Below are 144,179 nucleotides of genomic sequence, written 5' to 3'. Positions count from 1 at the left end.
ATATTATGTCCCCACACAGTGTAGAGCCCCCATAAATTGTGCCCAACTTGTTCTTCTGGTGATACACACCCTGTAAATTGTTACGTGCTCTCTCCACACTACAATAATGCCAAACATGTGGCCACTTACTAATGTTTAGGCTCAATGGGGATCAGAAGGAGGGGGGCATTTGGATTTTGAGAGTGCAGAATTCACTGGATTTTATTTGAGAAGCCGGGAGCCATGTCATTTTTCCAGAGTCTTTGTTCTACCAGTAGCATGGTAACCCCCTATAGTTCCAGTGACAGATGATGGACATGAGTGGAGGCTGGTTTTGTGCGGGATTAAATTAGGGTTTTATTGGTAACATTTTGGGGTACATTATATTTTTTGTTTGCTTCTAGTATCAGTCTGGATCACATTCTTGTGTTCTTTGCTGAGCATTTACAGTACATAAGGGTTACCGTGTAAATCCCACAAAAACGTGATTCAGATGAAACCCCCAATGGAACCACCCACCATAAAAATGCAGATGGAGACACTTCCTACTCTGTTTGGCATCTGCTCCGGTGGTATCTATCTATTTAGGCATGCACAGATCTGTAGTCGCTCACAATTGTGCACTAAAAAGATCCCGAAAATGATGGGACACCGCCGGAACAGAGCCCAGTCCAAAGTGACTTCATCTGGCTCATGAGTGCTTTTATCAAGGGTTCTGTCTGAATCGCATTTTTTGGGAATTTACATGGAAACCCTTACATGAGCGCTCAGCGGAGAACGCAGGATAAATGTGAGATGAACCTTTTTCTGATTCTTGGGAGGTAGAATGAACAAATAGACAGCAGGACAAGAATAGTTCTTTTTATTTTTGCGCAGTTCGCCGAGCAGTATAAGTGATAATCAGATTTATTCTTCTGGTCGGTGCGATTCCAGGGATTCCAGATTTATATAATATTTTTTAGGTGTTACTGCTATCACACATTAAAAATGTTTTTATATAAAAAGTAGCTTTTTTGTCACCATATTCTGAAATCTGTAACTTTTTATTTTTTTGGCAAACAGAGCTGTATGAGGGCTTATTTCTTGTGGAAAGAGTTGTAGGTTTTTTTAATACCATTTTGGGGTACATGGGTAGAAAGAGGAGCACCAGATGTAGTATTTATATATTAAAAAAAATATATATAATATAATATCTATAAAAATTCTTATAAGCATCAATAAAATTACGTCTCAATGACCATAAAAATGATATACTACCACCAGTGTTCAGTGAAAGCAATGAAACCACTAAAATTGCAAAAACAACCAAACAACCGATAGACCAAAATGACCAGGAAAACCAAGCAAGATATAATTAATGATATGCCTTTATTGATCAGGTGGCAAGTTATACATAGCCAAGATAAAAACAATGTGCAGGTAAGGGGACAACTTACATAATTGTAAGAAGATACTGTATATAAAAGTAGACCCAATTATATACAATTTTTACACATATTCCTCAAATGAATAGTAAAATAGTAAAAAGCATAAAAAATTTATGTATAATATAAAAATAATCAGTGTAAAAAAGGCATAATAATTAGTGTCCAATAAAGAGTGCATGTGCAAAACCGGCAAGGAAGTATCTCAAATAATGCCTCAAGCAATGAAAAACAAGTGAACATTAAACTTGCAAATATTGCAATACCAAAGTGCAGAGTGCAATAGAAGAGGAATATGGTTAAATAGGTAATATACCTTTAAGGGTCACCACGTCCCTTTAACGCGCACTCCGACGTGCATTTCGGAGCACTTCCTTCGTCAGGGGGTGGCTACAGTAAGATCTTGGTTTTTTTTTATATCATAAGAGTAATGGCGCTGATATCTATGACCCGGGTGTGGAGCGGCACGTGCGTGGTCAGGAGGACCCGGAAGTCCAAGCGCCGGACCATGTGACCGGAACGCACGGGAACTGAGCCCGGCTTTACCAATGACACGAGGACGCAGCAAGCCAGGATGTTGGGACACAGAGCGCACATGCGCACCACCAGGGGCATAGTATTCAGAGGAGACAGAGCGGCGATGATTAAAAAGTGTCTTCATATAGACTGAGTGGATTATAATTCATGAATTAAGAGGGTCAATGGAGGGATGAAATTTATATAGGGGAAAATAAGTAATATACTGTATTTTCCCGGCATATAAGACGACTGGGCATATAAGATGACCCTCCAACTTTTCCAGTTAAATATAAAATCTTCTTAAAAGTCGGGGGTTTTCTTATATGCCAGGTGTCATCTTATAGGGCGGATGCGGACCAAAATGCATATGGTGAGGGGAGTGGTCCCGATGACGAAGGGAGGGGGCATCTCACAGGGAAGGTGTAAGTGGAGTATCCCCCTATTACCTCATTGTGGCAGTGGTGCTCTCTGCAGTTCTCTGTGCTGGGGGGCGGCGGTGGCTCCTCTTAGTGCAGCGTGGGGGCTCTTTGCTGGGGGGCGGCAGCAGCAGCGGCTCTTTGTGCAGTGTCGGGGCTCCGCCGGCATTTCCTCAAAGCCTGGAGGCCCCAGCAGGTCCATTGCTGCGATGCGGTGGCCTCTGGGAAAATGGCCGCTGGGGCGCTGCATGGTCAGATTCAGATCTCGTCTCCCGAGATCACACCAGTGTGGTTGGTCATGTACCATTAGGCTTTTGTTACCTGTCTCCCTTTTCCAGTCTGATCATGTTAAGGGTTAACTTTTCTCTGCCTTGTTCTGGTGCCAGGCTGGCTATTTCTGTTCACTGCATCCTGAAGGTGGTGTCAGTTATAGTTTCTGCCTACGGCGTGAGTAGCCGACTCTGTGTATACCCTGATTTGTCCTTTTGCTATTTCTGACTTTGCCTGTGTCTGTTTTGTTCCCCTCTTCCCGTCCCGACTCTGTGTTCCCCTTTCATGTTTTGGACTTTCTGGTATTTGACTTGGCTTGGACCCTGACCTGCTGTTTGTCTCTTGTCTTTGGCATATCTGCTCCTAACTGGTACTGACACATTTGGTTGGTTCTGACTCTGTGTTTGTTTATTCCTTTGGTACTGCACTACAGACTAATATCGACACGGCTTGTTTGACTATTCTTCTGCCACCTGCTGGTAGCCTCGCTGCTGCGCTGCAGGTCTGCTCTACTGTGCAGTCCTCCCTCCACTCTATTGCCATCTAGTGGAGCTTGCATCTACCTGCATAGCAGCAGCATGACACCATCATAACGATGTTGCTTTCGTTATAAGTAAAAGACGCAATTCAGATGTGAGCAAAGCCTTAGGCTATGTTCTACATAGTAGCTTTCAATCAGAATGCAGTATTATTCTTGGAGTCAAAATGACAGAAACCTCAGTGAAATCCTAAAGATGCAACATAGATCACACAGGTCAGTTGGGTTCCATATGGATCCGTCATAAAACAGTTTGCATGTTACTAGCTTTACTAGCAGGAGAGGACTTTAATTCTAGTTCCACCTATTGACAATCTTAAAAGTCAATAACGACCCTTTAAGATCATAAGTCATAGCTCGTTAAAGGGTTGATATTGAGTTCAAGCCCTCTTCCTCTCGGAAGAGGCAATTGGCATATTTAATTTTCCAGAGTAGCATTGTATGGCATCCTCATACTGGCATGCCAGGGATTTCAAGCTCCACAAAAAGAAACATTACCCCTTAGATCCTAGCTTTACTAGCAAAATTCTTATTATTGTCATAAGAACCTGTTCATTCGTGCCGGTGTTATTAGTTCATGTGGGTTTCATACAACCTCCAACTCAAAAAAAACCCATATTAGCCCAGCTGGGATCAACATGGTCATGGATGAAGAAGGCATGGCTGTAGATCAAGTACAGTAAGTAACTGACAGTTGTTCCTTTCACTATTTTAGGGGCATTAAAAGTTCCAAAGTGCCTGTTCCCTGGTATTTAACCTATTTAAGTTCCATATAATGTGGATCCCATGCTAAAGAATTATTGGACACCTCTGAATTACATCAGCACAGCAATAAAAGCCCAATTATGGGGATCAATTGATCTGCTTTTCCGATTGTCCTGTCCTGTTTTCACATCACAGCCATCAACATAATAGCTATCTTCTTCCCCATAAAGTTAATCAAATGCCAAATAACTTGACTTAAAGTGAACCTGTCACCAGGTTTTCCCAAAATAAACTACAGCCACCACCTATATAAAGTAAATCCCCATCTCCCATGCATAGCGCAGAAAAAACCTTCTACAACCCCCTGTACGGCACAGTCCGGTCCAATGGGCGTCGTGTTCTTGGCTTGTCACCTCCTCTCGTCACAATCGCCATCCTCCTGGGGAGTAAAGTGCTGAGAAGGGGGAGGCCAAACAGTGCCGATGATCCGGAAGTAAAGTTGGTTCGTGTGCATTACAGTACTTTGCTTGGCCCTTGGCAGGGCGGAGTGAAGTCAGCCTACACAAGAGCGCGATTGGGGGACACAGTGTGGATGACCTAGGACGCATCATTCACAAGAAGCAAGTGGGAGAACGAAGACTGCGCTGACAGAGGAGGCGCCCAAGCAAGACAAGCGACGTCCATTGGATCAGACCTCGCCATATGGGGGTTATAAAAGGCATTTTTTATGCTATGCAGAGGGGGTTGTGGCTTTATATACATCTTACTAGAATGCTGTAAAAGAGACATTAAAGGTGCTGGCCTTAGGGTACCGTTACACTTAGCGATGCACCAGCGATCCCGACAATGATATGGATCGCTGGTGCATTGCTAAGTGGTCGCTAGTGAGCTGCCACACAGGCAGATCTCACCAGCGACATTGCAGGGGTCGGGGGTCGCTACTTGCCTGTCAGACGCGGCGATCCTGACGTCCTCCAGCCCGCGTCCACGCGTCGCTCGTCGGCGCCACAGGAAGCCCAGCAGGAAGCTGATGGCGAGAAATGATCCAGGACCTTCTCGCGCGATCAGCGATAACCAGCGGGGGAGCCGGTCAGAGGTAAGTATCAGACATAGCGATATCGCTAGCGATATCGCTATAACGTCACAAAAAACAGTGACGTTATAGCGATATTGCTAGCGATGTCGCTATGTGTAACGGGGGCTTTAGTTTATTTTTGGAAAGCTGGTGACAGGTTCCCTTTAAATCCATTTAATTCTCGTTTAAGCAAGAAATCTTCCTGTGTAAATCTCCTTATAAGGTTGTTCCCAAGATTTCAAATTATCATCTATCTACCTCCATGACTCTGGCAGTCCAATACACAATGAATTGACCAGTAGCGATGCACGCATGGCCATGGCTTCTTTCCGATTGGGCATTTCAGAACTTCCATCCTCAACATCATTGGGGGTCCCAGTGATTGGACCCATCAAATGATCACCTATTCAATGAATAGGAGCAATCTTCTAATCTTGTGATTAACCTTCTAAGAAGTGCAAACTTGACAGACATTATTTTTCTTTCAATACAGCTATGTAAAGGGTAGAGGGATAATGGGTTTCCAAAGTGTCTCTTCATTCTTACAATCTCTTGACTTCATGTCCTGATCTCCATATCATCTTCCTTTTTAGTCCAGTTTCACACAAAGAGTCAACAACGTAAAATATCTACCATCCTTTATACATATGGCCTTGTATGTCCATTTGTTACTAGTTAAAATAGTTAGTCATTAATTGGGAATTTAAGTGATATTTCACCCTGGCTTTTAGTAAATACGTTCCTCATATGGTTACCATCATGTATTATGTAACTGTCTTTACCCAAACTTCTACAGGAACCTCTCAGATCTGCAGTCACAGAGGTTGAGACTCAATGACCTTCGTGATAAGATCTCTCCCCACAACTTCAGTGAAAGCATTGTTCTCATCTGTTCATCGACTCATAAACACATATATTAACCTGTCATTTTTCAGAGATCTCACAGCAGCAGCTGCTTGTTTTAATAGGATCGTAGATTTTATATAAACCAGATTGTGGAATATGTATTGTGTCCTAGCAGGGATTTGCTTATAGTTTGTGCATATTCTCATTAAATGGTATTTCTTTCTAGGGTAAGTGATGGTGTTTTATTATTAGGGTACAGTACCACTTATTGATCAATGTGGTCTGACTGCCATAATGCCCACTATCCTTAGAATGGAAAGCGTTATACTCTCTATGCTCACAATCTATGCAGTCAGTTAAAAGTGAACATCATATGGGTTGTATATGGTGTGGGCTTCCTTTCCAAATTTTGCAGTGTCAAATCTACAGCATATTATAGGATCAGCAAAATTAATGCGATTTTCGCAAAAGTCATTGAAACCCTGCGTAACAATCTATATAGTTTTTCATCGCCTCCCCCCCCAAATCAACAGTACATGTGAAAATAAGTCTTTCCCAGAAATATCAGTCACTTTTTGTCTCCTGCTCTGATCATTTACTAAAACAGTTGCTCAAATATGTCTACAAATCTGTCTGCAGTGAGGTATGTATTGTTTATAAAAGTCTATGGAGAGGGGAGAGGGAAGGAAGCAAAATCAGAAATGCACAAGGAGAAACTGCTAAGGCTTCTGTAGAACAAACTGCTAAAAATGCAAGAATACAAGTCATGTAGTTGCATAATGAGTTATGTTTATGATTCACCTGGTGAGGTGGACCCTTAAATACCCTGATCTGGATGAGCAGTTTTTGAGCAATACAGACAGGTGGTGCAAGTGCCGTAGGAAATTTGAATTGAGGGGAAGTCAGGGCCGTATTTTGAGTTCATGCAGGTGTAGACACTTTAAAGTGTTCATGCTCCCTACTAGTCAAACTAAGAATATGTGCACATGATGTATTTACAGACAAATGCTTAAAAAGAATGAACATGTGCTCTGCAGTGTAAAATGGATTTTATTTGCCATTTTTTAGTCTTTTGAGCTTCTTTTAACTGCTTAAGGTTTCCAAAGTCATGAATCTATTAAAAGAAGTAATTGGTCCCTTCTTCTGGTGGCCTCAGTTGAAAGCTGCCCTCTAAGTAATTTAATTAAATCTAAATAACAAGCCGACAACCAAAAGATGTTGGAAAAAAGGCCAAAAAGAAGTTTCAGGACAAAAGATGTTGGCATGTTCTGAAATGTCATCAGCCTGACAAACTGGTCGATTTTGCAGACGTTGTGTGTACATAACCTAAAAATGCCCATACGCTTTTGATAGTCTATTGTGTATGGGGACCTTAACTACTAACATTGGCCAAACCCGCCTGTTTGGGCAACAGTTTAAAGTGTGTGGGTGCCTCTCACTGATAATTGTCAGGGGAGATTATGATTCAACATGTCTGATTTCAGACTGCAGATCCTTTTGTTCTGTAAGAAATAAGAGAAGATGTCTAGCAGTGGCTCTTGTTCTGTTCCCACATCACATATAACATATTGCTACAGCTCTCTCATAGGAGTGCTTGTCAAAGCGAATGCTCCCGTGCATGGCAGAATGCTCCTGTGTATGGCAAAGTAAAGCGATATAGTTGCCGGCCAAACAAAAGGACAACTATCTAAAATATAGAGTGGCTTTAGTGTTCACCAAGTGAGCTAGATCCTCTACAGTAAGTCCTAGGTCCAGGTAGGGCATATGGATGCAGCTTATTGATGCAGCAAGCAGGAGGACACTTGGGCAGCAAGGACTTGGCACATTTAGGAATCTCAGGAGTAACTTGTCTGATGAAGTGGAACCCAGCAGCAAAGTATGTACCTTATTTTTCGCTTTATAAGACGCACCTGATTATAAGATGCACCCCCAAATTTGGTGAAGAAAAAGAGAATTTTTTTTTTACATGTTAAATGGAGGTGTGTCTTATAATGCCAGTGTCCGTTTTTCAAATCATACAGTATATATGTCCCTCATCCTGATATCTATATAACCCCCATCCTGGCACATTGCCCCCCTTGTGCTGGCACATAGCCCCCCATCCCATCCTGGATATGGCCCCCCCGGTCACTATATGCCCCCCTGCTGGTAATCACACGGCCCCCTGTCCCTATATTCCCCCTTGCTGGCATGCACAAGGGCCCCCCATCGCTATATTCCCCCCTACTGGCATGAGCATGGCCCCCCTTTCCTTATATTATATTCCCCCTTCTTGGCATGGACATGGCCCCCCATCCCTATATTCCCCCCTTCTGGCATGGACACCCCCCTGCTGGCATGGACACTGCCCCCTGTCCCTATATTCCCACTGCTGGCAAGCACATGATAAAATAACAAACACTTAACTCACCTTCCGATGATGGCTCCTGCTCCCAGCTCCCCCGTGGCTTTCCTGTGTCTGTGCCAACATCCTCCTGCGAGGGTGCGCGCAGGAGCTGCTCATTTAGGCACTTCATTGTAGCTTCAGGACATTCCTTCATGTGACCAATAGGACCTGCGGTCACGTGACTCGCAGTGTCGGCACAGACACAGGAAAGCCACGGGGTAGCTGGGAGCAGGAGCCACCATCGGAAGGTGAATATAGTGACGGGGAAGAGTGCAGGCACATGCAATATGCACTGCTCCCCTGTCTATCAACTCTACGCGGCTTCAGCACCGAGGTGATGGACAGCGGGTGCAGTGAATATTATATGAGCCTAATGAGCGGGAGCACAGGACCCCCTGCTGTCTCTGCAGCCTGCAGCCAGCCCACGCCAGCCCCCTGACACCATGCCAGAGCCGCCCCCCCTACTCTATAGCACAGAAGCACACAGATTCGGATTATAAGACGCACCCCCCACTTTCCCCCAAAATTTGGGGGAACTAAAGTGCGTCTTATAATCTGAAAAAAACGGTAAGTAAAAATACAAATTCAAAAAGCACAGATGATGGAGTACATCAAACATAGGACTACGGTCTTAATCCCAAGACACAAGTGTATGTGTAGATGGGCCTCGGATAGGTCTAGGGAGATGATGTCATTGATCCACTTCGGGCAACCTGAAAAACCCAACAAGGAGCACAGCAGACGGCAGCAGACCAAGGGGAAGTAAACAGAGCTCGAGATATCTGGAACTGGTGTGTAAAATTTAGTTAGACACTTGTTTGGCTGACATATATGGCCTTATTCAGACTGCTGTATTTTCAGTCTTTGTGTTGTGCATGTGTGTAACATACAGCACACTTTTACTATAATCATGTAGTATCAAGTCTAATTAATTAAAGATTATTGTACCACATAACAGCCTTATACCGAAGCTACAGAAGCAGAGCCAGGGGGAAACTATATGCAGAGGGGGAAGAAATTGGCTAAAAGATAGGAAAGAAAGAGTTGTTGTAAATGGTACGTTCTCTAAATGGAATATAGTCAGCAGTGGGGACCGCAGGGCTCTGTACTGGGAGCAGTGGGGAATGCAGGGCTCTGTACTGGGAGCAGTGGGGAATGCAGGGATCTGTACTGGGAGCAGTGGGGACTGCAGGGATCTGTGCTGGGACAGACTCTTTTTACCCTTTTTATTAATGACCTTGTGGATGGGATTGAGAGTAAAGTGTCAGTCATTGCTAGTGACACCAAACTATGCAGGATATTAAAATCTGACCTTGACATTAAATATTGTAAAACGATCTGGATAGGATGACTGAGAAGGAAAACAATTGGTAGATGAGGTTTAATATTGATAAATGTAGAGTAATGCACTTGGGACGGAGTAATCCTATCTATATATATAAGAGGCATCGTGATTACTTGCTAATCCCGCCCCCTGCACAGTAGCTCCGCCCCCACCCCATTACCACACGCAATCCCACCCTCCACCCCATTACCACACACAATCCTGCCCCCCCACCACATTACCACACACAATCCCGCCCCCACCACATTACCACACACAATCCCGCCCCCCAGCACATTACCACACACAATCCCGCCCCCCACCACATCACCACACATAATCCCGCCCCCATCACATCACCACACACAATCCCGCCCCCCACCACATTACCACACACAATCCCGCCCCCACCACATTACCACACACAATCCCGCCCCCCAGCACATTACCACACACAATCCCGCCCCCCACATCACCACACATAATCCCGCCCCCATCACATCACCGCACACAATCCCGCCCCCCACCACATTACCACACACAATCCCGCCCCCCCACCACATTACCACACACAATCCCACCCCCCACCCAATTACCACACACAATCCTGCCCCCCCACCACATTACCACACACAATCCGGCCCCCACACCTCATCACCACACATAATCCCGCCCCCACCACATCACCACACACAATCCCGCCCCCCACCACATTACCACACACAATCCCGCCCCCCACCACATCACCACACATGATCCCGCCCCCACCACATCACCACACATAATCCCACCCCCCACCACATCACCACACATAATCCTGCCCCCACCACATCACCACACATAATCCCGCCCCCCACCACATCACCACACATAATCCCACCCCCCACCCCATCACCACACATAATACCACCCCCCACCACACATAATCCCGACCCCACCACATTACCACACATTATCCCGCCCCCCACCACACATAATCCCGCCCCCCCACCACATCACCACACATAATCCCACCCTCACCACATCACCACACATAATCCCACCCCCACCCCATCACCACACATAATCCCGCCCCCCTACCACACATAATCCCGAACCCCACCACATTACCACACATAATCCCGCCCCCCACCACATCACCACACATAATCCCGCCCCCCACCACATCACCACACATAATCCCACCCCCCAACCACATCACCACACATAATCCCGCCCCCCACCACCTTACCACACATAATCCCGCCCCCTACCACATTACCACACACAATCCCGCACCACAGCACCACACATAATCCCGCCCCCCCACCACATTACCACACATAATCCCGCCCCCCACCACATTACCACACATAATCCCAACCCCCCACCACATTACCACACACAATCCCGCCCCACCACCACATCAAAACACATAATACCGCCCCCCCACGACATTACCACACATAATCCTGCCCCCCCACATTACCACACATAATCACGCCCCCCACATTACCACACGAGGCTCCGTCCCCACACATTACCACACGAGGCTCCGTCCCCACACATTACCACACGAGGCTCTGTCCTCACACAGATTATTATTGTTATTAACTTCATTTTAATTTAATTTACCACCTGCTTAAGCGCTATTGAATGTTGTCATTATTTACTTTAGTTTAATCACCAACAGTGTTAATTAGGTAGCAATGTGCGTGCCTAGCGTTAGCTGGCTGGAAACAGCTAGTTGCTTTATATACATTAAATGGGAGTATACTCGGGACTACAGAACAGGAGAAGGACTTGGGTATTCTAGTTACAAGTAAGTTGAGCAGCCATACTAAATGTCAAATAGCACCGACAAAAGCAAACAAGATTTTAGGTATTTATAAAAAGAGAGATAAAATCCCACAAGTTTGAGTCAGTTCTAAGGCGGGCAACTAAATTATTGCAAGGGATGGAAGGCCTCTTATATAAGGAGAGGTTGGAAAGGTTGGCCTTGTTTAACTTAGAAAAAAAACATCTCAGAGAAGATCTCATTTACACGTTTAAATATATGTGTGACCAGTACAAAGGAAAGGCACATGACTTGTTCCTTCCAAAAACCATGCTGAGGACCAGGGGGCACTCATTATGAGTAGAAGAAAGGCGATTCCGGCAGCTAAATAGGAAAGGATTCTTTACTAGGGCTGGGAGAGCCCTTTCTAGTGGTGCCTAACAAACTGGCAATCCATGCATGTGTTGCGGCTGTCGTACAGCCATGAGACATTCAGGCATGGGGACTCAAACATATTATTCGAGCATGCTGCAAACACTAGGTTATTTAACACCAAGTTTCATACCTATAATTGATCATCACACTAGATACAAAGAGCATATATATGTATATATATATATATATATATATATATAGTCAGGCAACTCCCTATTATAATAGCACCTACCAAAGACCTCCTGAGTTCATAATGCCTGGAACAGTATTGACTCTAACGAGAAATCACACAAAACCATTGTTTTTGTGCAAAAATATACAATCAATTTTATTAGATAAAATACATGTAATCACAAATCCAATGAGTATATATAAGGTGGAAACAACAAACCACTCGACACAATGTGCACAAGATGTAAACCATTAAATAACGTCTAGTGCAGGATATAATAGGTTATTAATAATGATAAAGTGCCTGTGCATAAAATTGCTCATATCGCATACAGAGATCAAAGTAAACATCCTCAAGTGTGGAAGCAAGTGGGACAATATTCCCTTACTATGCTACTAGCACCTCTCAAGTAACAAAGCTGAATAAACACCTATACACCCTGCAATCTGCATCATACCCGAAGGAATTTACAGAAAAAATGCACAGGAACAATGTCTCTTACCCATGTGGACAGGTCGAGCGGCACTGGCAAAACCCCAACACGTTTCACCCAGAGGCTTCCTCGGGGGGCTGTGTTACCTGAGAACATTCACTCATCACTAGTAGCCATCTTAATAGTGGCATTACTGTGATTACCTCATCAGAGGTTATAAAAGGACAGATGTCGCCGCACTCGGCACTCTGACGCCATTGTGCAGCTCAGGGACAGTTCCTATTGGGAGAAGAGAGTGTTTGTCTAGGCCAGTTGAGCTTATCAGAGTCCTCTAGGGTTGATTCTGGTGCTGATGCTGAACCATCATACTAACTTTCCTTCTATGGACTAATATAGTGCTTTGAATTCCTTCCTTATAGATCTTCGTGGCTCCTCGCAGTATCACAGGAAAACCATCTTCGTTATCCCCAGAAGGGTCTACACAATCCCACAGGTTCAGTCAGTTCTAAGCTGCACATTTTTCTCCTCACGTCAGTCTCCTGCAGACTCCCAGCTCCAAACACTCTCTGGGAAAACAGCCTCTCGTCTCTCTATAGCTGGAAGAGCAAACCAAAGCAGTCTTTTGAAGGGCAGAATGGAATGTACCATCGCATCAGCCAAGGGGGTGCTGTCTCTTAAAGGTGCAGTGTGTCTCTGCTGTCCATAGCAATGTCAGCCCCTTACAAGTGGTTACCCGCCGGTGTTTAGTTTGCACTCCACCATTACCCAGCAGCAGTTTACCATCTCTGCACTGTGGACCCCAGGCTGCTAGCGCACCTCATTATCATTTTTATTATTTGGTGCGTTCCACCAGCCAAACATTATACTAGCGCCAGGGTCTGGCTAGTAATGGAGGACGAGCAGCGACTCCACAGTTACATCCAGCAGCTGGGGGGCAGGTTGACGGCTCTCGAACGCTCAACCTCAGCTGTGGATCTTGCCACGGTCACTGCTCAGGCAGCCACGGAGGCTGTCTCCTGTGTGCCCACTGCCATCCCTGCCCCGACTTTGTTCCGCCTCCCGCTGCCCGAGAAGTTTTCGGACGATAGTGCTTCTTGTAGGGGTTTCGTGAGCCAGTGTACTATACAGCTGAAGCTGCTGGCTGCACGATTCCCCTCCGAGCGGGCTAAGGTGGGATTTATTATTTCCCTGTCGGGCAGGGCTTTGCAGTAGGCCACACTGATGTGGGAGCGTGGTGATCATGTGGTGTGGAGTGCCTCACAGTTCTTGGGCACTCTGAAGCAGGTCTTCCTGGGACCGCGAATCACCCATGACACCGCACTCCGGCTGCTGACATTATCACAGGGCTCGTCCATGGTCAGCCACTTCGCCATCCAGTTCCGGACACTGGTCTCTGAGTTGGAGTGGCCCGATAAGATCCTCATTCTGGCATTCTGGAGAAGTCTGGCTGACCATGTGAAAGACACCCTAGTCACCAGGGAGATTCCCGCCACAGTAGAGGATCTTATCACCGTCTCCATCCGTATACACCTTCGCTTTGCCAAGCGAAAGTTGGAGCGGTCCCAGTGTAGGCAGAGGTTTACATTGGCACCACCCAGTTTTACTAAACCTCTGGAATCTCCCGATCGGGCATCCGAGCATCAGGAGGCTTCCCCTGTGGGATCCCGGCCCCGGTCAGCTCGAGTTCCTGTGATCTGTCATGTTTGCTGCCAGTCTGGTCACCTTGCCAACCGATGCCCACAGCAGCCAGGAAAATGCTCGTGTCTAGTGGACGTAGGAGGTGGCTCACTAGAATCAGTGGCGTTTTTCTCCAAGCTGTCCTTTAATGGGACACTTGAGTTTGGTTGGAGAAGTGCCTGTTTGAGCAGGAGTCCTTTCCTGGGCTATATCATCTCTGCCCCGGGTTTGGCTATGGATCCTGCCAAATTGCAGGCAGTAATGGACTGGCAAGAACCTCATTCCCTTAAAGCGGTGCAGCGCTTTTTGGGGTTCGTAAACTACTATCACCAGTTCATTCCCCACTTCTCCACCTTGGTAGCTCCCTTGGTCACCCTCACCAAGAAGGGAGCCAATCCCAAGGTGTGGTCGGAACAGGTCTCCAAGGCCTTGTCCTCCATCAAAACTCATTTTGCCAGTGCTCCCATTCTACATTGTCCCGATGTGGACAAACCCTTTATTTTGGAGGTGGATGCCTCTTCCGTCGGTGCTGGAGCGGTCCTCTTCCAGAAGGACACTCAAGGTCGGCAGCAACCCTGCTTCTTTTTCTCCAAGACCTTTTCGCCGGCGGAGAGGAACTATTCCATTGGGGACAAGGAGTTGCTGGCAATGAAGTTGGCCTTCTCGGAGTGGAGACACCTCCTTGAGAGGGCCCGTTTCCCCATCCAGGTGTATTCCGACCACAAAAACCTGGTGTACCTGCAAACAGCCCAGCGACTAATTTCTGCTACTACATGTGGGGACAAATGACACTGCAAGAAACGACCTGGAAACCATCTGCAGAGACTTTGAAGACTTAGGTAAGAAAGTAAAAGAACTGGGAGCGCAGGTGGTCTTCTCTTCCATCCTCCCAGTGGATGGCCATGGAACAAGGAGGTGGAATAAGATTCTGCAGGTGAACAACTGGCTACGTCGATGGTGCCGTCAGCAACGATTTGGATTTCTGGATCACGGAGTGAACTACTTATACGATGGACTACTTGCTAGAGATGGGGTGCACCTTACGAAGACTGGTAAGCATGTATTTGGAAGTCGCCTTGCTAAACTTGTAAGGAGAGCTTTAAACTAGAACAACATGGGAAGGGAAGCAAAAGACCAGAAAAAGCCATACACCTGACAAATGCTATTGAGAACTCTGCTATTAGAAGTGGAAAGGAAGAACAAAGACGAAAGAATCTAATTAATAAATATATTGGAGAAAGAGAAACCAATCACAAACTAAAATGTTTCTATACTAATGCACAAAGCATGGGCAACAAACAAGGAGAATTGGAACTACTAACACAGGAAAAGAAATATGATGTCATTGGAATCACTGAAACTTGGTGGGACAATACACATGATTGGAATACAAGACTAGAAGGATACAACTTATTTGCAAGAAACAGACTTGATAAACGAGGAGGAGGTGTCGCATTGTATGTTAGAAACGCGTATATCTGCACAGAGATTGAGGCTTCAGAGACTGGGAGTTCTGTGGAAACTGTTTGGGTAAGAATACAAGGACAGAACAATGGAAAGGACACCATTGTAGGCATTTACTACAGGCCGCCTGTGCAAGCTGAAGCTATGGATGAACTCTTTATGCATCAAATGGCCAAGTTCTCCAAAAAATATGACATAGTTGTCATGGGAGATTTCAACTATCCAGACATTTGTTGGGAATCTCTCTCAGGCAAAACTAACAGGTCAAGGAAATTCTTATCCTCTCTTGCTGACAACTTTATCTTCCAAAAGGTAAGGGAGAAAACAAGGGGAACTGCTACCTTGGATCTAATCCTTATAAACAGGGAGGAAATGGTTGAGGAGGTAAAAGTGGCTGGGACCCTAGGAGGTAGCGACCATGCTATTTTAGAATTTTGGATAACTAGAGGCGGAAGACCTGTGAAGACTCAGACGTCAAGGTTAGATTTCAGAAAGGCAGATTTTAAGGGATTCAGAAAGAGAATTGGAGGGATCCAATGGCTGGATATCCTTAAAGACAAAAATGTCCAGGAAGGATGGGAAATCTTGAAAAATGAAATTCTCAAAGCACAGTTGTTAACAATTCCGAAAAGAGGGAATAGGAAGCAGTTAAGGAAACCAGGATGGATGAACACAGAACTTAAGCACATGCTAAAAAGGAAGAAAAAAATGTTTATAAAATGGAAAGAGGGAGGCATATCTAAAGAAGAATATAATGCTGTCTGCAGAACCTGCAGGGCACAAATCAGATTAGCTAAAGCTGAAAATGAATTGAGGCTTGCAAGAGATGTCAAAAGCAATAATAAAGGATTTTGGGGATATGTCAAAAGTAAAAGAAAAGTCAAAGATGCTATAGGATTTTTACAGGATGAAAATGATGAAATGGTAAGACAGGATGTTGAGAAGGCTGAACTTTTAAATTCCTATTTTGCATCTGTTTTCTCTCAGAAAGGAAATGTAACATCAACTGTTATTCACTGTCCTATTAAGGGAATAGAAGAATCCAGGATATCTATAAACAGAAAGATAGTGAGGAAACACTTAGCTAGCCTAAATGAATTCAAGTCTCCAGGTCCAGATGAATTACACCCCAGAGTACTGAAGGAGATAGCAGAAGAAATTTTTGAACCCCTCTCTATAATCTTTGAAAATTCTTGGAGAACAGGAGAAGTGCCAGAAGACTGGAGAAGAGCAAATGTTGTTCCTATCTTCAAAAAGGGGAAGAAGGTGGACCCAGGTAACTATAGGCCGGTGAGTCTGACTTCTATACCAGGAAAGATCTTTGAACAAATTATTAAACAACATGTATGTCAATACCTGGATAAGAATGAAGTGATTAAACAGAGTCAGCATGGGTTTGTAACTAATAAGTCATGTCAGACTAACTTAATTTCCTTCTATGACGGTATCACTGATTGGGTGGATCAAGGAAATGCTGTAGATATAGTATATCTTGACTTCAGCAAAGCATTTGACAAAGTCTCTCATACAATCCTTATTGAAAAAATGATTAAGTATGGAATGGACAAGGCAACTGTTAGGTGGATTCATAACTGGCTTAGTGATCGGACCCAAAGAGTGGTCGTAAATGGCTGCACATCCAGTTGGAAGAATGTCTCAAGTGGGGTACCACAGGGCTCTGTCCTGGGCCCTGTATTGTTCAACATCTTTATCAACGATTTAGATGAAGGCATTGAGGGTAAACTGATTAAATTTGCTGATGACACAAAGCTAGGAGGGATAGCTAATACTAGAGAAGAGAGAGAGAGGATTCAAAAAGATTTAAATAAACTGGAGAAGTGGGCAGCAACAAACAGAATGGTTTTTAACAGGGAGAAATGCAAAGTACTACATCTGGGCAATAAAAATGGAAAAAGCATATATAGAATGGGAGGAATAGGGCTAAGTGACAGCACATGTGAAAAAGACTTGGGTATACTAATAGATCACAGACTGAATATGAGTCAACAGTGTGATGCAGCAGCAAAAAAGGCAAATGCAATTCTAGGATGTATTAACAGAAGCATACAGTCTAGATCACGTGAAGTCATTATTTCCCTCTACTCCTCTTTGGTCAGACCTCATCTAGAATATTGTGTCCAGTTTTGGGCACCACATTTTAAAAAAGACATCAACAAACTGGAGCAAGTTCAGAAAAGAGCGACCAGAATGGTGACCGGTCTGCAAACCCTGTCTTATGAGGAAAGGTTGCAGGATTTGGGAATGTTTAGTTTGCAAAAGAGAAGACTGAGAGGAGACTTAATAGCTGTCTACAAATATCTAAAGGGCTGTCACATTGTAGAAGGATCAACTTTATTCTCATTTGCACAAGGAAAGACTAGAAGCAATGGGATGAAACTGAATGGGAGGAGACACAGATTAGATATTAGAAAAAACTTTTTGACAGTTAGAGTGATCAATGAGTGGAACAGGCTGCCACGAGAAGTGGTGAGTTCTCCTTCAATGGAAGTCTTCAAACAGAGGCTGGACAGACATCTGACTGGGATGATTTAGCGAATCCTGCTTTGAGCAGGGGGTTGGACCAGATGGCCCAGGAGGTCCCTTCCAACTCTACGATTCTATGATTCTATGATTCTATGATTCTCGCCAGGCCACTTCACCTTGCATTTTCTGTCCGGTGAGAACGAAGGCTGATGCTGTCTCTCACTCCATAGTGTCATCGGAGGAGGAGGAGACAGAGCCTCGGTTGATCATCCCATTCGAGAGCCTGAGGACTGTGGCTTCGCTCGCCCTAGAGTCGGTGCCCCCGGGCAAGACTTTTCTCCCTGTCCATCTGTGACCATAGGTTCTCTCTTGAGCTCACGTGTCCAGGGTGGGTGGACATTTTGGGACGAAGCGGACAACTGAACTCCTGGCGAGAATATACTGGTGACCGCATATGGCCCCGGTGGTGGACAGACCCTGGGAGATGGTCGGCATGGACTTCGTGGTGGATCTGCCCAAGTCCAGTGGCAGCATGGTTATTTGGATTATCACCGACCATTTCTCTAAAAAGGTGCACCTGGAGCCCCTCTCGTGGCTACCTTCTGCACGGGGCTTCGCAGCGCTGTTCATTAAGCATATCTTTCGCTTACATGGCATGCCAGACAAGATAGTCAGTGACTGGGTTCCCCAGTTTGTGTCTCGGTTCTGGAGAGAGCGCTGTAGTCTGCTCAGCATTGAGCTAAATCTCTCCTCGGCCTATCATCCCGAGACGAACGGGTTGGTAGAGAGGGCCAACCAGACCTTGGTCACATATCTACGACATTTTGTCTCGGCAAGGCAGGATGACGCTGTGGCCGATTCCACCGGTCAGACCCCATTCCTCCTTAATTACAGCCAGCATCCGCACGTTTTGGTGCCCATGCCTGTGTCATCCACTGACTCTAGGGTAACATCACGAAACAATCACTGACCTCAAGGAGACCAGTCAAAGAAAACACTGTGGCAGCCGGCAAAGGCGCTCAATCAGTGAAATCCTAGGTGCAATGCTCCCTGGGAAATACGAATATGCAAATAAAGTCCGTGGAGCCTCACTTAAGGGTCTCAAACACAGGTCTAGCCAGATCTTCCTCCAGGGAAGGACCCAGCAAGAATCCTACTCCACACTAATGAGGGGCAACACCCCGAAACAGCTGTCTGTGGATGGATACCTGGCCTTGGTATTTCCCTTGTCTTATCTGTAAACTCATAAAGAGCTGGATATTGACTTAAAGGGCCACTTAATATGGTGGTAATGGTGGTTTCCGAAAGGAGCCACCCCTTGTCCTCGGACGAGTTCGAGGTGAATGCCATCGTGGGGTGCAGGATAATATGTGGAAAAAAGTATTATCTGGTGGATTGGAAGGGTCATAGCCCAGAGGATCAGACCTGAGAGCTTGTGGAGAACATCCGTGCTCCGCTACTTGTTGCGGCCTTTGAGCGTAGTGAGGCTCAGGGGGAGGGGGCCCTGGGGGGGGTAATGTTAGGTGTCGTGTTTCCCCCACTGCACAGGGGGAATCTCAAGCCATGTCCTCTGCGGTCTCCCATTCCTCTGCAGCCGCAGAGATTCCTGCTAAGCAGAGAAAGCATGGTTTAACCACCTTCCCAAATGGCCACTGCCCAGCACTGTGCTCCAAGTCTGGTTTTAAAAGTGGCCCAGTGAGCTTCCATGACATCATTTGCCTAGGCGTACTGTACTTAATGCCCACTATGACACACTCCTGGGTCTTGGTATTAAGACTTCTAGTCTGTGTTCTATTTGTTTGTGATGCTCCCCTGTCAGCTCATTTTCTTCATCTGTCTTTTGATCCTGCATATCTGCTCCTTTTGTTGCTTTGGATGTGCCTGCATCCTCTCTGCGTCAGTAATCCTGTGGTCTCAGGGTGCCAAGTCCTCCCTTTACACATGCTTTCCTGCCTGTTACACCAAAGCACGGGATCCATGTGCTCACCCGGACCTGAGGCTTAGAGGATCCACCACACCTGGTGAACCTAAGGCTAGGTTCAAATTGCATTTAGGGCAATCCGTTTAACGGATCCCTTAAACAGATGAACTAAAAATGAGCCAAAATTGTCTTTTTGTGGTGTATTTTTTTTTTTTAACGCATGTGTTAACACATGTGGCTGCGTTAGGTCATTTTGGTGTCCATTCCGTTTGTATGTGTTCAGGCACTGTCAATAAAGTTGTTCAGTTTGTTTTTTTGTTTGTTTTTTTTGTCTGCATTTTGTATGGGTGGACACATTCTCCATTTTGGAAGCATTGAGTATACTTCGGCTGTCTCCGGACATGAACCCCTGCTAGTTGACCCCAATGACTGTGAGTCAAACCTGATGAGCATAGAGTCAACAACAGTTCATTCACCAGTTGAGATTATGCAAATACGGGATCAATTTGCCCATTATTTTGTAAATGAAGGTGAAGTTCCATGGCAAAACAGTCATGTCTGATAATGTTTCCCTATCTTTCATTATGTTATGTTGACATATGTGAAATGTGTGTAGATTGTAATTTGTGTTCTATGTGTATTTTTGTTTCTTTTGGTTTTATGTTCTGTTAACATATGTAGTAAAATTTGGGTTTATGTTTACAGTTTCATTTTAAAGTACAAGTAAAGTTTCAAATCTTAATTTGCAAAAAACAGTTTAATAACAAGTCCTGAATACAATAGTCTCCCACTCCAAATTTTGGTAGGCATTTAAACATATGTGATCCCATTGGGATTTAATAACGTATTCAAATTGAGGTCTTGTAAAATGAAAACCCAAACTTTCAAAGGCTACATTGCCAAACTGAATGGAATTCAAAACATTTTTACAGATTGTGTTAATGCGTGGGCGTATTGTCTGTCCAACTGAAAGTTGGACTGCTACATTGACGGTGCATTTCCAGACCAGGTTCACTCTGGCCTCTGAGTTGTGTTGTCGCTTGGTATGACTGCATCTCCATGGTACAATGGCTCGCATTTGCTTTAGTTTGAGAGGAAGTGGGTTTCTGAGGTCCCAAAAATTCCTCGACTAGATCATTAAACCTTTGTCAGAACTGTAAATTCCTGTGCGGCGGTATGTTTTTGACTAAAGGGACATAAGATAGAAAAGGAGCTTCCAATCATTGGCTGCGTACACTGATTAAAAGAAAAAAGGTCCAGCTTTGCAAATTCAAGTCCAATTTATTGTTAAAAACAAGTCCAAAACAGAGCAAAAAATGGTGTGTTCACATGAGTAACAAGTAGTAGATTACGCGTTTCGAACAATAGCTTGTTCTTTCTCAAAACTTTTTTTTTTCTTTTTTCTTTTTCCTTGGTTACTGCGTGAAGACTGCACGTGGTCCGGGCTATCCACTACACATGCCTTCAGGTGAGCTGGCTTTTTTTTCTCTTTTTGAATGCGTACACTGATTCTCGAGATTGCAAGTCCTTAATTTCCCGCCTTATTTCTCTGTGTTCGCTGTGACACAGATCCTCTAACCGTTGGAGTCCATCAACTATTATGGCATCGACTTCTTCTTTGGCAGCAGATCGCTTGCGTCCACGCTGTGCTTGCAAATGGGCACTGACAACAGGAGCCACAGTACTACTGTCCATTGATCGTGGCTCACTTAGGACAGACACATCTTCAGTGGCCGTCTGTTGGGTTGGTTCCTGGCGAGATGGCTCCGTTGCCTCTGGCTCTTGAGGCGCAGCTGTACTGCAGACCATTCTACCCAAAAAAAGTAATAATAATAATAATGTAAAAAAAGGAAATTTAATACACACATTTTTTCACATACACACTTAAAACACACTTAAAAGATTACAAGAAGATTACTGTTACTTACGATCGCTGGGGCAATGTTTTCTGAAGAAACATCAATTGCTCATAGTGAACATAAGGGGTGGTCCGTTTAACAGAAGATCCACTTGGGGTGTTAAGGTAGTGCCAGTAGTCATTGACAAATCTGTCTCTTATCGATCGTCAACGGGTATGGACTGCATCGGCGACAAAAAAACCAAACAAAAATATAAAATTATTTCTCGCAAACAATATGTCAAGGAACTAACATCAATTTCACTTGTCCATTAGTCACCAATTTTTGTTTAAGAGGAGGTCGACTTTTATGGATAGCGTGGATCCAACTCACGAATTATTTTCTCCCACAATCTCCGGTTTTTAATAATGTCATTATGCGAGCAGTCACTCTGGTCCCATATGGAAGGATTTGCATGCACCATTGCTATCATTTTCGATGTCCAAGGGCTCTTCATCAACATCAAGGTGTCTTTTTTTGGATGGCTGCTTGGACTATGTAAGCACAATGTTTGAAAAAAAATTCAGAGTGGATGTTCAGATTGCGTTTATAATCTGTTTCAACTAGGACATGACCTAGACCACTATATGTTCTACCCCCCCCCTTTTTTTTTTTTACCTTTTCTGGTTTTGAAAAGGTATTGTTTTTTTTCTTCCTTTATACAAATTTTCTATTTTGGGGGTTCTATGCATTATTTGTTGTTTTGGTTTACTGTTATTTTGTTTGAATACTTAATTGTTGAAAAAATTTTCTATTTTGCGGGGTTCTATGCATTATTTGTTTGTTTGGTTTACTGCTATTTTGGTAGAATAATACATTGGTTAAAAAAATAAAAAAACAATTGTTCAAAAATATAGACTTTGTGTGATAATACCACGGCAACAGGAGGTGATGCAACACGCCAAGGCTGGGAGGTAGTTCGTCTCTTTTTTGTTGAAACCTTCAATTTATTATTAATTAATTAATTAATATTATTAATATTAAACAGACACATGATTACACTATGCAGAATACCACACTGAGAGGAGCTAGAATGTAAAGAAGGATTTCACAGAAAATGCACGTGAAACCCCTCAGTACACTAGAGTGCCATTCAAGTTTTTTTGGAAATATTTTTAAAAATCTCATGACTTTACCGTTTCAGAGGAGGTGGTGGCAGACACGCTGCTGTGGGTAGATCCCTCTGTGTCTGACATCTGTGTACATACAAAACCATATATTTAGTACACGTACATTGGCCACTGCACACTCAAATTATGTATATACATATATAAAAATAGTACTTACATTGGCTCCAGTAGGTCACACGGTTCCCACAGTGTGGCTGTGACTGCAGAGTGTAGGCTCCAAAATGGCTGAAATCAGATTTCCTGTCACATGACCACATGGCAAGCCCTCATGAACGCAATCCAACGTAGGGCTAAAATTTGTATAATTTGCTGGAATTGCATCTTCCTGCGTTTGCAATAGAGTTCTATGGCAGAACTAACGCTTCCATTCACAGTGCGTTCGCCGTACCGGACCCGAAAACGTGGTAGTCCGCGTTGGAAAGTGCGGCACAAACTAATGGACCATTGCAAACACATGCTGATTTTGACATGCGTTAGGATCCCTTACACTAATGGAAGTCTATAGGTGTGTTAACATGTCCGTTCCATTGCATTAGTGCTGCTTAAAAACGCACCCATTAAACGGACTGCCCTAACGCAATGTGAACCCAGCCTAACAATGACATTGTTAAAGACTGCAAACTTGAAAAGGATGTGTAAACAAGACAACTATTGATGAGCGAGTGTGCTCGTGACTCGAGTTTTCCGAGCATGCTTGGGTGTTCTCCATGTATGTTTTGGTTTGGTGTGCTCTTAGATTATGTTTGAGTCCCTGCAGCTGCATGATTTGTAGCTGCAAGACAGCCTGAATATATCTACGAGCACGTCCAAGATACTCGGAGAGCATCACAGCATGCTCAGAAAACTCGAGTAACGAGAACACTCGCTCATCACTAGAGACAGCCACTGTCAATATTGTCTCTATATGAGGCCAAAGTAGGAAATGCCATATTAAATAGAGCCTGTGGTGATCAGCTGGGCTCACTTGGTTGTCTTGTTTTTAAAGAATATTTTTCTTCAAAGAGAAATGTCTTAAAGAAACAGATACTTATACCAATTGCTAACATAATAGAGAAGTGTTGCTAGAGTTGGAGGTGCCTGTCTACGATTTCAAAATTTTATTTGTGCAAAACCTTTCTAGTTGTATGTAGATGTTCCTTCAGAACTCAAGTTGTGACCGTGATTTCCATGTAGGGGAAGTGGACTGACATACGGACCTGTCTGCAGCAGGAAGGGTTAATGTACAATATGATGGACATGGATTGCTGTATAGGAAGGTGGGAGAAAGCTAGACAGAGGGGACGGGTGTTGTAGTACAGGATTTTTGTCACTAGGGGGAGACCAAGGACAGCAGAAATGAAGGAAGGTGTAGTACTGTAGTTTGGCCACAAGATGGGAGTAGAGAGTTGTGAGAAAAGGACTGAACATCAGCTTAGGGCTACGAAACCACACAGTCATGGGGGGCAGGGTTACAGGAACTCTAGAGGGGAATTCCCAGAGAGAGAGGGGATATAAGAGAGAAAAGAGAGTTACAGAGGGTCGGTCCAGGGAGTGGAGCTCAGGAGTGAAGAAGACTGGAAGGAGAGACGAGACAAGAAGAAGCTCCAGAGAAGGACTGGTGAGAGAGACGGTCGGGGGGGTGGCCCTGACAGGAGAGCCGCAGACAGAGAAAGCCTGGGGTACCACAAACAGACGGACTCAGACTGGTGAAGCGCTGTGGTGGTAGGCCTAGGGCACCCACAGTGAAAGAGCCGCGAGGGACGTCAATTAGCAAAAGGAAGGAAGTGAAGGTACCCGGGCCTTTGTGCGGAGTCGAGCAGCTGCTGTGTGGTGCTGCGGAGTTGGTTGTGCAGCTGCTGTGTGGTGCTGCAGGTCGTTGAAAGTACGACCAATAAAGAAGACCTTTTGGACACACTTCAGTCTCTGTCTCAGTCTGTTCACGGCGAAAAGGGTCACCCACGGTCGGCACTTGTACCTGCATCCACATACCCTTAGGTGCCCCATATCTTCTCATTGATTACTTTAGATCAGTGCTTTCCTACCTTTGACTCTCCAGCTGCTGAAAAGCTCCTACTCAAAGCAAGCTGCTGTCAAGGCAAGCAGCGGTTGTAGTTGTAGCCAACAGTTGGGGATCACTGTTACAAACTAAATTTAGAAGCTCTTCTATACTTATGTGGGGAAGGTGACTTGACGGACAGACGTGACTGGTAGAAGGAGGGGACGGTTTGTGCACTAGGGACAGAGATTGACAGGTTAGAAAGGTAACAGCAGGGAAAGACAGAAAACGGAATGCAGTACCGTGAAATGACCACAAGATGGCAGGGGAGAGTAGTACAGGACTTAACATCAGCTTAGGGCTTAGGAATCCGCTTAGTCATGGGGAGCGGGGAGATAGGAGCCCGGGTGGGAAATTCCCCTGTGAGAGAGGGGATAAATAGAAGAAGTCGGGGCTCCGGGAGGAGCTCAGAAGAAGATTGGAAAGAGAGAAGAACTCAGCCAGGGGGATGGACAAAGGAGAGACAGTCAGGGGGGTGGCCCTGACCTGACGGACCGCAGGACAGGCAAAGAGAAGAGACAGGGGGAGGCCCGGACTTAACGGACCGCAGGACAGACGAGGCCCCGGGGGTACCGATTGGTAGACGACCTCGGGCAGGTGAAGCACTGGGGGTAGATTGGTCTAGGACAGCCCCCAGTGAAAGATCCGCGAGGTGCGTTACTGTGACTGGAGCTGAAGAATAGGTACCCGGGCCTGGCGATACAGTGGCATAAAGAGCTGCGGTGCGTGTTTGCTGGTCGTCAGGAGGATGACAAATAAATCCGGAACTGTTACAAGTGGAAGCTGTCTCCATCTCGTCTTTGCCTCGTCTGGTAAGCAGTGGTCCACCCCCCAAGCCCGGCCCCCCTACCACATTTGGCGTAGTCGGCAGGATCGCTGCCGCTAATACGACACCTTCCGCGGCAGGCCTGCATCTGAAGAACCGAGAAGGACTTGGACTGCTCCTTTGTGGATTACAAGTGCCTGTGGATTACAAACACCTGTGGATTACAAATCGCTGACCTGTGGATTACAAATTGGGGACGCTGTTCCGGAACATCGCTGCCATCAGAGGATCCGGGGCGGCACCAGGTTCTGTCCAAGATGGCGGTGGTACTCCAACGCCGGGGAGAGGCCCGGGCGTTTTCAATTGTTCTGGATGGACTGGGGCCCCTCCAACATACCCCTGGGGGGAGTGGAGTGCATCTGGAGACCGCCACCCCCTCATACTGGACCCAGCCAGCTGGGTGGAGAAGCCGGCCATCGCCCCACCCAGGAGCGGGAGTGGCCCGGGAGAAAAGGCCGGCTACGGCTGCTTGGCGCCATTCGACTGTTGCCCAGTGGACGGGATGCGATGCTGCAGTTGCCGTGGCCTCGGAGGCCTGGATTGGCAATAGCGTCGGGAGATCGAGTCTCGCCGGGAAACCTGCTACTTGGAGTCATGGACCATCATCCAGACCTCGGGTGGAGAGGAGAGACGGCGGGCCCCGCAGGAGCGGCCGCCGAAGACATCACCGGGGAGCCTCCCTGCGGGTTTCCCGAGCCCGGAGGCTAGCCCTGCCGGACGGCGGGGTGAAGAACGAAGGCTGCGGGAGGAGCCGCGGGATGACGTGTCGAAAGCCGCAGCGCTGGGGAAGGTGAGAGTTCCCCCGGCGCTGCCGGCGGCTCCTCAAGCGGCCCCCACCACTCGGCCACAGCGCGCGGCCTCCTGTGCTCCTGGAAGCCAGGCCGCGGAGGGCTCCGTGGCCTCCGCCGGGCTGATCGATGCCCCTGCTCCCGTCCCCGAACCACCCCACCCGGCGGCGCCATGTCCGGAGCCAGCCCGCGGCCGACGCTGCGGCATTCTACCTGTCAGCAGCGGCCCTGTCCCTGAAGCCAGCCGCTACTCCAGCCCCGTCTGCAACTCCGGTTGCGGCCTGCCCCGCGGCTGCTGAGCCGCCGACATCTACGGCCGCCTCTGCCCCGCTCTCAATCCCTGGTTGTGTCCCGCCCACCGGACTCCGGGGCCTACACCGGACCCTCCGTTTGGGTCGCGGAGGTTATCCGGAAGAAAAAGGCCAGGGAGCAAGAGGTCTGGAACCTGTTCCATGAGAGAGGGGAGGCTGGCATGGCAGCAGCACGATCTATGGGACGACTCGTATATACTAACTTGGCTAAAGGATACGGGTTCATCAGAGACCTCGCAACTGGCCAAAAGGTATATATCAACGTGACTTCCATCCATCACGGCCGGGCTTTGCGAGAGGGGGACTTGGTGTCATACTATAAGGAATATTGTCCCCGCGGCTACTATGCGGTAGCCGTCATCGCTGAACCTGAAGATCACGAGCCCCGTAGAAAGGACCCCTAAAGACTCTCCCTGCATCCTGGGAGCTTCACGACTGTGGGGCCCCTTGCTACCGGCCACCAGGAGATGGCTTGGACTGTCAGGATTTCGCTGCACTGTTATGCAGACCACGAGGACAGTTTACGTCCAGGTTAAAGGAAAACATTTTTTTTTATAATTGTTGAATTTGGTTTTGCCTGACATAGCGGGGATGCGAAAAAGGGAGTATTAACATTAAAGGGAGGGGGAGTCTTTCTTTTAAGAATACTGTGCGGAAAATGCTGTGGAAAAATATTTTAATGTGTTTTGGGAAAAAAGAGAAAAAAAAAAAAAAAAGAGAGGGGTTACTCCAGTTGGGTAACTCCTTATGTTATTAAAATAAGAGTGATAGTCTGTTAAGTGTTGATGTAGTGAATAATGTGTAAAAAAAAAAAAATGTATGTAACAGGTTCCGGGTACGAGGTAGTTGTGACGAAGATGCCGACCATGACTCTTTTAATGAAGGACGAGGAGATGAGAGATATCGAACCAGACAGTGGTCCCAAGTCAGATCCCCGACACCACGGACACCCCAAAAGGGAAGAAATGGTTAAAGGTAGTGAAAGGGGAGAGCAGTGGGAGGTACACGCCGTAGAGTAGTCCGAGTGGACCTCGCCAACCCGAAAGAAGTTGTCACGTGGCGTGCGCGCTGGCGGGTAGCAGTAGGCTGCTCGGAGCATGGTGCTCCCGGTTTACTTCGGCCCCCATGGCGGGTGTGGCCCAACGACCGGTCCGACAACAGACTGTGGATAAGATTCAGAACAACGTAGGTAGGAAGTACGATTGTCGGGACGACAATGGACAAAGGGTGGAGGAGTGTGGGGAAGGTGACTTGATGGACAGACGTGATTGGTAGAAGGAGGGGACGGATTGTGCACTAGGGACAGAGATTGACAGGTTAGAAAGATAACAGCAGGGAAAGACAGAAAAGGGAATGCAGTACTGTGAAATGACCACAAGATGGCAGGGGAGAGTAGTACAGGACTTAACATAGCTAGGGGTTAGGAATCTGCTTAGTCATGGGGGGCGGGGAGATAGGAGCCCGGGTGGGAAATTCCCCTGTGAGAGAGGGGATAAATAGAAGAAGGCGGGGCTCCAGATTAGATTAGTCCCGGGAGGAGCTCAGAAGAAGATTGGAAAGCGAGAAGAGCTCGGCCAGGGGGACGGACAAAGGAGAGACAGTCAGGGGGGTGGCCCTGACCCGATGGACCGCAGGACAGGCAAAGAGAAGAGACAGTCAGGTGGAGGCCCTGACTTAACGGACGGCAGGACAGACGAGGCCCCGGGGGTACCGATTGGAAGACGACCTTGGGCAGGTGAAGCGCTGGGGGTAGATTGGTCTAGGACAGCCCCCAGTGAAAGATCCGCGAGGTGCGTTACTGCGACTGGAGCTGAAGAATAGGTACCCTGGCCTGGCGATACAGTGGTGTAAAGAGCTGCGGTGCGTGTTTGCTGGTCGTCAGGAGGACGACAAATAAATCCGGAACTGTTAAAAGTGGAAGCTGTCTCCATCTCGTCTTTGCCTCGTCTGGTAAGCAGTGGTCCACCTCCAAAACCCAGCCCCCCTACCACATTTACACTGCTTGCCTATAAGGGAACATTGCTTGGATTACAAGTGCCTGCATGGTCTAGTTTTCTGTACAGTAGATACGAGGGGCGATCCAAAAGTAATGATAATCAATAATAAACACAATGAATATAGAAAAAAAAATTTTTTATTTTTCTACATAGTCTCCTAACAAGTCTATACATTTAGTCCATCTCTTTTCTAAACTTAGAATTCCCTTGGAAAAAAATTCTTGATCTTGACCCTCAAAAAACTCCCCAACAGCGGTTATCACGTCGCTATTGTCGTCAAATTTCTTGCCCCGGAAATGTTCCTTGAGCCGAGAAAAGAGAAAGAAGTCACTGGGAGCTAGATCTGGTGAATAGGGGGGGTGTTCCACCAGTTCAAAGCCCGCTTCATGAATGGTAGCCATGGCAACTGCAGCTTTGTGAGCCGGTGCGTTATCTTGGTGAAACAGCACTCCAGCCCACAGTTTGCCGCGCCTTTTCTCCTTGATAGCCTCCCGCAATCTTCTTATTTGTTCTGCGCAGTAGGAGCCCGTAATAGTGGCTCCCTTCTCCAAATAGTCCACCATAATAATTCCTTCAGCGTCCCAAAAAACGGACGCCATAACCTTCCCTTCTGAGCTTGACACTTTGAATTTCTTCGGCGTCGGTTCGTCGGCTCGCTTCCATGTCATCGATTGTTGTTTAGTTTCGGGATCAAAGTGGTGGATCCAGGTCTCATCCATGGTCAAAAAAGATGACAAAAAATTCCCCTTGTCTGCTTGGAACTTTTCGAGATTTGCTATTGAAATGTCAACTCGTTTCTCGTTTAACTCTTTGTGCCAAATCATTGCACTTCTAGCTGCACTCTTGGACCTTTACATGAATATTAACTCATGCTAGAGACTAGAGAATACAGAATGAGTTACCCTCGCTGAGCTACACTAATCCCATAACTTTTATTTTATGGGAATTTTGGAAATGGATATTTCTACCGGTGTCCATATTCTGATTTGGCCACCACATATAAACAAGTATTTCTATCTCAATCATATGTGGACAGGAAAGCCCAGGTCCCATGCAGGAGCTGGCCACCTGTGGCCATAACTCTACCCAATTGTATGATTTTGTTTCACAACCATGAGGCCATTGACCGTTGACCCAATGCGGATTGGTGAAGCTTTGGGGCATGACCAGGCAGTGTTTCTGCACCCTTAAGGCAGTTGACAGGATTGGAAAACTCCTTTTAAATTACCCTATAAGGATATGTGCACACATTGTCTTTTTTCCGGAAGAGGAGTCTCTGATTTTTTTTTATAGGTGAAGGTACTTCAGGAAAATGCTAGTGGTTTATTTACTGAAGTGGCTTTGATGTAGTTTTTGGCGGTGCCTTTTTTTCTGTACTTTCTGCTAGAGTTATGAGTATAAAAATGCTACTTTTAAGCGCTTCACAGTTTTCGAACCCAAAGGACCCAAAAGCGGTTAAAAGAAATAACAAAGCCTGAACATGTGCACCTCAATTTCACACAAAAATATAAAACAACGGTCAGACTTTCATCCAGGAAAGTGGCACAATTTCTTCTCACTTGTGATCCGTATACAATCCGTTTTTTTACAGCAGCAGCTATTAATAATTTAAAGGACTATTTACAGCTTCCTATGTTACAGAATTGCAGTGTATCTGTAAAATTAGATGCTATAATGTGTCTCTGAGTGGTATCTAATTTTTTTCTCGTACCCATAGACTTAAAGGGGTGAGTCTCATCTGAGTTCTGGAAGAAAATCATGCATTCTGTGCCAAATCGGTCTGAGAAAAAAAATTGTTTTTCTGCCCTGCCTTATTGAATAAAATTATTAATTTTTTTTACAGATAGCACTCAAGCTGAAAATCTGGTCACCGGCATGAGCCCTAAAAAGGCATTATGAGCACAAGGTATCTGGGAATTTTTGAGTTCATAAAGGGCAGTCGTCCAAGCAGGACTCCAATCTATTAGAGCAGAGAATACTGTAGGTACAAAGGTTGTCTTTCCCTCTGGAGGAACAGAGAGGTTCCATGGATTCCAGTGAGAACTGAATAATACATAGTCCCAGGGAACTTGAGCATTTGCTGCAGTGTTCTCCCACAGATCACAACTGATCGCTGTAAAGAATCTATTAAAAAAAACTTTGTTATCCTATTTGCAGATTACAAGTGTTCAACAAGACCCCTCTGTGATCACCCTATTATGCCTGTGTACCCCATAAAGCTACTGTATAGTATACCCTTATACATGAGCGTGTAGATGTATTTTGGCTTAGCACGCACAATGCTGGTGGATTCTTTGCAATTTCCTTCTCTTCGTCGTTCTGTAGACAGAAAGCTTTGTAAAACTTTGTTATACAAGTCTAATTTAGGAGTTATGGAAATGGAACTCATATTTTAATAAGTAATTGTTTTACAAAAGTAAAATAGCCACTTAGCGTTTAGTAATCACTATTTATTAGATTAGGAGAGGCGATTGCATAAAACGTCGCGCCTACCCGCAAGAGAGGGATCTGTTACCAATTACAAACTACGAGAAGCAAACGCATTGTACATTGGCTGCAGCGCAATATGAATCTGATTGTTCCAGAATGGATGCACTTAGAATGGTTAAGCCTTCCGGATATTGATATTTAATCACCATGAATTGTAATTAGTAGGTCAGCAATTAGCATTTTATGTTTAGAAAAGCTTCAGGCGACATACCATATGGTGCGGTAGGGATGGGGGGGGGTTGTAACCCTATTATTTCAAAATTGTGAAGTGTTTTACCAAGCTCCGAAAAGGACTTCCCATGCAGACTCCTGGCCTCCACGGCAGATATGATATTTTTAGATTGTGTTATGTTTTAGAAAAAAAGGCTTGTATTCATAATATTTACAATTTATATGAAGTGTTACTATTAGGACTAGAAAAGTATTTGCCTAAAACGGGTGAAACTGAGAGGGGTGCAGTGGCAACAACCGGACCATCCTATAAATAACATATGGCAGGTGAGGAACCTGTTATTGATTGTGTATTAGGCTGTATTGAGGAGTTGCAAGTTACTATCTCATTGTCTATTTATCTATCTATCTACATCACTTTCCAAATTATAATGCAAATGTTATTTTTCTCTATTTTTTCTAAATGCTTGATGCAAATGAAACAGTATAATGTTGAAATCATCAACCGTTCGAGGATAAATCAGATTTTATTGGACCAATCTCCCAAGGATAGCAGTATTTTTTCAAAACTAAAAAAAATCAAAATGAACTATTCCAAATTATTACGCCAAACGGTTTTCAAACATTGTATAGGTTGTAAAGAACTGAAAATGGTCGTTTGTTGTATTTGCAACATTACAAGGTTACAGTTAGTGAAATCAAAAGATTTTGCAATCAAAGATCTAACAGGTCAAGTTACATGTTAACATAGGAACCCTTCCATGATATCACCTTCACAATTCTTTCATCCATTGAACTTGTGAGTTTTTGGATAGTAGTAGTGGTGGATGAGTGTGCTTGGCATTGCTCGGTACTCGATTGAGAATCCTGATGATCAAGATGATCAAGTATCAAGGTACACGGTTGCCATGCTTGAATCCCGCATCTTTTGCTCCTGATTTTCATCCGCTAAACACGTGAGGATTGCCTACCAATCATGGTGATGCCATAGCCATGATGGCTTATTGCTACAAAGCATTATACTTCTGAATTATCCTATATCATACAAGGGGCTATTTTGTATAGACAGACTATTATGTTATATTTTCACATGTACAGTATATACGTATAGCACATTAATACCTTATGTATTTGTTTTCCAGTGAGGTTAGACAGACCCGGTTAGGGTCGAAACGTAATCTTGCCTTCACTTTTTTGACTTCCTGTGGTGTTTTTTCTGTACTTGTAATAAACACAGATACTGTTTACAACCTTAAACATTTATTGAGTGCGGCTGTTTCCTCTCTCAGCTAATACATTGGACTTAGTCCAAGTTCCGCCTACACCTCCAATACAGCAGAGTGCGCTTCATTTATTTTCCCATAGCCATGTTGGCTACTGGCTTGTCTGTGATTGCCCAGCCGCATAGCGTCATCGGTTCTACATATGACCCAGTGACACCATGTTTGGTGCATTGTACCCGGACTTAGTGTAGGGAGAGTTTCTGCTGCAGAAGGGACAGTGTATTATATAGCGGTACAGTACCTGCTGGTGCAAAATGAAACCAACAGTCCTTTTCAGGGCTAATTCAAATAGATTCTATGTGTGAAGAATTTGGGAGGATATCATTTCATGCCAATCATCTGTATCGCATTCGGTCTGAGATTATGGACCTCTCCTTTTGTGTGAAGCTGAGACAGGGCATCTGGCTTAGTAGGTGGTCCAGCTTCAATAGCTCCAAGGGGAAAAGTTCACACCTCTAGCAGCCTAGCTGGTACCAAGACCTTCCTGGATGGACCCCTGCAGGGAGCCCAAGCTAATTAACTGCTTGAAAGCATTTAACCAGACAAATGGGAGCCATAATTTCATAAGGAATACCCAGCCCAGCCTCATCTCATCTTCTCAACGTGAATTGGATGATAATGAGGAGGAGGAGGCAGAGGAGGAGAAACAGGAGATGGTTGCCTGCACTACAGAGGGTACTACCAACACCAGCTTCTTGTCTGTTTAGCGTGGATGACCTCAAGAGGAGCAACAGGAGGAGGAGAGGAAGGAGTAGGAGAGTGATCCTCCTGGTGGGGATAGAAAAGTCTTGCCTGTTAGGAACCTGGCACACAAGGCAGACTTTATGCTCATCTTCCTTTCACATGACCCCGGCGTCATACATATTTAGGTTATCCGATTACTGGTTGATAAACCTTCTTGACCCATGCTATATGGAAAACTTTCTATCCTTCTTGCAGTGGAGAGAGCAATTCCAGAAGGCCATAGTTGAAGAATTGGTAACATAATTCCAATCTGATAACACTAGCGACAGAGGTCAGAGATCCCTGGAAAACCAAGGAGTAGAGAGGAGGGAGACAAACACTAGGTCCAAAAGAGGCAGGGGAACACTATCCAAGGTCTGGGACAGTTTCATTGCACCCTCCCAGCACTCAGGCCCTGGGGTTCCTCAGACACGGAGAGAAAAGTTTTGGAAGATAGTGAAGGAGTACCTAGCTGAACATAACAGCGTTCGCCATGCTTCCTTTGTGCCATACAATTATTGAGTGTTCAAGCTGGACACATGGCATGGCTTTGGTCATGCTCACCTGCCCTGCTACTAGTGTTTTGTGACAGCGGTTTTTATTACCACCAGGGATATAATATCTGATCGGTGCATCCGTCTGTCAACTGAAAATGCTGACAAGCTGACATGGCCCAGACTTCTCATTCCCATCAGATGACAGCAGTGGAACATAAAGTCAAAGAAAATGTTCCTTTTTTTCTGGTGTAATCACATGCATCCCTTCACACCCAAACAAGGTGTGATGAAACCACACCTAGTCATACCGCCTATTATGTCGGAGGGGTCATACGGTACTGTGACTGCATTTGCACCAATGTGACGTTCCACCTCCCCTGGGGATACTTAAGGTCAGCTTGGCACAGTTTTGCACAGACACCCCAAGTCCTCACAGGCCCAGGGAGGTACAGGGAGTGAGAGAAGGTGGCAAATGCAGCCGCAGCCGCAGACATGATACCACACTCGCTATCAACCCTGAGAGGTCGAGAGGACCCTTTTACTAGCATCAGTGAAGCACAGTGCTGCCAGCCCACTAAGACTGCCACCAATTCCTCTTTAGATATTAGCCCGGTCCATTTGTGGGATAACATCGGGCCAGAAACTAGCCTCGGTAGCATGTGAAGTTAAAACCGAGAACACGGACGTGTGAATTCGTGGATCGAGATAGAAGAGCAGCCCAAGGTTAAATTATGTATTTACTCACCTTTAGGGTACACTAGACAATACACTATATACACAATGGTGATAAATGTACAATGGTCTGATATTCAAATACAGGTGAAGTACAAAAGATATAAGCAGATGAATCATATCAATTACCAATTTGATGTTCGACCATGTGTGCTGGACCACATGGGGGCATGGGCTGCCAGCTAGCTACTGTTCCTTCCAGCTTGTTATTCGATGTAGCCCCCTGTGTTAAAACACTCCGGGATCGGCTTTGCTGGGGTCAAAGGTCACGTGCGTTCAGCATGAAACTCAGGCGCAGAGCTGGGATTCGGGTGTAACTGACCCTGGGTCAGGTTTATTAATGGTGAAAGCAATGCAAAAGGAAATAAAACATAAAACAAATCCTTGCCTGTCCGGCACTAACTAAACAATGGACAACCTAACTACCAACTGGCGGGCTTCTCCCGTCCAGCCAAACCACAGTTGCAGTGGGCACTGCTTTCACTCACGTGTGTCTCTCACACAGACAGGCTCTCTGTGTTCCCAGGCTGAGACACTCACACAACCACCTGGCATCCTTTTATATCCACCTCCCATTATTCATTAGCAAGCAGGTGCGATACTGACCAGACTAGGCCACATAGGAAAGGAATCTGGGTGAGATATACCTGCCCTCATCCACTATTCCCACATGATTCTCACATATCGCCCCCCTCTGCTCAGACCACTCCGGTCGAGCAATGACACCCGCCAAACAGTGCACTCGGGACAGGGCATCTGCATTTCCCATCTGTACCCCTGGGCGGTGCTCCACCGTAAAAGTGTAGGCCTGCAGGGCAAGGAACCACCGGGTCACCCGGCTATTCCGTTCCTTGTTCAAGTGCATCCACTTGAGAGGGGCATGGTCAGTGATCAGCCTGAACTTTCGGCCCACCAGGTAATATTTGAGGGCCTCTAAAGCCCACTTAATGGTGAGGCACTCTTTTTCTACGACTGCATACCTTTGCTCGTGTTTATTCAGCTTCCTGCTGAGATAGAGGACTGGGTGTTTCACTCCGTCCCTCACTTGTGAGAGTACGGCCCCGATACCGGTATCAGAGGCATCCGTTTGTACCACAAACTCGCTGCGGAAGTCCGGAGTCACCAGTACGGGCTGAGAGCAAAGTGCCCGTTTTAGGCTATGGAAGGCTTCTTCAGCCGCTAAACTCCATTTAATCATGACGGAGTCTTTCCCTTTTGTAAGATCCGTCAGGGGGGTAGCGATGGCTGCAAAACTGGTTATGAACCGGCGATAATAGCCGGCGATCCCCAGGAAGGCTTGCACCTGCTTCTTGTTGACAGGTTGTGGCCAGTCCTGAACCGCTTGAATCTTATCAACCTGGGGTTTAACAACACCCCTCCCAATTACATACCACAAATACCGGGCTTCTTCTAGCCCGATGTGACATTTCTTGGGGTTCGCGGTTAGACCTGCCTCCCACAGGTCGTCAATCACAGCTTGTACTTTCTGGAGATGAGTCTCCCAGTCCAAGCTGTAAATGACAATGTCATCCAAATAGGCCAAAGCGTACCGCCTATGTGGCCTCAGGACTCGATCCATCAGTCTCTGGAAGGTCGCCGGTGCCCCGTGCAGTCCAAACGGCATATACACATACTGAAATAAACCTTCCGGCGTAGCAAATGCTGTCTTTTCTCTGGCAGCCTCAGCCAGAGGGATCTGCCAATACCCCTTTGTTAGATCTAGGGTCGTAATATACCGGGCTTTTCCTAACCGATCTATTAACTCGTCGACCCGGGGCATAGGATAGGCATCAAATTTTGAGACCGCATTCAGTTTCCTGAAGTCATTGCAGAACCGGATGGTGCCGTCCGGTTTAGGAATTAGCACAATCGGGCTGGACCACGCACTGTGCGATTCCTCAATGACTCCTAACTCTAACATTGCCTTCACTTCTCGGGAAATGGCTTCACGGCGCGCTTCCGGGATTCGGTAGGGCTTTACGTGAACTGTGACACCAGGTTCCGTTACGATGTCATGTTTCATTAGCATAGTCTGCCCGGGTTTTTCTGAGAAAAACTTTTGGTTGTGAAGTAGAAACTGCCTGACCTCAGTCTTTTGCCACTCCGAGAGAGTCTCTGCAACCCGTACCTCCGGTACGGTATGCGAGCAGACAGGACGGGCCAGCTCCGCTGACAAGGCAGACCGATCCTTCCAGGGCTTTATCAGATTTACATGATAAATCTGTTCAGGTTTCCGTTTACCTGCCTGGTATACTTTGTAGTTTACTTCACCAACTCTTTCCTTGATCTCAAAGGGGCCCTGCCACTTTGCCAGGAACTTACTGTCCACCGTGGGGACCAGGATCAACACCCTATCTCCGGGTGCAAACGTACGGATCTTGGCGCCCCTATCATAGATTCTTTTTTGGGCTCCTTGAGCCTGTATCATGTGTTCTTTGACGATAGGCATAACAGCCGCAATACGGTCCTGCATTTGTGTGACGTGATCTATCACTGTTTTAAACGGAGTGACCTGACCCTCCCAGGTTTCTTTTGCAACGTCTAACAGTCCGCGAGGACGTCGGGCGTACAATAACTCGAAAGGCGAGAATCCCGTGGAAGACTGGGGTACTTCCCTGATGGCAAAAAGCAAATACGGAAGTAAATAGTCCCAGTTCTTCCCATCCTTGTCTATCACCTTTCTCAGCATCTGCTTCAGAGTTTTATTGAGCCGTTCGACCAACCCGTCTGTTTGAGGGTGATACACGGATGTGCGCAACGGTTCGATTTGTAACAATCGGCAGAGCTCCTTCATTACCCTGGACATAAAGGGGGTCCCCTGGTCGGTGAGTATCTGTTTTGGTATACCGACCCGACTAAACACATGCACCAGTTCCTTGGCAATCGTCTTGGTGGCCGTGTTACGCAAAGGGATGGCCTCCGGGTAACGAGTGGCATAATCCAAGATGACCAGGATATGTTGGTGTCCACGTGCAGACCGTGGAAGGGGCCCAACTAAATCCATCCCAATCCTCTCAAACGGGACTTCATTAATAGGTAGGGATACCAAAGGGCTACAGAAACGGGGCTTAGGTGCAGAGGCTTGGCAGTCAGGACAAGACTCACAATATACTCGAATATCGTGATGCATGCCTGGCCAAACAAAACAGTGTAATATCCTTTTGGTGGTTTTCTGGACTCCCAGGTGACCTCCCATCACATGTCCGTGGGCCAGGTCCAGCACCTGCCGCCGGTAGGGTTTTGGCACGACTAATAGTTGCACCGTATCTTCCCCCTTTTTCTCTATCTGATAGAGTAAATCATTCTCCAGAACCATGTAAGGATATGCCAGCCTAGATCCAGGTTCTACGGGTACCCCATTTATCACTTTTACATTTGTCCTAGCCTGAGAAAGGGTAGGATCCTTTATTTGCTCGCTTTGGAAGTCATCTTTCTGAACTTCTAAATCCGGCAAACGGGGAGGTGGACGGCTGTCGGCCTCCTCCTCTTCCCCGGTCTCCTCCGTATCACCCGCCATGACTGAAAACGGGAACTGCAGGTCATTTCCCGCAGACTCTTCCCCAGAGTCTTCCGGGGAGACCTCTTCCAGGGGTTCGGGACCCACACGCGCCCTGGGAGAAGAATCATGTACACTATTACCCTGGGGTATCAACTGATTCTCCCACAATTGCCAGAAGTGGGGAAAATCCCGGCCCAGGATAACATCATGCAATAACGCCGGGACGAGTCCCACTTTATGTTGCACAGACCCATAGGAAGTAGTAATGCATATGACCGTGGTGAGGTACGAACAGGTGTCTCCATGCACACACGTTACAGAAAATTTGTGTGATGGTCCAGTCGGGGCTGACACCAGACTGGCCTTCACCAGAGTCACCACACTTCCCGAGTCTAACAATGCCACCACCTTTTTGCCATCAACAGTTAAATCACACAAGTGTTTTTCCACATCCTTTTGACCGGCATTCACACTCACTACCCGTGCAACCATAGACATGCGGTTTTTAGAGTTTGTGAGGTCGCACTGCATGGGTTCAGTAGTGACCGGATAGTTCGCAGCAATATGTCCCATCTCTTGGCAGCGGAAACACCTAATGGGCCCCTTGCTTAGACCATAGTTCGTTACTCTCGGCCTCGCAGTGCGGACAGTCCCGTTTTCCTCCCCCACTGTCTTAGGGATTTTTCCTTCTCCCCTACTCCCTGGAACAGTCTTACCGGTTCCACGTGGAGATGATGAAGAACGAGGTGGGGTAGCGTCGTCTCGGAGTCCTTTCGCCACGGAGTAACGTTCAACCAGATCCACCAGTTGATCTGCCGTCATAGGATTTCCATGGCTTACCCACGTCCTCAGGGCTGGCGGTAGAGCTCTCAGGTACTTGTCCATGACGACTCTCTGGATTATCTCTGGCGCTGTCAGCACCTCGGGTTGTAGCCACTTCTTCGTCACGTGGATCAGGTCGAACATCTGTGACCGCGGTGGTTTATCCGGCTGATAAGTCCATTGATGCACTCTCTGTGCACGGACAGCAGTCGTCACTCCCAGCCGGGCCAAGATCTCGGCTTTCAATTTGTCAAAGTCCTGCGCGGCTTCAGGCTCTAAGTCATAATAAGCCTTTTGGGCCTCACCGGAAAGAAACGGGGCAATCAGGCCGGCCCATCGTGCCTTCGGCCATTTTTCTCACACCCTCGTCCGTTCAAACGTGGTCAGGTATGCCTCGACGTCATCTTCGGTCGTCATTTTCTGCCAGTACCGACTCACGTGAATCACTCTCGACTCGGCTTCCAGGTTAAGCTCAGGTAAGCTTGCCAAGCGCTGTGCCACCTGCTGGAGAAGTGAACGATCGGTAACTGTCATGTCCACCAACTCCTTCAGCTGGGCCATCATCACCCGATTAGCTTCTTGCTGGACGGCGGTGGACTGTACCAGCGCTTTCACCACGTCCTCCATGCTCATGCTTGCAACGTGATGCCCACGTTCTCCACCACAATGTGATAAAACACTCCGGGATCGGCTTTGCTGGGGTCAAAGGTCACGTGCGTTCAGCATGAAACTCAGGCGCAGAGCTGGGATTCGGGTGTAACTGACCCTGGGTCAGGTTTATTAATGGTGAAAGCAATGCAAAAGGAAATAAAACATAAAACAAATCCTTGCCTGTCCGGCACTAACTAAACAATGGACAACCTAACTACCAACTGGCGGGCTTCTCCCGTCCAGCCAAACCACAGTTGCAGTGGGCACTGCTTTCACTCACGTGTGTCTCTCACACAGACAGGCTCTCTGTGTTCCCAGGCTGAGACGCGCAACCACCTGGCATCCTTTTATATCCACCTCCCATTATTCATTAGCAAGCAGGTGCGATACTGACCAGACTAGGCCACATAGGAAAGGAATCTGGGCGAGATATACCTGCCCTCATCCACTATTCCCACATGATTCTCACACCCCCTTTAGAAGTGAACAGCAACCATGACAAAGACATAGCAAGAGCACATGACCTTACAGAAGTCTTTATACCCTTGGTCTGTCACTCCTTTCCACCCCAGGAATGGGCCTTATCCCCCTCCCATGGGTGTTTGTAACTAAAACTCCTAAAACCTATGAAGGATCATAACTTCCCAATGGAAGGTCATAGGGTGGCAGTTCTAGCACCATTGGATCCGGCCAGGCCCCCATTACACTTAAAGTCCAAACATGGCTTCTACTAGCTGTTTTGCGTATCTCCCCACCCTGGGGTGCTAGAACAGATCGAGACTCTGGAAGGTGTTCGGCCTGTTCCAGACATTTCAAAAATGTAACCGGTGTGTGTCTAGTATGTACAGTAACTCCATATTCACCTTAAACCTCCTTATGAAATCATACCTGACTGGAGAAAGTTTGAATGAAGCAGTCACACAGGGTGGGCTCCACAGATGGTCATACCATATGAGCCCGGACACTAGCTGGTGGGGCTGGACCACCTACTGAGCCAGGTGTCCTGTTTCAGCTACACATGCTGAAGGAGGATTGTGAGCTGCCATTGAATCCCCCATATTCTTCACTCCGTACAATTGATAAAAAATGGCAGAAATTTCATGCACATGATTCCTTTTTCTTTTTGACTTAAATGGAAAAGTGCTGCATGTCAAATCTTTTAACATTTTTGCAGCAATTTTATACCATTGAAAGCAATGCCATTCTGTTTGAGTACTTTTTCCATCCATTTCAACTATTTTCCTGCACCCCCAGCTCTCTGGGTAGGGTCTGCCAGAAATTATTTGAGTCGAGCACCCGAGCAGTCCAATGTGCTCGATTCAATTAACGAGCACCCGAGCATGTTATTGCTCGCTCATGACTAATAGTTTCTGCTTGAATTTTCTTTCCAGGATGTCAAAATGACCTCCAGAGCTGCTGTTTTGATGTGAACTGCCTCCCACCCTTATAGATCTTTTGCTTGAGGATACTACGAAGGTTCTCAGTAATGTAGAGTTGAGGTCAGGGGTGGAAGTTTCATATCTACATCCCTGGTTTATCTAAAACACTATAGCACTTTATCTTAATTAACATTATAACACTAAACTTTGGGCTCTCTCTGCGTTTGTATTATTAAGTAGAATGAGTCAATTTAAAGAATTCTGATGAATCAGAAGGTGCCATTAAGGGCTTAGTGCAATTGGTGTTATGTTTTTTGAAGTATATCTGTTACCTTAAGCACTATAGCACTTTATCTGCCGCTTCAACGTACCAGTGAATCTATCTATAAATTTGGGCCTTTTATCTATCTGAATCACTAAATAGATTGAGTCAACCTAACCTTCCTCCCCCTTTTCCCCTCTATTTGTCCAATCACATGTTGGGTTTAGTGAGGTGGTAGGGATATTGTTGAGGGGAAGGTGATTTAGCTCATGCTTACCGCCCCCTTTTCTCTATAATAATAATAATACATTTTATTTCTATAGCGCTGACATATTCCGCAGCACTTTACATTTCAGAGGGGACATGTACAGACAACAGACATTACAGCATAACAATAATCATATAGATCATAACAGATACCAAGAGGAATGAGGGCCCTGCTAGCAAGCTTACAATCTATGAGGAAAAAAGGGGAGACACGAAAGGTGGGTGGTAACAGTTGCCCTGATTGTATGGACCAGCCATAATGTTAAGTGTGTAACAGTAGGGACACAGAGGGCTAATGGATGCATAAAGCATGTGGGAACATGATGCGGGGAACCTAGTTATGGTAAAACTTTTGGCTGTGCCACCCAGGGATAGATTAGGTTAATGTGTTGAGTCGAACACCCGTGTGTTGAGTCCCTCCCTCCCTATTGTACCCACCAAGTTTTTGTGATTCTTCTGGGTATCTGGCTGTTGTTGTTTCCCTTTTTGCAGTTAAGTGGATTTCTTTGGGCTCCCAAGGTGGCAATTTTCTTTGGTATTTATCGGCAAATTACCATTATAAGGACATGACTCTTTTGGTTCATCAAATACACCCTACTTCTTCATTTTTCTAATAACCACGGCACACAGATTTAATATTGACTGGATGTTCAATTGTTGCTTGTTTTTGTCCTGTTTAAATTAGGGACATCTAGGTTGCATTCAGGGCGAGCCGACGGTGAGCAGGGCCGGGGCGCCACATTGCGTTCAAGTTAGGGTGCCAACCTCCACTGGTAGGAAGGGAGCACTAGGGTGTAAAAGAGTCTAATAGGGCCTATTGTTAATATCCACCAATACTGGAGAGGCTGGTTGCAATTTTTTGATAAATGTGTCTGTGATAATATCTTAACAGGTTAAATAAAGTTTAGTTTTTAGGATATGGTTTATATGATAGACCACTAGTAGTATGATGTCAGAAGCGTGATGTCTTCTAAGGAAATGCAGTGGCTCCATTCCACTGCTTTCTTTACCCCTTCTGCCTCATGCAATCTCATACAGGCTGGTACAGAGAGACTAACATGATACTCCTTTCTCCCTCTTACTTTTCACTGTGCACGACTACTGAGTGATATAATGCAGCTGTATCCCCTCTTTTCCTCACCTTTCTGACTCCGTGTTAACATGTGAAACTACTACTGAAAGTTGAGGAGGATGCCATTGCATATATTGCAGTTTCATATAATCCCACTATTATTTATGTAAAAAGTTTATAAACTCAAGTGCTCTTTAAAACAGTTTTCACAATGTAGACATTTTAGAATTGCAATTTATGAAGTTGTAGAAAACTAGAACTTCCTTTTAAATTTTCAACAAATGTTTGCAGTTTTCTGAGGCTAGGTTGTTTTCCATTTATGCCAGTAACAAGGTCAATCAGTCTTGTTCTGCGCCAATGGTGACTTCTGTCCACTTCCAAATTTAGCATTGACTTTTGTTCCTAACACTGTTCCAGTTAGTTGACGTGAAACTTCTGATTTATACAAGTTATTAAGTGAAACATGTGAACTATTTTAGGAGAAAATGGCAAACCTCTCCTCCATGGAATGTGTCAATTTGGACATTTCATTAGTGGAGAAGATAAAGTCAGGTATCTCCAGTCCTTTTAGGGGATAGGAACATTTACTAGTCTATAATAGAGATGCGCGACTTTGGTCGGATCGGGTTTCATGAAACAAAATTTGTTTCAGATGAAACTGGTCCGACTAGGGCAAAAAAAAGTCGGAGTTTCGTCCGAAACCCGACCCCAATGCAAGTTAATCGGGAATAAAAGTCGGCATTGAGTGGATGAATGTCATCCGCTCAATGCCGACTTTTATTTCCATACCTGCTTCCAGTTGTCCTACTCCAGTCCAGTGTCCTTGCTCCGTCCTGCTGTCCGTACCAATTTCCAGCCATCCTACTCCGGTCCTGTGCCTTACTCTGTCTTGTGCGCTTAGTCTCGTACCTGTCCTTCTCCAGTCTCTCCGAGCCACCCCTCTTTGTACCCGCTGCAGTGGCACCCGAACCCCTGGGCATGCTCCTAATGGTCCCTGTATAGGGGTCGGTCTCACCTGGCTGCTCACAGGGGAACCCCTCGCTGCCACGGCCCAGAGGGTCCACTCTTGGAGCTTTGCCTAGCCAAGCAGGCACGTTAACAGTACGATCAGGCCATTGACCCCTCCGGTGCCTCTGCTCCCGCTCAGAAGGAGTTGCTTTTCCTGTGGGAGAACCAGGGGTGCATAATGTCCATAATGAAATCCATGGACTCGCGCCTCTCAGCCCTTCAGCCCACCGATCCGGGAAATGCTGCCCAGCTGGCCAGTCTTCAGCAGGAGCTAGGTCAGCAGCGTGATACCCAGGCCCTTATTTTAACTTATATGGCCTCTGTCGATAACCGCCTGGTGGCTCTCCATTCCTCCGCTGCGGCATCTACTTCCCCTCCCGATCTGGTGGCTTTTCCTTCTCCTCGTCTCGCCAAGCCGCCCCGCTTTAGCGGTGACCCCAAACGCTGCAGGTGGTTTTTAAATCAGTGCAGCCTCCATTTTGAGCTGCTACCTCACCAGTACCCCTCCAATAGGGCCAAAGTGGCCTTTATTATGTCCCATCTGGAGGGGGAGGCCCTGTCTTGGCTAAACCCTCTCTCGGAGAGGGACGATCCCGTGGTTTCAAATATTCCAGTCTTTTTGGATACTTTTCGTAGGGTGTTTGATGAGCCACGACGGTTAGCCCCTCTTACTGAGTCCCTTTTCAACCTCCACCAGGGTGCCCTCAGTGTTGGACAGTATGCCATCCGGTTCCGCACACTGCTTTCGGAATTGGGTTGGAATAATGCGGCACTGGTAGGAGCATTTTGGCGTGGGTTATCTGGCAGGATAAAGGATGAGTTGGCAGGTCGGGATACTCCCACCACTCTGGAGGACCTCATCTCCCTGACCACTTGCATAGACCTCCGGTTTCAGGAGCGCGCGCGGGAGTCAGCTAGAGACAGGAGACCCACCAGACCAATCCCATCCGCGAATCGGTCCTTTAGTCCATGACCAGCTGGGTCCGCCCACACTCCTCCTCCCGAGCCCATGCCGGCTGACCGTGTCAGGTTGGCTGAGTCACGTCAAAGAGAGAGACGGGCGCAAGGTCTATGTCTCTATTGTGGAGGAGCATCGCATTTCATCCATTCTTGTCCTGAGAGACCGGGAAACTCTTCCACCTAGGCCAGGTAAGAGAGGCCTCCCTAGGTGTTAATGATTCCTCTCAACCCCTCACGATGTCTGTTCTTTTGTTTTCAGGGCAGGGACGTGGCTCTGAGGTGGCCTACGTGGATTCGGGTTCGGCAGGTAACTTCATCCGGCGTGAAGAGGTGGACAAGTACCGAATTCCCGTGGTTACCCTAAAGAATCCTCGATTAATTGCTTCAGTTGACGGCAAACCGATACAGGAACCCATCACCATGGTCACTGAGGAGGTTAATTTGCAAGTCGGCGCTCTCCTCCGTGAAAGAGTGGCTTTCTACGTGCTGCCTGATTTGTCTCACACAATTCTGCTTGGTCTTCCGTGGCTACGGACTCATCAGCCAGTCCTCGACTGGTCGTCCGGGGAGGTATTGCGCTGGGGACCCTCGTGTCAAGGCCGGTGCCTGAACCCTATTTGTCCTGCTGCTCCTGCACGCCCACCTTCGGAGCTCTCGGGGCTTCCCTCGGCCTATTGGTCCTACGCAGACGTCTTTGACAAGAAGGGGGCGTAGATCTTTCCTCCGCACCGGTCTTTCGACTGTCCAATCGAGTTAATCCCTGGTTCCACCCCTCCAAGGGGTAGGATCTACCCACTGTCTCCTGCAGAAACCTCAGCCATGTCCGAGTACATCCGGGAGAACCTCGCCAAAGGATTTATATGGAAGTCCTCCTCTACCGCAGGAGCTGGTTTCTTCTTCATCAAAAAGAAGGACGGTTCTCTGCGCCCGTGCATTCACTATAGGGGCTTGAACAACATCACTATCAAGAACAGGTACCCTCTTCCACTCATCTCGGAGTTGTTTGATCGTCTCAGAGAGGCGCGGATTTTCTCCAAGTTGGATCTCAGAGGAGCCTACAATCTTATCCGCATCCGTGCAGGCGATGAATAGAAGACCGCTTTTAACACCCGTGACGGTCACTATGAGTACCTGGTTATGCCCTTCAGTCTGTACAATGCCCCCACTGTGTTTCAGGAGTTTGTCATTGAGATCTTCCGGGACCTTTTGTACTCCTGTGTGGTAGTGTACTTGGATGACATCCTTGTCTTCTCCCCAGACCTTTCGTCTCATAGGAGGACTGTCTGCCTGGTTCTTCAGCATCTTCGGGAGAATCGTTTGTACGCCAAAATGGAGAAATGCCGGTTTGAGCAAACCTCGCTACCATTTCTGGGCTATATCATCTCCGATGCCGGACTGCAGATGGATCCTGAGAAACTGTCCGCCATTCTCAAATGGCCCCGCCCCGTTGGCATAAGAGCTATCCAACGCTTTCTCGGATTCGCCAATTTTTACAGACAATTTATTCCGCACTTTTCTTCACTTACCAAGCCGATCTCTGCCCTTACCCGTAAGGGGACGTGTTCCAATTCTTGGACCCCAGAGGCTGAAGAGGCCTTCCAGACACTAAAACGGGCATTTTCCATGGCTCCTGTGTTGTCCCGTCCTGAGAACAGCAAACCCTTTGTGCTAGAAGTGGACGCATCCTCGACAGGTGCCGGGGCTGTACTATCTCAGAAAACTGCCTCTGGTCGCCTACGCCCTTGTGGATTCTTCTCCAAAGCCTTCTCCCCATCTGAGTGCAACTACTTGATCGGCGAACGTGAACTCTTGGCCATCAAACTGGCATTGGAGGAGTGGCGTCATCTTCTGGAGGGAGCTGTCCACCCATTTGTTATTTACTCGGACCTCAAGAACCTGGCTTACCTTCAGTCCATCCAGAGACTTAATCCTCGGCAGGCCAGGTGGTCCCTGTTTTTTGCTCGCTTTGATTTTGAGCTCCATTTTCGCCCTGGGAACAGAAACACCAAAGCGGATGCCCTATCCAGAGTCTTCCAGCCATCCGAGGTTGGGGAGGAACCATCTCACATCATCGATCCCACGAAGATTATCACCGTGGCGCCGGTGAATTTGATTTCACCACTCCCAGGCAAGACTCTCGTGCCTGAGAAAGCCAAAAGAAGAGTTCTGCTTTGGGGGCATTCCTTCAAACTGGCAGGCCATGCCGGAATTCAGAAGACTCTCGCCCTCGTATCTCGGCACTATTGGTGGCCAACTCTCCGCCAAGATGTAGCAGACTTCGTTGCCTCCTGTCCCTCCTGCGCAAGGAATAAGATACCACGTCGGCCTCCGTCTCGCCTGCTGCTTCCTTTGCCAGTTCCTACGTTACCTTGGGAAAACATTGCCATGGACTTTATCACCGATTTGCCCTGCTCATCCGGTTGTACGGTGATTCTAGTGGTAGTAGACCGCTTTTCCAAAATGGCACTTTTTATCCCTCTGAGTGGCCTCCCCTCTGTGCCCGGACTAGCTAAGATCTTCATCCATCTAATTTTTAGGCTTCACGGCCTACCTCGACGTATTGTATCTGACCGAGGAGTCCAGTTTACTTCCAAGTTTTGGAGAGCACTTTACAGACTCCTGGATAAATCCCTGGATTTCTCATCCACCTACCATCCGCAGACCAACGGGCAAGTAGAGCGAACTAACCAGATGTTGACTGGATATCTTCGTCATTTTTCCAACGCCCACCAGAACAAATGGGTTGACCTGCTTCCCTGGGCAGAGTTCGCCTACAACAATCATACCAGTGAATCCTCGACCAAGTCGCCGTTCTTCGTGGTGTTTGGCAGACATCCCGGTATCACTCTCCCTGTAGCTCCTGCCTCCGAGGTACCTGCAGCCAACTTCTTGTCCCAAGAATTTTCTGAGATCTGGACCGAGACAAACACGGCACTCAAGAAAGCCAGTGAGCGGATGAAGAATCATGCAGACAAGAGGAGGTTAGATCCTCCGCCGTTTCACATCGGGGATAAAGTCTGGCTCTCATCCAAGTATATCCGGCTAAAATTACCCACATACAAGCTGGGCCCCTTTGATATCCTGGAACGTGTCAATGAAGTCGTCTACAAGTTGAGGTTGCCTGCTTCGCTTCGAATCCCGAACACCTTCCATGTCTCTCTACTGAAACCCGTGGTACTAAATCAGTTCCATCCCTCACCCTGTCCCGCTCCTCGGCCGGTTGGCTCTGACAACACCTTCGAGATAAGAGGTATTCTCGCCATGAAAAGAGTCAGAGGGAGGACCTTTTTTCTTATTGACTGGAAGGGTTTTGGTCCTGAGGAGAGGTCCTGGGAACCCCGGGAGAATATCAACGCTCCCCGCATTCTCAGGAGATTTTTTGCCAATCGCAGTAGGGGGCGGCTTAAGGGGGAGAGTACTGTCACGGCTACTGTCACGGCCCCCTCATACTCACCGACCCGCTCCAGCGCCACAGTCTCTCTCCTCCCTCCGTCGTCGTCGGCGTCCTCCTCTGACCAGCCCGCGGCCTGTGACGTCACTACAGTCCTTGCGCATGTGCCATAGGCCACGGCCGGCTCTCCCTGTCTCTTCTTATGCTCCGGCGGCGCCCTGACCCGGTAGCACCGCCGGACCAATGGGGGCCAGTCCTTGGGTATTTCAAGCCGCCCTCCCATAATGGAGGCGCCTGATCATCGTGTTAATCCCTGTACGCTAAGCTCCCTGTCAGTCCGCTCCCGTCACCTGCCTTATCCTGTTGCCCTCTCTCTCTGCAGCACTGCTCCGTCCTGCTGTCCGTACCTGCTTCCAGTTGTCCTGCTGTCCGTACCTGCTTCCAGTTGTCCTACTCTGGTTCTGTGTCCTTGCTCCGTCCTGCTGCCCGTACCTGCTTCCAGTTGTCCTACTCCGGTCCTGTGTCCTTGCTCCGTCCTACTGTCCATACCTGCTTCCAGTTGTCCTACTCTGGTCCTGTGTCCTTGTTCCGCCCTGCTGTCCGTACCAGTTTCCAGTCATCCTACTCATCACCTCACTGTCCAATAACCCTTAAACGTCTCTTTGACACTTTTCATTCTCTACTCAACCCAAGAGTACAGGCCCCAACCACAGAGCTTCGAGCTGACGATCTGGCCAATTACTTCAGAGAAAAAATTGACCAGATCCGACAGGAAATTATCTCCCAGTCACCTCATACCATGCACTGTCCTCTCTCCCTCACTGCATCTAGCTCACTCTCTGATTTTGAACCAGTCACAGAAGAAGAAGTAAGCAGGCTCCTTGCATCTTCTCGCCCAACCACTTGCACCAGTGACCCATTTCCGTCACATCTACTCCAGCCCCTTTCCCCTGCTGTCACCCCTCACCTAAATAAAATATTTAACCTCTCTCTCTCTTCTGGTATCTTTCCCTCCTCATTTAAGCATGCCATCATACATCCACTACTTAAAAAACCATCCCTCGACCAAAACTGTGCCGCTAACTATAGACCTGTCTCTAATCTTCCCTTCATCTCTAAACTCCTGGAACACCTGGTCCACTCCCGTCTTATCCGCTATCTCTATGATAACTCTCTTCTCAACCCTCTCCAATCCGGTTTCCGCTCTTTACACTCTACTGAATCTGCCCTCACTAAAGTCTCTAATGATCTACTAACAGCTAAATCAAATGGTCATTACTCCATGCTAATTCTCTTGGATCTCTCTGCAGCATTTGACACTGTGGATCATCAGCTCCTCCTCACTATGCTTCGTTCCATTGGCCTCAAGGACACCATTCTCTTCTGGTTCTCCTCCTATCTCTCTGACCGCTCCTTTACTGTATCTTTTGCTGGCTCCTCCTACTCTCATCTTCCCCTTACTGTTGGGGTTCCTCAAGGATCAGTCCTAGGCCCCCTCATCTTCTCTTTGTACACTGCTCCTATTGGTCAAACAATCAGTAGATTTGGTTTCCAGTACCATCTCAATGCTGATGACACCCAATTACATGCTTCTTCTCCTGACATCACGCCAGCCTTTCTAGAAAACACCAGCCATTGTCTAAACGCTGTGTCTAACATCATGTCCTCACTATATCTGAAACTGAACCTGTCAAAGACTGAACACCTTGTGTTTCCTCCCGCTACTAATGTACCTATACCCGACATTGCCATTTCCGTGTATGGTTCCACTATTACTCCCCAGCAACATGCCCGCTGTCTTGGGGTCATGCTTGACTCTGAGCTTTTCTTTGTCCCCCACATACGATCACTGGCTCGCTCTTGTTATCTGCACCTCAAAAACATTTCTAGAATTCGACCTTTTCTTACTTTTGACTCCGCAAAAACTCTTACTGTTTCGCTTATTCATTCTCGTCTCGACTATTGCAATTCTCTTCTACTCGGTCTCCCTCTTACCAAACTCTCCCCCCTCCAATCTGTCTTGAATGCTGCTGCCAGGATCATATTCCTCACCAATCGTTACACCGATGCCTCTACCTTGTGCCAGTCATTACACTGGCTACCCATCCACTCCAGAATCCAGTACAAACTTATTACCCTCACCCACAAAGCTCTTCATGGCTCAGCACCACCCTACATCTCCTCCCTTGTTTCAGTATACCATCCTACCCACGCCCTCTGTTCTGCTGATGACCTGAGGTTAGCATCCTCAATAATCAGAACCTCCCACTCCCGTCTCCAAGACTATACACGTACTGCGCCAATTCTTTGGAATGCACTTCCCAGGTCAATACGATTAGTCCCCAATCCCCACAATTTTAAGCGTGCCCTGAAAACTCATTTATTCAGACTGACCTACCGCCTCAACACATTTACCTAATCTATCCCTATGTGGCACAGCCAAAAGTTTTTACCATAACCAGGTTCCCCGCATCATGTTCTCACATGCTTTATGCATCCATTAGCCCTCTGCGTCTGTTCTGTTACACACTTAACATTATGGCTGGTCCATACAATCAGGGCAACTGTTACCACCCACCTTTCGTGTCTCCCTTTTTTCCTCATAGATTGTAAGCTTGCGAGCAGGGCCCTCATTCCTCTTGGTATTTGTTATAATCTATGTGATTATTGTTATGCTGTAATGTCTATTGTATGTTCAAGTCTCCTCTGAAATGTAAAGTGCTGCGGAATATGTCGGCGCTATAGAAATAAAATTTATTAATATTATTATTACTCCGGTCCTGTGCCTTACTCTGTCTTGTGCTCTTAGTCTCGTACCTGTCCTACTCCAGTCTCTCCGAGCCGCCCCTCTTGGGACTGGCTGCTGTGACACCCGAACCCCTGGGCCTGCTCCTAACGGTCCCTGTAAAGGGGTCGGTCTCACCTGGCTGCTCACCCGGGGACCCCTCGCTGCCACGGCCCAGAGGGTCCACTCCTGGAGTTTCGCCTCGCCAAGCAGGCAAGTTAACACACACTCATTAATATCCATCCATACACACATATCCATCCACCCATTTATCCATCTATCCACACACATCCATCCATACACACACATCCATCAATTCAACCACGCAGGAAACAAAGGGTGGTTATTAATGGAGCACACTCGGATTGGGTCACGGTTAGTAGTGAGGTACCACAGGGGTCAGTATTGGGCCCGCTTATTTTTAACATTTTTATTAATGACCTTGTAGGGGGCATAGAGAGTAGAATTTCAATATTTGCAGATGACATTAAACTCTGCAGGGTAATCAATACAGAGGAGGACAATTTTATATTACAGGAGGATTTATGTAAACTAGAAGCTTGGGTTGATAAATGGCAAATGAGCTTTAATGGGGATAAATGTAAGGTCATGCACTTGGGTAGAGCAAACAAGATGTATAATTATGTGCATAATTGTAAAACACTGGGCAAAACTGTTACTGAAAAAGACCTGGGTGTATGGGTGGATGACAAACTTACATTTAGTGGCCAGTGTCAGGCAGCTGCTGCAAAGGCAAATAAAATAATGGGATGCATTAAAAGAGGCATAGATGCTCATGAGGAGAACATCATTTTACCTCTATATAAGTCTCTAGTGCGACCACACTTAGAATACTGTGTACAGTTCTGGTCTCCGGTGTATAAGAAAGACAGCTGAACTGGAGCGGGTGCAGAGAAGAGCGACCAAGGTTATTAGGGAACTGGGTGGTCTGCAATACCAAGACAGGTTATTACACTTGGGGTTATTTAGTTTGGCAAATCGAAGGCTTAGGGGTGATCTTATTACAATGTATAAATATATGCGGGGACAGTACATAGACCTTTCTAATGATCTTTTTACTCTTAGACCTGTGACGGGGACAAAGGGGCACCCTCTAGATTTGAAGGAAAGAAGGTTTAAGCATAATCACAGATGCAGATTCTTTACTGTAAGAGCAGTGAGACAATGGAACTCTCTGCCATATGATGTTGTAATGAGTGATTTCCTACTAAAATTTAAGAAGGGACTGGATGCCTTTCTTGAAAAGTATAATATTACAGGTTATATACACTAGTTTCCTTAATATTGCGTTGATCCAGGGAGATAGTCTGATTGCCGTATGTGGAGTCGGGATGGAATTTTTTTCCCCCAATGTGAAGCTTACTGTTTGTCTCATGGGGTTTTTTGCCTTCTTCTAGGATCAACATGTTAGGGCAAGTTAGGATAGGATATGGGTTGAACTATATGGACTTAAAGTCTTCCTTCAACTTTTTAATAACTATGTTACTATGTTACCCACATCCATCCATTCATCCATCCACACACATCCATAAACATATATCCATCCATCCATCCATCCATCCACACACATCCATACACACATTCATACACACATCCATCCATACACACACATCCATACAGTGGGTACGGAAAGTATTCAGACCCCTTTAAATTTTTCACTCTTGGTTTCAGTGCAACCATTTGGTAAATTCAAAAACGTCCATTTTTTCACATTAATGTACAATCTACACACCATCTTGACTTAAAGAAAAACTGAAATATCACACGTTCATAAGTATTCAAACCCTTTGCTCAGTATTGAGTAGAAGCTAGTATAGCCATGAGTCTTCTTGGGAAAGATGCAACAAGTTTTTCACACCTTGATTTGGGGATCCTCTGCCATTCTTCCTTGTAGATCCTCTCCAGTTCCCTCAGGTTAGATAGTGAATGATGGTGGACAGCCATTATCAGGTCTCTCCAGAGATTCTCAATTGGGTTTAGGTCATGGCTCTGGCTGGGCCAGTCAAGAATGGTCACAGAGTTGTTCTGAAGCTACTCCTTTGTTATTTTAGCTGTGTGCTTAGGGTCGTTGTCTTGTTGAAACGTGAACCTTCAGCCAAGTCTGAGGTCCAGAGCACTCTGGAAGAGGTGTTCATCCAGGATATCTCTGTAATTGCAACTGGTCGTCCTGTACCTGCAGCTGAAAAACACCCCCATAGCATGATGCTTTCACCACCATGTTTCACTGTTGGGATTGTATTGGGCAGGTGATGAGCAGTGCTTGGTTTTCTCCACACATACCGCTTAGAATTATCACCAAAAAATTCTATCTTCATCTCATCAGACCAGAGAATCTTATTTCTCATACTCTGGGAGTCCTTCTTGTATTTTTAGCAAACTCTATGCAGGCTTTCATATGTCTCTCACTGAGGAGAGGCTTCCGTCGGGCCACTGTGCCATAAACGCCCGACTGGTGGAGGGCTACATTGAGAGTTGACTTTGTGGAACTTTCTCCCATCTCCCTACTGCATCTGTGGAGCTGAGCAACAGTGATCTTATGGTTCTTCTTTACCTCTCTCACCAAGGCTCTTCTCCTACGATTGCTCAGATTGGCTGGATGACCAGGTCTAGGAAGACTTATGGTGGTCCCAAACTTCTTCCATTTAAGGATTACGGAGGCCACTGTGCTCTTAGGAACCTTGAATACTGCAGAAATTATTTTGTAACCTTGGTCAGATGTGTGCCTTGCCAAAATTCTGTCTGAGTTTCTTGGCCAGTTTCTTTGACCTCATGATTCTCATTTGGTCTGACATGCGCTGTGAGCTGTGAGGTCTTATATAGACAGGTGTGTGCCTATCCAAATCAAGTCCTATCAGTTTAATTAAAAACAGCTGGACTCCAATGAAGGAATAGAACCATCTCAAGGAGGATCCAATGAAGGAATAGAGCTATCTCAAGGAGGATCACAAGGAAATGGACAGCATGTGACTTAAATATGAGTGTCTGATCAAAGGGTCTGAATACTTATGACCATGTGATATTTCAGTTTTTCTTTTTTAATAAATGTGCAAACATTTCTACATTTCTGTTTTTTTTCAGTCAAGATGGGGTGCAGAGTGTACATTAATGAGAAAAAAATGAACTTTTTTGAACTTACCAAATGGCTGCAATGAAACAAAGAGTGAAAAAGTTAAAGGTGTCTGAATACTTTCTGTACCAACATCCATCCATCCATCCACACACATCCATCCATCCATGCACATCTATCCATCCACACACATTTCCATCCATCCACACACATGGACCACAACCATCCATACACACTCATCCACCCATCTGTTATGATGAGTGACCGAAGGAGGAAAAAACAAAATACCAGCTAAGTCCAGAAAAAACCAGAGCGGTTGGCAGCTATCGGATTACAGACCCCTGAACCTATCCACAACAACTAGCAGTAGCCGTGGGGGGTTCCTACGGTGCCCTAGACCCCTCGATCACAGCCGGAGAACTATATAGCCTAAAGACAGAAAGGGGAAAAACTAAACTGCCCCAGAGCAGATCCCAAAGCAATAGGCAGCCCCCAACATATAATGACGGTGAAGCAAGATGAAAACACTAACACAGATAGAAAGATAGGTTGAGCAAATGAAGGGGCCCAAGCTAACTACCCAGGACAGGATAGGAAAGCTGCTGTCTGCCATCCGCAAAAACCCTATCAAAATGAGCCAACCGACTGATAGGAAAAACAGGCCCTGAAGTCGCTAGGCTTCAAAAGACTATATCAGCACTCAGGTATATTCTGAAGACAGAGCAAAATATCAACAGATCAGAGACATAAATGGAATTCAGCTCACCCCCGGCCGGGGATGGCAGAACTCCCAAAAAACAAGGCAAAACAAAAACAAAACTGAAGAGTACAAAGCAGAGCAGAAAAACTTAGCTTTGAGATGCAGGAATCAGACTGGTCTCCAAGAATCCAGCAGGAAAATCACCAGCCAGGAAGAAGGGCGTCGGCAGCCTTATATCCAGTCCTCAATTCCAGCCACCCAGTCATCATCTAGCTGCCCAGGTGTTTGGTAATCAGTCTCACTACCTTCCTTCACTAGAGGAGGGAGTTCATCAGACCTCAATGGTGAAGGGAAAAATGAACTCACAACAGTACCTCCCCCTTGAGGAGGGGTCACCGAACCCTCATCCATGCCACCAGGGCGATCCGGGTGAGTCCGATGAAAGGCACGCACCAATCTTTCGGCATGAATATCAGAGGCAGAGACCCAGGAATTATCCTCCTGACCATAACCCTTCCACTTAACCAAATACTGGAGTCTCCGTCTAGCCAGACGGGAATCCAGTATCTTCTCTACCTCATATTCCATATTACCTTCAACCAATATAGGGTTAGGAGGTGCCACCACAGGAACTACTGGTTCAACAAACCTCTTCAACAAGGACTTATGAAACACATTATGAATTTTAAATGTGACAGGAAGAGCCAACCGAAAAGAGACCGGATTAATAATCTCCAAAATCTTGTAAGGTCCAATAAATCTAGGCTTAAACTTAGGAGAAGCCACCTTCATAGCGATATTTCTTGATGAGAACCAAACCATATCACCCACCTTAAACTGGGGACCAACGGTCCTACGCCGGTTGGAAAACCGCTGGGCCTTTTCCTGGGAGAGAGACAACTTATCCACTACTTGGTCCCAGATCTGGTGCATTCTCTCCACCACAGTGTCAACACCTGGGCAGGCAGAAGGCTCCACCTGCCCTGAAGAAAATCGAGGGTGAAAACCAAAGTTACAAAAAAAAGGTGACATCAAAGTGGCAGAACTAGCTCTATTATTTAAAGCAAATTCGGCCAAGGGCAAAAATGAAACCCAATCATCCTGATCGGCAGAAATAAAACATCTCAAATACGACTCCAAAGTCTGGTTTGTTCTCTCCGTCTGCCCATTGGTCTGAGGGTGAAACGCAGAGGAGAAGGACAACTGAATTCCCACCTTGGAACAGAAAGTCCTCCAAAATCTAGACACAAACTGAACTCCTCTGTCAGATACAATGTTCTCAGGAATCCCGTGCAAGCGAACCACCTGTTGCAAAAACAAGGGCACCAACTCAGAGGAAGACGGCAACTTAGGGAGTGGTACAAGATGGACCATCTTAGAGAATCTATCACAAATCACCCAAATAACAGTCATTCTCTGAGAGACAGGCATATCAGAGATAAAATCCATTGAAATATGGTTCCATGGCCTCCTGGGCACCGGCAAAGGCATCAACAAGCCACTAGAGCGAGAACAAGGTTTAGACCGGGAGCAAGTCCCACAGGACTGCACAAAATTTCTGACATCACGAGACAAGGCGAGCCACCAAAAAGATCGACTCACCAGATCTCTAGTACCAAAAATACCTGGATGACCAGCCAATGCAGAGCAATGAACTTCAGACATCACTCTCTTCCTCCACTGGTCAGGAACATACAACTTTCCACTGGGACAACGCTCAGGTTTGTCCTCCTGAAACTCTTCCAGAGCATGTCTCAAATCGGGCGAGATAGCAAAAAGAACTACCCCCTCGCCTAAGATGGTAGCAGGCTTAGTCACAACAGGAGAATCAGCAAGGAAACTCCTAGAGAGGGCGTCTGCCTTGACATTCTTAGTGCCCGGAAGAAAAGAGACCACAAAATCAAAACGTGTGAAAAACAAGGCCCACCTAGCCTGTCTAGGATTCAAGCGCTTGGCCGACTCCAGGTAAATCAAATTCTTGTGGTCAGTAAGGACCACGACTTGGTGTTTGGCTCCCTCCAACCAATGTCTCCACTCCTCAAATGCCCATTTCATGGCCAACAGTTCCCGATTCCCCACATCATAGTTACGTTCGGATGGGGAGAACTTTCGGGAAAAGAAAGCACAAGGATTCATTTTAGATGTCACATGATCTTTTTGGGACAACACCGCTCCTGCACTAATCTCAGAAGCGTCCACCTCCACCAGAAACGGGAGTGAGACATCAGGTTGCCGCAAAACCGGAGCAGAAGTGAATCTTCGCTTCAGCTCCTGAAAGGAAGAAACAGCCTCCGGAGACCAATTCAGCACATCAGCACCCTTCCTAGTAAAATCCGTCAATGGCTTGGAAATACCAGATAAATTAGCTATAAATTTCCGATAAAAATTAGCAAAACCCAAAAACTTCTGGAGGGCCTTCAAAGAAGTGGGCTGAACCCAATCATAAATGGCCTGTACCTTGGCTGGGTCCATTTCAATAGTTGACGGAGACAAAATAAATCCCAAAAATGAAATCCTCTGTACCCCAAAAAGGCATTTCGATCCCTTGACATACAGGGAATTCTCCCTCAAAATCCAGAACACAGTCCGAACATGTTCTACATGAGAGTCCCAATTCTTGGAGAAGATCAAAATATCATCCAGATAGATAATCAAAAATTTATCCACAAAGTCTTGGAATATATCGTTCATGAAGCACTGGAAGACAGAAGGGGCATTAGTGAGCCCAAATGGCATCACCAGGTACTCAAAATGTCCCTCTGGAGTATTAAACGCCGTCTTCCATTCATCCCCATGCTTAGTGCAAATAAGATTATACGCCCCCCTGAGGTCAAGCTTGGTAAACCAGCAAGCACCTTTAACCCTGGAGCATAGATCAGAAATCAGGGGTAACGGATACTGATATTTAACAGTAATTTTGTTGAGGGCACGATAGTCAATACAAGGCCTTAATGAACCATCCTTTTTAGCCACGAAAAAAAACCCAGCACCTAAGGGTGAAGAGGATGGTCTAATATGACCCTTCTCCAATGCCTCCTTAATATAGGATCGCATAGCCTCGTGCTCGGGTACAGATAAATTGAAAAGCCGACCCTTGGGGAATTTACACCCCGGGTTCAGCTCAATAGCACAGTCATAACTCCTATGAGGAGGCAAAGACGCAGACTCATTCTCACTAAATACATCATAAAAGTCAGCCAAATAGTCAGGAACATCATGTGACTGGGGAGAGGAGGAGAAAACAGGAGCATCACTAAGGGCACACCGACAACCCCAACTCAACACAGACAAAGATTTCCAATCCAGAACTGGATTATGGATTTGCAACCAGGGAAACCCCAGAACAATGGTATCATGCAACACCAAAAATCTGCAATTTTCTTGATGGTCTGGGGCGACCCGCATTACCACCTGGGTCCAAAGCTGAGGTTTATTCTTCGCCAAAGGAGTAGCATCAATACCCCTCAAAGGGATAGGCGTCCGCAGAGGTGTCATAGGAAATCCACAACGTTTAACAAAATCCAAGTCCATCAGGTTCAGAGCTGCTCCTGAATCCACAAAAGCCTTGGCGGAAAATGTGGACAGGGAGCAGATCAGAGTAATTGCCAGAAGAAACTTAGGTTGAACACCACCCACAGAAAACGTGTGTGCACAACGTTTCTCTCGTTTAGGGCAGACAGAAATAATATGAGAGGCATCTCCACAAAAAAACCACAGCTTATTACGCTTTCTGAACTCCTGACGTTGCGCCCTAGACAAAACTCTATCACATTGCATAGGTTCAGACATTTGTTCAACAGGTGGTAACATCTCTCGTGTAGTTTTGTGTTCACGTAAACGCCGATCCACCTGAATGGCTAATGACATAGAATCGTCAAGACCAGAGGGAACAGGAAATCCCATCATAGTATCTTTTACAGTTTCTGACAAACCCTTCCGAAAGAGGGCTGCCAAGGCACCATCATTCCAGGTAGTAAGGACTGCCCACTTTCGGAATTTTTGACAGTACAACTCTGCTGAATCCCGACCCTGGCTTAATGCCAACCGGGTCTTTTCAGCCTGATCAATAGCATTAGGTTCATCATACAACAACCCCAAGGCTTGAAAAAATGCGATCACATTATTCAGAATAGGATCATCAGGTTTCAAAGAAAACGCCCAATCCTGGGGATCGCCGCGCAGCAAAGAGATGACAATTTTAACCTGCTGCGCGGGGTTCCCCGACGAGTTAGGCTTCAAGGCAAAAAATAATTTACAATTATTCTTGAAATTCAAGAATTTAGACCGATCCCCCAAAAATACATCAGGAGAAGGAATCTTTGGTTCAGCAGCATGTGAATGAGCAAGATAGGCAGAAATTCCCCGCACTTCAGCAGCGAGCTGCTCCACACGATCAGACAATTGCTTCATCTCCATTGAGAGAAAAATTCCCCCTACGGCCTCAGAGATATAGAGGAAAAAATATGCACACAAAAAAAAAAAAATTCTGACACTTTTTTTTTTTTTATTTTTTACAATTCTCTCCTGCTATTGAGTACCCTAGGATCTGCGGTATGGCTGGTGATTCTGTTATGATGAGTCACCGAAGGAGGAAAAAACAAAATACCAGCTAAGTCCAGAAAAACCAGAGAGGTTGGCAGCTATCGGATTGCAGACCCCTGAACCTATCCACAACAACTAGCAGTAGCCGTGGGGGGTTCCTACGGTGCCCTAGACCCCTCGATCACAGCCGGAGAACTATATAGCCTAAAGACAGAAAGGGGAAAAACTAAACTGCCCCAGAGCAGACCCCAAAGCAATAGGCAGCCCCCAACATATAATGACGGTGAAGCAAGATGAAAACACTAACACAGATAGAAAGATAGGTTGAGCAAATGATGGGGCCCAAGCTAACTACACAGGACAGGATAGGAAAGCTGCTGTCTGCCATCCGCAAAAACCCTATCAAAATGAGCCAACCGACTGATAGGAAAAACAGGCCCTGAAGTCGCTAGGTTTCAAAAGACTATATCAGCACTCAGGTATATTCTGAAGACAGAGCAAAATATCAACAGATCAGAGACAAAAATGGAATTAAGCTTACCCCCGGCCGGGGATGGCAGAACTCCCAAAAAACAAGGCAAAACAAAAACAAAACTGAAGAGTACAAAGCAGAGCAGAAAAACTTAGCTTTGAGATGCAGGAATCAGACTGGTCTCCAAGAATCCAGCAGGAAAATCACAAGCCAGGAAGAAGGGCGTCGGCAGCCTTATATCCAGTCCTCAATTCCAGCCACCCAGTCATCATCTAGCTGCCCAGGTGTTTGGTAATCAGTCTCACTGCCTTCCTTCACTAGAGGAGGGAGTTCATCAGACCTCAATGGTGAAGGGAAAAATGAACTCACAACACCCATCTATCCATCCACACACATCCATCTATCCATCCACACACATCCATCCATCCACATACATCCAGACATACTCATCCATCCACACACCTGCACACATCCATCCATCCATATCCATCCATCCATCCACACACACATCCATACATCCGCACACATCCATACATAAACATCCATCCATCCAAATATATCCAGACACACTCATCCATCCATATACACACTCATCTATGCACAGGGGGAAGCACTGCACTCCAGGCAGGATTCCACCAGGTCCAGGTAATATCCCTTTCCATGTCTATCATACTTTATACATCTGCACACATCTCTTCATATGTATTGTCAGCGACAGTATTGGCGATGGACTATGTCACTACATCTCTGGGCAAGTGCAATATCCACTCACAATGTGTTGGTATTTAATTTACATAATGACACCAGTGACCTTACATAGTATAGATTTCACTTTGTACTTAAAAGGAATCTGTCAGCATGATTTTGCACAGTAATCTACACACAGTGTCAGTTCGGTGCCGTTATACTGATTAAAATGATACCTTGGTTGATGAAATCCTTCTTATGGTTGTTCTTTAATCTTTATTTTCAGTTTTGTGCTAATGATATACAGTGCCTTGCGAAAGTATTCGGCCCCTTGGAACTTTTCAACCTTTTCCCACATATCATGCTTCAAACATAAAGATACCAAATGTAAATTTTTGGTGAAGAATCAGCAACAAGTGGGACGCAATTGAGAAGTTGAGTGAAATGTATTGGTTATTTTAAATTTTTGTGGAAAGTTAAAAACTGAAAAGTGGGGCGTGCAATATTATTCGGCCCCATAAATTTAATACTTTGTTGCGCAACCTTTTGCTGCGATTACAGCTGCAAGTCGCTTGGGGTATGTCTCTATCAGTTTTGTACATCGAGAGACTGAAATTCTTGCCCATTCTTCCTTGGCAAACAGCTCGAGCTCAGTGTGGCTTGATGAAGATCGTTTCTGAACAGCAGTTTTCAGCTCTTTCCACAGATTCTCGATTGGATTCAGGTCTGGACTTTGACTTGGCCATTCTAACACCTGGATACGTTTATTTGTGATCCATTCCATTGTAGATTTTGCTTTATGTTTGGGATCATTGTCTTGTTGGAAGACAAATCTCCGTCCCAGTCTCAGGTCCTTTGCAGACTCCAACAGCTATTCTTCAAGAATGGGCCTGTATTTCCCTCCATCCATCTTCCCATCAATTTTAACCATCTTCCCTGTCCCTGCTGAAGAAAAGCAGGCCCAAACGATGATGCTGCCACCACCATGTTTGACAGTGGGGATGGTGTGTTCAGGGTCATGAGCTGTGTTGCCTTTATGCCAAACATATCATTTGGCAATGTTGCCAAAAAGTTTGATTTTGGTTTCATCTGACCAGAGCACCTTCTTCCACATGCTTGGTGTGTCTCCCAGGTTGCTTTTTGCAAACTTTAAATGAAAATTTTTATGGATATCTTTGAGAAATGGCTTTCTTCTTGCCACTCTTCCATAAAGGCCAGATTTGTGCAGTGTACGACTGATTGTTGTCCTATGGACAGACTGTTCCACCTCAGCTGTAGATCTCTGCAGTTCATCCAGAGCGATCATGGGCCTCTTGGCTGCATCTCTGATCAGTCTTCTACATGTTTGAGATGAAAGTTTAGAGGGACGGCCGGGTCTTGGTAGATTTGCAGTTGTACGATACTCCTTCCATTTCAATATGATCGCTTGCACTGTGCTCCTTGGGATGTTTAAAGTTTTGGAAATCATTTTGTATCCAAATCCAGCTTTAAACTTCTCCACAACAATATCACAGACCTGCCTGTTGTGTTCCTTGGTCTTCATGATGCTCTCTGTGCTTCAAACAGAACCCTGAGACTATCACAGAGCAGGTGCATTTATACGGAGACTTGATTACACACAGGTGGATTATATTTATCATCATTAGTCATTTACGACAACATTGGATCATTCAGAGATCCACAATGAACTTCTGGAGTGAGTTTGCTGCACTGAAAGTAAAGAGGCTGAATAATATTGCATGCCCCACTTTTCAGATTTTGACTTTCCACAAAAATTTAAAGTAACCAATAAATTTCGTTCAATTTCACAATTGTGTTCCACTTGTTGTTGATTCTCCACCAAAAATTAACATTTGGTATCTTTACGTTTGAAGCATGATATGTGGGAAAAGGTTGAAAAGTTCCAGAGGTGCCCTGATTAAATATCCCTCAGTGATCTGCCCTCTAGTTTGCATAATGAATATCTGTATATACTTTAAAAACCTTTCTGCAGGCAGGTATCAGCCGTGGCACCTGCTCTGCAGCATACAGTCATGGCCAAAAGTTTTGAGAATTACACAAATATTATATTTTCACATGATCTGCTAGCCTCTGGTTTTTATGTGTGTTTGTCAGATGTTTTTATCACATACAGAAATATAATTGCAATCATACTATGAGTAGCAAAAGGTTATATTGACAGTTAGAATGAGTTAATGCAGCAAGTCAATATTTGCAGTGTTGACCCTTCTTCTTCAGGACCTCAGCAATTCTCCCTGGCATGCTCTCAATCAACTTCTGGATCAAATCCTGACTGATAGCAGTCCATTCTTGCAAAATCAATGCTTTTATTTTGTCTGAATTTAAAGGTTTTTGTTTGTCCACCCGTCTCTTGATGATTGACCACAAGTTCTCAATGGGATTAAGATCTGGCGAGTTTCCAGGCCATGGTCCCAAAATCTTTATGTTTTGTTCCCTGAGCCATTAAGTTATCACCTTTGCTTTATGGCAAGGTGCTCCATCATGTTGAAAAGGCATAGTTGATCGCCAAACTGCTCTTGGATGGTTGCGAGAAGTTGCTCTTGGAGGACATTCTGGTACCATTCTTTATTCATGGCTGTGTTTTTAGGCAAGACTGAGAGAGAGCCCATTCCCTTGGCTGAGAAGCAACCCCACACATGAATGGTTTCAGGATGCTTGACAGTTGGCATGAGACAAGACTGGTGGTAGCGCTCACCTGGTCTTCTCCGAATAAGCCATTTTCCAGATGTCCCAAACAATTGAAAAGGGGACTCATCAGAGAAAATGACTTTACCCCAGTCCTCAGCAGTCCACTCCCTGTACCTCTTGCAGAATATCAGTCTGTCCATGATGTTTTTCCTGGAGAGAAGTGGCTTCTTTGCTGCCCTCCTTGAGACCAGGCCTTGCTCCAAGAGTCTCTGCCTCACAGTGCGTGCAGATGCACTCACACCTGCCTGCTGCCATTCCTGAGCAAGCTCTGCACTGCTGGTAGCCCGATCCCGCAGCTGAAACACTTTTAAGAGACGGTCCTGGCGCTTGCTGGTCTTTCTTGGGCGCCCTGGAGCCTTTTTGGCAACAAGGGAACCTCTCTCCTTGAAGTTCTTGATGATGCGATAGATTGTTGACTGAGGTGCAATCTTTCTAGCTGCGATACTCTTCCCTGTTAGGCCATTTTTGTGCAGTGCAATGATGACTGCACGTGTTTCTTTAGAGATAACCATGGTTAACAGAAGAGAAACAATGATGCCAAGCACCAGCCTCCTTTTAAAGTGTCTAGTGGTGTCATTCTTACTTAATCTTGACAGATTGATCTCCAGCCCTGTCCTCATCAACACCCACACCTGTGTTAATGGAGCAATCACTGAAACGATGTTAGCTGGTCCTTTTTAAGGCAGGGCTGCAATGATGTTGAAATGTGTTTTGGGGGATAAAGTTCATTTTCTAGGCAAATATTGACTTTGCAAGTAATTGCTGTTAAGCTGATCACTCTTTATAACATTCTGGAGTATATGCAAATTGCCATTAGAAAAAATGAAGCAGTAGACTTTGTAAAAATTAATATTTGTGTCATTCTCAAAACTTTTGGCAATGACTGTAAACGCATGTTTTATGTGCCACAGCACATTTACCTCTGAGTTTCTAAATCCCCAAAAATGCGAATCAGCCCAAACCCCCAACATAATCATTTGCTATAATGATTTATACACTTTGGGCACCATATAGTCCTTGCTGTGGCAGTGTCTGTCTTTTTAGCACACATACATTAAGTGTGGTCGATCACAGTTGTGAGCATGCCTAAAAAGATGGTACATTGCCGGAACTGAAGCCAAGGAGTCCCAATTATCTCTATCTGCCTCATTATAGTTGTAGCGAATGGAAGCGGAGGCACAGGTGGTGAAGTTCACATTCATTTATTTTTCGAGTGGAACCTCGGGATCACGGTCTGGGGGGCACTGAAGGGGCCATGACTAGTGAGCCCCAGATATCTGTAGAAAAACCCCTCGAACAGGATCAGAATGGAACACCAGGGGGACACAGATGCTACCTCCAGTTAGACCCTGAACACGTGGCAGCTGTCCCAGCGGGACAAACGGGTAAACAGAATAAACAGATATGGTGGAGCTGACCGACGGATACTGGGTATATGGATAGAAGCTGGCACTGATAGTATCCGGCAAATTTCAGGTATGCAGGAAGAAGCTGGCTCCAGTGGAACTAGTATAGTCCAGAGGTTTGGATGGCTAAGCGGCGGAACGAGATGGAACTGAAGCAGTCGGTACAAACGTAGTCTTGGACAGTCGAATAACAGGTCACTGATATTCTGTGGAAACACACAGTGTAAGCAGAGTACTAGGCAGAATACTGCAGAAGCGCAGAGAGAGCAGACACAGAACCGGGACTAGCAACAGTAGATACTCGCTGCTCCGGCGCCCTCCCTATGGCAGAGGGGCCAGAAATAGCAATCAATGCGCTGCCATTGGTTAATTCCTCTTTTTGAAAAATGTGCGCTGTCTCTTTAAGAGACTTAGAGAGTGCACCTGTGGCCTTAATCTCATACCAGGGGATGTGCTGGCCATTTGTGTGTCAGGGAGCAGGGGAAGGAGCGGGACAGCAGACCACCCAGCTGCTCCTCCCCCAGACACACGCTGAACAGTGATCTATGGTAAGTGAACCTAGTGAGGTGGGAAAATCGTCCTGTATTCTGGGCCACTCCATGATTACAATACATAACTCATTATCAGTAATTCCTTCCCTCCCAGCAGTGAGAACAGACTGTGTGATGGCCAGTGATGGGGGTCTGCAGCTTCTAATCTGCACAGGGGATGGCAGTCACTGATGTAATCTGTTGTGTGACAAAGCCTCTGCTGTGTGAATGAGACAGTTCTGTGTCACTGATATCTTCACACAGCAGCAGATTTAGTGCAGTGTATGTGTGAGCACTGTGTCTCTAATGACACAAATACTGATGGGAACAGCCTGTCCCAGAATACAGGACGATTTTCCCTCCTCACTAGTTTCACTTTCCATAGATCACTGTTCAGCGTGTGTCTGGGGGAGGAGCAGCTGCTCTCTGCAGTGAGGCTGCTAGAGGGGGAGGATTTGTTACTGTGTGATGAGGGCTTCTTCATGTGGACGGGGAGGGCCTGTAGCTATGGAGGGTGGGGTTGTTGCTATAGAGGGCATGTTTGGAGTAGAGTAGGAGGTTACAACCAGTTCTCATTTCAATGCCATAACACCCCCCCTTGGACGTTCTGTTCAGAATATCTAGAAAACCGTGCAAACTAGTGACAGAAAGTAAATTACTTATTGTCATAATTCTGCAGCCCAGATATGTACTGAGATTATGTGAAAAGCCCGGACAACCCCTTTAATATTTTTGTCAGCTGGACGGAAATGAAGAACAAAATTAAATCGGGCAAAAAACAAGGCTCACCGGGCCTGACGGGGATTCAGCCTCTGTGCGGATTGGAGGTAAGCAAAGTTTTTATGATCGGTGAATATCATTACCTGATGAACAGCTCCCTCAAGGAGGTGTCTCCATTTGTGCGGAGTCAACTTGATAGCCAACAGTTCCCGATCTCCTATGGAATAGTTCCTTTCAGCGGTGGAGAAAACCTTAGAAAAAAGAACGGGTGTGCAAGAGAAGGCTTTTTTGAGAGAAGCAAAGGCCTCCTCTGCCTCGGGGGGTCCATTCCTTGGAGTTTACACTTTTCCAGGTTAAAGCTGAGATGGGTGCCACTCAAGTGGAAAAGTGTGGAATGAATTGCCGGTAGTAGTTGGCGAACCCCAGGAACAGTTGTATGGCTTTCAGCCCAGATGGATGGGGCCACATGAGAATAGCAGACAACTTCTCTGGATCCATCTTTAATCCTGCAGACGACACTATGTAACCGATGAAAGGCAAAGAGGATTGTTCAAAGAGGCATTTCTCAAATTTGGCAGAAAGCCTGTTCTCTCTGAGTCTTTGTAAGATCAGACGTACTTACATCCGTGGCGAGGCCAAGTGTGCAGAGAAGATCAGAATGTCGTCCAATGCCACATGTATAGTAGAGTTGAGCGACTTTGGTCGGATCGGGTTTCATGAAACAAAATTTGTTTCAGTTGAAACTGGTTCGACTTAAGCAGAAAAAGTCGGAGTTTCGTCTGAAACCCGACCCCAATGCAAGTCAATGGAGAATAAAAGTTGGCATTGAGTGGATGAATGTCATCTGTTCAATGCCGACTTTTATTCCCCATTGACTTGCATTAGGGTCGGGTTTCGGACGAAACTCCGACTTTTTTTGCTTTAGTTGGACCAGTTTCATCTGAAACAAATTTTGTTTCACGAAACCCGATCCGACCAAAATTGCTCAACTCTAATGTATAGATTAGCAACAGTAGATACTCATTGCTCCAGCGCCCTCCCTATGGCGGAGGGGCCAGAAATAGCAATCAATGCGCTGCCATTAGTTAATTACTTTTTAAAAAATGCACGCTGTCTCTTTAAGAGACCTAGAGAGAGCGTACGTGCAGCCTTAATCTCATACCAGGGGATGTGCTGGCCGCGAGTCAGGAAGCAGGGGAAGGAGCAGGACAGCAGGCCACGGACTGAGAGCGAAGGCCCCGCCGGGGGTCTCGCAGAGGTACAGCCCTCACAGCATGAGGATCGGAACCCGCCGAGGGTGTCGCTGAGGTACAGGCACAGATATAACAATAGTGAGTGGTTCCATAGGTGGTTAAGCCTAAATTTGATTTTATGGGGATTGAGACAAAACCTTGATGTAAGTGCTCAGCATAGAGCACAGGATAAATGGAAACTAGCCTTAGAAACTTATCTTACAAAAAACAAGCTCCCACTCAGGTCTATCATCTGTGATCAGTAAAACAGGGGGTAGTCACATTGCAAAAAGGCTCTGGAAAAGCACATAAAATCCAGTAAAACCTGTATTTTAGCCACTTGGATTAGCCTAAACTAAAAATTGTCCATTCTTTAAAGAGGGTTGAACAATTTATTTTTGCATGTTATTTTCTTGTAATAAAACCCAGTCATGTAGTCTTACATAAAACAGAGCCTCCCTTATCTATAGGACGGGCTGTAGCAATGGTTTCTAGTTTGGCACCAGATTTCAGTATTTTTTCCCCCAGCTGTATGAAATAACATAGCACATGTCATAATGAAGAGAACATTTTCCAGGATGCAACTGAATGAAAGACGCCATTCGCTACAGTGAGATGCTTTATCTGTCATACATTTCTTCATACCGTAAATTGCTGTAGCCACGGTGATGACTATAAACAGAGGGCTTGGCCCTGATTAGTCCGATGTGGTATGTAGGGCCATGGCTATATGGGCTATAAAACATCGCTGCTAGTGTCACGGGTGTCGATGGCTCTTGTGTTATATTAGATTGCGCTGTTAACTTGGTAACCTTGAAAATAAAACCAATGTCATTGGCGGTAAGAGATAGTTTTGGAGTAGAGATGAGCGACTTTGCCTTTTTTAGAGTCGGGTTTCATGAAACCCGACTTTCGCAAAAGTCGGGTCAAACGAAATTGGCCGACTATAGGGAAAAGTCGGACCGACTGAAACACGAAACCAATGCAAGTCAATGGGGAAGCAAAGTCGGCAGGGAGTGGAGGACAGTAAACACACCTACAGTGCCCATTTCAATGCCAACAACATCAATTCTTATTACTGAAGCTTGTCAACCTTAATTTACTTCATAATAATAGTTACTGTTGTAAGTTCATTTTCCCCTCCACCACTGAGGCCCGATGAACTCCCTCTTCTGGTAAAGAAAGGTAGTGAGCCTGATTATCAAGCACCTGAGACTAATGATGATGACTGGCTGAGTGGAGTTACTGACTGGATATAAGGCCGCCGACGCCCTTCTGCTCTGCGGGTAATTTCTCTGAGGGATTCTTGGAGACAAGTCTGAATTCCTGCTCTTCTAAAGCTAAGTTTTCTGCTCAGCTTTTTGCATTTGTGCTTTGACTTTGTTTTGCTTTGTTTTTCTGGATTTCTGCCATTCCCTGCTGGGGTGAGCTGAATTCCTTTAGCTCTGTCTTCAGAAAATACCTGAGTGCTGATATAGTTTTTGAAGCCTAGCTGCTTCAGGGTCTTTTTCCATATCAGCCTGTTGGCTTATGTCTTTGATAGGGTTTTGGCAGATTGCAGACAGCAACCTTCCTTTCCTGTCCTGTTTAGTTAGCTTGGGCCCCATCGTTTGCTCAGCCTATCTTTCTATCTGTGTGAGTGTTTTTTCATCTTGCTTCACGGTCATTATATGTTGGGGGCTGCCTTTTACTTTGGGGTCTGCTTTGGGGCAGTTTAGATTTCCTTTTCTGTCTTTAGGCTACTTAACTCTCCGGCTGTGATCGAGGGGTCTAGGGCTCCGTAGGAACCCCCCACGGCTACTGCTAGTTGTGTTGATAGGTTCAGGGGTCTGCAACCTGATAGTTGCCAACTTCTCTGGTTTTCTGGACGTAGCTTCTATTTTTGTGTCTGCCTCCTACGGTCACCCTATCATAACAAGTTACGCATTGAAAACTGGGGGTTATTTGGTTAAAGTTGTGGGGGGGTAGGGCTGGCTCCAGGTTTTCGTGCGCCCTAGGCCAAAGAGTGTCAGTGCGCCCCTTTAACACATATCACAACTCATGATGCTCCGATACGGCACAGAAATATAAGTATAGTACAATGACAAATACTTCACTGCTTACATGACATGACTGATCTATTTTAAATTGTACAATAGCTCAAAAAAAAAATCCTGCTCCAGGGTCTGATGTCCCCCATTTGGAATGCTCCAGTATATGATGGGCCCCATTTTTAAATAACCCAGGCATGGTATGTGAAAAGAGCTCCATGGAGTAATCTGAAGTGTGTGCTGCCACATCCTTCACTTTTGGTGTGGGTGAAGGACACAAGGAAAGGGGTTGCTCCTGACCAGAAGCCTGCACTGACAACTCAGTGCTTCCATTTTTTTAAACTTCAGAAGAGGAGGCAATAGAGCTGGGGGCTGTTTCAGCAATGTAAGCCAAAAACAGTTCCTGATGCTCCGGCTTTAAAAGCAGTCTACCTACTCCCAGAAAAGGGAGCCTTCCAGGCCTTCCAGAGCTACACCATGACGCAGGCTCAACACTTCCTGCCTTAGCTGCTATTGTGTTTTTGGCACTACCAGCAGATGCACCACCACCATCAGTGCCAGGTGGCCCCCCCACGCCCACGTCCACATTCTCTTCCACCATACTTCCTCATGTTTTGGAAAATGGACCCAAAATACCAGCAGATATATGGCACTGTATCAGAAGCTTTCAGCTATATACAGTCTAGGGATAGCAGTAAATCTCCGTATATATTTCATGACTCATACACAGACTCTCACAGGCTCAGTATGGATTACACAATAAAATAAAAAGTTGAAAAAGGGTACAGTATCACTAGATACAAGGTATATATAGTATAGTGTAAACATTATGAATCTCCGTATATATTTCAGGAGGCAGACACAAACGATCTCAGGCACAGTATGGATTACACAAGAATATGAAAAGTTGTAAATGGGTAATGTAACACAAGCGTACAGCTGTATACAGTGTTGGGGTAATCTTAAAGCTCCAAATATATTTCCGGAGTAACAGACAGATGTTCACAGGCTCATTATGGATTACACCATAATCTAAATAGCAAAAAAGGTTACTGTATCAGAAGCTTACAGCTGTATACAGTGTTGGCCAAATTTGAAATCTCGTTATATATTTCCGGAGTCACCCTCAGACACTCACTCAGTCTGGGTTTGACCATAATAAAAAATGTTGTAAAAAAGGTACTGGATAACAAGATAGCAAGTATATATTATAGGGTACAATTGAAATTTCCGTATACATAGTCACTGTCAGACGCTGACCGTAATACTAAATGTCGAACAAAGGTACTGTATAACAAGATACAAGTATAGGGTAAAAATTGGTATCTCCGATTCACCGTATATATAGAAGGCGTAAACCACACACGCTCACTCACTATGGATGATACCGTAATAAAAAATTTTGAACAAAGGTACTGTATCAGCACATACCAAGTGTATCCAGTCTAGGAGTAATTGTATTTCCGTCTATTCTTCCAGAGTCAGACACAGACACTCACAGGCTCAATATGTATTACACCAGAACTTAAAAAGTAGAAAAAGGGAAAGGTATTGGAAGCCTACAACAGTATACAGTGTTGTGGTACTTTTAAATTTTCGTATATATTTCAATCTCAGTAAGCCAGTCCAGACTCTCCGCTAATAGAAACTAGATGGATACAAGTACAGACAGAAAGTTGAGTGTTAGCAGAAATTTGGGAATTACTCATCGTGGGAAAACCTCCCGGTAGATGTTGCAGAGGCGATGCAGACCCTCAATTACTGTGTCTGTGGAGACAGCGAAAATGGTTCTTTGTGAAGAAAGGAATGCTTTATCGCAGTAGCGTGGATCACATCACCGTTACTCGTCTCCATCAAATTGTGATCACAGGGAGAGATGTAGACATGGTCCTCACTGCCTATCATGATATGTCTGGTCATTTTGGAGCGCAAAAGACAGAAGCCACAGGCCGTAGGTGATGCTATTGGATTGGCATGAGAGGAGACATTGAAAAATGGTGGCAGGAATGTCACACGTCTGTGACTATGACAACTGTGAAAGGTGATCATAAAGCACCACTGCATCTGCTTGTAAGTTGATGTCCATTACAAATGGTAGCCATTGATCATCTGAAGGCAGAGGCCAGCAGGACAGGCCATAGCTATATTTTAACCATCATCGATCAATACACCAAATTTCTAGTGGCTGTCCCTGTGAAGGATTTAACTGGCCAGACTACACAGCGGTGGAGCAGGGAGAGGTAAGTATTGCAACTTGCAAGTGCTGTGCCCATGACCTAGCAGGGGGGGCACATTCGTGGGCAATGGTACTGGCACAGGGCCCCTCATAGTATGCTGGTGTGTCTGACAGCGAGTTGCCCCCCCCCACCGTCAGAGACACTGTATTGTACTATGAGGGGCCCTGTGCCAGTGCCGTCGGCCATCAATGGGCCCATCCACCTGTTCAGAGCAACGGCACTTGCCCAGGTGCGCCAGGTGTTGACCCCAGCCCTTGGGGGGGTGGGCAGCCCAGTTAGGGAGGTTTAAAAAATGGCATATGTTGATGTGTAGGCTGGACATTCAGCTACTGCAAATGGTGGAATCGGGCAAGTCCGAGGAAGAGGAGGACAAAAGCGAGGCAGTTTTCTGGCAACCTATGTGTCATCAGGGGAAGGTGGGACAAAATCCTTTGAAACCCATGCATGGTTCATTTTAATGAAGGTTAGATCATCAACATTTTGGGTCGACAGACGGGTCCTTTTTTCTGTCAGGATTGATCCAGCAGCACTGAAGACTCTTTCAGATAACACACTAGTAGCAGGGCAAGCAAGCTCCTGTAAGGCATAGTGTGCCAATTTAGGCCAGGTGTCCAGTTTAGAGGTCCAACAGTCAAAGGGGAATGACCAGTGAGGGAGAACATCGATATGGGAGGAGAAGTAGTTTGTAACCATAGTTGACAACTGCTGTCTCCTGTCACTTGTAATCGATCCAGTATTAGCAGTCATGTGAGCGGTACTTGAGAAATCATTCCACAACATGGTTATTAAACCTCTGCCTCCAACGCCACTTCGGCTGTGTGCACCACAAACACCTCTTCCATGTTGCCCCCTACGGCTCGTTGGAAAAACATCACCGCCACTGTGTGCTGGGAAAGCCTCAAACAAATGGTTTACCAGAGTTGCTTGTTTGTTAGCCAATATTATCTCTAGGTTCTCCTGTGGCATGATGTTGTGTAATTTGCCTTTGTAGCGTGGATCGAGGATGCTGGCCAGCCAGTAGTCATCATCCTTCATCATTTTGGCAATGCGGGGGTCCCTTTTTAGGATCCACAAGGCATAATCGCACATGTAGGCCAATGTTCCAGGTGTCAATAATGCACTGCCACTGCTGGGTGGAGGAGCACTTTCTGGCAAATCCACATCCCTACAGTCATGCACAAACACTGTACCTGACCTTGGAACTCCAACATTTTCTCTTGCCCCCTGAGAAGCATGCTCCTGCCCAAAATAATCATTCCCCTCATCCTCCTCCTCTTCTTCCTCCACCCTGTCCAGGACAGTTCCCTGACCAGACAATGGCTGACTGTCAGCAAGGCTTCTCTCCTCCTGCTCCTCCTCCACTGCAGACGCAGATCCTTAATGTGTGTCAAACTTTACATAAGCAGACGCATAAGTGGGATGCTCATGCTTATGATGGCGTCGCCTGCGCTTTTAGCTTTGACCACTGCACACCAGACAATTACATGTCTTCCCTCAAACTGCCTGCCCGTGTATCCTCCCACAAATGCATTACAACCTGCCTCTGTTCGCACAGCCTCTCAACCATGTGCATGGTGGAGTTCCACCTTGTTGCAACGTCTATGATTAGGCGGTGCTTGGGGAGGTGGAGCAATCGCTGCAGCTTCTGCATACGACTGGAGTGGACGTTTGAGCGACGGATGTGCGAGCACAGTCTTTGCACCTTATGGAGCAGGGATGTTAACTCTGGATAATTATTAAGGAAGCACTGCACCACCAGGTTCAAAGTGTGAGCCAGGCAAGGTATGTGTGTGAATTTTGCACGGGCTATGGCTGCCATAAAATTACGGCCGTTATCACTGACTACCTTGCCTGGCTCAAGATGTAGACTGCCCAGCCATGACTCAGTTTGTCGCTGCAAGTAGTCGGCCAATACCTCCACGGTGTGTTTGTTGTCGCCCAAAGACATCATCTTTAACACAGCCTGCTGACGCTTACCACTAGCTGTTCGATAGTGGGACACCTCGTGTGCAACACTGGCAGCTGCGGATGGAGTGCTCGTGCGATTGCGCTCTGTGGACGAGCTTTTGCTTATGGAGGAGGAGGAGGGTCGAAAGCCTACAGCCAACTGTTTCCTATACCGTGGGCTAGGCAGCACTGTTCCGCCACCATTGTCCCCTGTGGACCCTGCATCCACCACATTAACCCAGTGCACAGTGATGGACATGTAATGGCCCTGGCCATGCCTACTGGACCATGCTTCTGTTGTGAGGTGCACCTTTCCACTCACTGATTGCTTGAGTGCATGGACAATGCAGTCTTTCACATGCAGGTGGAGGGCTAGGATGGCTTTTCGAGAAAAGAAGTGTCGACTGGGTAGGTCATAGCGTGGGACTCTGAAGGCCATGAGCTCGCGGAAAGCTTTGCTTTCAACCAAACGGTAGGGCATCATCTCTAATGAGATTAGTTTGGCAATGTAGGCGTTCAAACACAGTGTACGCGGATGAGAGGATGAGTACTTTCTTGTCCTACTCAGAGTGTCTGGTAGGGTGAGCTGGACTGGAGAGCTGCATATGGGGGAAGTAGTGGTGGACCGGACGGAGTGAGAGGGGGTTGGTGATGGTATTGGTGGTGATGGCCTAGATTCAGTGTTCTGTTGCAAAACCATTGTGATTCCCTGAGTGCTTTGGCCTTGCAACGACACCTCCACATTTAGTGCTGGTGGTGTGCTTAACATTGGCGGCGGTCTTACAGTGGGGGAAGCGATGGAGTATTGCTGGCTACCTTCAGTCGGAGCAGGTGCACATGTGCTACCTGAGGTTTTGTAGTCCGTCCACGCTTGCAAGTGCATTTTGATTAAATGACTAAGCATGCAACTGGTATTCAAATTTCTGAGTTGTTTACCTCGGCTAAAGGTCCTTCTGCACTTCTTACAGGTAACCTTTGCCTCATCAGTAGGATTTTGGACAAAGAAGTGCCACACTGCACTCTTCCTACTATGGTATACATTTTCTGGCCTTGCACGATGTGCTAAGTTGACCGTCTGGCCATGCTGTCCTGCAACTCTTTTAGTTTTTGGTTCACGTTTTTGGACAGCTACGGGCCTGCCAGATAACAGCTGCTGCGATGTCAATGCCTGCTGCGGATCCTTCTCCTTATCTGAACTATTGCCAGCACCACCCTCCTCTCCCAATGGATTCCAATCCGGGTCAAGAACTGGGTCATCTATCACCTCCTCTTCAAGGTCATCTGCACCTTCCTCTTTACCATCCTCTGTGTCACCGTGTAAGGTGGTATAGTATGTGGGAAGGGGCACCTGAGTTTCATCAGGGTCAGATTCTGGCTCAGTAGACTGCGAGGGCAATGTAGTGCTCTGGGTGAATGTACCAGCAGAATCATCTAGCAGTAGCTGTGCATCAGTGCACTCCATGTCAGATTTATCTTGGACTGGGGAATTCAGGATTTGACTGGATAACCCAGGCATGGTATGTGAAAAGAGCTCCATAGAGTAATCTGAAGTGTGGGCTGCGGCATCCTTAACTTTTGGTGGGGGTGAAGGACACAAGGAAAGGTGTTTTCCTGACAAGAACCCTGCACTGACGACTCCGTGCTTGCAGCTTTCGAACGTTCAGAAGAGGAGGCAATAGAGCTGGTAGCTGTTTCGGCAATGTACACCAAAACCTGTTCCTGATGCTCCGGCTTTAAAAGCGGTTTTCCTACTCCAAGAAAATGGAACCTTACTGGCCTTCTTGGGCCAGACGATGACGCAGGCTCCATACCTCCTGTCTTAGCTGCTATTGTGCTTTTGCCAGAACCAGCCGATGCACCACCACCATCAGTTTCAGCTGCGCCCCCCTGCTCACGTCCGTGGCCTCTTCCACCATACTTCCTCATGTTTGGGAAAATGTACCAAAAATACCAGCAGAGAGATGGTACTGTATGAGGAGCGTCCAACTGTGTAAGGTGTATTAAAAAAATTAAATCTACATATATATTTTGTTAGTCACTGACGCTCTCCCAGTATGTATTTGACCATAATCCAACAAGCAGATATACGGAACTGTATCAGATATGTACAGCTGTATATGTTTTTTGTGTAACTAACACTCTCCGTATGACTCTGTATAGATGTGACTGTAATGGGAACGGCAGATATACAATACTGTTTGAGAATCGGACAGCTCTATACGGTGTCTGTATGGAAAATTGTCAGTCTCCGTCTGTTTTTATACGGAGTGACACACGCTGTCTCTGTATAGTTTTGACCATGATCAAACAGCAGATATATGAAACGGTTTGAAAAGCGGACAGCTCTATAAGGTGTAGGTCTGGAAAAATGGAAAATCTCCTCGGTTTGTTTTTCCAGAGTCACAAACAGATAGTTTGTATTTGTCCGTGATACCAGCCGGTACACGGTAGTGTGTGAGGAGCGTACACCGCTATACTGTGTCTGTATGGAAAATTGTCAATCTCTGTCTATTTTTATACGGAGTGACACACGCTGTCTCTGTATAGTTTTGACCGTTATCAAACAGCAGATATACGAAACTGTTTGAAAAGCGGACAGCTCTATAAGGTGTAGGTCTGGAAAAATGGAAAATCTCCTCGGCTTGCTTTTCCAGAGTCACACACGGATAGCTTCTATTTGTCCGTGATACCAGCCGGTACACGGTAGTGTGTGAGGAGCGTACACCACTATACGGTGTCTGTATGGAAAATTGTCAATCTCCGTTTTTTTTTTATATGGAGTGACACACGCTGTTTCTGTATAGTTTTGACCATTATCAAACAGCAGATATACGAAACTGTTTGAAAAGCGGACAGCTCTATAAGGTGTAGGTCTGGAAAAATGGGAAGTCTCCTCAGTTTGTTTTTCCAGAGTCACACACAGATAGCTTCTATTTGTCCGTGATACAAGCTGGTACACGGTAGTGTGTGAGGAGCGTACACCGCTATATGGTGTCTGTATGGAAAATTGTTAATCTCTGTCTATTTTTATATGGAGTGACACACGCTGTCTCTGTATAGTTTTGACCATTATCAAACAGCAGACATACGAAACTGTTTGAAAAGCGGACAGCTCTATAAGGTGTAGGTCTGGAAAAATGGAAAATCTCCTCGGCCTGTTTTTCCAGAGTCACACACAGATAGCTTCTATTTGTCCATGATACCAGCTGGTACACGGTAGTGTGTGAGGAGCGTACACCGCTATACGGTGTCTGCATGGAAAATTGTCAATCTCTGTCTATTTTTATATGGAGTGACAAACGCTGTCTCTGTATAGTTTTGGCCGTTATCAAACAGCAGATATACGAAACTGTTTGAAAAGCGGACAGCTCTATAAGGTGTAGGTCTGGAAAAATGGAAAATCTCCTTGACTTGTTTTTCCAGAGTCACACACAGATAGCTTGTATTTGTCCGTGATACCAGCCAGCACATGGTAATGTGTGAGGAGCGTACACTGCTATACGGTGTGTGAAAAAATGAACGCTCGGTAACTCCCCAGAACAAAATAATAAAAGTTGAAGTGCTTTGAAAAAAAGCAGTTTGAACAGCAGTGTGCACACAGCAATGCAGCTATCAGGTAGCCTTAAAAGGCAGCCTAATAACCACCAGCGCTGCTGCACACAACAAAAATCCTCCACTTTCACTGCACACTAACTGTACATTGAAAAGCGCTATCAGCAAAAGCATTTTTTTTTTCTTCTTCCCTGCCTAATGCTCTCCCTTATTCAGAATCAGCAGCAGCACCTCTCCGTATTCTAAGATTGACAGAAGTAAGATGGCGGTCGGTGGTCACAGCCTTTTATAGCCACTTTGACACCACACAAAGCCAGCCAATCACTTCAATGCCCTTCTCTAAGATGGTGGTGGCCGCTGCCCATGTCATCGCGTTGCCCATGTCATCGCGTTGCCCACAGTGTGCGTCCTCCATCATTGGCTGAGAAAAGGTGCTGGAAGCATTATTTGAAACACAACTTTGGCGCTCGGCTCGGCGACCTCATGGCTGACCTCACGGTATGGTCGGGTTTCGATCGGCGAAACCCGACTTTAGCTAAAGTCGGCGATTTTTTAATTTGACCGACCCGTTTTGCTCAACTCTATTTAGGAGTTAAACACTAATATAAGTAAAGCCATCACTGTGCGTACACGGAGAACACACTGGATGCCACGCAAATACATCTAATAGCCTGAGCGAGAGTGTAATTACTCTCCATGGATGGTTTACAGAAGAAACCAACAGGCGATTTTCTGATTTCATTTCAGAGAACATGCACTTCAAGCCTATTTCTTGCTTGCCACACAATAGCGCAAATTTATCAATGCAATTATGGCAGCTTTCGGGCTTAATTGCTTTGAAAAGAGTTGCATTTAGCATGAACTCCATATTTAAAGGGCCACAAAATAAAAAATGAGAGTAAAAATGTGTTAGAAATAAATAGCTAAATACATTTAATTGGAAAATTACATTAATTTTGTCCAGGAAAGTAATCACTAAGGTACATTCAAATGTCAACCATCTTGTTACCAGAGTGTTAGGACAGTTCAGGTGACTGACTGTCATTCTAAGACAGGCAACAAGACGGTGGCTATTTTAATGTGCTGTAGTAATTACCTTGATACTCAAAAATAATATGATTTGTTAATGAAAAGTATTGAGGAATTTATTTTTAATGACATTTTCTTTCTTTTTTTTCCTTCTTTCTCTAGCTCACCCCACATCAACACTACTTTTGTCACCGATGATAGTTTTGAAAGAGTTGGCAACAATGAGTAAATGTGATGATCTTCTGTATTCTCACACATGATGTGTTGGTGAACGGAATGATCTCTGTTTGTGTCTCCTCCAATTATCTCTCTTAGAACATAGTTAGCACATTGCTTAAAGGTAGTGAAGAATGGCCCTTAATGTAATCAGGATGTATCTGCACAAGTAGATGAACTAGCTACCTACTCAGGGGGACACGGGTCAACTCGGACAATTTTGGTGGTGTCACGAAAATACTAATATCGCAGGGGGGCTTATTTTAGTTATCCCACCTCTGCCACCAATATGTCACCAACTGCAGGGATTTATGTATATCCCGCTTTCCAGTTTTGGTTTGGAACTCGCAGCTCTCCGGCGCCCCCCTTACCCTCAGGTCAGTCAGGGAACTGCACCTAGGATAATTCATCGCCGGACGTTCCGCCTGGACGTGTACTGGCTGTTAGGAAATCTGCAGTGAGGGAAATATAACTACTCACAGCCAAACAATCTATAATAATAAATGCCCTAAGCAACTTCCGGTTGTAACAACTTCCGTCCAGTTGTAACCGGTGACGTCACCGCACACCTCTTTCCATGTTAACCCTCAACACACACACTCCTCTCACCTTTCACCATCTCCACTCACTCTTTCACTCCACATACGACCCTTTCTCTCACTCCGTCTCTCATACTCACGCTGTCATCGCCGCTGATCCACCATCCCCGACATCTTCCGCCGGCGCCATCCTGGATCCAGACGTCCTCCACGCCGGCGACATGTTCATGTGGCTTCGCCATTTTGGATCGGCGAAATCCCGCGATAGTCAAGATGGCGTCGCCGCAAGAACATGTCGCCGGCGAGGACGACGTCGGGATCCAAAATGGCGTCGGCGAAAACTCGCGAGATTTCGAAGACGCCATTTTGGATCCCGACGTCGTCCACGCCGGCGACATGTTCTTCCGGCGACGCCATCTTGACTATCACAGGATTTCACGATACTCAAGATGGCGTTGCCGCAAGAACATGTCGCCGGCGTGGACAACGTCTGGATCCAGGATGGCGCCGGCGGAAGAAGATGTCGGGGATCGTGGAGCAGCGACGATGACGGCGTGAGTATGAGAGACGGAGTGAGAGAAGGGGTCGTATGTGGAGTGAAAGAGTGAGTGGAGATGGTGAAAGGTGAGAGGAGTGTGTGTTGAGGAGTGTGTGTGTTGAGGGTTAACATGGCAAGAGGTGTGATGCTATCGCATCCTCCCGATGCGATAGCATCGGGCCATAATCTAGTATGCATATAAAACCCGTTCCGTCACTGCCAGCTTTCCCCAACAAGCCCAGAACACACTTCGTTGCCACCAGCTCTGATTCTTAATTAATAACGGGTCCGGAGCAAACCCAATTTAGTAGCACAATTCACTTAGGAGGTCGTGCAGATACGTTATAGAGGAAGGAGAAACAAACCTAGTAATTTTATATATTTTACTCCAAAAGGTAGGCAGTGTTTACAAAAGGTTTAAAAGATATTACAAAGGGAGACAATTGAAATATGTACAAGACAATTACAAAATAACAGGTATTAAAGGAAGAGAAGCACTTACATTTGCTTAAGTCACTTCAGGCAGTCCATGCGGTTGGGGGATGGGTGATACATCACAGTGCATCACAGAAGCCTCTCTGCGGCAGTATCCCAGGGCAAAAGCTGCTGGGAACTGAGCTCCGACTAACTTATACCCCCTGGTCGTGACATCACTAAAGGGGCTGAGTTATGGAAGCCCTCCTCTTTTTTACAAAGGTTGAAACCTTGCTGAAAACTCATAAGTATCATATCTCGGAGAGGGAACCTCGTATAGCGACAAACAAAGTATCATCTTACTCAGCATGACGATGGCGTTCATTTAAGTCCAAACTTGAGATACTTGCATGAATCGGCTAAGTAGGAATCCGTTTCTTGTATTCTGCTGACGCTGGAGTCTAGAAAACTACAGGGCTGGTAGCTCTATCGAAGCACATCCCAAATATTTAACTTTCTTACTTGTAACACCAAATGGGGTCAAGCTATGCCTTAATAGTTAGATCTTACATGAACTCTATCTTAGACACAGAGCATGTTTTTTACACAAAGAACTGACCTCTACTAATTAACACATTCCTGAGGGAGGGGCAGGAGGGGTTTTGGATTACATGCAGGCAGAGGCAGAGAAAGAGCTGTAGCTGCTGACGGGGGGGAAGGAGGAGGGTCGAAAACCCACAGCGTGTCTTGCACAGACCTAATAGATGTGTGTGCATGAAAAGCCACGGAATGTTCTAGAAAGGTACTTTGATAATGAGCATATACGTAGTATCATTACAGGTGGCAATTAACATTTCACTTTAACCATAGGAAGGCACATGTTCTTAAATGTTATTCACACATCACACCCAGTTATTCAACTCTAGGCTGGCTATGTTGTAGTGCTCTTCTTCCTTCCCAGGTGTTTGCTCTATTCTAGACCCCACTAGAGTGGAACTTTTTTACCTTCTCTTAGATGGCATGTCTTCACCTAGTCAGCAGATGCATCCTTTGTTGCAAGCATAAGACTCAATGAACTTCTCTTTGCTCCACAGACATAAACATCAAAGTTCCACTCTCCCATTTGGGCTGTCATCTCTCTCCTCGAACATGTGGGATGGTGTTATGAATGGGTCATCGAGGACGATAACAGGACAAGGCCAAGCCACAGAAAACCAGAGCGGTTGGAAACTAAGCGGATTGCAGACCCCTGATCCTATCCACACAACTAGCTGTAGCCGTGGAGAGTACCTACGATGCCCTAGACGCCTAGGCATGGCCGGAGAACTAACTCAGCCTAAAGCAAGAAAGGTGAAATCTAAACTGCCACAGAGCAGACCCCAAAGGAATAGACAGCCCCAAACATATATTGTTGGTGAGACAAGATGAAAACACATACGCAGGTAGAAAAATAGACTGAGCAAATGATGGGGCCCAAACTGACTAGACAGGACAGGAAAGCAAAGACACTGTCTGCAATCATGCAAAAAACCCTAAAAAATCCAACACATCTGATGCACAAAAAACACTGAAGTCACACGACTTCGCCCCCACTATATCAGCACTCTGGTATATACTGAAAGCAAAGCAAAAATAGACCAATATAACAGGGGACAAAACAAACTGACACAAGCAGTAACATATGGGCGGTGCTCCAGCACAACCCCAGCAGGAGCAAGCTGACCCGCACAAAGCAGAGATAGACAAAACCAGATCAATTGCAAAAAGATTAGCAAATGAGCCACTTAGCTGAACCATGCAGAAACAGAGCAGGAGACATCAGACCTCAGAAGGCACAGGAAGAAAATCACCAGCAGGGACTAAAGGAAGTCTGTTGTCTTAAATACACCAGTCAGAAACCGCAGATCTCCAATCGTCATCATCATTATCAGGTGGCAAGCCTTTGTCAATCTGACCAGCTCCACTACCTCCAGTAATCACCAGAGGGATCCCAGAAAGAGAACTCGCAACACCTCTGTCAATCTGACCAGCTCCACTACCTTCAGTAACCACCAGAGGGATCCCAGAAAGAGAATTCACAACAGGATGGGCTTCCTCCACATAGCACAGCACAATGGTACTCAACAGGATTTTGGGCTTCCTTCTAAGTCTGGCACTCTATCTTCATACTTAATGGTACACAGCTTTGCTCATGCCACATCCCACCACAATCTATCTAATATAGGTGATACTGTATATGGAAGCACTGGGTAGTTTGAGATCTCAGTTCTACTTTTTGACCAACTTTTCTAATGTAACATGTTAAGAAATTTTATTATTATTAATTGCCTATCAATCTCTTGTTACTTGGATCTCTTAGTCAACAAGCAGGAGGATCTAGGTATCATGAAAATAATCCTTTGAAGTGAATACAATTGTGGAGAGATCTTAAAATTGCTGTTAGGATAAGGCGCCCTTCAAATATGAGAGACCTGGAGCAGTTTGCAAAAGAAGAGTGGTCCAAAATTCCAGTTGAGATTTGTAAGAAGCTTGTTGATGGTTATAAGAAATGATTGATTGCAGTTATTTATTCCAAAGGGGTGCAACCAAATGTGGATTTGCGGGTGCCAACAATTTTATCTGGCCCATTTTTTGAGTTTTGTGAGAAATTATGTCCAATTTTCTTTTTTCTTTGTTTTGTTGTGTTGTTCCAATACACACAAATGAAATAAACATGTGTAAACATTTGTTGGGAATCTCTCTCAGGCAAAACTAACAGGTCAAGGAAATTCTTATCCTCTCTTGCTGACAACTTTATCTTCCAAAAGGTAGGGGAGAAAACAAAGGAAACTGCTACCTTGGATCTAATCCTTATAAACAGGGAGGAAATGGTTGAGGACGTAAAAGTGGCAGGGACCCTAGGAGGTAGCGACCATGCTATTTTAGAATTTTGGATAACTAGAGGAGGAAGACCTGTGAAGACTCAGACGTCCAGGTTAGATTTCAGAAAGGCAGATTTTAAGGGATTCAGAAAGAGAATTGGAGGGATCCAATGGCTGGATATCCTTAAAGACAAAAATGTCCTGGAAGGATGGGAAATCTTGAAAAATGAAATTCTCAAAGCACAATTGTTAACAATTCCGAAAAGAGGGAAGAATAGGAAGCATTTAAGGAAGCCAGGATGGATGAACACAGAACTTAAGCACATGCTAAAAAGGAAGAAAAAAATGTTTATAAAATGGAAAGAGGGAGGCATATCTAAAGAAGAATATAATGCTGTTTGCAGAACCTGCAGGGCCCAAATCAGATTATTAAAGCTGACAATGAATTGAGGCTTGCAAGAGATGTCAAAAGCAATAATAAAGGATTTTGGGGATATGTCAAAAGTAAAAGAAAAGTCAAAGATGCTATAGGATTTTTACAGGATGAAAATGATGAAATGGTAAGACAGGATGTTGAGAAGGCCGAACTTTTAAATTCCTATTTTGCATCTGTTTTCTCTCAGAAAGGAAATGTAACATCAACTGTTCTTCACTGTCCTATTAAGGGAATAGAAGAATCCAGGATATCTATAAACAGAAAGATAGTGAGGAAACACTTAGCTAACCTAAATGAATTCAAGTCTCCAGGTCCAGATGAATTACACCTCAGAGTACAGGAGATAGCAGAAGAAATTTTTGAACCCCTCTCCATAATCTTTGAAAATTCTTGGAGAACAGGAGAAATCCCAGAAGACTGGAGAAGAGCAAATGTTGTTCCTATCTTCAAAAAGGGGAAGAAGGTGGACCCAGGCAACTATAGGCCGGTGAGTCTGACTTCTATACCAGGAAAGATCTTTGAACAAATTATTAAACAACATGTATGTCAGTACCTGGATAAGAATGAAGTGATTAAACAGAGTCAGCATGGGTTTGTAACTAATAAGTCATGTCAGACTAACTTAATTTCCTTCTATGACGTAATCACTGATTGGATGGATCAAGGAAATGCTGTAGATATAGTATATCTTGACTTCAGCAAAGCATTTGAGAAAGTATCTCATACAATCCTTATTGAAAAAATGACTAAGTATGGAATGGACAAGGCAACTGTTAGGTGGATTCATAACTGGCTTAGTGATCGGACCCAAAGAGTGGTCGTAAATGGCTGCACATCTAGTTGGAAGAATGTCTCAAGTGGGGTACCACAGGGCTCTGTCCTGGGCCCTGTATTGTTCAACATCTTTATCAATGATTTAGATGAAGGAATTGAGGGTAAACTGATTAAATTTGCTGATGACACAAAGCTAGGAGGGATAGCTAATACTAGAGAAGAGAAAGAGAGGATTCAAAAAGATATAAATAAACTGGAGAAGTGGGCAGCAACTAACAGAATGTTTTTTAACAGGGAAAAATGCAAAATGCTACATCTGGGCAATAAAAATGAAAAAAGCATATACAGAATGGGAGGAATAGGCCTAAGCAACAGAACATGTGAAAAAGACTTGGGTATACTAATAGATCACAGACTGAATATGAGTCAACAGTGTGATGCAGCAGCAAAAAAGGCAAATGCAATTCTAGGATGCATTAACAGAAGCATACAGTCTAGATCACGTGAAGTCATTATTTCCCTCTACTCCTCTTTGGTCAGACCTCATCTGGAATATTGTGTCCAGTTTTGGGCACCACATTTTAACATCAACAAACTGGAGCAAGTTCAGAAAAGAGCAACCAGAATGGTGACCGGTCTGCAAACCCTGTCTTATGAGGAAAGGTTGCAGGATTTGGGATTGTTTAGTTTGCAAAAGAGAAGACTGAGAGGAGACTTAATAGCTGTCTACAAATATCTAAAGGGCTGTCACATTGTAGAAGGATCAACTTTATTCTCATTTGTACAAGGAAGGACTAGAAGCAATGGGATGAAACTGAATGGGAGGAGACACAGATTACATATTAGAAAAAACTTTTTGACAGTTAGAGTGATCAATGAGTGGAACAAGCTGCTACGAGAACTGGTGAGTTCTCCTTCAATGGAAGTCTTCAAACAGAGGCTGGACAGACATCTGACTGGGATGATTTAGCGAATCCTGCTTTGAGCAGGGGGTTGGACCAGATGGCCCAGGAGGTCCCTTCCAACTCTACGATTCTATGATTCTATGACAAAACATGTGTAATTGCAATCATTTTCTGGGAGAAATACTTCATTTTCTGTAACAATTTCAAGGTGCCAACACTTTCAGCCATGACTTTATGTACTGTAGATGGTGGGATATTCAAAGTCTTTGCAATTATACATTTAAGAACATTTTTCTTAAATTGTTCCACAATTTTTAGATGCAGTTCTACATAGATTGGTGATCCTCTGCCCCTCTAACATGCTCTTTTTATACACAGTCGTGTGACTTAGTTGAAAATCGACCCTCCAGCTAATTTTCATTAGTATCACATACTTCTCCAGGATTTTGGTTACCCTGTTCCAGCCTTTTTGAGATGAGTGGCTGCCATCATTTTCTAAATCAGTTATATTTTTCAAATTAGATGGAAAAATGTCCAACTTTCAACTTCTGACCTGTGTTCCATATGTTCTATAAGAAATTTCTAAATCATTGCATTATTGTGTCCTTTACTTTCTACAGAGCATACCAACTTTTTGGGAATTGGGATTGTATGTTAAGGAATTATGGTACATTAATTTCCTAATATCTAAAATCTGGTTTATCAGAAAAATCTTTTTTTATGTATTTTAGTATCTACATTCTACAATGCTATGAGTCTAAATTGCTTTGTGAAAAATCAAGACCGTTTATACCGCCTGTGAAATCTCCAACATATTTGACATAGAGAAGTGTATGTATATGTTTTATTAAGCTCACGCCTATTGGTGTATACATAGGCAATTTGTATTATATTGGGAACATGTTCCTAAGTTTACAATCCTCCATAGCGAGGATTTCTAAATGTAACATCTAGGGATTAGTCAACAATCACAAATATCCTCCCTGTTTATTTAGCTTGGCGAAAGTAAGCGATCTTCCTTATAGAGGGTGCAGCTCACCCGCTCACCTCCACCCCTGAGATTGCTTATGTATAGATGCATACCAGTGCTCAAGACCATGATAACATATACAAAACACCCTCATTTACATGCTGCATGCGAGCCACCTTCGTCTCATGAGAGCTAATGGCCACAGGGTGAAGTTTTTACACGAGATCTGCCTGGAATGAAACAAACAGCACTGACACTTGATATTAAATGTGAGTTATTGTTTTAATATTGTATGAATTACCCATAATTATACAATTACAGCAGAATTTATACCTGAAAGCTACATAGTGTAACTATCCAGTCTTCCAGAATGAACTTTGGCACTAATCAGGTCTAGGGGCTCCCTAGTTTTACACCTATTTAGGATCTCACTGCAGGCTACCCAAGGTAAGCATCTGCAAATTAGGGGATGGCTGACCACTGGAACGAACTGAGGGATTAAACCTAACAAGCTGGGTCTGAGCCAAGGATAAAATTATATCCAAATATGTAGTTAGAAGTCGGGATCAGAGTTCAAGAGGTAAATCAGAGTCAAAAGGCGGAGAGGAGTCAGGCTCAGTCCAAGGGTCAAACTGGAGAAGTCATCCAGATCAAAACAAAGAGCGCCAGTCCAAAGGCATACCAGGGAAGCATCTGAAAAGTATACAGGACACAGAACGTCTCTTGGCTCCATAAAGTGACTTGCACATTGCTATGCACTCTGACAATCATTTGACCCCATTCTAAGTAAGGACATGTCAAAACAATTCATTGTCTTGCTTTTAACACCAGGTAAATTGCAAATATCATACATTTTTCATGATCTATACAAGAAATGTGATACATTATGGTCGACAAACCCACTGACATAACGTGCCAGAAGAGCTTGTTGGCTTCCAAATCTGCCTGTTGAACTGTCCTTCACCTGAATGGGTTATGTATGTGCTTCCCAACATCTCTGTCAGCAATGCCACTGGAACAGAGAATAGAAAGTCAACATGGAGATGAGATAGGTGACAATACTGTCGTATTTATGCCAATATGGCTTCCAACCAACTTGTTAATCAGCCTGGCATATCTGCCTAGTTATGCAACATGGGAACACTATCTTTCAGCTGGCCATACACGTTAGATAGCTGTTGGCCAAACGGTCATTTGGCAGACAGCTATCTCTCCCAATTCCTCCATACACAGGACTGTTTGGCTGACATTTATCTAATGTGTTTTTCAGTCTTTAGATTCAACAATGCATTTTTATGAAATAACAAAGAGATATAATTTCTTACAACTTGGCAGAAACTGATGAATTAAAAGAATCTGTCACCAGATTTTCCATATATGAGCTGTATCCACCACCTTTCAATCATCTTTAATAGCACTCCTGCAATATCTTCATAAGATCACGGCTCACCCTCATTCCTAAGAAAATGCCTTTTATAATTCTTCCTCTTCATTTCTAATGGGCCACAAGCTGTCGGATGGGCATCTCTCGACCGTTCTAGGATCATCCTTTGCCCCCACAGTCACATCTCTCTAGCCTCGATTGAGGTGGCTGACATCATCCACACAGCCATTTGTGCCAATGCAGGTTTTATTCCCTAATGTGCAGGAACGAGAGTTGAACAGACTGTGGATTACTCAGGAGATGTCAGTCATGTCACTCAAGACAGGAGAGATTATGATTGTACAGTATGGGGACAACCATGGGACCGCTCGGCCCCAATTAGCATATGGAGTGGAACAATTATAAAAGACATTTTCTAATGTATGTGGAGCAGTAGTAATCTTATAAAATGCTAGCAGAAGTATTAGTAGAGTCATTAGAAGGGTGGTGGATCCAGTTTATGTGGGAAAACCAGGAGACTGGATATTTATCTGCCATATAGACAACAGCTTTACCATTGCTATTAGGGCTAAAGAATGTAATGAAGGGGAATTCATTGGTTCATCGCACTCCTAGATGAACTGGAGAGGAGAGCCTTCGCTCTGCAGGACCCAGTGCATTGAACATTGATTCCATTAAGGAATATGAAATGCTTCATTTTTTGTTTCCAAATTGTTCATCACTTATAAATAGAGTTGAGCGATACCGTCCGATACTTCAAAGTATCGTATCGGATGGTATCGGCCGATCTTTAAAAAAAGTATCGGTATCGCCGATTCCGATACCGGAAGTCCCATTCAAGTCTATGGGACTTCCGGTATCGGAATAAGAAAAACCCTTTCCTGCCCTTGTACAGCCTCTCTGGGGTCTGTACGGGCCTTTCGGGGGGCTGTGCCGGCCTGCCAGGGGGTCTGTGCAGGCTCCGGTGGTCTGTGCCGGCCTGCCGGGGGGCTGTGCCGGCCTGCCGGTGGTCTGTGCAGGCTCCGGTGGGCTGTGCCGGCCTGCCGGGGGGCTGTGCCGGCCTGCCGGGGGGCTGTGCAGGCTCCGGGGGGCTGTGCCGGCCTGCCGGGGGGCTGTGCCGGCCTGCCGGTGGTCTGTGCAGGCTCCGGGGGGCTGTGCCGGCCTGCCGGTGGTCTGTGCAGGCTTCGGGGGTCTGTGCAGGCATCGTCCGATGGGACTACAAGTCCCATCGGGCGATGCCTGCTACCATGACAGTGATTGACACATTAGCCAATGATGGGACAGTAATAGTCCTATCATCCGGCTAATGTGTTGAATGTAAAAAAAAAAAAATTACATGCTACATACATACAACATGCATACTACATACATGCTACATTCATACTACATACTACATACATGCTACATACATGCTACATTCATACTACATAAATACTACATGCAACATACATACTACATATATACTACATACATACTACATATATACTACATGCATGCTACATACATACTGCATGCTACATACATACTACATGCTACATACATACTACATGCTACATACATACCACATATATACTACATACATACTACATACATACTACATGCATGCTACATGCATGCTACATGCTACATACATAACACATATATACTACATGCATGCTACATACATAGTACATGCTACATGCATGCTACATACATACTACATGCTACATACTACATATATACTACATGCATGCTACATACATACTACATGCTACATACTACATATATACTACATGCATGCTACATACATACTACATGCTACATACATACTACATATATACTACATGCATGCTACATACATACTACATGCTACATACATACTACGTATATACTACATGCATGCTACATACATACTACATGCTACATACATACCACATACATACTACATACATGCTACATGCTACATATATACTACATATATACTACATGCATGCTACATACATACTACATGCTACATACATACTACATATATACTACATACATACTACATACATACTACATGCTACATACATACTACATACATGCTACATGCTACATATATGCTACATATATACTACATGCATGCTACATACATACTACATGCTACATACATACTACATATATACTACATACATACTACATACATACTACATGCATGCTACATACATACTACATACATACTACATGCTACATACATACCACATACATACTACATGCATACTACATGCTACATACATTCATACATATATACTACATGCATGCTACATACATACTACATATATACTACATGCATGCTACATACATACTGCATGCTACATGCATGCTACATACATACTACATACATACTACATGCTACATACATACCACATATATACTACATACATACAATACATTCATACAATACATACATAGACATACAGTACATATAACATAGAGTAACATACTTACCAATACTTGTCACATTGTTCCCCGAAGCCATTGTCTTTTCCGGAATAAATATTAACATAACAAACCACAAAAATACTCACCCACGATCCGAAGCAGTCCACGAGTGTGTCCCACGACGATCTTGGGTAGAGAACTGCAGCATCAGCTGATGCTGCCGTTCTCTACGGGCTGCAGGAATCCAATGACGGAAGGTAGGTATCCTTCCGCACTGTATTCCTCCGCCACTTAAAAAAAAAAAAGTCCCTAGTCTCACTTTATGCCATTGCTGTGTGGGAAATTCCCACACAGCAATGGCATAAAGTGAGACTAGGGACTTTTTTTTTTTAAGTGGCGGAGGAATACAGTGCGGAAGGATACCTACCTTCCGTCATTGGATTCCTGCAGCCCGTAGAGAACGGCAGCATCATCTGATGCTGCAGTTCTCTACCCAAGATCGTCGTGGGACACACTCGTGGACTGCTTCGGATCGTGGGTGAGTATTTTTGTGGTTTGTTATGTTAATATTTATTCCGGAAAAGACAATGGCTTCGGGGAACAATGTGACAAGTATTGGTAAGTATGTTACTCTATGTTATATGTACTGTATGTCTATGTATGTATTGTATGAATGTATTGTATGTATGTAGTATATATGTGGTATGTATGTAGCATGTAGTATGTATGTAGTATGTATGTAGCATGCATGTAGCATGCAGTATGTATGTAGCATGCATGTAGTATATATGTAGTATGTATGTAGCATGCATGTAGTATATATGTAGTATGTATGTAGCATGTATGTAGTATGTATGTGGTATGTATGTAGCATGTAGTATGTATGTAGCATGCATGTAGTATATATGTAGTATGTATGTAGCATGTAGTATGTATGTAGTATGTATGTAGTATGTATGTGGTATGTATGTAGCATGTAGTATGTATGTAGCATGCATGTAGTATGTATGTAGTATGCATGTAGTATGTATGTAGTATGTATGTAGTATGTATGTAGTATATATGTAGTATGTATGTAGCATGTATGTGGTATGTATGTAGCATGTAGTATGTATGTAGCATGTAGTATGTATGTAGCATGCATGTAGTATATATGTAGTATGTAGTATGTATGTAGTATGTATGTGGTATGTATGTAGCATGTAGTATGTATGTAGCATGCATGTAGTATGTATGTAGCATGCATGTAGTATGTATGTAGTATGCATGTAGTATGTATGTAGTATATATGTAGTATGTATGTAGCATGTATGTGGTATGTATGTAGCATGTAGTATGTATGTAGCATGCATGTAGTATATATGTAGTATGTAGTATGTATGTAGTATGTATGTGGTATGTATGTAGCATGTAGTATGTATGTAGCATGCATGTAGTATGTATGTAGCATGCATGTAGTATGTATGTAGCATGCATGTATGTATGTAGCATGCATGTAGCATGCATGTAGTATGTATGTAGTATGTATGTAGTATGTATGTAGCATGCAGCATGTATGTAGCATGTATGTAGCATGTATGTAGTATATATGTAGTATGTATGTAGCATGTAGTATGTATGTAGCATGCATGTAGTATGTATGTAGTATTTTTTTTTTTTAACATTTAACACATTAGCCGGATGATGGGACTACTACTGTCCCATCATTGGCTAATGTGTCAATCACTGTCATGGTAGCAGGCATCGCCAGATGGGACTTGTAGTCCCATCGGACGATGCTTGCACAGACCCCCGGACATCAGCACAGCCCCCCGGCAGGCCGGCACAGCCCCCCGGCAGGCCGGTACAGACCCCCACAGGGTGCACAGACCACCGGCAGGCCGGCACAGCCCCCCGGCAGGCCGGTACAGACCCCCACAGGGTGCACAGACCACCGGCAGGCCGGCACAGCCCCCCGGCAGGCCGGTACAGACCCCGGGCAGTCCACACAGCCCCCCGGGCAGTCCACACAGCCCCCCGGCAGGCCGGCACAGCCCCCCGGCAGGCCGGCAGAGACCCCCGGAAGGCCCGAAATGACGGCGCATCATGATGCGCACACACCGCGCATCATGATGACGTCAGGCTGTCAATCAACTGAACTTCCGATTCCGATGCCGAATTCCGATATTGAAAAAATATCGGAAGTCGGTATCGGAATTCCGATACAGCAAGTATCGGCCGATACCCGATACTTGCGGTATCGGAATGCTCAACACTACTTATAAAGAGTTATATTATATTTACTGATGAGTTTTATTTTACAGGGGAATTCACTTGGAAAAAGAGGTTGAATTTGCAGTTAACATAGTATTAGGGATAATGTCACATTAACTTCAATTGTTGCTTTTTCATCTTACGATTCTTAAGCCCATGATTATTTTCTTTGAGCTGCATAACTGTCATGTGGAGCTGTTAAAAAAAGCGCGACAGCCTTATCATACTGTCCATTCTATACAGAAAGTTAATAATAATGATAATAATCTTTATTTATATAGAGCCAACATATTCTGCAGCGCTTTACAGTTTAACAGTTCCAAAACACAAATCACAAGTAACAACGTTAACAATACAATAATTAAAGCAAAATAAGACGACCCTGCTCGTGAGAGCTTACAACCTACAATGAGGTGGGGGAGATACAAAGTACAGGTGTATATTTACAATGATGGTCCAGCCATCTTGAGGGAGTGAGGGATGGATGGAGATAGTGAATGGGCTACACACGCACACTTACACATAAAATGACTTTGATTAGTGAACGTGATTGTCACGTGGACCCGTCCTGTGTGACGTGACCTGCAGGCCAGTAACTAAAACAACAAGACGTGGCACGTGATACTGTCCTGTGTGACATGGCTCGCAGGCCGGTAACTAAAACAACAAGACAAGGGAAGGGAAACAGTTACAACGGTGGGCCCTGCGATAGAGAAAGGGGACGTGGAGACCTCCTGCACTCTCCTGAGTCAGTGTCCCTAACGCTCCTAACGTTCCCTATGCCGGTTCCGCACCGGGCACCGATCAGGAACCTATCACCCTAGCACACCCTAAACCTATCCCTTGCTAGGGAGCTGGGTGGCACAGGCACTGGCCCCACCACTGTACTAATACACACTAAGGAAAAACACAAACGGGGAAACACAACTTAGCTTTACTCTGTTGCACTTGCTCCTGGCAACAGAGTCCACCACCAGAATGCAGCTCTCCTCCTGAATCGCTGCCACCAAGCTCTGTCAGAGCTACAAGGAAATCCCCTATGACTCCTTCCACACCAGGGCTAAGACAGTGCTGCAAGGAACGCTCTCCAGCTCCTTCCTCCACCAAGGATGGTTGAAATGAACACTATCACAAACACTGATTGCAACACCTGTGACTCTTTTATAGCAGAGCCAGAGCAATCACACCTGCATTATAATCATGTGCACTTAACTAAAGAAACCAGAGTGCAATGACGCTCACCACCACCGGGGGCAAACTTAGAACAAACGACACCACAGTGCAATAATCCTAATGGCCACCGGGGGCAAAAATCAACCTTAAGCACAGCTTGGAAAAAAAAAAGGTTACCTGTGCTTTTTATCAGTCATGATCCAGCATAGATCATGACAGTACCCTCCCCTTAATGAGGGGCCTCTGGACCCTCAAGACAGCTCCCCATCAGGGCACCACCTACAGCGGGGACACCAAGACCCAGAATTCACCCCAGCAACTACCTGCATGTCAGGTTGATGAGAAACGAGCCCGCTGGTACTGGCAATGTATGTTCTGGAGGCAGCACACATCTCCGAAGCGCTGACCTGGGGAACGGGTTGTGTATGTGTATGTTTGGTATGAGCTGGTAACACTCAACAACACACTTCCACTGGATGTTTTTTGGTGGCCACCCATACACGCTCGTTCACACACAGGTCCGGACCTGAACGTTTATTGCCACTCGTTCATTTGTCACCACTTGGAGAACTCTTTCTGGGATTCACAACAACAGAGGCGTCCCCCTGTGTCACCACACTCACACCCCCGCACCTCACCATGGGGTATACCACCCTCCAACCCCTTCCACCACGAGGTCTGCGCCTCCCAGGGTTGGCCAATGGTGAGGGTTGAGACTTGCCCCTACTCTCCTGCAGCACATCTGCTGCCCTTACCGGAGAGGAAGGGGTCCGTTGCAGAGAGATGGCAGAGAAAGTAGCCCCTAGGCAGAAGCCCTCACATGAGTGCCCCCAACTGACCACTTCCCTCGCCCGCCAGTCTATTACCGGGTTGGGTCTCTTCAGCCAAGGGAGGCCTAAAACAATAGGTACTGGCATTCCCTCCAAGACGTAGCATGACTAGGACTCCTCATGATGTCCTATACGCAGATGGATATTGTCTACGACCTTGGTTGAGCTCCCCTGGCTCAGTGGAACAGAGTTTATGGCCTGGACGCTTATAGGCTGGGCTAGCGTCCTACACCTCAGACCATGAGTCTGGACAAAGCGAGCATCCACCAGACTGACTCCTGCTTTGCTGTCCACAAACACCGGTATCACCTCCGGTACCCCGCCAGCCAAGACCTCTACTGACATGGTACTTTGGGAGGGCAAAATGGAGGAAATGTATACTCCCTGGTCGCCTCCCTCCAAGCGACCAGGGGAATGCGGCTTCTCAGATGGCACAGATAATTTGGTGCGCAATGGGCAAGCCTTCAGGACATGACCAGTCTGCCCACAGTACAAGCATGCCGAAAACACTCCCCGAACCGTAGGCAGCTCCGAAAACAACCTAGCTCCTCCTACTTGCATAGGTTCGACAGGAGACTTGGCATGAACTGGGCAGGCTCTCATAAAATGGCCAGGCTTCCCACAGGCAAAGCATACCCCCCACCACAATGAGCCGCAGACACCCCCTTTTTTGTATCAACAACACCGGGCTGTCTGGGTTCCTCCGTCCACACTGGTGGGTCCTCCTCCCTAGCGAGGACATCAGGGGGCACTTTTTGTATATGTCTTTCCCTAAGGCGTCTATCCACCCGGATGGCAAGGGACTTGGCGGCCTCCAGTGACCTGGGGGCGGCATACTGCATCAGAGTATCCTGCAACTTTGGAGACAAACCCTGCACAAATTGACTTCTAAGTGCAGGGTCATTCCACTGAGTATTAGTGGCCCATCTCCTAAACTCTGAGCAGTACTTCTCAGCGACCCGGGCTCCCTGTTTACCCCTAAGGATTCGAGATTCCGCCTGGGAGACGCCAACAGGATCCCCATATACAAGCGCCAAAGCCACAAAAACTCGTTCACGGACTCTAAAGATGGAGAATTGTCTGGTAGGGAGAAGGCCCAGGATTGGGGATCCCCTTTAAGAAGGGACATAATCATTCCCACCCGTTGCTCTTTACTCCCTGATGAACGAGGGCGCAGCCTGAAATGCAATTTACAGGCTTGTTGAAACACCAAGAATTGATCTCTCCCTCCAGAAAATCTGTCAGGGAGGTATATCTTGGGTTCTGGCTGAGCCTGTCCCTGGACCAAGCCCCCAGAGCCCACCAACAGCCGCAGCTACCGCACCAACCCTCCGCGCAGCCCCTTAACCTCATTAGTAAGGGTCTGCAGCAATTGGGCAAAGGTCTGAACTGGGTCCATGGCTCAGCAGAAAAAAAAAAGTTGCGGTTGGTGATAATGTCATGTGGACCCGTCCTGTGTGACGCGAACAGCAGGCCGGTAACTAAAACAACAAGACGCGGCACGTGATACTGTCCTGTGTGACATGGCTCGCAGGCCGGTAACTAAAACAACAAGACAAGGGAAGGGAAACAGTTACAACGGTGGGCCCTGCGATAGGGAAAGGGGACGTGGAGACCTCCTGCACTCCCCTGAGTCAGTGTCCCTAACGCTCCTAACGTTCCCTATGCCAATTCTGCACCGGGCACCGATCAGGAACCTGTCGCCCTAGCACACCCTACACCTATCCCTTGCTAGGGAGCTGGGTGGCGCAGGCACTGGCCCCACTGCTGTATTGATACACACTAAGGAAAAATACAAATGGGGAAACACAACTTAGCTTTACTCTGTTGCACTTGCTCCTAGCAACAGAGTCCACCACCAGAATGCAGCTCTCCTCCTGAATCGCTGCCACCAAGCTCTGTCAGAGCTACAAGGAAATCCCCTATGACTCCTTCCACACCAGGGCTAAGACAGTGCTGCAAGGAACGCTCTCCAACTCCTTCCTCCACCAAGGATGGTTGAAATGAACACTATCACCAACACTGATTGCAACACCTGTGACTCTTTTATAGCAGAGCCAGCAATCACACCTGCATTATAATCATGTGCACTTAACTAAAGAAACTAGAGTGCAATGACGGTCACCACCACCGGGGGCAAACTTAGAACAAATGACACCACAGTGCAATAATCCTAATGGCCACCAGGGGCAAAAACCAACCTTAAGCACAGCTTAGAAGAAAAAAGGTTACCTGTGCTTTTTATCAGTCATAATCCAGCATGGATTATGACAGTGATAGGCCGCTCTGAACAAATGCATTTTGAGGGAGCGCCTAAAACTATGCAAATTGTGGATAGTCCTAATTTCTTGGGGTAGAGCATTCCAGAGGATTGGCACAGTGCAGGAGAAGTCTTGGAGTCGGGAGTGGGAGGTACAGATTAGTGCAGAGGTTAGTCGAAAATCGTTTGCAGAGCGCAGCGGTCGGTTAGGCCGATAGACAGAAATGAGGGCGGAGATGTAGGGGGGGTACAGCACTGTAGAGAGCTTTGTGGGTGAGAACAAGTACTATAAATTGGATCCTATAGTGAATGGGCAGCCAATGTAAGGACTTGCGAAGAGCGGACACATCCGAGTAGTGATTAGCCAGATGGACGACTGCTGCATTAAGTATGGACTGGAGAGGGGAAAGTCGAGTAACGAGGAGGCCAAATAATAGAGTGTTGCAGTAGTCCAGGCGGGAGTGGATCAATGCGACAGTGAGGGTTTTTGTTGTTTCCATGATGAGAAAAGGGAGGATTCTAGAGATGTTTTTTAGGTGTAAGCAGCAAGTGCGAGCAAGATATTGTAAATGGGATGTGAAGGAGAGATTGGTATCAAACATAACACCCAGAAAGCGCGCCTGCTGCCAGGGTGTTATTATGGTGCTACTCATGGAGAGGGAAATGTCAGATTTAGGGAGGTTAATAAACAGCGGGAGCAAAAGAAGTTCAGTTTTTGTGAGGTTGAGTTTCAGATAGAGAGCAGACTTGATGTTGGAGAAGTTCGAAAGTCGTGTTTTACTCCAAAACACTGCATTATAAAACAGACAATGAATAAAATTAGCATAACTTGGAAAGAAGTGTCCAGACATGGCTGGAGACTAGAGTTGAGCGAAACGGGTCGGTCATATTCAAAAGTCGCCGACTTTCGCTGAAGTCGGGTTTCATGAAACAAAACCCGACCATAGCGTGAGGTCGGCCACGAAGTCGGCGACCAGAGCGCCAAAGTCGCGTTTCAAAAGATGCTTCCAGCGCCCTTTTTCAGCCAATGATGGAGACGCACACTGTGGGCAACGCGATGACATAGGCATCGGTCACCACCATCTTTGAGAAGGGCATGCGTGATTGGCTGGCTTTGTGTGGCGTCACAGGGGCTATAAAAGGGCATGAATGCCGACCGCCATCTTACTTATGCCAATCTTAGCATAGGGAGAGCTGCTGCTGCTGATGATTCTGTAGGGAGAGCGTTAGGCAGGGAAGAAGAGCAAAAAAACTGCTTCTGCTGTTAGCGATTTCCACTTACAACACAACACTTTGTGTGTAGTGACAGGGGAGGCTCTATTTTTGTGCATCAGCTCTGTTGGTTATTAGGCTGCCTTATAAGGCTCCCTGATAGCTGCATTGCTGTTTGCACACTGCTGTGCAAACTGCTTTTTTAAAAGCAAAAATACTTTTCTTCCTCTTTTCTGCACAGTTACCAAGCGTTCATTTTTCCACCCTTTTGTGTGTGCACTGTGCAGCAGTCCTGCTTATTAGGCTGCCTGCATCCATACTTGGACTGAGAACATCATTGTCAGCGTCCTCAAATCTATAGTGAGATTCAAAATCTCACCAATCCTATAGACACCCTCCACCTTGTCATTCACCATCCAATTTCAGCCTGTTACATTGAGGTGTAATTTCTACTGGGCCTGAGACAATAGTTCAGCATCCTCAAATCTATAGTGAGATTCAAATTCTCACCAATCCTATAGACATCTTACACCTTGTCATACACCATCCAATTTCAGTCTGTTACATTGAGGTCTAATCTCTCCTGGGCCAGAGACAATAGTTTTGCGTCCTCAAATCTATAGTGAGAATCAAAATCTCACCAATCCTATAGACACCTTACACCTTGTCATTCACCATCCAATTTCAGCCTGTTACATTGAGGTGTAATCTCTACTGGGCCTGAGACAATAGTTCTGCGTCCTCAAATCTATAGTGAGATTCAAATTCTCACCAATCCTATAGACACCCTCCATCTTGTCATTCACCATCCAATTTCAGCCTGTTACATTGAGGTGTAATCTCTACTGGGCCTGAGACAATACTTCAGCGTCCTCAAATCTATAGTGAGATTCAAATTCTCACCAATCCTATAGACACCCTACACCTTGTCATACACCATCCAATTCCAGTCTGTTACATTGAGGTCTAATCTCTCCTGGGCAAAAGACAATAGTTCAGCGTCCTCAAATCTATAGTGAGATTAAAATTCTCACCAATACTATAGACACCTTACACCTTGTCATACACCATCCAATTTCAGTCTGTTACATTGAGGTGTAATCTCTCCTGGGCCAGAGACAATAGTTTTGCGTCCTCAAATCTATAGTGAAAATCAAAATCTCACCAATCCTATAGACACCCTCCACCTTGTCATTCACCATCCAATTTCAGCCTGTTACATTGAGGTGTAATCTCTACTGGGCCTGAGACAATAGTTCAGCGTCCTCAAATCTATAGTGAGATTCAAATTCTCACCAATCCTATAGACACCTTACACCTTGTCATACACCATCCAATTTCAGTCTGTTACATTGAGGTGTAATCTCTCCTGGGCCAGAGACAATAGTTCTGCGTCCTCAAATCTCTAGTGAGATTCAAATTCTCACCAATAGTAGATACACCTTCTACCTTGCTTTACAGTACCATATAGCTGGTGGTATTTTGGGTATATTTTCACAAAAATGAGCAAGTATGGTGGAAGACGCCATGGAAGTGGGCGGGGGTTGCCAGCTGATCCCGATGGTGGTGGTGGTGGTGTTGCATCTGTTGGTAGTGGCAAAGCACTATAGCACCTAAGGCAGGAGGTGTTGAGCCTGCGTCATCGTCTGGCTCCACAAGGCCTCGAAGGCTCTCTTTTCTGGGAGTAGGTAAACCACTTTTAAAGCCGGAGCTTCAGGAGCAAATTTTGGCTTACATTGCTGACACAGCCTCCAGCTCTCTCGCCTCCTCTTCTGAAGTTTCAAAAAATAAAAGCACTGAGTCGTCAATGGAGGCTCCTGGTCAGGAACAACACCTTTCCTTGTGTCCTTCACCCCTACCAAAAGTGAAGGATGTGGCAGGCCACACTACCGATTACTCCATGGAGCTCTTTTCACATACCATGCCTGGGTTAGCAAGTCAAATCGTGAATTCCCCAGTCCAAGATGAATCTGACATGGAGTGCACTGATGCACAGCCACTGCTAGATTTTTCTGCTGGTACATTCACTCAGAGCACTACATTGTCCTTGCAGTGTACTGAGGCAGAATCAGACCCTGATGAAACTCAGGTGCCACTTCCCGCATACTATACCACCTTACACGGTGACACAGAGGAAGGTGCACATGAAATTGAAGAGGAGGTGATGGATGACTCAGTTGTTGACCCAGATTGGCATCAATTGGGGGAAGAGGGTGCCGCTGCCAATAGCTCAGAAGAGGAGGAGGAGGATCCGCAGCAGGCAACGACATCACAAAAGCTGTTATCTGGCAGGACCGTAGCAGTCCAAAAACGTGTTACAAAAAACAAAAGAGTTGCAGGACAGCTTGGCCAGACGGTCAAATTAGCACAGCATGCAAGGTCTCAAAATGTCTTCCATAGTAGGAAGAGTGCAGTGTGGCACTTTTTTGAACAAAATCCTAATGATCAGGCAAAAGTTATCTGTAAGAAGTGCGCAAAGACCTTTAGCCGAGGGAAAAATCTGAGAAATTTGAATACCAGTTGCATGCTTAGACATTTAACCAACATGCACTTGCAAGCGTGGACGGACTACCAAAACTCACGTACCACATGTGCACCTGCTCCGAATGAAGGTAGTCAGCAACGCTACATCGCTTCCCCCACTGTAAGCCCACCGGTTAGCACACCACCAGCAGCAAATGTCGAGGTGTCGTCGCAATGGCAAAGCAGTCGTGGAATCACAATGTTATTGCTACGAAAGACTGAATCTAGGCCATCAGCAACACCACCAACACCATCACCATCACCAACCCTCTCTCAGTCCGCCATGTCCACCACTAGTTCCACCATATGCAGCTCTCAAGTCCAGCTCACCCTACCAGAGACTCTGAGTAGGACAAGAAAGTACTCATCCTCTCATCCGCGTACACTGGCTTTGAACGCCCACATTGCCAAACTAATCTCGTTAGAGATGATGCCCTACCGGTTGGTTGAAAGCAAAGCTTTCCGCGAGCTCATGGCCTACGCAGTCCCACGCTATGACCTACCCAGTCGGCACTTCTTTTCGCGAAAAGCCATCCCAGCCCTCCACGTGCATGTGAAAGACCGCATTGTCCATGCACTCAAGCAATCAGTGAGTGGAAAGGTGCACCTCACAACAGATGCATGGTCCAGTAGGCATGGCCAGGGCAGTTATGTGTCCATCACTGCGCACTGGGTTAATGTGGTGGATGCAGCGTCCACAGGGGACAGTGGCAGTGGGACAGTGCTGCCTAGCCCACGGTAAAGGAAACAGTTGGCTGTAGGCGTTTGACCCACCTCCTCCAGAAGCGAAAGCTCGTCCACAGAGCGCAGTCGCATGAGCACTCCATCCGCAGCTGGCAGTGTTGCACACGAGGTGTCCCACTATCGAACAGCTACTGGTAAGCGTCAGCAGGCTGTGTTGAAGATGATGTGTTTGGGCGACAACAGACACACTGCGGAGGTACTGGCCGACTACTTGCAGCGACAAACAGAGTCATGGCTGGGCAGTCTACATCTTGAGGCAGGCAAGGTAGTTAGTGATAACGGTCGGAATTTTGTGGCAGCCATAGCCCTTTCAAAACTCAGACACATACCTTGCCTGGCTCACACCTTGAACCTGGTGGTGCAGTGCTTCCTCAACAATTATCCGGAGTTAACATCCCTGCTCCATAAGGTGCGAAGACTGTGCTCGCACATCCGCCGGTCGCCCGTACACTCCAGTCGTATGCAGAAGCTGCAGCGATTGCTTCACCTTCCCAAGCACTGCCTAATTGTCGACGTTGCAACAAGGTGGAACTCCACCCTGCACATGGTTCAGAGGCTGTGCGAACAGAGGCAGGCTGTAATTCATTTGTGGGAGGATACACGGGCAGGCAGTTTCCAGGCAGACATGGAGTTGTCTGGTGTGCAGTGGACGAAGCTGAAAGACCTCTGTAAAGTCCTTCAGTGCTTTGAGGAATGCACACGGCTGGTAAGCACAGATGACACCATCATAAGCATGAGCATCCCACTTATGTGTCTGCTCATGCAAACTTTGACACACATTAAGGAGCAGGCGTCTGCAGCTGAGGAGGAAGAGGAGGAGGGAAGCCTTGATGACAGTCAGCCATTGTCTGCGCAGGGAAGTCTCGAGAACGAGGTGGAGGAAGACGAGGAAGAGGAGGAGGAGGATGATGGGGATGATTATTTTGGGGAGGAGGATGCTTCTCAGGGGGCAAGAAAAAATGTTGGCGTGGCAAGGTCAGGTACAGGGTTTGTGCGTGACTGGAGGGATGTGGATTTGCCAGAAAGTGCTCCTCCACCCAGCACTCGCAGTGCATCATTGACACTTGGAACATTGGCCCACATGTCTGATTATGCCTTGCAGATCCTAAAAAGGGACCCCCGCATTGCCAAAATGATGAACGATGACGACTACTGGTTGGCCAGCATCCACTGGATCCATGCTATAAAGGCAAATTCCAAAATATCATGCCACAGGAGAACCTAGAGCTAATATTGGCTAACAAACAAGCAACTCTGGTAAACCGTTTGTTTGAGGCATTCCCAGCACACAGCGGCGGTGATGTTTTTCCAATGAGCCATAGGGGGCAACATGGAAGAGGTGTTCATGGTGCACACAGCCAAAGTGGGTTTGGACACAGGGTTTTCATGACCATGTTGTGGACTGATTTTTTAAGTACCGCTCACACGACTGGTAATACTGCATCGATCGAAAGTGACAGGAGACAGCAGTTGTTAACTATGGTAACAAACTACTTCTCCCATATCGATGTTCTCCCTCACCGGTCATTCCCCTTTGACTATTGGGCCAGTAAACTTGACACCTGGCCTGAATTGGCACAATATGCCTTACAGGAGCTCGCTTGCCCTGCTGCTAGTGTGTTATCTGAACGAGTCTTCAGTGCTGCTGGATCAATCCTGAGAGAAAAAAGGACCCGTCTGTCAACCCAAAATGTTGATGATCTAACCTTCATTAAAATGAACCATGCATGGGTTTCAAAGGATTTTGTCCCACCCTCCCCTGCTGACACGTAGGTTGCCAGAAAAATGGCTTTCTTTTGTCCTCCTCTTCCGCGGACTTCTCCAATTACTCCATTTGCAGCTGCTGAATGTCCAACATCAACATATGCCAATTTTTCCACCTCCCTAACTGTGCTGCCTCCCCACACAGGGCCGGGGTCACCACCTGGCGCACGCACCCGTACGAGTGCCGTTGCCCTGGACAGGTGGGTGGGCACACTGTTTGGCAACGGCACTGGCACAAGGTCCCTCATAGTAGAATCAAGTGTCTCTGACGGTGGGGGTGCACACCCGCCGTCATACACACCGGCGTACTATGAGGGGCCCTGTGCCAGTGCCGTCGCCAATGAGTGGGCCCCCCCTGCTTGCTCAGGATCACAGCACTTGCAAAGTTGAAATAATTACCTCTCCCTGCTCCACCGCCGTGACGTCTTCCGCGTTTCCTGACAGTGACATTCTAGTCAGAGAGTGCGATGACATCACGTCTGTACGCCCTCTGCCTAAACAGTCCAAGTGCAGTGAGATGGAAGATGAGGATGACGAGGAGTCCAGACTAGTACAAGGATTCCCTAGCGAGGAGACTTATTTAATTGTTTTCAATGTTGGGACAGCTATTTTTGGGGAGCACTATACTCTGGAGAATGATATATGAGGCCCACCATACACTGGAGCATTCCAAAGGTGGACATCAGACACTGGAGCAGCATTTACAGGGCCCATTATGCACTGGAGCATTAGAAATGGGGCCCATTATATATGGAGCTTTATTTGGGCCCATAACACAGTGGAGCTTTATCCATGGGGACCAACATATACTGTAGCATTATGTGGAGCTCATCATATACTGTTTCAAACATTATATGGGACCAATGATTCTGTATGGAGAAATATATAGGCCTCATTACTCTGTATAGCGCACTATGCGGTGGCCATAATACTGCATGGAGTAATATACTGTCCGTTTTTGGAGTTATTGGAGAATTTAAAATGGATATCAGTCATGAGATGTAAGAAGTGAAGTATTTTTCATTGTACTATACCGCTATTTCTCTGCCGTATCAGAGGATCATGAATTGTGGCATGTGTTAAAGGAGCTCATTGACACTCTTTGGCCCTGGGCCCACGAAAATCTGGAGCCAGCCCTACCCCCCCACAACTTTAGCCAAATAACCCCAAGTTTTCAATGCCTAACTATTATTATAAAGTAAAGTAAGGTTGACAAACTTAAGTAATAAGAATTGATATTTTTGGCATTAAAATGGGCACTGTAGGTGTGTTTCCTGTCCTCCACTCCCTGCCGACCTTGGTTCCCCATTGACTTGCATTGGGTTTCGTGTTTCAGTCAGCCTTCGACTTTTCACGATAATCGGCCGATTTCGTTCGACCTGACTTTTGAGAAACTCGGGTTTCATGAAACCCGACTCGACCCGAAAAAAGGCAAAGTCGCTCATCTCCATTGGAGACTATTACTATGTGGAGTCACAATGAAGGCATTGGTACTACCATATATGGAAGCAAAGGAGTACACTGTTTTGATATGGCTGCAGAGAGGAAACACTATTACTTTATGAGGGCAGCAAGGGGCATTATTACTGTATTTGCCACAATGGATGATTGCAGTGTAATGGAGTGGAGAAGCTGCCCACAACAGTTAGTTAGCAGCAGACAGGGTTAATAGTTGGGGAACAGCTCAGGATGGGAGGCTTAATATGGTCACACAGAATTGCAATTCCTGATAGTTGGAACTCCTTGCTTGCAGACCTGCATAGTAGCAGTATTGTTTGCAAGAGGGAAGACCATGGCATGTCAGATAGTATGTCTCAATGGAAAGACTAAGTGGCACCAGGATTCTGGATCTCAGGCAGGGAGCCTAGTGAAGACAAATGGGGAAGACAAGGTCTTTAACGCTGACCAGGAAGCTTACTTACAGGCTCAGGTGAGCAGCAGAACAAGGTTTTTATTCCAGGTCAGGAAGCCTAAGTAAATGGTAAATAGGACACTACTATGACAACCCCTTTTGATCTAAATGTTTGGCCTCGATAACATAAAGAAGGCTATACTCACTTCCCTTGTGAGTGCTGTTCCAGTAGAGTTGGCACTTGCACTCCTGGGGCTCACATTCAGTTATGTTATGATACGTGAGCCCGGCGCCGAATCAGCGCTGGCGTCATTCTCAACGCCTTCGTATGGTTAAGTAATTAAAAGTAAGTGACAGGCAGCCGCAGCTCTCACTTCCTGGTAATTAGTTAAGAACTGAACGTGAGCCGGGAACGCGAGTGCCGACACGGCATTTAAGTATAACCTTTTCTATTTTATCGGCGCCAAACATTCAGAACAAGACCTACTATTAATGGACCACCCATTTAAGCAACAATTATCTGTATTAGAGAAGAAGCTAGAGTGTTGCCATAATTAGACAAATGTTTCTTATGGAGGGCTGAACATAGAGTGGTACATCAATGAGCATGTGGCTCTCAGGCTCTCATCAAATTTTGAGAGGTCAAGTACTGAATCACACTGATGCCCCTTGTCTAGTGGGGTCCTCAAAACTCAACTGGGAGTTGAGACTAGCTGCGAGGGACCATAGCGACACATGGTATGCCTGAGTAAGCCCAAAGACCCTGGTAAGACAGCATTATAAATAGTACATATAGGGCAGTTGCTTTCTGTTACCAAGGGTGAACACAGATAGCAGGGGATTCCCATATAAGAATAGTATATGAGACTGTTCGATTATTGCTCTTAGAGATGAGCGAATCAATGTGAATTTCATTTGTGTTGAATTACAGTAAATTCATTGGACCCAGCAAATTGGAACAATTTGCAATTCAGTTCAGAGAATCACCAACATAATTTTACACAAAAGCAGAAATTGCATGCATCAGCTCGAGAAGGTTCATATGACCTCAGGCACGGATGCTCAGACTTGCCTATAATATATTGCAGCTATCGCATCACAAGGTATTGTTAACCAGGACGGACTGGTGTGACAAATTTTGCTCACATTTTTACCCATTTACCTGTGTGAAAATGTAAAATCTTGGGCTAAAACAAAATTTTTGTGGTAAAAATTTAATTATTTTTTCTTCACCCCACAATGGTATAAACTTATAAACTTATGTGTCACATCTGTGGTGACAATATGATCACTGCACCCTTAGATGAATTCATTGAGAGATATAGTTTGTAAAATGGGGTTACTTATAGGGGGTTCTGCTGTTCTGGCACCTCAGAGGCTCTTTCAGTGGTCATGGCACCGCAAACCACAACAGTAAAATCTGAACTATAATATGGCGCTCCTTCCCTTCTGAGTTTTGCACTGTGCCTCAAAAGTAGTCTCCGATTACATGTAGAGTATTGGCGCACTCAGGAGAAATAGCACAACAAACTGAGAGGTACATTTTTTCCTGTTAGCACTTACAAAAAATAAAAGTTTGGGCTAAAACATCATTTTAGAGGTAAAAATGTAATTATTCTTTCTTCACTGCCCATTGGTATAAATTTCTGTGAGGTACATGTGGTGTCAGCATGCACAATAAACCACTAGATGAATTCATTGAGAAATGTAGTTTGTAAAATAACATCACTTATGGGGGTTTCTGCTGTTGTTGCATCCCAGGGGCTCTGGCAATGTGACATGGCACACTCTAAATATTCCAGCAAAATCTGAACTCCAATATGGCTCTTCTTCCCTTCTGAGCTTTGCACTGTGCCCCAAAAGTAATTTTCGACCACATATGGGGCATCAGTGTACTCAGGAAAAATTGTACAACAAATTATATCCAACATATTATGTCCATTTTGCTCATGTTACTCTTGTGAAAATGAAAAATTTAGGGCAACCCCACATATGGGGTATCAGTGTGCACAGGAAAAATTTCACAACAAATGTTGGGGTTCATTTTCTTCTGTTACCCTTGTGAAAATAGAAAATTTGGGACTAAAATTAAATTTTTATCAAACAAGTTAAATGTTCATTTTTTTCCTTTCACATTGAATTAATTCCTATGAAGCACCCGAAGGGTAAATAAAATTCTTGAATGTAGTTTTGAGCACTTTGAGGGATGCAGGTTTTAGAATGGTGTCACTTTTGGGTATTTTCTGACATATAGTCCCCCCAAAGTCAGTTCAAATGTGATGTGATCCCTAAAAAAAATTGTTTTGTAAATTTTGCTGGAAAAATGAGAAATTGCTGATCAAGTTTTAACCCTTCTAACTTCCTAACAAAAAAATTATGTTTCAAAATATATGCTGATGTAAAGTAGACATATGGGAAATATTATTTATTAACTATTTTGTGTGACATAACTCTTTCAAAAGAATGAAATGTTTGAAAATTGCGACATTTTCAAAATCTCCTTAAAATTTCCAATATTTTCACAAATAAATGCAAGTCATATCGAAGAAATTTTACCACTATCATGAAGTACAATGTGTCACAAGAAAACCTTCTCAGAATCACTGGGATCCGTGAAGCGTACCAGAGTTATTACCATATAAAGTGACACTAGTCAGAATTATAAAATTCGGCCTGGTCACGAAGGTGAAAACAGTCTTGGGGGGGTGAAATGATTAACCAATATGTTTAAAGAAGAAAAGAAAATGAGAGAAATTCACAGTAGACCCACAAAACATGGGGAGAATGTAGAAACTCCATGCATGTTGACTTTGGTTGGATTTGAAACCCAATACCCAAGTACCGCCACACTGAGCAAACAATGATGCAATATTTATTATATGAACATAAGTTAATTATAGGAAGATCAAACCTTGCATCAACCCTTGCACTGCACCAGAGGGGCCATATACAGTGGGGAAAAAAGTATTTAGTCAGTCACCAATTGTGCAAGTTCTCTCACTTAAAAAGATGAGAGGCCTGTAATTGCCATCATAGGTAGACCACAAGTATGAGAGTCAAAATGAGAAAACAAATCCAGAAAATCACCTTGCCTGATTCGGCAACATTTATTTTGCAAATTATGGTGGAAAATAAGTATTTGGTCACCTAAATACATGCAAGATTTCTGGCTCTCACAGACCTGTAACTTATTCTTTAAGAGGCTCCTCTGTCCTCCACTGATTTCCTGTAGTAATGGCACCTGTTTGAACTTGTTATCAGGATAAAAGACACCTGTCCACAACCTGAAACAGTCACACTCCAAACTCCACTATGGTGAAGATGAAGACCAAAGCTCTGTCAAAGGATACCAGAAACAAAATTGTAGCCCCTCACCAGGCCGGGAAGACTGAATCTGCAGTAGACAAGCAGATAGGTGTGATGAAATCAACTGTGGGAGCAATAATAAGAAAATGGAAGACATACAAGACCACTTCTCCCTCGATCTGGGGATCCACGCAAGATCTCACCCCATGGGGTCAAAATGATCACAAGAACGGTGAGCAAAAATCCCAGTACCACATGGGGGGACCTAGTGAATGACCTGCATAGAGCTGGGACCACCGTAACAAAGGCTACCATCAGTAGCACTCTACACCGCCAGGGACTCAGATCCTGCAGTGCCAGATGTGTCCCCCTGTTACGTGCACGCTGCTAGGTTCATGGGTCGCCCTCCCAGGGCTGTGGGGTACTCGGTACCGGGCCGGTGTCAGGGGGATGTGTCACAGCGGCGGTGACCCGGTCCGTGGCCCTGGGCGCCCAAATCAATGGTGGTTTGTAGTTAATGAAATGGAATAGTTCATGACGCCACCTGTGGTGTTTGGCAAGCAAGATGGTAAGCCAACGCTGCGTGCAGATCCTCTGGGGCTGATGGTGTGTTGCAGCATAGATGATGTAGCTCCCCACAGGTGAAGCTGTAACCCCAGGGCAGTGTATAGGCGCAGGCGGTGTGAGGAATGTTGGTACCCAGATGTAGCAGTGCTGACGGTGTTAGCGCACAAATGAATGGAAGACACCAGGGCTTGCAGTTTCAAAGCTTTACTCACAGTTCGTGGTACACACTGGTGCCTGCCTCCGTGCCATGTCCTCTGGGGCAGAGACTCAATCAACCTCCCGTGCAAGTCAGGGTTCTTCTCTCCAACACTCCGCCAACACGTACCTTTCCTGAACGACTCCTCTATTGTGCCTTTTAATGTGAAGAGCTCCACTACCGTGGTACTCTGAAGTTCCTCCTGTCAGATGTTCCTAACAACTCTTCTTGTATGACAGACAGCTGTAGACTCTCTCGGGGACTCCCTTCCTCAGAGTCCTTGCTCTCTATTCAGTTGCTGTTGTGCCCCAAGTCTTAGATGGGAGTAGTGCATTTACAGCCAACTACTCCACTGGTGTCTGCTGCAGAACCATAAGTGTCCATACAACCTTGGGGACCAGGCCCTGGCCTTGCGCTGAGAACCTATAGGCAGGGTTCCTCTTCCAACCCACAACTCCTCTCTGTTCTCCTACTCATTCGTTCCGCACTATTCCTTCTCTCTCTTATGGAAGATTAGATTGCAGTTCTACGTCTTTCTCCTTCTTTTCCTTTCCTGTGCCAGCTGGCTCAGGTCACTGAGGCAGCTGCAGCACTCCTTCCTCCATCCCTTCCTCCAGGGATCCTCACTCCTGTCTGAGTGATTTCTTACCCGCCTGACCTTATGCCAGACTGAACCTGTAATTCTAAACCTTCTCAACCTTTTATATATCTCAACTCCACACACCTCCCAGCACATCTCGTGTTACGAAGCAAGGACCCACGAAAGGTGCTCTGCTACCCTCCAAGCATGGAGCCGCAAAGTGGTCTTGCTGAACTATCCTGTGTGTGGGGTGCGAGTGTTGGAGTGAGCAAAAGAATTCCCATCTTACCTAGTTGGTGGGGCACTACACCTTAGGAGAAGGTGCAGTACCTCTGTGGCGACTGAGCCTAAGGGGCGCCACATACCCCCCCATTAAACACAGCATGTCCGCGGCCTGCAAGACAACAAAGTTGACAGTACAGGAACATACAAAAATTTTGCAATGCATAACAAACTTTTCTTATACTAATCTTCCTAGTATACGAGGTACTCATCTTGAACGTTACAAACAATTCTATCTTAAATTCTATCTAAAATGTTTAATTCTAAGTGCAATTCTCAATTCAAAGTGCTATTCTCTGTAACACATTTTTCTTTCATTTTCCTCTCTTTCTCTAGACACAAGACGCTGACCGCAAGTACCTGGTCCGTCACCTGTCACTTTCAATTCTTTATTCATATCACTCATCTCTATATCAGACATTCCTAATTCTTCTATAAAAGCCATTTCTCAGTTACTAATACTCTTATAAAACACATTATCAAATACTTTACAGTGAAACATTCAACAGTTATTCTTGTAAGTGCTGGACACCACTCCCAGCCGGGATTTCTTGCAGTGTCCTTTGAGGTAGACATCTTCGAAAAGTGTCCATGCAAAACATTATCTTCGCAAAGTGTCTCTATGTAAAACATTATCTTCGCAAAGTGTCTTTTATATGTAAAACCAAGAGAGCACCTAAAGAGGTGCAAACTATTTCCAAACACAGTTTTGGATCATACAACGTCCATGATCTCCTCAGTTCCAATCAGGAAACAACGCTGCCAATCAAAAACTAGGCAACAAAAGTGCTACCAGAAAAACAAAAACATGATGAACAACAGAAAAATAGCAAAAGGCACAACTGGTGCAAACAAACCCTTCTGGGTAACGAGATTTGAAAGTTTTTTACTTGTGTTCCCCTCCTGGGGTTCTGGAAGCTGAACTGGAACTGCTGCCAGATTCAAGGTAATCGTTGACCTTCCCAACCTTTTATATATCTCAACTCCACCCACCTCCCAGCACATCTCGTGTTATGAAGCAAGGACCCACGAAAGGTGCTGTGCTACCCTCCAAGCATGGAGCCGCAATGTGGTCCTGCTGAACTATCTTGTGCGTGGGGTGCGAGTGTTGGAGTGAGGAAAGGAGTTCCCAACTTACCTAGTTGGTGGGGCACTACACCTTAGGAGAAGGTGCAGTACCTCTGTGGCGACTGAGCCTCAGGGGTGCCACATTCAGATAGGGGGGAAGGGTCTCTTGAATTCTTTGGAACTCTGGGGGAACCGTTACTCAGGGTGACCATGTACTGCAGCTTCCTCAAGCACAAGATTGTGTCACTTGCTCACACAAATACAACTAATAGAGTCCTCATCAACATGAACAGTGTATTTTAATGTCACAGCACATTCAGTACAATTCAAGTCTCTTAAGCACAGGCTTTATAACAGTACAGCTACCGTATTTTTCGCTTTATAAGACGCACTTTTGTTCCCCCAAATTTTGGGGGAAAGTAGGGGGTGCGTCTTATAATCCGAATATACGGGGGAGGGGGTGTATATATATATATGTACTGCAGGGTCCAGGGGAGGTGGGGGCAGCTTTGGAGCGGTGCTGTGAGCTGGTAAAAGCTGCCGAAGGGAGCCTTTGATCTCCTGCTCCCGCTCATATAATATGCACTGCCGCTGTCCATCACCATGGTGCTGAAACCGCACCACGGTGACTGGCTGGGGGAGCGGTGCATATTATAGCTGCCTGCGCCCTCCTTTGATCGCACATGATCCCCTGTGTTAGATATCGCCCCCATGCTGCTGCCCATAGTAAAATAAAAAACTCTTTCCTTACCTCCTCCAGCGCTGATCTCCCGGTGTCTCTGCTGCTGCTGTCATCAGCACTCTGCTGTGCTGATCACATGACCGGCTCTGAGAACCAGGAAGTGGAGGAGGAGCTCAACCACACTGAGGGAGACACGAGGAGGGACAGCGCTGAGAAGGTAAGGAAAGAGTTTATTTTACTAAAAGCAGCAGCATGGAGGCGATATCTAACACAGGGTGATGTGTGCCAGCCACAGGGGGGCCAGTGTGCCAGCCACAGGGGGGCCAGTGTGCCAGCCACAGGGGGGCCAGTGTGCCAGCCACAGGGGGGCCAGTGTGCCAGCCACAGGGTGATGTGTGCCAGCCACAGGGGGGCCAGTGTGCCAGCCACAGGGTGATGTGTGCCAGCCACAGGGGCCAGTGTGCCAGCCACAGGGTGATGTGTGCCAGCCACAGGGTGATGTGTGCCAGCCACAGGGTGATGTGTGCCAGCCACAGGGGGGCCAGTGTGCCAGCCACAGGGTGATGTGTGCCAGCCACAGGGGGGCCAGTGTGCCAGCCACAGGGTGATGTGTGCCAGCCACAGGGGGGCCAGTGTGCCAGCCACAGGGTGATGTGTGCCAGCCACAGGGGGGCCAGTGTGCCAGCCACAGGGGGGCCAGTGTGCCAGCCACAGGGTGATGTGTGCCAGCCACAGGGTGATGTGTGCCAGCCACAGGGGCCAGTGTGCCAGCCACAGGGTGATGTGTGCCAGCCACAGGGTGATGTGTGCCAGCCACAGGGGCCAGTGTGCCAGCCACAGGGTGATGTGTGCCAGCCACAGGGGGGCCAGTGTGCCAGCCACAGGGGGGCCAGTGTGCCAGCCACAGGGTGATGTGTGCCAGCCACAGGGTGGCCAGTGTGCCAGCCACAGGGTGATGTGTGCCAGCCACTGGGGGCCGTGTGCCAGCCACAGGGTGATGTGTGCCAGCCACAGGGGGGCCAGTGTGCCAGCCACAGGGGGGCCAGTGTGCCAGCCACAGGGTGATGTGTGCCAGCCACAGGGGGGCCAGTGTGCCAGCCACAGGGGGGCCAGTGTGCCAGCCACAGGGTGATGTGTGCCAGCCACAGGGGGCCAGTGTGCCAGCCACAGGGTGATGTGTGCCAGCCACAGGGGCCAGTGTGCCAGCCACAGGGTGATGTGTGCCAGCCACAGGGGGCCCGTGTGCCAGCACAAGGGGGCTATATTCAATATAAGGTGGCCATATCCAGATTAAGGGGGCTAATTTTAGGGTGGGGGGGCTATGAGGGACATATACCCTATATGATTTGTTAGACGGACACTGGCATTATAAGACGGACCCCATTTATTAAAAAATTCTCTATTCCTTCACCACATTTGGGGGTGCGTCTTATAATCAGGTGCGTCTTATAAAGCGAAAAATACGGTACTTCTTAGATTCAAATTGACTAACAGTCTATTTTGTTAGCACAGTTCAGCACAGATCAAGAGTCTACAAAGGCACAGCAGTACACAGCATTTCTTCTAGCACAGTGAGATGGAGGAGGGGTGGAGGGTTTGCTGAGGGAGATTATCCCTGTAACACCACTTCTTATCTTACTTATCTTCCTGCTCCTGATAGACTTTCTCCAGTAGCAGTATAGGGGTAGCCCAGCTCCACTCTGTAATGGAATCCTGTGTCCCTATGGTTCACTTGCCTGAACATTTTAGAGACAGATTATACAACACTCATCCCTTTTGGCTGCTGCCAGAATGTAAACAAGTTTCCCACAATCCCCCTGGGGCTCTGCTAACCATTCCCTGTCTCCTGTGACTATGTTAACCCCTCTAGTTGCTGGATGCTTTTGAAGCAACAGCAGTTAGTACTATTTCTGCATGTCACACCCCTGCTTAAGCAAGTACATGTCCAGGCCCATATAAAGTTTGCTAGAGAGCATTTGGCTTATCCAAAAGACTATTGGGAGAATGTTATATGATCTGATGAAACCAAAGTAGAACTGTTTGGTAGAAACAAAACTCATCGTGTTTGGAGGAGACAGAATCCTGAGTTGCATCTAAAGAACACTGTACCTAGTGTGAAGCAAGGGCATGGAAACATCATGCTTTGGCGCTGTTTCTCTGCAAAGGGACCAGGAAGACTGATCTGTGTACATGAAAGAATGAATGGGGCCATGTATTCTGAGTGCAAACTGTTGTGAATTCTATGGATCTGACTTCTGAGTCGGGGCTCCCTCTGGTGGTTACTGTGGGTAGTGGATCTGGCCAGGTTGACAGAGGTCTGCCACCTGACGATGATGATTGGAGATCAGGTGGTACTGATTGGGAGCATATAAGTGAGCAAGCTTCCCTCAGTTGTTGCCGGTGATTAGTTTCTTTCAGTGCATTTTGAGGTCTGCTGTCTCCTGCCTGATCCTGCATCTGCCAGTTAAGTTGTTCCTTCCTAATCCTTTGCATCTGATCTGGTTTTGCCTCTTTCTGCTTTACTGTGAGGGTTCAGCGTGCTCCCTGCTGGGGCTTGCTGGACCCCGCTCCATATATTACAGCTTGTGTCAGATTGTTCAGTCCCCTGTTATATTAGTCTCTTTTGCTTTGCTGTCAGTTCACACCAGAATGCTGATATTGTCGGGGAAAGGTCGTGTGACCTCAGTGTTTTTGTACATCAGTCGTGTTGGATTTTTTTAGGGTTTTTGCATGATTGCAGACAGTGTCTTTCCTTTCCTGTCCTATCTAGACCGCTTGGGCCCCACCATTTGCTCAGTCTATTTTCCGCCTGTGTTTGTGCTTCATCTTGTCTCACCATCAATATATGTTCCGGAGCTATCTATTTCTTTGGGGTTCTACTCCGGGGCAGTTTAGATTTGACCTTTCTTGCTTTAGGTTTAGTTAATTCTCCAGCTGTGCCGAGGCATCTAGGGCAATGTAGGTATGCTCCACAGCTACTGTTAGTTGTGTTATTAGGATTAGGGGTCTGCAATCTGCTAAGTGACCAACCTTTCTGGTTTTCTGGCTGCTTGGTCTATTTTTCCATCTTCCTCGGTGACCCGTTCATAACAGCAAACCTCCTTCCATCAGCAAGGGCATTTAAGATGAAATGTGGATGGGTCTTTCAGCATGATAATGATCCCAAGCACACCGCCAGGGCAACGAAGGAGTGGCTTAGTAAGAAGCATATGAAGGTTCTGGTGTGGCCTAGCAAGTCTCCAGATCTCAACACCATAGAAAACTTTGGGAGGGATTTGAAAGTCCGTGTTGCCCAGCGACAGGCCCAAAACATCACTGCTTAGGAGGAGATCTGCATGGAGGAATGGGCCAACATACCAACAACAGTGTGTGGCAACCTTGTGAAGACTTACAGAAAACGTTTGACCTCTGTCATTGCCAACAAAGGATATATAGCAAAATATTGAGATTAACTTTTGTTAATGACCAAATACTTATTTTCCACCATAATTTGCAAAACAAATCTTGCCAAATCAGACAAGGTGATTTTTTCGATTTGTTTCCTCATTTTGACTCTCATAGATGTGGTCTACCTATAATGTCAATTACAGGCCTCTCTCTTCTTTTTAAGTGGGAGAACTTGCACAATTGGTGCCTGACTAAATACTTTTTTCCCACTGTATGAAGACAACAGTACGAAATAGCATTTAATAGTTGGCGGGTCCCTCTGCAGAATTTGTATTGATGCTCAGGAGCATCAAATTAAGCCTCAGTGCGATACATTATACTCCTCCTGGCATAAGAATAACTACGACAAGAATGAGAAACATGTGAGTTCTCAGTGGACACATATATAAGAACACCCCACCCTTCCACCCTCATCAGATGACGCTCAGCATACTTGATAATGGAAGTAACATGCTTTTAAAAGTAACTTTGCCATGTAAAATTATAGGCACTGCTCTTCCAGGCTGAGTGGAATGCTCAGAATTTCTCATTAAATAAGATCTCATATTCTGAAGCGCGGGAATACATTTACACAAATGACTGCAGGTTAAACTTTATACTCACAGGAAACATCTCTTTAACCCCTTCCTGCCATCCGACGTACTATCCCGTCCATGGGACCTGGGCCCCTATGCCCATGGACGGGATAGTACGTCTCAGCGATCAGCGGCGCCCACGTGGTGAGCGCCGCTGATCGCGGCCGGGTGTCAGCTGATTATCACAGCTGACACCCGGCACAATGTGTCAGGGGCGGTCACGGACCGCCCCCGACACGTTAACCCCTTGCACACCGCGATCAAACATGATCGCGGTGTACCGGGAGTTAAAGGGAAGCATCGGCAGGGAGGGGGCTCCCTCCGTGCTTCCCTGAGCCCCCCACGGCAGCGCAATGTGCAGCGCTGCTGCGGGGGGCTCCTTTCCTCCAGGCCCCTGAATCCAAGATGGCGACAGGGGCCTTCGGGGGCCTGCAGGAAGCTGGCTTCCTCAGTGCCTGCAAAGCGCAGGCATGAGGAAGCCTTCGGCACTGCCTGTGACAGAATGCTGATCTGTCACAGTGATCTGTGATGTGACAGATCAGCGATCTGTCACAGGACAGTGATGTCCCACCTGGGACTATTTAATAAAGTAAAAAAAAATAAAAAAAGTGTAAAAATAATTTTAAAAAAATCGCCAAATAAATTAGTAAAAAAAAAAAAAAATATTCCCCAATAAATTCATTTTTTGAAAATAATAAAAAAACAAACAATAAAAGTACACATATTAGGTATCGCCGCGTCCGTAACGACCCGCCCTATAAAACTGTCCCATTAGTTAACCCCTTTAGCGAACCCCTTAAAAAATAAAAATAAAAAGCGAAGCAAAAAATAATGATTTATTATCATACCGCCAATCAAAAAGTGTAATAACGCGCGATCAAAAAGACGCATATAAATATCCATGGTACCGCTGAAAACGGCATCTTGTCCCGCAAAAAACGAGCCACCACACAGCATCATCAGCAAAAAAATAAAAAAGTTATAGCTCGCAGAATAAAGCGATTCAAAAATAATTATTTTTTATATAAAATAGTTTTCATTGCATAAAACCGACAAAACATAAAAAAAGACCTAAATGAGGTATCGCTGTAACCGTACTGACCCGAAGAATAAAACTGCTTTATCAATTTTACCGCACGCGGAACGGTATAAACGCACTCCCCCAAAATAAATTCATGAAACGCTGGTTTTTGTTCATTCTGCGTCCCAAAAATCGGAATAAAAAGCGATCAAAAAACATCACGTGCCCGAAAATGGTACCGATAAAAACGTCAACTCGTCCCGCAAAAAATAAGACCTCACATGACTCGGTGGGTCAAAATACGGAAAAATTATAGCTCTCAATATGTGGTGATGCAAAAACTATTTTTACAATAAAAAGCGTCTTTTAGCGTGCGACAGCTGCCAAACATAAAAACCGCCATAAATAGTAAATCAAACCCCCCGTTATCACCCCCTTAGTTAGGGAAAAATAATAAAATTAAAAAAAATGTATTTATTTCCATTTTTCCATTAGGGTTAGGGTTAGGGCTAGGGTTAGGGTTAGGGTTAGGGCTAGGGTTAGGGCTTGGGTTAGGGCTAGGGTTAGGGTTAGGGCTGAGATTAGGGTTAGGGGTGTGTTGGGGTTCGGGTTGGAGTTAGAATTGGGGGTTTCCACTGCTTGGGCACATCAGGGGCTCTCCAAATGCAACATTGCGTCTGATCTCAATTCCAGCCAATTCTGAGTTGAAAAAGTCATATGGTGCTCCTTCCCTTCCAAGCTCTGCCATGCGGCCAAACATTGTTTTACCCCCACATGTAGGGTATCAGCCTACTCAGGACAAATTGCAAAACAATTTTTGGGGTCCAATTTCTCCTGTTACCCTTAGGAAAATAAAAAATTGGGGGCAAAAATATCATTTTTGTGGAAAGAAATGATTTTTTTATTTTCACGTCCGAGCGTTATAAACTTCTGTGAAGCACTTGGGGGTTCAAAGTGCTCACCACACATCTAGATAAGTTCCGTGGGGGGATCTAGTGTCCAAAATGGGGTCACTTGTGGGGAGTTTCAATAGTTTAGGTACATCAGGGGCTCTCCAAACGCACATGACACCCGCAGACCATTCCATCAATGTCTGCATTCCAAAACGTCACTGCTTCCCTTCCGAGCCCTGACATGTGTCCATACAGTAGTTTTCTCCCACATATGGGGTGTCAGCGTACTCAGGACAAATTGGACAACAACTTTTGGGGTTCAATTTCTCCTGTTACCCTTGGGAAAATAAAAAAATTGGGGACTAATTGATCATGTTTGTGGAAAAAATACGATTTTTTTATTTTCATGCCCTGGCATTATAAACTTCTGTGAAGCCCTTGGGGGTTCAAAGTGCTCACCTCACATCTAGATAAGTTCCTTAGGGGGTCTAGTTTTCAAAATGGGGTCATTTGTGGGGGGTTTCCACTGTTTAGGTACATTAGGGGCTCTCCAAAGGCAACATGACACCCGCATTCCATTCCATCAATGTCTGCATTCCAAAACGTCACTACTTCCCTTCCGAGCCCCGATGTGTGCCCATACAGTAGTTTTCTCCCACATATGGGGTATCAGCATACTCAGGACAAATTGGACAACAACTTTTGGGGTCCAATTTCTCCTGTTGCCCTTGGGAAAATAAAAAAAATGGTGACTAAAAGATCATGTTTGTGGAAAAAATACGATTTTTTTATTTTCACGCCCGGGCGTTATAAACTTCTGTGAAGCACTGGGGGGTTCAAAGTGCTCACCACACATCTAGATAAGTTCCTTGGGGGGTCTAGTTTACAAAATGGTGTCATTTGTGGGGGGTTTCCACTGTTTAGGTACATCAGGGGTTTTCCAATCGCGACATGGTGTCCAATCTCAATTCCCACCAAAAACGTCAAATGGCGCTGCTTCCCTTCCGAGCTCTGCCATGCGCCCAAATAGTGGTTTACCCCCACATGTGGGGTATCAGCGTACTCAGGACAAATTGCACAATAACTTTTAGGGTGCTGTTACCCTTGGAAAAACAAGAATTGAGGGTGAAAAATCATTTTTGTGGAAAAAATATGATTTTTTAATTGTACGGCTTTATGTTATAAACTTCTGTGAAGCCCATGGGGGTTCAAAGTTCTCACCACATATCTAGATAAGTTCCTTGGGGGGTCTAGTTTCCAAAATGGGGTCACTTGTAGGGGGTTTCCACTGTTTAGGTACATCAGGGACTCTCCAAACGTGACATGGCGTCCGATCTGAATTTCAGCCAATTTTGCATTGAAAAAGTCAAACGGCGCTCCTTCGATTCTGAGCTCTGCCATGCGCCGAAACAGTGGTTCCCCCCCACATATCAGGTATCAGCGTACTCAGGACAAATTGCACAATAACTTTTGCAGTCCAATTTCTCCTGTTACCCTTGGTAAAATAAAAAAAATTGAACATGATTTTTTTTTTTGTAAAAAAAAGTTAGATGTTCATTTCTTTTTAAATATTCAAAAAAATTCCTGTGACGCACCTAATGGGTTAACAAACTTCTTGAATGTGGTTTTGAGCACCTTAAGGGGTGCAGTTTTTAGAATGGTGTACTTTTGGGTATTTTCTATCATATAGACCCCTCAAAGTGGCTTCAAATGTGATGTGGTCCTAAAAATAAAATGGTGTTCTAAAAATGAGAAATCGCTGGTCAACTTTTAACCCTTATAACTTCCTAACAAAAAAAAATTTTGGTTCCAAAATTGTGCTGATGTAAAGTAAACATGTGGGAAATGTTAGTTATCAAGTTTTTTGTGTGCCGTATCTCTGTGATTTAAGGGCATAAAAATTCAAAGTTGGAAAATTGCGAAATTTTCAAAATTTTTGCCAAATTTCCATTTTTTTCACAAATAAACGCAAGTTATTTGAATGAAATTTTACCACTACCATGAAGTACAATATGTCACGAGAAAACATTGTCAGAATCACCGGGATCCATGGAAGCGTTCCAGAGTTATGACCTCATAAATGTACAGTGGTCAGAATTGTAAAAATTGGCCCGGTCATGAACGTGCAAACCACCCTTGGGGGAGAAGGGGTTAAAGAGAACCTGTCAGGTCCTCCATGCCCTCCACCACAGCAGAATTCACATATGTATTACTAAATTCCATAACTGTCACGTGGTTACTGCAACAGAGAGGAGCCAGAAGACCGCAGCGTCTGATTGCTCCTACTCCTGCGCTGAAAAGAAGCTATTCACTTTTTTTTAAATTGTGTTATTTCTTTTGGCAGAACAGGGTTTAAAGGGGTTAAACGGTGTGGAGACACGGGGGGTCGGTGGGTGCCCTGGGTAAGCAAGCCAGAGCCGCATGGACCAAAGATCATCCCATCAAATGCCCGCTCTCCCTTTAATCTGAGCGTAAAGCTACTCAGTCAACACAGGGTGAGGGTAAAACAGTGTGGCAATACTTTATTGAACCACAAAAAAGGCATATAACACATAGAACAGTCCCAGCACAGTACCCAAGATGGTGCACATTACAGAGTCTCACCCTTCTGCTGACTTGCCGGAATAATAACAGCTGTGACTTCAGGTCTTCCAGGGTCGCTAACCCACCTGTGGCATGCACACAGAGAGGAGGTAACAACAAGCGTATGAAAATGACAGTCCTTTGAGTCCATACAATATACAAGGCCAGTTGATCCGAGGATCACAACCTGACTCCTCTGAACATCTCCATGGAGCCAGGTAATCAGCGGGTCCAAATCTTGGCTTTCTCCAAACGTATCCATGGTTCAGCGATGGTCAATGGAGCAGATCTGTATTCTTCCAACCAGAGCTGAAATCCCCTAGGTTGTTTCCTGTACAATGATAGATGCATGTCCCTCGTGATGGTGCCATGATGAATTGGCAGCAGTCCTATCTCTGGTCCTGTGAATGCTTGGATGTCTTGGCAGAATCTCTGGCTGTTTCTCTCTCAGTCTCTTTATACAGAGGCATGTAACTTTTTTTAGACTTACACAAGTGGTCAAAATTGTTGGCACCAATCGTTTAATGACAGAAAAACCCACAATGGTCACAGAAATAACTTGAATCTGACAAAAGTAATAATAAATCAAAAATGTATGAAAATGAACAAATGAAAGTCAGACATTGCTTTTCATCCATGCTTCCACAGAATTAAAAAAATAAATAAAACTCATGAAATAGGCCTGGAAAGAAATGATGGTACCCTTAACTTAATATTTTGAAATTAAGGTGGACGTGTCTGCATTTCTGGACAGTGGGGCGAGGTTTAACTTGATCGATGCTAGGTTCGTTCAGGTCCGAGGCCTCAATCCAGCTACTCTGTCCAGTTCCATAGTAAAACATCAAATCCCAAATACATAATGAAATGGCCGGAATGTGACATGCAATCATGTCACTATATCCAGACTAATTGCACCAGCTCGAAAAGACTGAAAAGTATAGAAGAAAAACGGAGCCAAATAATGTCTTCAAAATAATTAAAAAGTATAAATTTTATTGGTAATTAATAGAAAAGCACATAACACACAGTAAATACCAGTGATAATTGCAAAAGCAGCCACCCCCTACCACTCCAATCCCTCACAAATTAGCCCATGTAAGATTGGAAGAAAGTGTAAGGCTGAGTTCACATGTGGCGTTTTTTTCGCGTTTCCGTGGCGGTTTTAATCACGCGATTTTGCCACGAAAATGCGAAAAATAAGCATCCCATGCATTCCTATGGGATTCCGCAATGCTGTGCTAATGCTGTGCTAATGCTGTGGTTTTTGCCGCAGCGGAATCGCTTCGCGGTAAAAAACGCAGCATGCTCATTAATTTAGCGGAATCGCGGCGATCCCGCACCCATAGGAATGCATTGTTCTGCTTACTTTCCGCATGTGGCTGTGCCCACCATGCGAAAATTAAGGAGAACAATTGCGGATGGTACCCACGGTACGGAGGAGAGGAGACTGTCCTCCGGGCTTTGGGTACCATATCCCTGTAAAAAATAGAATTTAAAATAAAAAATATTGTTATTCTCACCTTCCGACGTCCCGCGCAGCCTTCCTGCCTCTCTCCACTCTCCTCTCCCCCGTTCCAAGTACTCCTTTGCGAAAATGCCCGCGATGACGCCTGTTCTCACGGGATTGCGAAGTCTCGCGGTCATTCGCGTGACGTCATCGCGAATTACCGCGAGACGTCGCGATCCCGCGACAACAGACGTCATCGTGGGCATTTTTGCAAAGGAGTACTGGGAACGGGAGCGTGGAGAGAGGCGGGAAGGCTGCGCGGGACGTCGGAAGGTGAGAATAACACCATTTTTTATTTTTTTTTATTATATTTTACATTTTATCTTTTACTACTGACACTGCATAGGCAGCCTCAGTAGTAAAAAGTTGGTCACACTTGTCAAACACTATGTTTGACGAGTGTGACCAACCTGTCAATCAGTTCTCCAAGCGATGCTACAGATCGCTTGGAAAACGCTAGCATTTTGCAAGCTAATTATGCTTGCAAAATGCTAGTTTTTCCACGGGAAAATCACGGGAATTTAAAATGCGATTTTCCCGCGGAATGGAATTCCGGAACTCTCGCGAGAGTGTGAACCCAGCCTTAATGTGGTCGCCCAAGAGTTAATTTGCCTATCACATATTCAAGTATAGAAGTCAATGGCCATAATTTGTGGGTTCCCCAATGGGGATTCTATTGCACATTATCCCATGGCTCAAGACATAATAAAGTGCAGGCATAAATAAATAGAGCATGAAAGCTTACCTAGGGAGGTTATGGAGAGGGGAGTCCAGAGATGTAAAGCGCCCCATCTCTGGGGCGCTTTACATCTCTGGGGACTTCCCTCTGCATTTTTGCAGAGTGGAAATTTTGATTACAAAATATGAACGTTGCTCAATTACATAATGTAGACTAAATTTTAATCTAGGCCTACATATGTGGTCTAGTCCAATGAATTCAGACACAGCTAATGAAGAACTTCAACAAGGATGTAAATTTATGCTCACTGCTCATTTAACTTCCTGGCTAAGGCTGGGTTCACATTACATTTAGGCAGCCCGTTAGATGGACTGCGTTACACTGCGGCATAACGCGGTGTAACGCAGTCCGTTAACGCTGCCAATGCAATCTCTTGTGGGGCGCATCACGACGCATGTCGTAAAAGTGACGGAGCCTCGGACACAGGCTGCAGCGTCTGAGGCTCCGTCACCGCTAGCGCTGATGAATCATCAGCGCTAGCGGGTATAGTATAACGCGATCGCGTTATGCTATACCGTTTTACCTGGTTAAACGCAATGTGAACCTGGCCTAATCAAAAAGTTTCCCTATAATAATAAGTGCCCACTTTACATTTAGTAATGTGCCGAGTCTCCTCCTGTACAGGTGCCCTATACACAGTATGATGCTCTCTTATACACAGTATAATGCCCCCTCACTGTATATATACTCACCATTTAATATCCCCAAACTATTTAATGGCTCCAGCACTGTATGATGGCCCTGTCACTTTAATCCCCACATTGTATGATGGCCTCCTAGATAGCATCCATATAGCACAGTGATCTCCAATCTTTCTGACCTTGAGAGCCACATTCAGCTTAGAGAGAGGGTCGCGAGCCACATTCAGCACTGAGAGAGGGGCGAGAGCGAGAGCCACATCCAGCTCCCATCTCCTTCAAAGTAGTGTCAACCAACGCCCCCATTACAGGTATAATGACAACCAAAGCTCTCAGAAATCACTCCAAAGCAGTACACAGATCCAGGGGTTCCCACAATACCCCATTCAGTATTCTCCCATCAAGGACTCCCAACACACTGTCATGTCCAGCTTTGAGCATCTCCTCCAACAGGTAGTACCATCCTCCAGCGTACCATACCTAAAACATCTCTAATCCCCTAAGACCAGTATTTGTGCATCCACATCTGCTCTTCTGTGCGGGGCTACTCACGTAATTCACCATTTTGAGATGTGCTCTTCATACCTGTTTGCTAGATCTGGACCTAATGCACCAAGCTGGCAGACGCGAGCCACAATTCATGGGACCTCAAGCCACATGTGCCTCCCGAGCTACAGGTTGGGGCCCCTGATATAGCATAATACACCAGATAGTCCTCAATAGAGTTGAGCGACTTTTGGTTTTTTAGGGTCGCGTTTCGTTTCGTGAAACCCGACTTTTCCAAAAGTCGGGTCGGGCAAGATCGTCCGATTATAGGGTAAAGTCGGGGTCGTCCCGAAACTCGAAACCCAATGTAAGTCAATGGGGAATAAAAGTCGGCAGTGAGAGGAGGACAGGAAACACACCTACAGTGCCCATTTGAATGCCAAAAGCATCAATTCTTCTTACTTAAGCTTGTCAACCTTAATTAACTTCATAATACAAGTTACGCACTGAAAAATGGGGGTTATTTGGCTAAAGTTGTGGGGGGGTAGGGCTGGCTCCAGGTTTTCATGTGCCCTGGGCAAAAGAGCGCCCCTTTAACACATACCACAACTCATCATGCTCCGATACGGCAGAGAAATAGCGGTATAGTACAATGAAAAATACCTCACTTTTTACATCTCATCACGAGGCCCATCTATTTCTCCATACAGAATCATTGGTCCCATATAATGTTTGAAACAGTATATGATGAGCTCCACATAATGCTACAGTATATGTTGGTCCCCATGGATGAAGCTCCACTGTCTTATGGGCCCAAATAATGCTCCAAACATAATGGGCCCCATTTCTAATGCTCTAGTGTATAATGGGCCCTGTAAATGCTGCTCCAGTGTCTGATGTCCACCTTTGGAATGTTCCAGTGTATGGTGGGCCCCATCTATCATTCTCCAGAGTATAGTGCTCCCCAAAAATTGCAGTCCCAACATTGAAAACAATCAAATAAGTCTCCTCGCAGTCCGTTAACGCTGCCAATGCAATCTCTTGTGGGGCGCATCACGACGCATGTCGTAAAAGTGACGGAGCCTCGGACACAGGCTGCAGCGTCTGAGGCTCCGTCACCGCTAGCGCTGATGAATCATCAGCGCTAGCGGGTATAGTATAACGCGATCGCGTTATGCTATACCGTTTTACCTGGTTAAACGCAATGTGAACCTGGCCTAATCAAAAAGTTTCCCTATAATAATAAGTGCCCACTTTACATTTAGTAATGTGCCGAGTCTCCTCCTGTACAGGTGCCCTATACACAGTATGATGCTCTCTTATACACAGTATAATGCCCCCTCACTGTATATATACTCACCATTTAATATCCCCAAACTATTTAATGGCTCCAGCACTGTATGATGGCCCTGTCACTTTAATCCCCACATTGTATGATGGCCTCCTAGATAGCATCCATATAGCACAGTGATCTCCAATCTTTCTGACCTTGAGAGCCACATTCAGCTTAGAGAGAGGGTCGCGAGCCACATTCAGCACTGAGAGAGGGGCGAGAGCGAGAGCCACATCCAGCTCCCATCTCCTTCAAAGTAGTGTCAACCAACGCCCCCATTACAGGTATAATGACAACCAAAGCTCTCAGAAATCACTCCAAAGCAGTACACAGATCCAGGGGTTCCCACAATACCCCATTCAGTATTCTCCCATCAAGGACTCCCAACACACTGTCATGTCCAGCTTTGAGCATCTCCTCCAACAGGTAGTACCATCCTCCAGCGTACCATACCTAAAACATCTCTAATCCCCTAAGACCAGTATTTGTGCATCCACATCTGCTCTTCTGTGCGGGGCTACTCACGTAATTCACCATTTTGAGATGTGCTCTTCATACCTGTTTGCTAGATCTGGACCTAATGCACCAAGCTGGCAGACGCGAGCCACAATTCATGGGACCTCAAGCCACATGTGCCTCCCGAGCTACAGGTTGGGGCCCCTGATATAGCATAATACACCAGATAGTCCTCAATAGAGTTGAGCGACTTTTGGTTTTTTAGGGTCGCGTTTCGTTTCGTGAAACCCGACTTTTCCAAAAGTCGGGTCGAGCAAGATCGTCCGATTATAGGGTAAAGTCGGGGTCGTCCCGAAACTCGAAACCCAATGTAAGTCAATGGGGAATAAAAGTCGGCAGTGAGAGGAGGACAGGAAACACACCTACAGTGCCCATTTGAATGCCAAAAGCATCAATTCTTCTTACTTAAGCTTGTCAACCTTAATTAACTTCATAATACAAGTTACGCACTGAAAAATGGGGGTTATTTGGCTAAAGTTGTGGGGGGGTAGGGCTGGCTCCAGGTTTTCATGTGCCCTGGGCAAAAGAGCGCCCCTTTAACACATACCACAACTCATCATGCTCCGATACGGCAGAGAAATAGCGGTATAGTACAATGAAAAATACCTCACTTTTTACATCTCATCACGAGGCCCATCTATTTCTCCATACAGAATCATTGGTCCCATATAATGTTTGAAACAGTATATGATGAGCTCCACATAATGCTACAGTATATGTTGGTCCCCATGGATGAAGCTCCACTGTCTTATGGGCCCAAATAATGCTCCAAACATAAAGGGCCCCATTTCTAATGCTCTAGTGTATAATGGGCCCTGTAAATGCTGCTCCAGTGTCTGATGTCCACCTTTGGAATGTTCCAGTGTATGGTGGGCCCCATCTATCATTCTCCAGAGTATAGTGCTCCCCAAAAATTGCTGTCCCAACATTGAAAACAATCAAATAAGTCTCCTCGCTAGGGAATCCCTGTACTTGTCTGGATTCCTCGTCTTCCCCATCTTCCATCTCACTGCACAGTATTTCAACCTTGCAAGTGCTGTGATCCTGAGCAAGCAGGGGGGGCCCACTCGTTGGCGACGGCACTGGCACAGGGCCCCTGATAGTACGGTGGTGTGTCTGATGGCGGGTGGGCCGAACCTGCACTTTCATCTGCAGCTTCCTCTTTGTCACCGTGTAAGATGGAACTGTATATGGGAAGGGTAACCTGAGTTTCATCAGGGTCAGATTCAGGTCGTGTAGCGTGCGAGGGGAATGTAGTGGTCTGGGTCAATGTACCAGCAGATTCATCGAGCAGTGGCTGGGCATCAGTGCACTTGTGTCGCCCCCAGGAGTACGGTCGCCACAGTGGCATTACCTTCTTCCTAGGGAGTGTGATGTCATGCTTGGGAGCAACGAACGATCTCTCTAGCAGGTTAACTGATTGGGCGGAGTTATTCCCACGAGTCATGACCCTCCAAACAGCGTTCATGAAGGCAAAGTGTTTGTTTTACGTGGGCAGTATGGTTGCAAAGCTGAACCTTAAAGGAATGTCCAGAAGGGCACCACCAGGAGTGGAGCCTACGGTTAAATTCGACTCCACCTGGGAAACCTCAACCATGCCAGCTACAGAACAGATGCACACATTGAAGCTTAATTCCGTTAACGAACGAGACTCCGTCATGCCCCGCGGTCCGAGTCCGGCTTACTAGAGGGACACGTGAGGCTCTGGCACATGAGATTGGCCAATAACTGGTGTGTCATGCCCTTACATGTCCGTGGCTGCATGTGCGCTACACTGAAAAGGCCAGCGTTTGTCTCTTACAGGTGCAGATAACCCGCTGAACAACGTTAGTGATGGGGATCACTGATTACAATTATTACCCGCGAACAATGATTTCCCAGTAAGTGCAGGTCAACCGCAGTTCCGGAATTAGGCCTAACCGTCATTCCTGAAAAAATGAAAAACTTACGTGTGTAAACCACAGGTGCTGTAGCTTGCTTAACAGCTCGCCAGCCGTTCTCATGCCCAGTATGGATTACACGTGATTGCACAAAGGTGAGAAAGGGTACCGTATCCCCAGATAACATGTATGGATAGCGTACACATTCAAAATATATGTCTATACATCAGGAGGCAGGCTCAGACGGTGTTAGGCCCTGTATGGATTGCACGTGATTGCACAAAGGTTAGAAAGGGTACCGTATCCCCAGATAACATGTATGGATAGCATACACATTCAAAATATATGTCTATACATCAGGAGGCAGGCTCAGACGGTGTCAGGCACAGTATGGATTTGACGGCCCAGACTACACAGCGGAGGAGCAGGGAGAGGTAAAGATTGCAAATGCTGGGGCCCTGCCCAAGCAAGGGGGGCCCACTCGTGGGCGTCGGTACTGGCACTGGGCCCCTCATAGTACAGCGGTGTGTCTGACGGCGCGTGTGCACCACCACCGTCAGAGACACTTGATTGCACTATGAAGGACCCTGTACCAGTGCCCGCGCCCAAGAGTCGGCCTACCCACCTGTCCAGGGCAACGGCACTCGCACGGTGTCGTGCGCTAGGTGGTGACCCCGGCCATGGGGGGGGAGGCAGCACAGTAAGGGAGTTTTAGAAAGTGGCATATGTTGATGTTGGACATTCAGCTGATGCAAAAGGTGAAATAGGTCAAGTCCCAGGAAGAGGTGGACCAAAGCAATCCATTTTTCTGTCACCCTATGTGTCATCAGAGGAAGGTGGGACAAAATCCTTGGAAACCCATGCGTGTTTCATTTTAATGAAGGTTAGATCATCCACATTTTGGGTTGACAGACGGGTCCTTTTTTCTGTCAGGATTGATCCAGCTGCACTGAAGACTCTTTCCGATAGCACACTTGCAGCTGGGCAAGCGAGCTCCTGTAAGGCATATTGTGCCAATTCAGGCCAGGTGTCCAGTTTAGCGGCCCAATAGTCAAAGGGGAATGACCTGTGCGGGAGAACATCGATATGGGAGGAAAAGTAGTTTGTAACCATAGTTGACAACTGCTGTCTCCTGTCACTTTCCATCGATGCATCCTCTTCTTCCTCCACCTCGTCCAGGAGAGGTCCCTGAGCAGACAATGGCTGAATGTCATCAAGGATTCCCTCCTCCTCTTCCTCCTCATCAACATTGGCTGCAGACGCCTGCTCCTTAAGGTGCGTCAAAGTTTGCATGAGCAGACGCATAAGTGGGATGCTCATGCTTAGGATGGCGTCGTCTGCGCTTACCAGCCGTGTGCATTCCTCAAAACACTGAAGGACTTTACAGAGGTCTTTCAGCTTCGACTACTGCACACCTGTCAACTCCATGTCTGCTCTCAAAGTGCCTGGCCGTGTATCCTCCCACAAATGCATTATGGCCTGCCTCTGCTCGCACAGCCGCTCCACCATGTGCAGGGTGGAGTTCCACCTTGTTGCAATGTCGATAATTAGGCGGTGGTTGGGAAGGTGGAGCAATCGCTGCAGCTTCTGCATACGAACGGAGTGTACAGGCGACCGGCGGATGTGCGCGCACAGTCTTCGCACCTTCTGGAGCAGGGCTGTTAACTCCGGATAATTTTTGAGAAAGCACTGCACCACCAGGTTCAAGGTGTGAGCCAAGCAAGGTATATGGCTGAGTTTTGAAAGGGCTATGGCTGCCACAAAATTACGGCCGTTATCACTAACTACCTTGCCTGCCTCAAGATGTACACTGCCCAGCCATGACTCAGTTTGTCGCTTCAAGTACTCGGCCAGCACCTCGGCGGTGTGTCTGTTGCCCAAACACATCATCTGCAACACAGCCTGCTGACGCTTTCCACTAGCTGCTCGATAGGGGGACACATCGTGTGCAACAGTGGCAGCTGCAGATGGAGTGCTCATACGACTGCGCTCTGTGGACGAGCTTTCGCTTCTGGAGGAGGAGGAGGAGGAGGGTCAACTGTTTCCTATACCGTGGGCTAGGCAGCACTGTCCCACCACCGCTGTCCCCTGTGGACCCTGCATCCACCACATTAACCCAGTGCGCAGTGATGGACACGTAACGGCCCTGGCCATGCCGACTGGACCATGCATCAGTTGTGAGGTGCACCTTTCCGCTCACTGACTGCTTGAGTGCATGGACAATGCGGTCTTTCACATGATGGTGGAGGGCTGGGATGGCTTTGCGAGAGAAGAAGTGGCGACTGGGTAGGTCATAGCGTGGTACTGCATAGGCCATGAGTTCGCGGAAAGCTGTGCTTTCCACCAACCGAAAGGGCATCATCTCAAACGAGATTAGTTTGGCAATGTGGGCGTTCAAACCCAGTGTACGCGGATGAGAGACTGAGTACTTTCTTGACCTACTCATAGTGTCTGGGAGGGTGAGCTGGACTTGAGAGCTGCATATGGTGGAAGTAGCGGTGGACAGGGCGGACTGAGAGAGGGTTGATGATTGTGATGGAGTTGGTGTTCTTTCTGATGGCCTAGAATCAGTCTTTCGTTGATATAACAGTGGGATTCCCTGACTGCTGTGGCCTTGCAACGACACCTCAACATTTGCTGCTGTGCTAACCGGTGGGCTTACAGTGGGGGAAACAATGTAGCGTTGCTGACTACCTTCGTTGTGATCAGTTGCACATGAGGCACTTGAGGTTTGGTGTTGTGTCCACGCTTGCAAGTGCATGCTGGTTAAATGTCTAAGCATGCAACTGGTATTCAAATTTTTCAGATTTTTCCCTCGGCTAAAGGTCTTTGCGCACTTCTTACAGATAACCTTGGCCTGATCATGAGGATTTTGGTCAAAAAAGTGCCACACTGCACTCTTCCTACTTTGGCAGACATTTTGCGGCCTAGCATGCTGTGATCTTTTGACCCTCTGGACAAGCTGTCCAGCAACTCTTTTGATGTTTGGAACCTGTCTTTGGAGTGCTCCGGGCCTGCCAGATAACAGCTGTTGCGATGTCGATGTCTGCTGTGGATGCTCCTCATCTGAGCTATTGGAAGCAGCACCCTCTTCCCCCAATGGATGCCAATCTGGGTCAACAACTGGGTCATCCATCACCTCCTCTTCTATGTCATGTGCACCTTCCTCTGTGTCACCGTGTATGGTGGTATAGTGTGCGGGAAGGGGCACCTGAGTCTCATCAGGGTCAGAATCTGGCTCTGTACACTGCGAGGACAATGTAGTGCTCTGAGTGAATGTACCAGCAGAATCATCCATCAGCGGCTGTGCATCAGTGCACTCCATGTCAGATTCATCTTGGCCTGGGTAATTCACCATTTGACTTGATAATCCAGGCATGGTATGTGAAAACAGCTCCATGGAGTAATCAGTAGTATGGCCTGCGTCATCCTTCAATCTTGGTTGGGGTGAAGGACACAAGGAAAGGTGTGGTTCATGAACATGAGCCTCCAATGACGACTCAGTGCTTTTACTTTTTACAACTGAAGAAGAGGAGGCGATAGAGCTGGAGGCTGAGTCAGCAATGTAAGACAAAACTTTTTCCTGATGCTCTGGCTTTAAAAGCGGTTTGCCAACTCCTAGAAAACTAAGCGTTCGAGGCCTTATGTAGCCAGACGATGACGCAGGCTCAACACCTCCTGCATTCGGTCCTATTTTGCTCTTGCCACTACCATCAGATCCACCACCAACACCATCATTACCAGCTGCCAACCCCCGCCCAATTCCACGGCCTCTTCCACCAGCCTTCCTCATTTTTGGTAGAAATGTAGACAAAATCCAACAAACTATATAGTAATGTAAAACAAGGTACAAGGTGTCTATAGGACAGGGGAGATTTTGAATTTCTGCAGACACTTGTGGACACTGGACACTTTTGGATTGTGTGAGGCCCACTGATATCTGAGCGCTATGTCACAGGCTCGATGGCACAGCTGTGACAAAAGTGACGAGAGGATAAGGGAGATTTTGAATATCTGCACACACTTGTGGACACTGGACACTTTTGGATTGTGTGAGACCCAATGAATATCTGAGCGCTATGTGACAGGCTCGATGGCACAGCTGTGACCAAAGTGACTAGAGGATAAGGGAAATTTTGAATTTCTGCACACACTTGTGGACACTGGACACTTTTGGATTGTGTGAGGCCCAATGAATATCTGAGCGCTATGTGACAGGCTCGATGGCACAGCTGTGACCAAAGTGACTAGAGGATAAGGGAGATTTTGAATTTCTGCACACACTTGTGGACACTGGACACTTTTGGATTGTGTGAGGCCCAATGAATATCTGAGCGCTATGTGACAGGCTCGATGGCACAGCTGTGACCAAAGTGACTAGAGGATAAGGGAGATTTTGAATTTCTGCACACACTTGTGGACACTGGACACTTTTGGATTGTGTGAGGCCCAATGAATATCTGAGCGCTATGTGACAGGCTCGATGGCACAGCTGTGACCAAAGTGACTAGAGGATAAGGGAGATTTTGAATTTCTGCATACACTTGTGGACACTGGACACTTTTGGATTGTGTGAGGCCCAATGAATATCTGAGCGCTATGTGACAGGCTCGATGGCACAGCTGTGACCAAAGTGACTAGAGGATAAGGGAGATTTTGAATTTCTGCACACACTTGTGGACACTGGACACTTTTGGATTGTGTGAGGCCCAATGAATATCTGAGCGCTATGTGACAGGCTCGATGGCACAGCTGTGACCAAAGTGACTAGAGGATAAGGGAGATTTTGAATTTCTGCACACACTTGTGGACACTGGACTCTTTTGGATTGTGTGAGGCCCAATGAATATCTGAGCGCTATGTGACAGGCTCGATGGCACAGCTGTGACCAAAGTGACTAGAGGATAAGGGAGATTTTGAATTTCTGCACACACTTGTGGACACTGGACACTTTTGGATTGTGTGAGGCCCAATGAATATCTGAGCGCTATGTGACAGGCTCGATGGCACAGCTGTGACCAAAGTGACTAGAGGATAAGGGAGATTTTGAATTTCTGCACACACTTGTGGACACTGGACACTTTTGGATTGTGTGAGGCCCAATGAATATCTGAGCGCTATGTGACAGGCTCGATGGCACAGCTGTGACCAAAGTGACTAGAGGATAAGGGAGATTTTGAATTTCTGCACACACTTGTGGACACTGGACACTTTTGGATTGTGTGAGGCCCAATGAATATCTGAGCGTTATGTGACAGGCTCGATGGCACAGCTGTGACCAAAGTGACTAGAGGATAAGGGAGATTTTGAATTTCTGCACACACTTGTGGACACTGGACACTTTTGGATTGTGTGAGACCCAATGAATATCTGAGCGCTATGTGACAGGCTCAATGGCACAGCTGTGACCAAAGTGACTAGAGGATAAAGGAGATTTTGAATTTCTGCACACACTTGTGGACACTGGACACTTTTGGATTGTATGAGGCCCAATGAATATCTGAGCGCTATGTGACAGGCTCGATGGCACAGCTGTGACCAAAGTGACTAGAGGATAAGGGAGATTTTGAATTTCTGCACACACTTGTGGACACTGGACACTTTTGGATTGTGTGAGGCCCAATGAATATCTGAGCACTATGTGACAGGCTCGATGGCACAGCTGTGACCAAAGTGACTAGAGGATAAGGGAGATTTTGAATTTCTGCACACACTTGTGGACACTGGACACTTTTGGATTGTGTGAGGGCCACTGATATCTGAGCGCTATGTCACAGGCTCGATGGCACAGCTGTGACAAAAGTGACGAGAGGATAAGGGAGATTTTGAATTTCTGCAGACACTTGTGGACACTGGACACTTTTGGATTGTGTGAGGCCCACTGATATCTGAGCGCTATGTGACAGGCTCGATGGCACAGCTGTGACCAAAGTGACTAGAGGATAAGGGAGATTTTGAATTTCTGCACACACTTGTGGACACTGGACACTTTTGGATTGTGTGAGGCCCAATGAATATCTGAGCGTTATGTGACAGGCTCGATGGCACAGCTGTGACCAAAGTGACTAGAGGATAAGGGAGATTTTGAATTTCTGCACACACTTGTGGACACTGGACACTTTTGGATTGTGTGAGACCCAATGAATATCTGAGCGCTATGTGACAGGCTCAATGGCACAGCTGTGACCAAAGTGACTAGAGGATAAAGGAGATTTTGAATTTCTGCACACACTTGTGGACACTGGACACTTTTGGATTGTATGAGGCCCAATGAATATCTGAGCGCTATGTGACAGGCTCGATGGCACAGCTGTGACCAAAGTGACTAGAGGATAAGGGAGATTTTGAATTTCTGCACACACTTGTGGACACTGGACACTTTTGGATTGTGTGAGGCCCAATGAATATCTGAGCACTATGTGACAGGCTCGATGGCACAGCTGTGACCAAAGTGACTAGAGGATAAGGGAGATTTTGAATTTCTGCACACACTTGTGGACACTGGACACTTTTGGATTGTGTGAGGGCCACTGATATCTGAGCGCTATGTCACAGGCTCGATGGCACAGCTGTGACAAAAGTGACGAGAGGATAAGGGAGATTTTGAATTTCTGCAGACACTTGTGGACACTGGACACTTTTGGATTGTGTGAGGCCCACTGATATCTGAGCGCTATGTGACAGGCTCGATGGCACAGCTGTGACAAAAGTGACTAGAGGATAAGGGAGATTGGATTGCTTTTAAAAAAGCAGTTTGCAGAGCAGTGGGTAAACAGCAATGCCACCCTGTCAGGAAGCCTTAAAAGGCAGCCCAACAACCAACACCACTGATACACCACAATATAGCCTCCCCTTGCACTGCACACACAGTGACTGGTGTGTTGTGCAGGCCAAATCGCTAGCAGCAGAAGCAGTTTTTTTTCTTCTCAGCAGGGCAAAAAAAAAAAATTGGGATTGCTTTTAAAAAAGCAGTTTGCGGAGCAGTGGGTAAACAGCAATGCAGGAATGTCAAGAAGCCTTAGAAGGCAGCCCAACAACCAACACCACTGATACACCACTATATAGCCTCCCCTTGCACTGCACACACAGTGACTGGTGTGTTGTACAGGCCAAATCGCTAGCAGTAGAAGCAGTTTTTTTTTCTTCTCAGCAGGAGAAAAAAAAAAAATTGGGATTGCTTTTAAAAAAGCAGTTCGCGGAGCAGTGGGTAAACAGCAATGCAGGAATGTCAGGAAGCCTTAGAAGGCAGCCCAACAACCAACACCACTGATACACCACTATATAGCCTCCCCTTGCACTGCACACACAGTGACTGGTGTGTTGTGCAGGCCAAATCGCTAGCAGCAGAAGCAGTTTTTTTGTCTTCTTCCCTGCCTAATGCTCTCCCTACAGAATCAGCAGCAACTTCTCCCTATACTGAGATCGGCAGAAGTAAGATGGCGGTCAGCGTGCACGCCCTTTTATACCCCCTGTGACGCCCACCAAAGCAAGCCAATCACTTGCATGCCCTTCTGAAAGATGGTGGTGACCCCTGCCTATGTCATCACGTTGCCCACAGTGTCCGTGGATCCTGATTGGCTGAAAAAGAGCGCAAAACAAACTTTTGAAACGCGACTTTGGCGCGTAAGTCGCCGACCTCGTGGCCGACTTCATCCTAGGATCGGGTTTCGTTTCATGAAACCCGACTTTGCCAAAAGTCGGCGACTTTTGAAATTTTTCGACCCGTTTCGCTCAACTCTAGTCCTCAATATAGTATAATGCACTCCTCATAGGCAGATTCTATATTATAATGAACCCCTATAGGCAGCCTCTATATTATAATGCACTCCCCATAGGCAGAGTCTACAGTATAATGCACCCCGATAGGCAGTCTTTGTATTGTAATGATTGTAAGTGTTGTCCAAAAATTGAAAGGCAGGTAACTTACATTGAAAAGCTGAAGTAACTTACTTTACAAAGCTGATGGTAACTTACGTTACAATAAGTTTACTTCATACAGAAACTGTGAAACTTTTAGCAGCAACATGAAACTTCGTGAATAGTTAATACATTATGCAATATAAGAACTCTGCAAGTTACAACTTAATTTATGCTTAGTTCTCAATCCTACAAAAACTTTTTATCTTTTTGGTAACTTATGTCATGAAAGAAGAAAAAGCGACTTGCCCATAGAATGGGAACACCACATATATGAATTTGGTAGTAGACAAAATTTATTTATCAAAACTGACACAGACATGGAACAACACTTAAGGGGGTTTTACACTAAGCAATATCGCTAGCAATATCGCTAAAACGTCACTGGTTTTGTGACGTTATAGCGATATTGCTAGCGATATCGCTATGTGTGATACTTACCAACGACCGGCTCCCCCGCTGTCCATCGCTGATCGCGCGAGAATGTCCGGCTCCATTTCTCGTCGGGCGCTTCCTGCTGAGACTTCCTGCTGTGACGTCCAGCGACGCGTGGAGGCGGGCGGGAGGACGTCAGGATCGCTGTGTGTGAATGGTAAGTATCGTGCGCTGCGTCGCTGCTGCATCGCTGTGAGATCTTTCTGTGTGAAAGCTCACTAGCGATCATTTAGCGATGCACCAGCGATCCTGACCGGGTCGTATCGCTGGTTGGATCGCTGGTGCATCGCTAAATGTAAAAGGGCCTTTACTCCATAAAAACAATTAAAATCATGCAAAAAAGCAACTTGTCATGTCATAAAATAATGATACAATGACCCTCCCACATCAAAAATCCCACAAATAAGATAAGATAAGATAAGATAATCCTTTAATCGTCCAACCATGGGGAAATTCAGAGCATTACAGCAGCAAGGCAGGAACAAGTACAGATACAGATGCATAAAGGCATTACATTGACAGTAGGTAGGTACATATACGAAAAAAAATAAAAAAAATAATAGTGTATATATAGAAAGAAAATACACAAGATATCCAAGAAACAGTTTACAATACACATGAATAATCAGGATACCTGTATATTATAAATATGACTATTCACAGCACCATGAAATTACAAATTAGGCCTGTATAAGTAAACAGAGCAAACACTTGCACACCACTAAAATAATCAATAATAATAATACTATGTATTGTCCTGTGCCATGAACCCTGAGGCCAGGGAATTGACGTGGCGGGGTCAGGTCGAAGGTGTCTTTGGCAGTTGTGAAGCAGGGGCCACACATGATAGCTCTTTTCAATCTCTATCCACTGAGGTTATTAATCTCCACAAAACACTAACAAAAACTTGGTGGAATATCAAAAGCTTGGAGGAGCATAACAAACTTGGGATTGTCCCCAGGGGACTTCGGATCAAACTTTTTCCAGCTTGGGAAGCAGATTCTGATTTCAAATCCATTTGGGAGGCTGGTCTTTTGAAATGTTCATCCATTTTAATTGGTTTATTGATTGACCATGATCGTAAATTTCTGGTCAAAATAAAAGAAGAGATCAAAGAGAAAGAGGCCCAATTGAGTGTTTTTGACGAAGCTAGCTTGGTCAAACCTTTTCAATTACGCTTAAAAGAGATTATTGACAATTTTGAGAAAGAGATTATACAAAAAAAGAAAAATAAATTTCTTCGTGAGAAGGGAGACTTTGATAACAAGCAGGTGTTCAGGTGGACTCACCACGGGAATAAGAAATGTAATAAATATAGTGGTGATCGAAACCAAAGGAATCAAAGTCTGAGTGCACTGACAAACGCAGGCGATTCCTCCACAAGTGAATTTTTATCGTCAGGCAACAGCGACCAAGAAAGCATATCAGGAGGGGCTGGAGAAAACAATCCAAACCTCAAAAAGAGGGGTCACCGTTACAAGGAATAGTCGCCAACCTACAAGAGACAACTGAGACAATACAGGAAGAAATAAGTTCCTCTGAAAATATGATGGCCGCAGGTAATCTGTGCATCATTGCATCATCTGACTGTCTTATCAGATGTTGAAAAATCAGTACTATCTAAGGGTCTCTCGTTTGCACCTATGAGCACTTTGGACAAATTTATCCTTACTAAGGATCTGTGTCTATTCTGTAGGCAACTTACCTTTAAGATGCTTTACCATCAACCATCAATAATTGATACATTGCCACAGGATGAGAGACAGGTCTTTAGCGATCTTCTTGATCTATTACAGGAAAACGAGGGTTCGGGTAACGCCCCCAATCGATCATGTCGTTTACCGTCACAGGCCACACCGTCTTTTGCATTGTTTCCTACCATCCAGATCTTTTACAATGTGGTCAGTAAGGAAATTGCCCAACTTAGTGCTACTTGCAAGCAGGGAGAAAATTTGGGATTCAGGGAGAGGCAAGCCTTGAACAAACTTAAAAATAATAAGTCTTTTATTATCAAAGAAGCAGACAAAGGTGGGAACATCGTTTTATGGCCACATGAGATGTATATTAAAGAAGCTAAACGCCAACTAAACAGCAATTTTTGTTATCTGGTTCTACCGTCGGACCCCACTGTTGTTTTCAAGACCAAACTTGATCGACTACTCATGTCTGCCAAACAAAACTATATCCTAAGTAAGAGTGAGTTCAATTTTTTAACAACGCATCATCCGGTTGTTCCTACTTTGTACCTGCTCCTGAAGGTACATAAATCTATTTCTGAACCTCCGGGTAGGCCCATTGTGGCCGGCATCGGTAGTCTTTTTGAACGCCCTTGCATTTATTTAGATCATTTCTTACAGCCGTTTGTTATGTCTTTAGATTCTTTTCTCAAGGACACCTCCCACCTAATCCGACAACTTCAAGACATAATAGTGCTGGAAGATACCGTTCTCGTAATCATGGACGTTGAGTCTCTGTACGCTTGTATTGGGCATATTCAAGGAGTTGAAGCAGCCTCTTATTTTTTGAAAAAACAAATAACAGGTGATCGGACATAAATCAATCTTTTTTGTTGGACTTATTGCATTTTGTCCTTTCCAATAGTTACTTTATTTTCGACCACGTATTTTACAAACAGGTGTCTGGCACTGCCATGGGTGCGCGCTGTGCGCCTTCTTACACCAACCTCTTTTTGGGTTGGTGGGAGGAGACGCAGGTACGCCCCCTGGCTACTTTTCGTGCCAACGCTTTTCGTTGGTTCAGATACATTGATGACGTTTTACTTTTCTGGACCGGCTCAATAGAGGACTGCCATCTCTTTGTAGACCAACAATAACCTGTTTAATATTTCCATGACAGCTTCCTTTTCAAATGAAGTCGTGGACTTCCTGGATTTGAAGATTATGAAAATTGGCAACATGATCCAGACTAAGCTCTTCCGGAAAGCCACTGCAACAAACAGTCTACTCTGTTATGAGCTCATTTTCTCCCTCACCTTTGATGTCTGATGAACTCCCTCTGCTGGTGAAAGGAGGTAGTGAAATTGATTTGGATGGGAAAAACCTGTCATCTGGATAGGTGGAGTGTGATTGGACATCCGGAATCTCTGAGTGGATATAAGGCCGCCGACGCCCTGCTGGGTTGCTGGTCATCCTCTCTGCTCTGAGCTCTGGCCTCCAGTTTAGTCCTGTCTACTAAAGCTAAGTTTTTGCTCTGCTATTGTTCCATGAGATTTTGTCTGGTTTACTTAGTGTTTGTGTTCAGCCAGCCCTGGTTGGGACTGGCTGAACTCCATTTTTGTCTCTGATCAGTTGATCTCTTTGCTCTGTTTTCAGAATATACCTGAGTGCTGATATAGTGATTTTAAAGTCTAGTGACTTCAGGGCTTTTTCTATCAGACGTGTTGGACATTATTTATTGGCAGAGTTTTTGCGTGATTGCAGACAGTTGCTTTTCTTTCCTGCCCTATCTAGTTAGTGAGGGCCCCGTCATTTGCTCAGCCTGTCTTTCTGTCTGTGTTTGTGTTTTCATCTGTTTTCACCGTCAATACATGTTGGGGGCTGTCTATTGCTTTGGGGTCTGCTCTGGGGCAGTTTAGATTTCCCCTTTCTTTCTTTAGGTTCATTTAGCTCTCCGGCTGTGAACGAGGTGTCTAGGACCACCGTAGGAACACCCCATGGCTATTGTTAGTTGTTGTGAATAGGATCAGGGGTCTGCAATCTGCTAGCTACCAACCTCTCCGGTTTTCTGGACTTAGCTTGTATTTTTGTTTTTTCCTCCTCCGGTGACTCATTCATAACAGAATCACCAGCCATACCGCAGATTCTAGAGTACTCAATAGCAGGAAAGAATTGTAAAAAAAGAGTCAAAAATTTTTTTTTTTTTATGTATATTTTTTCCTCTTTTTCTCTGGGGCCGTAGGAGGAATTTTCTTAATGGAGATTAAGCAATTGTCTGATCGTGTGGAGCAGCTGGCTGCTGAAGTGCGGGGAATTTCCACCTATCTTGCTCATTCACATGCTGCTGAACCAAAGATTCCTACTCCTGATGTGTTTTTTGGGGATCAGTCTAAATTTTTGAATTTTAAGAATAATTGTAAATTATTTCTTGCCTTGAAGCCTAACTCATCGGGGAGCTCTGCGCAGCAGGTTAAAATTGTCATCTCTTTGCTGCGCTGCGATCCCCAGGATTGGGCGTTTTCTTTGACACCTGATGATTAGTGTTGAGCATTCCGATACCGCAAGTATCGGGTATCGGCCGATACTTGCTGTATCGGAATTCCGATACCGACTTCCGATATTTTTTCAATATCGGAATTCGGCATCGGAATCGGAAGTTCAGTTGATTGACGGCCTGACGTCATCATGATGCGCGGTGTGTGCGCATCATGATGCGCCGTCATTTCGGGCCTTCCGGGGGTCTCTGCCGGCCTGCCGGGGGGCTGTGCCGGCCTGCCGGGGGGCTGTGTGGACTGCCCGGGGTCTGTACCGGCCTGCCGGGGGGCTGTGCCGGCCTGCCGGTGGTCTGTGCACCCTGTGGGGGTCTGTACCGGCCTGCCGGGGGGCTGTGCCGGCCTGCCGGGGGGCTGTGCTGATGTCCGGGGGTCTGTGCAAGCATCGTCCGATGGGACTACAAGTCCCATCGGGCGATGCCTGCTACCATGACAGTGATTGACACATTAGCCAATGATGGGACAGTAGTAGTCCCATCATCCGGCTAATGTGTTAAATGTTAAAAAAAAAAAAAAAAATACTACATACATACTACATGCATGCTACATACATACTACATGCTACATACATACTACATACATGCTACATACATACTACATACATGCTACATACATACTACATGCATGCTACATACATACTACATGCTACATACATACTACATGCATGCTACATACATACTACATATATACTACATACATACTACATACATGCTACATACATACTGCATGCTACATACATACTACATACATACTACATACATACTACATGCATGCTACATACATACTACATATATACTACATGCATGCTACATACATACTACATGCTACATACATACTACATATATACTACATACATACTACATACATGCTACATACATACTGCATGCTACATACATACTACATACATACTACATACATACTACATGCATGCTACATACATACTACATGCATGCTACATACATACTGCATGCATGCTACATGCATACTACATGCTACATACATACCACATACATACTACATACATACTACATACATACTACATGCTACATACATACTACATATATACTACATGCATGCTACATACATACTACATGCTACATACATACCACATACATACTACATACATGCTACATATATACTACATGCATGCTACATACATACTACATATATACTACATGCATGCTACATACATACTACATGCTACATACATACCACATACATACTACATACATACTACATACATACTACATGCTACATACATACTACATATATACTACATGCATGCTACATACATACTACATGCTACATACATACCACATACATACTACATACATGCTACATATATACTACATGCATGCTACATACATACTACATATATACTACATGCATGCTACATACATACTACATGCTACATGCATGCTACATACATACTACATACATACTACATGCTACATACATACCACATATATACTACATACATACAATACATTCATACAATACATACATAGACATACAGTACATATAACATAGAGTAACATACTTACCAATACTTGTCACATTGTTCCCCGAAGCCATTGTCTTTTCCGGAATAAATATTAACATAACAAACCACAAAAATACTCACCCACGATCCGCATGCTGCATACTACATACATGCTACATTCATACTACATAAATACTACATGCAACATACATACTACATATATACTACATGCATGCTACATACATACTGCATGCTGCAGTTCTCTACCCAAGATCGTCGTGGGACACACTCGTGGACTGCTTCGGATCGTGGGTGAGTATTTTTGTGGTTTGTTATGTTAATATTTATTCCGGAAAAGACAATGGCTTCGGGGAACAATGTGACAAGTATTGGTAAGTATGTTACTCTATGTTATATGTACTGTATGTCTATGTATGTATTGTATGAATGTATTGTATGTATGTAGTATATATGTGGTATGTATGTAGCATGTAGTATGTATGTAGTATGTATGTAGCATGCATGTAGCATGCATGTAGTATGTATGTAGCATGCATGTAGTATATATGTAGTATGTATGTGGTATGTATGTAGCATGTAGTATGTATGTAGCATGCATGTAGTATGTATGTAGCATGCATGTAGTATATATGTAGTATGTATGTAGCATGTAGTATGTAGCATGCATGTAGTATATATGTAGTATGTATGTAGCATGTAGTATGTATGTAGCATGCATGTAGTATATATGTAGTATGTATGTAGCATGTAGTATGTATGTAGCATGCATGTAGTATGTATGTAGCATGTATGTAGTATATATGTAGTATGTATGTAGCATGTAGTATGTATGTAGCATGCATGTAGTATATATGTAGTATGTATGTAGCATGTAGCATGCATGTAGCATGCATGTAGTATGTATGTAGCATGCATGTAGTATATATGTAGTATGTATGTAGCATGTAGTATGTATGTAGTATGTATGTAGCATGCATGTAGCATGCAGTATGTATGTAGCATGCATGTAGTATATATGTAGTATGTATGTAGCATGTAGTATGTAGCATGCATGTAGTATATATGTAGTATGTAGCATGTAGTATGTATGTAGCATGCATGTAGTATATATGTGTTATGTATGTAGCATGTAGCATGCATATAGCATGCATGTAGTATGTATGTAGTATATATGTGGTATGTATGTAGCATGCAGTATGTATGTAGCATGCATGTAGTATATATGTAGTATGTATGTTGCATGTAGTATTTATGTAGTATGAATGTAGCATGTATGTAGTATGTAGTATGAATGTAGCATGTATGTAGTATGCATGTTGTATGTATGTAGCATGTAATTTTTTTTTTTTTTTTTTTACATTTAACACATTAGCCGGATGATGGGACTACTACTGTCCCATCATTGGCTAATGTGTCAATCACTGTCATGGTAGCAGGCATCGCCCGATGGGACTTGTAGTCCCATCGGACGATGCCTGCACAGACCCCCGGAGCCTGCACAGACCACCGGCAGGCCGGCACAGCCCCCCGGCAGGCCGGCACAGCCCCCCGGCAGGCCGGCACAGCCCCCCGGAGCCTGCACAGCCCCCCGGCAGGCCGGCACAGCCCCCCGGCAGGCCGGCACAGCCCCCCGGCAGGCCGGCACAGCCCCCCGGAGCCTGCACAGACCACCGGCAGGCCGGCACAGACCACCGGAGCCTGCACAGACCCCCTGGCAGGCCGGCACAGCCCCCCGAAAGGCCCGTACAGACCCCAGAGAGGCTGTACAAGGGCAGGAAAGGGTTTTTCTTATTCCGATACCGGAAGTCCCATAGACTTGAATGGGACTTCCGGTATCGGAATCGGCGATACCGATACTTTTTTTAAAGATCGGCCGATACCATCCGATACGATACTTTGAAGTATCGGACAGTATCGCTCAACTCTACTGATGATCCTATTCTAACTAATGTGGATGCATTTTTTCAAGCCTTGGGGTTGTTGTATGATGAACCTAATGTTATTGATCAAGCTGAGAAAGCCCTGTTGGCATTGAGCCAGGGTCAGGATTCTGCAGAGTTATGCTGTCAAAAATTCCGAAAGTGGGCGGTCCTTACTACCTGGATTGATGGTGCCTTGGCAGCTCTCTTTCGGAAGGGTTTGTCAGAAACTGTAAAAGATACTATGGTGGGATTTCCTGTTCCCTCTGGTCTTGACAATTCTATGTCATTAGCCATTCAGGTTGATCGGCGTTTACGTGAACGTAAAAGTACACGAGAAATATTGCCACCTGTTGAACAAATGTCTGAACCTATGCAATGTGATAGAGTTTTGTCTAGGGCGCAACGTCAGGAGTTCAGAAGGCGTAATAAGCTGTGCTTTTTCTGTGGAGATGCCTCTCATATGATTTCTGTTTGCCCTAAACGAGAGAAACGTTTTGCACACACATTTGCTGCGGGTGGTGTTAAACCTAAGTTTCTTCTGGCAATTACTCTGATCTGCTCCCTGTCCACATTTTCCGCTAAAGCTTTTGTGGATTCGGGAGCGGCTTTGAACCTGATGGACTTGGATTTTGCTAAACGTGTGGGTTTCCTATGACACCTCTGCGGATGCCTATCCCTTTGAGGGGTATTGATGCTACTCCTTTGGCGAAGAATAAACCTCAGTTTTGGACCCAGGTGGTGATGCGGGTCACCCCAGACCATCAAGAAAATTGCAGATTTTTGGTGTTGCATAATTTGCATGATACCATTGTTCTGGGATTTCCCTGGTTGCAAATCCATAATCCAGTTTTGGATTGGAAATCTGTGTCTGTGGTGAGTTGGGGTTGTCGGTATGCTCTTGGTGACGCTCCTGTTTTCTCCACCTCTCCCCAGTCGCATGATGTTCCTGACTATTTGGCTGATTTTTATGATGTATTTAGTGAGAATAAGTCTGTGTCTTTGCCTCCTCATAGGAGTTATGACTGTGCAATTGAGTTGAGCCCTGGGTGTAAATTTCCCAAGGGTCAACTTTTCAATTTATCTGTACAAGAGCGCGAGGCTATGCGATCTTATATTAAGGAGTCGTTGGAGAAGGGTCATATTAGACCATCCTCTTCACCCTTGGGTGCTGGTTATTTTTTGTGGCCAAGAAAGATGGTTCATTAAGGCCTTGTATTGACTATCGTTCCCTCAGCAAAATTACTGTTAAATATCAGTATCCGTTACCCCTGATTTCTGATCTATTCTCCAGAGTTAAAGGTGCTTGCTGGTTTACCAAACTTGACCTCAGGGGGGCGTATAATCTTATTCGCATTAAGCATGGGGATGAATGGAAGACGGCGTTTAATATTCTGGAGGGACATTTTGAGTACCTGGTGATGCCTTTTGGGCTCACTAATGCCACTTCTGTCTTCCAGTGCTTCATGAATATTTTATGGGACTTTGTGGATAAATTTTTGTTCATCTATCTGGATGATATTTTGATCTTTTCCAGGGATTGGGACTCTCATGTGGAACATGTTCGGACTGTGTTCCGGATTTTGAGGGAGAATTCCTTGTATGTTAAGGGATCGAAATGCCTTTTTGGTGTACAGAGGATTTCATTTTTGGGATTTATTTTGTCTCCGTCAACTATTGAAATGGACCTGGCCAAGGTACAGGCCATTTATGATTGGGTTCAGCCCACTTCTTTGAAGGTCCTCCAGAAGTTTTTGGGTTTTGCTAATTTTTATAGTAAATTTATAGCTAATTTTTATGGTATTGCCAAACCATTGACTGATTTGACTAAGAAGGGTGCTGATGTGCTGAATTGGTCTCCAGAGGCTGTTTCTGGTTTCAGGAGCTGAAGCGGAGGTTCACTTCTGCTCCGGTTTTGCGGCAACCTGATGTCTCACTCCCGTTTCAGGTAGAGGTGGACGTTTCTGAGATTGGTGCAGGAGCTGTTTTGTCCCAAAAAGATCCGGTAACATCTAAAATGAATCCCTGTGCTTTCTTTTCCCGAAAGTTCTCCCCATCCGAACGCAACTATGATGTGGGGAATCGGGAACTGTTAGCCATGAAATGGGCATTTGAGGAGTGGAGACATTGGTTGGAGGGAGCTAAAC

Source organism: Dendrobates tinctorius, unplaced genomic scaffold (genome assembly GCF_039654945.1).
Source record: "Dendrobates tinctorius isolate UK_male_01 unplaced genomic scaffold, ASM3965494v1 ptg000075l, whole genome shotgun sequence".
NCBI lineage: Eukaryota > Metazoa > Chordata > Amphibia > Anura > Dendrobatidae > Dendrobates > Dendrobates tinctorius.
Note: the sequence above shows the minus strand (reverse complement) of the source record.